The sequence below is a fragment of the Phalacrocorax carbo genome, chromosome Z, assembly GCF_963921805.1.
Source record: "Phalacrocorax carbo chromosome Z, bPhaCar2.1, whole genome shotgun sequence".
Lineage (NCBI taxonomy): Eukaryota > Metazoa > Chordata > Aves > Suliformes > Phalacrocoracidae > Phalacrocorax > Phalacrocorax carbo.
The window spans coordinates 14,168,696-14,303,610 of NC_087548.1; the positions used below are offsets into that span (position 1 = coordinate 14,168,696).

The window sequence follows — 134,915 nt, forward strand, 5'->3', positions numbered from 1 at the left end:
ATTGTGTAAGTTAATTTTCAACCCTTGATACTTACATGTGTTTTCAGACAATACTTTCAATTTGTTTTCCACAGAAGCTTGAAATTGCTGGTTTTCTACTCCACAGTTCTGAAGGTATCTAGAATTCAAGAGAGGGTTTGATGGCTATTATGGAAGATTTTCTGTAAGCATCTCATTTTTGAGGAAATGCTTCAAGTGAATGACTCACAAAACATCCTAAAAGTAGTGTAAAAGGAGACTAAAGATGTGGCATGTTTGGATTTGGCATAGCTTTCCGTATAGCAATATGATGGTGTTATCCTAATAAGCAGTTCCCCAAAACACATTAGTAGTTCTTCCTGCCAACCAGACTTTAGATGTATTCAGTGGTTCAGATACAAATCCTGGCTCAGAAAGTCCATGAACCTTGAATTGCCACCAGTAGACAAAGTGTATCACAGAGGAACCTTTTCAACACTTCACCTTTTCATAAAACTCTTTCCCTTGGCTGTACATTGCTGGTTACTGTTCAGAGATCAGCTACTGGGCCTTTTGGTCTGAATCACTCCAGTTGTACTGACATTAAACATTTTTGCCTGGAAATGTTACTCTGTTGTCATTATTGACCTTCATTTGCACTGCCAAACTTTGATTTGGGAACAGCATACAAATCCAAATCATCCACATACAAGAAAGTCTGAAATTAATAGTTGTGCCATCCTTGAGCAGTCAAAGGTCAAGTTGTTGTACAAAGCTCAGAAGACAGTGTAGATCCTGCTCCAAAGAAACAAACGAACTCAATTCTCCTCCATTTAGTCATCATAAGCAGAATTTCTCCACACTATTTGAGGACTTAGCTACAACTTCACTTTAGTAAACACGGCAAAATCTGGGTTTATACAGTGGTGCTGGTAATGACATGCAATATTATAGTCTTTAAAGGATATTCTTAGATGGCAAGGGTGCACCTCCTCCATGAATAACACAAGCTAACCCTTTTTGTTGGCATGGATGCATGTGCATCATGTTTTTTCAGACCTTGTTAGAGGTTGTTATTTTTCCACATTTGTGACTACTGTAAACCTGCTGTTAGAGTATCACTGGTACAGATGATTAATGTCCTTGAAGAGATTGTCCATTCTTTAGGGATGAAAAGATTAAAAGAATTTGATGGGGAGAGAGAAAATAAGAGTGATGAAATTTTGACGAATTAGTACAAAACTCAGAATTATAATTTCTGCCACCTTATTCTGAAATATAACACAATAATTAACAGAGTATGAAACAGAATCTTTTCATGAGGTGCTGTGAAAGCAAACACAAGAAAGACTCTGAAGGTTTCTGGCACTGTTCTGGTAATGTCCTGATACAGATCTAGTATTTAAGACAATTCCCACACTACTATTTATCTCATTCTTAAGTGCTAACTGTGACTGTTGAAATAGACTTCTAATGCCATCAACAAGCTGATGAGGCACTGAAAGCTCAGACTGAGGCATTCAAACCTCAGTTTGAGTTTTCCTCAGCAGATTGCTCTCCTATGTTGTGTTTGGGCAGGATGGCTTCTAGGGCATTGGTTCCTTAAGCTTCGCGCAACCTTCATCCCTTTGTTTCTCTCTGTTTATTCCCTCTGGATAAAAAATCAGTTACTATGTTTAAAACACTTGGGTTTAGATGTCTGTTGTTCTAGGATCCTACCATTTCATATGACAGATGGATCATCTATTTAAATCTTACATGATTTTTCTTACTGTGTAGATGCCAAACTTTTCTTCTTTTAGTGATGCCAGCAGCTTTCTACCCTTAATACTATAACTGAAGGAAAGTGGCTTTATCTGCATCCTCTTGTGACATGCAAGTGTTAAGACAGCTCCACAATCCTCTATGCTGTTGCATGATATTGCAGAGGCTGTGTGGGTGGGCCAGCACATGGAGGTAGTGCTCCCCTAATGCCCAGCCTTTCCAAACACACTCTGTGTTTCCCTTATCAGGACAGGTCTTTGAAAGGAAGATTACAAACGTGTTTTCACCAGTGTGTAGAGGCACCTCCATCCTCCATTCTGGACATCAGACAGAAAATTCAAACAGCCCCTTTTTTTCCTGTGGGTTAACCATAGGCAGCTGTAGTGACAGTGTGCTAACCTAAGGCTCTTTCAGTCTGTTGCCTCTTCTGCACCCTGTTTAAATCATCATCTCGTATAATAGAAAAAAATATCTAGCTCAGCCTTCTGGGTTTTATTTCAGGAGTAGGTATGTGTGTCCCTACTAGGTCTAGGCTTAAGTCCTTCACCCATCAGGTATTCTCCAGGTCTGGAGAAAGTAATCTAGCAGACTTACAGTCTGTATGGCAGGTTTCTGTCAAGGCAGCTTTACAGAGCCTGGGAAACACTGTTCTGGAAGCTACTAAAGCTTGTTTATATGGCTGTAGCTGCATCTCTGCTTGGGGTTTTGCTGGCATATTTTTATGTCTCCATGGTATGATTTTGTTAGTCTGTAGCCAGCTCAATATGCCAGCAAAACTTAGAAGTCTAGCACATACACTAACTTTACTATAGGTCCTTTGGTATCAGATATATGATATCATCAACTACTCTTTAAAAAGTCTTCCTTTTGTTTATTCAGTCACCAAGGTCAAATCCACTGCAAATTGCATGCTAACTGAACAAACCATCAGCAGATTAGTTCTTTGATTTTGTTGTTTTACAAATCATCAGAGAAACCTTGAAGATTAAATAGCTTTCCACAGCCAGAGGAATGTGCTTGTAGTAGCTCATAGTAAAATTCTATAGAAAAATTTTTAATATACTATATAACTTGATGCTGATGGATGCGCCACATGCTAGCTTTTGGTTTCGGTTACCAAAAGTTCTGTTTAGTAAGTAAATAATTTGACTGAAGTGCTAAGGCAAATCCCGGTCCCTACAAAGTCCTGACTCCAAGGGCAAAAGGTCTTGACTTCACTGAGAATAAGATCAATCTCTTCCTTCAATAAAGTTTCACAAAAAGGTAGTCTTGTAAATGTTTAGATAAAAATAATCTTTTAGAAGTAAAGTAGTATTATACAGTAGCAGCAAAAAATACATCTTAATATTACTTTTCCTGCTTCATCTTATTTTTTATCTAGAATCTCATTTTGTGTATCTGTTAAAATGGATAAAAAGAAGCTATGATTGAATTTGGCTAGTTTGGCCTTAGTAACACAGCAAGAAGTACTTCCTAAATTCTACAGAGTAAGAAAGACACAGAGAGGGCATGCAGTATTGATTTTATTTCACAGTAGCAGCTCCTGATATAGTTCTGAAGATTACGGTAAGTACTTCTTTATTTATTTTTAATTGGTTGATTAATCTGTTCCACCCTTTTCTGCCTCTTAGCTATCATGTTGGAATGCATGAGAAGGCCTATGACTATTAAATTTCCATGACTAACTGATGTTCCTCTTGGCCAGTATTACTTCATCGAGGAAAGGCAAAAGGTTTGCTATCTCATCCTACCTCCCACAAAGAAGTCTTTAAGATGAATCTCCCAACTTAAAGATGGTAGGTATGCATGACTCATATGGAAAGACCAAGGCAGATTTATTTTTTAAAACTCTAAATGGCCTGGTTACATTTTGAGTTATAGTCATCTTTCTTAAGAGCTGTTCTGTCTGTTCCTTGAACTGGTTTATACACAACTGTCTGCCTCCTCCTCCTTTCCTGAAGTGGGCTATGCACAAGTGCCTATTGTTAGCCAGTGTAAAAGTCCCACTTTAAATTACACAAATCACCAATTGTCTTAGAGGTTCTCTTCTGCTCCATGGATGCTAACATGTATGCTCTATTCTACTCCCTGTTTTCAAAAACATTGCATGAGGAGGGACAGATTCTGCAAAACAAATGTGGACAGACCAGTATTCTAACAGCTGCTGGGGTGACTTCAAAGAATTGCCATCAAATCCAGTTCTGGTGTTCATTAGAAATTTCAAATTATTTTCCAAGGAACCAGAAAGAACAAAATCCTGAATTCTGTAAAACAGCCACAAATCTTGTAAGAAAGCTTTTTAAACTGCAAGATATCCAGTAATTTTGTGCCCAACCTGTGATGGTTTTGTGTATAAGGAACTGCCATATGTATTTGATTAACATAATTTTGATTTTGATTTTAGATTAAAACAATAAGGAACAATGCAAAGCTTCCATAGAATACTGCATCACCCATATCTTCTTTGTCTTCAGTGAACTATGTGAGAAAGTGAGTGCATCTGCCTTTTCTTTATTTAAATAGGAAAAATAATAGAAACATTCCAAAAGCTTAAATATTGGTTTTGACTTTGGAACTTAAGCGAGGAGAAATTTCAGGTTACAGCTCTCCACCTTCCTGAACTGATTCATTCTACATCACTTGAAATCTGTAGCATAAATCTCAAAATAGAAACAGAAAACGAATTAGTTTTCTGAAAGCTATGACTTCTATTCCTTCTTTTCTGATCGTAAAGAAGTCATGCTAAATATAAAAACAGTAATGTTTATATCTTTGTCAGAACATTAGCAAGAATTTCTATCCTCCCTTCTTCCTAAATGAGAATGATTATAACCAGAATGTTTCCACTTTGTGCCTTTTCCAGATGTGGATGTCAGAGGAAGAAAATAACATGAGACAAGTGTTATTTTACGCCCTGAGTATACCACTTTACATGGTGGCTTTTAGAACTCTGTTTACAGACAGTTAAGCTCTTCTTGTCAGAGATACAAAATAGCTACAGGAGCCAACTAAAGGATCAAACTGCTTACTTAAAATGTACCAGAAGCTTAACAAAGTCCACTATAATATGACTTTCAGGAGGACATTAGCAATTGTTACTTGAAATACCAACTAAACCACCAAAACTTTCTAGTCCTATTATGACCTTCTTCCTAATTAAAGTTTATGATCTATTGGGGTGTAATCTTCATTATTTATGAACAGTAGGATGTGACTGATAGCCACATTGGTAACCATTTAGGTAGAAAGCTGCTTTGTTTGAAACAACAGGAACCACAAAAAACCCCCATGTTCTCTTCAAGGGATTGAAGGATCATGCATCTATTGCAGACTATGTCTTAGCTTTCATTTTATAAAGAATGGCAGTACTGTGACTTACAGAACAAAATAATAGCTTTGAATTGTAACAGCAGGTTTTGACAATGCAAATAACATATAACCTTTTCAGATCAGAAAATCTAGTAATATCCTGGAACAATGGACAGGACAGGAAAGAACTTTTGCTCATTTTCCTTTGTCTTTCTTTATCGACTGTCCTATAGGGGATGACTGACTGCAGCCATGATTTCAGAGGAAGATAATATCTTGTTGAAGAGCAACTTCTATGGGAAGAAGAAAAAGTTAAGGCTTTGATCATGCAGATTCTCAAACAGAAACAACAATTTCTAAGCAATAGTAGATGTCAAGAAAAAATTGTCTGAATTTAACTTGTGTTATGCAGACAATTTGCAAGAAACAGCGGTTAGTGGCATTGGAACAATAGGAGACAATAGTGTGGAAAGAGGTGATCATATGGTTATCTCCAACAAGACCAAAGATACATCCAGGTAATTACCCACCACTGAACAGCAAGAGGATGGCTGGAGATCACAGAATCACAGAATGGTAGGGGTTGGAAGGGACATCTGGAGATCATCTTGTCCAGCCTTTCTTCTTGAGCAGGTACACCTGGAGCAGGGGGAGATGTTGGCCTGGAGCAGGGGGAGATGTTGGAGATCCCTACACCTAGAGATATCAGAGTATATCCTGTGTCATAAAACCAATGTCTGCAATCAGTATGTACCTTACAGCACCTAGCAGAACTTTCTTCTGAAGAATGACTGTCCTCTTGAAGTGGGTCTCAACTGAGGACAAGAGTGAGTGAGAAGTCATAGTTGTAATAGCTGTTTTGTGAAAAGCATTTTTTCACCAGTAACTGGGTGTTTCAGTATAAAACCAAAAGATAGTAGGTTTACAGCATCAATGTTAGCTCCATTGCTAACATCTTCCCTGTGCTACAGACACCAACACTTACCCACAAATCATCTAAATTATATTATCAAACACTTACTTTTCTCCTTCCATTGCAGACACGAAGAAGGGCTTACGCACCTGGAAGATGGACTGGTTTTTTTCCCAAATTATCATCTAGTTTGATTAAAAAAACACTGTTTCTTCCTATGAGTTTTGCCATATTAGAAGAGTTGTTATGTCCACAGAAGGTTTGATCCAAAGTTTAGGACACTGTTGTAAATCAAAGTAATGATTGAGATCTGGATCAAGCTTGCAGTGACCTAATTAAATCCAGTATTTTTGCAAAAAATATTGTACTTGCTTGCTAGATTCCTATCTGGAGACAAGCTGAATTTGCCTTGGTAATCTGTTTTACTATCTTAGATACTTCCATTTATCACTGTGTATTTAACTTCCTTAAATCATACTCATTTCAGCCAATAATAGTGTAAGTTATTTGCTTTCTTTTGCTGTTTTCATATGCCTCTCCTGAATTTAAGCTCTTTCTTAGTTTAAAGTTCATAGCTAAAGTTACAAAGCTTCTTTTATCCACTTATTCAATTATCCTCATATTGGAGTACCTATTAAGAGCAATAAAACTAATACTGCAGACCTTGAGACTCCATCTTAACTATCCCTGTGTCTACATTTTCACTAGCTAAGAGCCCTTGTTTCTCCTAAATACACTTTAAAAATTACAGCTTATCATATTCAGTTACATGCACTGAACTTGATAGAACTGAGTTTTTATGAGAATAAGCAGGAGCAGTTTCCACTATAACTTTTTATGCAAACTTAAAAAACTCCAGAACTTCCTCAAACCTGATGTCTAATCCATGTTCTTAAGAATAGCTACTGTTTTAGGATAAGAAAATTACATAAATGGAAGAGCCAAAATGGATTTTTTTCATGTTTGTTTTGAAGCTCTTCTTGTCAATATATGATACTGCATAACAGAAGGTGAAGCTCTGGCTGCTTTATTTTTCTGTTGCTGTGAAAAAAAAGGCAACAATTGAAAACATATACCTAGATGTGTAAAAAAGGAAGATCATGCAATTTAAGTTACCAGGCATGGCATTTTTTTACAGATGTGGGTTCATTTCTTCTTTCTTCTATGAAGTCTTTTGTGAGTTTGAGAAAGATATTACATGCCTCTGTATTTCAACTCTCCTTCCACAAAACAGGAACAGTAATATAATTCACAGTGTGGCAGGAAGGCTAATATCAGATGGTGTTACAGTGGCACTATATAAGCATATGAACCAAAGGAGTTTATTTTTTATGTCATATCAATATGCACAAGAAAAGTCTTGTGTATAGTCAAAGTCTAATCCAGTTTCTGCCCTTGCTATTGATGTTACTTTCAGCAGCAACTGGATAAGAACCTTGATGAAATTCTGTGTGACTCTTTCAACAGATGCACTTTGGTAGAGATGGTTAAAAATAACAGTTTACTACTATGCCCACATTCAAAACAGCTTGTTATGCTTGCATGACAACATCAACACAATCACAATAGCGTGGTATTTCTCACAGCTGCAAACCCATCTGGGAAACAGGGTCTTTTTCAGGTAGTAAATTGCTGCTGCTTTCTCTTCTGTAGTTACACTTCTACCTGGGTGGAACTCAAATTCAAACAGTAGATGTTTAGTGTCTAACTATGAACTCACTATGAAGGCTTCTAGTATAGCCAGAGGAGCTGACTGGTTCAATCCACCTAGCCACAAATTGCTGTCAAATGCTGGTTATGACACCCTTAGGTTTTCCATGAGATACTCAGCTGCCAATCCAGAAGGACAGAGAATTCCTATGGCTCTTATGTCACATCTGCCTTGTACTGTTGTTTAAGGCATCCTCCAATGTCTCAGTTGGCACTTGATGTTTTTTGTTTAGGAGAGTGAATCAAACCCCTTGTCAAGACAGCCAAAGACATTTTAAGATCTATTCAGATCCACCTGAAGCACACTTTTCATCTGGTCAACTGAATCTCTTTCTAGACTTACAGACAGTAATGAGAGCTTAGATACCTGTCTTGCATGTAGGTGCCTGTGTTTAGACATCTAAACACAGGTAGGTACCTACAACCTGTATCTGAATCACCCTTTTGTCTTCACTGCTCTTGATTATAATATGGCTGTGACCTAAAAGGATAAACTGCTTAAGTACAGAGTGTGAACAGACACATCCTGCCAGGAATTTTTAGTGTGGCCTTTCTCAAAATCCCATGGAAGCTGGGGCAGCAAATGGTAAGATGGTACCTACTGCAGTCTAAACTCTGGTCAGAAAGAAACAACTGAAATATTAAGATCAGGTTCCTGAGTAATAGAACAGTGAAGGTGCACATACAGGTTATTGTAAAAAACTCTTTCCATATTCAAATCCAATCCTACATAGGAAAAGCAATTTTTCTAGGCGTATTACAAGCAAAACTAGTAGTGGGATTGCTGTTCTGTTATGGAAGATGCAGGCAGTCTGTGTGACCATAAGTCACTGAGCTACCATAGAGTTAAGCATCATATGTCACTGAGCTTCATTAAATGCTTTAAGACAGTATGAGTTAGGTAGGTAGGAATGCAGGAAGTTAGTTGGCATTATTATAAAGGCAGCATTGGAATGTGATTAAGAGCAAGTTTCTACTGATAGCTTAGTGTTATTTCAGTTTTCAACCTTCCCAGATAAATAAAGCAAGCCTAAAAGAAAATGCATTTTCTTGCATGCTAAATAATAACTATAGTACTCTCAGTCATGCTATGCTGTTTATTCTCCTGTAACAATGGCGTATCCTTGACACACTTTCTGTTCTGTGTCTGCTGCTTAACATACTTCAGACTTGCAAATTTAAATCCTACTGACATCCTTTGAAGATGAAATGAAATCACTTACAACACAAGTTTCTAAACAATTCTGCCCTCATATTTCAGACAAGATGTAGCTAGAGTTAAAAGGAAAACGCTGCTAAGCTACTGTCAGAGAACGTGTATCAAAGCTAAAAGGAGTTTTGAAAACTATGACAAAAGCCGATGTAGATGGAATATATTTTGGCAGAAAGGGCTTTGGGTTTACATTTTATACCTTTAAGATACTCCATCACATTGAACACAGGTGTGCTTAATACAGAGTAACTCTCAGTTAAGATATGAATTAATTTCTGAGGTTCCTTTGTTCTTCAACAGATGTAATAGACAGCCCACACAGTTCTATGTTTCTTGTCCTTGCCATGGAAGTGCCAAGACAATTATTCTTTGAAAGTTTGGAAAAGAATGCAAATCCAAATAATGGTAATTTAATCTAATAACTATTATTTCTGAGTATAATATTCTCTTTTATATCATAAAACCCCATTATTAAATTGAAATAAAGAAAGCGAAGAAAGAATATTTTGCCAAGTAAGGATTAAAATTTGCTATTTTGAAAACATTACTGAGAACTGTGCATTTTTTCCCAATTTTCCTATTATGTAATTTTTCTGTGTTTGCTTCAGAACAGATAACCTCAAATACCAGCCAGATCTTGTGCCATGAATGCTTGTGGCACCAGTTATTTTTGAGAATTCACTTTGGGATCTTTTATGTGGATGTGATATGGAAACATTTCAGCATCTGGGAAAATTTGCAATCACAATAGAACTAGTTAAGAATGAAAAGATCTAAAAAAAAAAAAAAAGAAGGAAAAAAAAAAGAAACTATTTTATTCCTAAGCCAGCTAGGAAAACAGTAAGTTATCTTTCTATAAACAGAAGAATAGAGCTGATCTGTTTATTAGCGTAAGTACTCTGAGCCAACAATCATTAAAAATATAAGGGGCAATCTTCCTCTGAGTTAGACCAATCTAATTCCACAGAACTCAGCTGAACTCCTCCCATAAGGACAGGTATGTACTCTTAGGAAGTTATAGTCCTCACACAGGCTGTGAGGACTGTGGTAAATGCCATCTGAGTAACTCAAGCTTGGCTGAGTGCAATGGGATTCATGAGAATTCAGAACAATTGGAAAAGTTGAGAGATACTGGTTTTGGTTTTCAACAGACATCAATTCAAACACACACTTCCTAAGGCATTATTATGTGTAAACATCATCTTATGTTTTTTTCAGTTTTTGTTCAGGATTGCTGTGGATTTCAAGGAGTGTCAAGATGGAGAATTTCACTTCAGGAGACACACACTTTCAGAGTTGTGAAGTTAGGGCTAGAGTCGAGGCTGTTCAGCTCAAGCATTTGAAAAGTGCCATTTGATGATGGGCGATGGAGAGCACTATGAGAGCTGGCAGAAAAGCAGATTTAGCAACAGCATTTTCTATGCAGAACATTTGTCAATGAGTCCACACCCAGAACCAGGTACTCGGGATGCTCCAGTGGGGAAGGTTACATGAAGTTGTTAAGAAGCCATCCAGAGGAAACTGTGGGAGGAATATCCATGAAAAAGACTGCAGCATCAGTTTCTGATATCTGGGATAGGATATGCGTCCAAACATAGCCTCCTACTGTGCAAAGAAGTACACTTAGGCCAGTTGTCCAGGTTTCCTTTACAGATAATGGAGACAAAAGTGTAGTTCTGCTGCAGAAGTCATCTGCAGGAGGATGTCCATGTAAGTCAGACAGCTAGCTCTCTGAAGTGTTTGTTTCTCTGCATTAGGTAAAAAGGGAATGTATAAAACCAGATCAGATTACAGAGCTTTCACTGAAGACTCCTGATGTTAGGTGTCGTGAATTTTTGCCTAGCATCTGCTGAAGCTGTGCTGGATTTTCAAAGGGACTTCAAATGGTATTCAGGGTATGTTGTGGTCATAGCAAAGGAAGAAGTGGAAGTGCTAAGTATCTGTCTCTGTATGCTAGTCAATAAATGCAGAAGAGTCCTGATATTGTGAAAATTAGTGAAATTAAATGGCTGTTCTGAAATAATACTTACATTTCATTTTTCTGAAATGTCTAGAAAGAGAAGATAAAAGGTGGTATCACTGGACAGTTGGTGAGCACTCTGTTTCTGTAGCATTATCCCTTGCCTCTTCTGGCATGCTGAGCAGCCTATGATCTGGTACAGGGTAATGCAACCTTCTTAATTTTATGAAGCTGCACACTTTTACACCTAATGTGAATATGAGCCTCCATACCAGACCCTTTTCTTTTAGTTGCTGCAGGTGCAAATGGATGAGCAATTACATGCAGCCATTACTCCTACAGTAAATATCTCAACATTTATGTGCATAGGATGTCTTCTTCTCATCTAGCTTTCTCATTCAGAAGAAAATACCAGTTGTTGCTTCTGTGATGTCATACAAATGGAACATAAATGTCCTGTAAAATTCTCTAACATTCAATATAACAGCCTTGTGCTGTGCATCATAGCTTAACTTTTTTTCTGAAACACACCGATTGCCTGGGGTTTTTGGTCTTTGGCTACATTACACCCAACGAGGGTGCATCTTCCTACCTGGCTGTTTTGTGCTCTCTCTAGGTATACAGTAACACCAGAGAATAAGTACCGCCTTTACTTTTATCTGTGCTCTCTCTCCAAACTTTCACATCTCTTTAAAAGATCAAACTTAGACCACTAATAATTCCATGCAGCACTCATTGCCCTTCCAGTGGGAAAATCTGCCACCTCCACACTCTGCAGTTACTGCTTTCTATCAGTCCCTGTCAGGTTGAACTAGACAAATTAGTAAATTTTGTACTTGCTTGTTTTGGGCACATCACTGCTGCAACATCTCTCTAATCCTTGCAGAGTTTCTCTGATTGTAGAAACTCATTGCTTCAGATCTACTGAGCAGTATGTATTAACTCCCATGGCTCAGTACAGAAACACATTTGGGAACTATTATTGTTTCGACAGTTTCTTTCCCTGTCAGACATGTGTACACAAGAAATTGTATACAGTGTTGACAAATAAGCTGGAAAGTTTGTTTAGAAATTTATTTAGTGTACAGTCTATAAAATACAGTTAACAAATGGCAAATGAAGTGGGCCAGTATTAGAGTTTGTTATCTGAAAGGCCTGTAATATTGGAATTGCTTTCCTGAAAAAGCTTGAGAAAATATATGTAGTTTTTAAATATAGAAAATAATTACAACTTTGTTCACTAACATCTGTGATAGTGCAGCTACACTTCTGCAGACTACAGAGATTCACAAGTTACATTAAAATTAAACAACTCAGACTGAGCTCTCTAGATTTCACAGTGTAAAATTTCATGGATTTTGCTCTTCAGAACTGACAGTTCACATTAGACATTTAAAAGCATCCTCACAAGGATTAATTTTTCCCAACATTTCCAAACTGCAGGCACTGTGATCCCACTGAACATATACTGCAGGGGAAAACTGCCTCCTGGGCTCCCATTGCTGTGTTGATAGTTGTTACATCTCCAGCTCCACATAGCAGCATGGCTTCCCATTAGCTCCTCCAGAGCAGCAGGACTGTGCTTCAGTGGGGAATGGCTATGACATTGCATTCTTCTATCTCCAGTGCAACCCAAGACTGGCCAAGACCCATGAGTTGATCTAACATGAGGGGTTCTTTTGCCCTACCAATTCTTCTGATTGCCAAAATACCTTCCTGACAGTTTTTCAGAGTCTTTGTGCAGCTCTGATACAGTTTACTGCTTAATTTGCTCATAAGTTCTGCAACACATGGACTTTCGGTGAGAGGAAAGACAAGCTCAGATGTGGGATCAGATGTAATCAGCTTCATGGCCCACATGGTGTCCATTCATATCACTGCTGTTACTACAGGTGTTGCACACATTTACAACAAGCACACTGTCCTTAGGAAGAAATGAGTGCCAGCTCTCTCCTAGTGGACTGTGTAGAGTGCTTGGCCATTTCCAGACCTAATCCATTCAAATCACAGTTGCACAGCCACAATTCAGACTTTCACTGTTCTAGTACTATGGAGCCTAGACGTCCACCTGCAAGCAAAACAGCTAGTAGATAACCTGAGTGCAACTGCCTGTGCAGGCATGCTTGGGGCCCTGATTACATGGTGGGATATCTCACTCTCTACAGAGAGAGCTCAACTTATTGTGAGTTGTTGCCTTCCAAAATGAAAAATGACATAGTCTGTTAAACCTAATTCTCACAGCAGTCATCCCATACCTATCAGCTACTCTTGAAAGCCATGTAATAAAGAGCAGGATGAGGCAGGGACTCCTTTGTATGGGATACAAAATATGATTTTCAATTTTACATTTTTATTTACAAAAACATAATGGGAGGGTATGCCCTTTGATATATGGTCAAAAAGTTGTTCACAAATCCTCAATGAATATTTTAGCCTAATGCTGTATTTGCACACATCTATGAAGAAAATGCCTGCCTTAGACAAAGAGAAAAAGAAAGTGATTTGTAACTTAAAGCAATACCTCTCATTAGACTAGCTAGGGTGGCTGGAAAAAAACTGCCAAGGTTTGGGCACAGGAGTCATTCTTCAGATTTTTAAGAGAAAGATGAATGCCCGTATTTGTATTTATTTTAACACTCATTTGTGTAATCTGTTTTTTTTCACCTTCTATTGGCTTTATATCTAGTCAGTAAATCTTATGTTGATGAAGACATAAGCACCATGAACCACTTTGACACTCCCCATTTCCTTCATCTAAAGCAGTAGCATTATCTAAAATAAACCGGCTGTCTAGCTAAGGAAGGAGATATAACAAGTGTCTGCGCATGCCCACCCGCATTTCTGTGAAGCTACCTCAAGGCGTGAAAACAGGAGGGAAAGGGGAAGGGAGCCTGGGGTGGATGTTGCTGGAACAGCAAATGTCCAGTGAGATCCAGCTGTGTAAATGTGACAATTGTAGAAGAGGTGAAGGTGAAACTGTGTTTGTGCCAATAGAGAGAAAAAAGAATTGCTTGGCCCGACTTGTGTTGACAGTGTGGGTTATAGCTTGTGTGCAGAAGAAGCGAGTGCATTCTCATGTGCTTTTTGTACTCATTTAAGATACAGGGGGCTGCGCTTAAAAATAAGTACACATTGTACTCTTTATGTTGTCCTTTCCACAAGACAAATGTTTGTGTTCTCCTCAAAGGACCCAGTTCTAGTCCGTAATCACAGATTCTTCCATAATATCAAACTCTTGATTAATATGTGTAGTGTGAGATTTCCATTAATTCTGCATTTGGAAATTCAGTCATCCTTTGGCACAGTTGTTCATTCTTGTCAAACTGCCTTTTTTAGAGCCTCCCAATAGTACATTACTACAATTATTTACCTACCAGCATTCTTGGGAGGAAGGGCAACAGTAACGTCCGCTCCTAGAAGAAAAGGGCAACTGAGGCACAGACCATTGGTTAGACTTCTCTGCATTGTGTCTTTTGACTTCATGTTCATGCAGCTGTTATTGCTGTTATTGCTGTTTTTAAGATCTCTTTCTCCCTGGTGAAGGGCAAAACTCTTGTTGCCTTTTCTCTTGTACCCCATAATTTTGCTTGAGTGAGCAAACAGGCTTAAAGCTTGCTCCTTTTTCCAGCTGGTTTGCCCCATATGAGCTGCAGGAAGATGTACTGGACCTCCTACACTGCAGTCAGCCAGGACAACTGATAAGGACAGGTTAATCTCTATCCTCAGGCTCACAGAAATGTTATGAAAACCACAGTGTTCTAACCTCTTCCTTCTGTTTCTCCACTAGCACTATTGTTTCTCACAAAACCACAAAAGGTAGCACCTTTTTGCTTTCATGGAATCATGGAATCATAGAATGGTTTGGGTTGGAAGGGACCTTTAGAGGTCATATAGCCCAACCCCCCTGCAGTGAACAGGGACATCTTCACCTAGATCAGGTTGCTCAGAGCCCCGTCCAACCTGACCTTGAATGTTTCTAGGGATGGGGCATTGACTACCTCTCTGGGCAACCATTCCAGTGCTTCACCACCTTCAAGGTAAAAAATGTCTTCCTTTATCCAGTCTAAATCTACCCTCCTTTAGTGTAAAACCATTACCCCTAGCTCTGTCACAACAGGCCTTGCTAAAGAAGTTGCCCCCATCCTTCTTATAGTCCCCCTTTAAGTACCGGAAGGCCTCAATAAAGTCTCCCTGGAGCCCTTTCTTCTCCAGGCTGAACAACCCCAACTCTCTCAGCCTGTCCTCATAGGAGAGGTGCTCCAGCCCTCAGATCATTTCTGTTGCCCTCCGCGGGACCTGCTCCAACAGGTCCATGTCCTTCTTGTCTTGAGAAGTACTTCCTTTTATAATTTCATTATTGCTTTTCTCAGTAAAAATTTATCTTTCCCTATTTTCTTCAAACTAAGTACAGGAACCTCACCTCCAACCTGGGCATGTGGAGCCTTTCTCAGCAATAGAAAACACATTATAAGAAATAGCTTCCAAGATTCCTTGCAGAAACCTCAGTTCAGGTCAGTGCTTTTCAGCAGTTGCTACTGCAGGAAAAAGAAAAGAGCCAGCAAAGGAAAAACAGTTTTACCTCAGTGCTGTACTTTGGGAACCTGCTTCCTTGCTCTTCCTGCTGCTGGTCCCATCAGTCAGCATTCAGGTTGCATTTAATGAATGTACTCTGGGCTAGTAAATAGCTGATGTTCTTCTAGTGAAATTACATAAATTTTAAAAAAGTATTTATGAGACATGTTCACAGTGATTCCAAATTCTTCTTCTGTATTCCAAAAACTGAATGACAAGTGATCCAAGTAAAATGGGTGTTTAATTTGCTTCCCTTCCTATGCTGCTGTACAGGTGCAAAACTGGGGCTAAGACACTTTATGATACAGAAATATCCAACAGCCTGAGACACTGTGACAGACATTTAGGTTCTTGAATGCACATTGCTCTCCTGTAAGAAAGAATTCTCTTTGGTGCTGAATGTTTAATTTTCCTCACTTGCTTTTAACTCCTTTTAGCAGACTGGTTCTTATATCTGCAAATAGCAGACTTTTTGGTCAAGCAGAACTAACAGTAACTGTTTAACTAATCTCCATCTGGAAGTTACCCTTTTAGTATTGGGGCTATATCAGCTAATATATTTAATTGGAAGGTCAAATTCTTTGGCTGTTCTGTTTGGTTTGGATTTACTCACTGGTGATAATTTGTATGGTGTATAAGAAGAGAAAATTTCAACAGGAAAGCACTGAGATTAGCCATCATCCATCAAACAGCTAGATAAATATTTGCTGAATATGGATATTGAGATGCAAAACTAATATTAATACAGCAGCAAGGCACAATGTAATAACTATATAAAAATTCTAATGCCAGCATTTACCAAACAGAAAAAGTATAAACCATACAACAATACGGGAAAGTGCAAAAGACAAGAACAAGCAATAATTTTGAAAACCACAGCTTTTTTCTTCTTTAGCTTGCATTTCTCTGACCCTTTCTACTCCACCAGTGAACCTGTGCTTGGCTTTCTTCCACATGGTCCGGTGCCTTCTTCAAGCCTGCCTTGATTCATGGCAGTCCTATACAAATTCCCCCACAAATTGTACAAGAGTATTACATTCATTCTTAAGTCATCCTCCTCCCTCCTCTGTAGCTACAGAAATCAACAGAATACTGGTAACTGAGTAAACATTAACAAAGCAAACCATTAATGCCGCAAATGAATGTTACAAGGATCAGAAATACCTCATTGAGCAACTCATTACAATAGGTATGTATTGGTTTGAATGCAGTTCTTCTCATCTCCTATTATTTGTTATAGCCCTTTTACATCTTATTTATAACAAGTTCTGTAATCTCTCCTCCTGGGACAGGGAACTATCTATGTTGGTATGTTGGTACTGTGCCCTGTTTTATCCCTCCCTTTCTAATGGGAACTAAAGGTGGAAAGATATTTCCTGTATCCAATTCTATGCCAGTGCTAGCTTGACTTTGAATCATTTGTAGATTGTTATCAGCAAATAAACACCAAAACTAAAGGCTAATCTCAAGCAAGTGAAGCATCTGGATTCCACTGGCACACATGCACACCTTGGTTCTGGAAAAGTGCAAATTAGACCTCACTTAGATTACTGGAGGACAAGGTATACTGTTCCCTGGATAAACTAGCTCTGCTGAGCTGTGCTTTTTGCAGCTGCAGTGTTGTTGCTGTCTCTACACTATACTGCAAACAAGTAGAGATTTACCTTAAGGTCCAAAGGGGTTATCTAGTCAGAACTCCCAAAAAGCAGGCACCATAGAATTGTAGAGTAACTTAGGTTGTAAGGCTGGAAGAGACCTCAGGAGGTCATCTTGTGCAACCCCCTGTTCAAAGCAGGACCAGTTTAGATTAAGCTGCAGAGGGCCTCATGAATTAATTTCCATGTCAGTGGAAATTAAGTAACTTTAAAAATTCTAGGAGTGGGAAGTCCACTATGATTATTATTAAACTCTTTCTGTAACCAATTGTCACCACTATTTTAAAAAAAGGCTCATTTTTAGCCTGTATTTGACTAGCTTTAGCATCCTCTTTTAATTCTGATTTCTCATTTAGATATTGGCTGGCAGCCGCTGTCATCTCTTTTTTTGGTAAATGTCTGCATGTCACAACTTTTTTTGATAATGCCAACTAGATTGAGCTCCATTAATCTGTCAATATATTATGTTATCTGTGTTCCAATTGATTTTGTAACCCTGCTCTGAACTTTCTGTAATTTATCAACACACAAATAACACCTGTCCAGTCTTGGGCAAGACAGCTGGACAGAATATTCCTAGTTGCAGCGCCAAATACAGAGCTAATGTATGTCTTTGCTATATACAGTCAAGATTCCCCTTTTTATTTATCCAAGGATTATAATAGCATTTTTGGAAATGGTATCTTAATGGTAGCTCCTATCTAAGTCAACTGCCTACCATGAACCCCAATTTACGCTTCCCCAGGAAAACCAGCCACATCCTGCAAGAGTATTTATAGATATAGGACATACTGATCCTCTGACCCTATGAATTTGTTTGTGACATTCTTATTAAATGATTCAATTAACCTAGACAGCACTCTTCCCTAATTACACCACTTAGACAGTCTTTGTGTCATCTGCAAAACTGGTCAGCAGAGATGTGATGTTTTCTTCCAGAACATTTATAAATGTGATAATTATCACAGAACCAGGAAGAGGCTCTCACTAAAGAAAACACCAGATCATTGATGATTCTCTACTTGCATTTATATTTTAAGAATGAATGTTTGCTATTATATTTAATACATGCAATATTGAGATTTTATTTGTTATCTTTCCTTAATCAAAATGCCAGAAGGTACCAAATGAAACATTTTACAAATTTGAACTGTATTGTATTCATATTAATTTGGAGGGCAGATGTAACTATGAAACTTGAGGCACATATGTGGGAGAATCATCTCTCCACATACTACTGGTATGTGCAGTGTGATCTTCCGTCTGAAAACCTGTGATTATAAGAGTTTTGCCCCTGGGATTTTTTCAGTTGCTTAGGCTAGGATCTTTTATAATGACATGTAAGATTATTCTCCAGTTGTGAATTTCCAGATGGACTGCTTTCTTGCACAAATATTAAAATCTGCCCACAGTTGAACTGCACTGTGGCATTTCACTGCTTATAAAGAAGAGAAGATTAACATTTTTTTGTTGTTTGTTTGTTTGCTTGATGTTTTCCTTAAAAGTTTATCTTAAATGAAGGAAAAGAAATATTTACAACTGCAATGGAACAATGGCCTGGAACTAAGGAAGGGAAAGTTTAGGTTAGGCTGTAGTAAGAAATTCTTAACTCAAATAGCCTTGGACTCCAAAAGAAGATGTTTGAGACAGATCATGGAAGATTTCCATAAACTGCAGGTGAGATATTCTGGAGAGCCACCCTATAAAGAACATGATCTAATAAAAGTTTAGTCCTAGGCAATCATCACCTTCTTATACAACCTTTCTTTCTCCAGCACTTTATTAGTGACACAAAGGGGTATATAAAAATTGAAGAAAATTTAAGAACCCTATATATGTAAGAAATTATTTCCACCACAGTACAGATCCTGTTGAGAATCACATCTCAGTTGAAAAATCCAGGTCTAGTTTTATATTAGTTATGTTTATAGTTAAACAGGAGCATTCAGATGCTGAATTCTTGAAAGTCTGACCCATAGAGTGCATCCCTTTGAGAGTGTCCTAAGGATATGTTGGCCTTTTGAATTGCCAGCACGCCAAAGATTAAACAAAAGGATGGGGGAAATGAAGGTGAGATGTTCTGTGATTTCTTGAAAGAGACAAGTGGCAGTACCAGAGAAGTCAGGAGTTCCTTGCTTTACTCTTACAAATTCTCTGCTAAATACAAAATATCTAAGTAAGGAAATATTTACTTCACTTTGGTACTGAATTCTATTAACCTATTCAAAGAAATAAGTGATGTTTATTTAACAAATTAATCAAGCTTCCTATTTAAACTGGAATTTAAACATGCTCTGTGGCATGAAACTCAACTTTCCTAGTGACCCCAAATAAATTAAGCCAGGAGCTGGGCAACACTCGTTCTGAAGCAAGCCAATTTTATTTATTGAAAATACAGCTGAATCACTCTAGCAGAAAATTGTTCGGTCTGGTCTCCTTAATGATATCTAGAGTTATCAGTTTCCATATTATGAGCATTTATTTCTTCTTTCTTGCTACATTCATATTTAACAACTGCAGTTCTCTGACAGACAAACACATGTCTGAACTTCAGGGAAAAAAATCTTCTAGGTCAGATAACTTCTAGGTATTAGTTACTTTCCTGATTTTAGAGGAGCTACAATAATGATATTTCATCTGCTATGTGCAGGATCCACTAATAGCAGTACTAAAAGTATTAATTCCCAGAAGCTGCATTCTCTTCTGTGACTGTGACATATGTCCAGGATTGAAGAAAGAGTAAAACTAGTCCCCCTAGTGTACTGTTGTTGTAAAATATTTAGGTCTCTAATCTGCTTAAGTTTGTCAATGCATTAATTGGTAAGTCTTCTCTGTCTTCCATATGTTTTCAGTATGCTGTTTATAGTTCTTGGTGAAGGACACTTCTCTTGGTCATTTTTCTTAGGACTATAGGCTTCTGGAATAAAAAAAAAAAATCCACCTCATATTACAACAATTCCTACAGAATGCAAGATAAGGACTAGATACTATTCTGCTCCTGTGTTTCAAAGCTTATAAGAGCTATCTTGGTATTTATTAAAGTTATTAACACCTGTATTTTTATTATAAAATATATATTTAAATGTGTGTATATCCACCAGTTTTTATTATATATTTCTGGATATAATTTCCATTGCTTTGGAAAACCCACTTTTTAGTTAAAATATTATCAGATAAGATAGGCAATAATTATTGGAATCAGTCATTAATCAAATTTTTCTTTTGGGAGATTACTTTAAAATAATTTATAGTTAATAACATTTTGGTATTATTATAGTGCTTGAGATTTATTGCCTGAATTGTATTTATATAAATTATTATGTTGTGCTCAGAGCATCCATGGCAATGGAGTTGTTTTATGCACCAGCATTGAACACTTTGCTGCAGAATATCACTGACTTTTCACTGGAGAGCCTCACTAAGCCTTGGAGGGAGGCTGAGGAAAATGTAAATGAACCAGTACCAATCAGATCTAAATTTCTAAGTGGGAATTACAATAGGACATTTATCAAAAGAAGTTTGCACTAGAAAGGCCATGTGCAGCCTTAGCATTTCAAAAAATATTTAACACTTATCTGGAGTGTATCCACCAGTACCTAGGAGTTGTTTGTATAGGGGACCACGGAAGAATCTAGACTGAGAAAATGATTGTTATGAATCTAAAGAAAAAGCAGATATACTCTGGAGAAAATTTGGGCTTGACTTAGGAAGAAGGCTGTAAAGGGAAATTCAGTTGTCAAGAAGTCTGTATATAGTGTAATGCAGCATACTGGTCTGACACCCAGCTTCTCACCTGTGCAGTAACCACTTCAGACTACTCTGCCTCACCCTGGGTAGTGTATGGCTGGGAGTCTAGAGCTTAGTCATAGGGTTTTTTCCTGTGAAGTATGAAAAAGATGGTTTGAGGCCATCAGATGAAGGATTGTCAATAGGGGTCTCACATACCAAACCTACCATGCAGGTATAAAAGGTCTGAGAAAACATCACCTTCACCTATGTTTTGAAGAAAAGTAGCTTATGCTACTGGATTTTGAATGGGATGGTCTTGATAGGCTCATCCTCAGAATGACCCCAGACCGCGCTCAGCGTGGAGGACTGAAGGAAGTTGAAGAATGTCTATCTGGTAATTGCTAGCAGATTATGGTCATAAATTAAGCAGGACCTATTCACAGTTGCCATGCCCAGGAGGACATAGATACCTCTAGAAATTTCTTCTAAAAATCTGAACTACCTACAGACTTCACATTCCTCCACTATCTGTAGTAAAGTGTGATTTCATGGATCTAAGTTTGCATTTTAGGCATCTAAATCCTGTTACCTAAAGTCCTGCTTTAACCACCTAAATCTTCCTGTAGATTTAGCACAATACCTTACTAAATACTCCCTAAATGAAAAGAAATTTTAAAAATCAATACTACCTGTCAAGAAGGAGGAATGAAGCAAGCAAATATCTGGTCACTGTTTATCATTGAAAGTATAATTACTCCTAAGATGCATCTCCTAAAACAGGAGATGAGAAGAACTTATAGGAGCAACCACAGGCAAGGATTAGCACATGCTTCTGGAGTGATTACTACACTGTCAGAATACACATTTTAGGAAAATTTGCAAGGAACTTCATGTTGTTGCAATGAAGAAGACCCTCTCCTGATATCCACGTACTGAGTTACCAGCAATGTAAATCCTCATTTGTACTAGGATCAAGTGATGGAATGCAAGAAACAGCAGTTTAAGATATAGAATATGATGGAGCAGGAGAGACGTGTGTCTTCCTAGAGAGGTGGTTTGCAGGAGCAACTTTGAAAGCAGGTAATTTGCAGCCCCTCACTTGTTATCTGTTAAATGCTGCTCAGTATTTTCATAGCAGTATTGTTTTACTCAAAAAGGACTTGGGGGTGCTGGTTGATGGCTGGCTGAACATGAGCCAGCAGTGTGCCCAGGCAGCCAAGAAGGCCAATGGCATCCTGGCTTGTATCAGCAATAGTGTGGCCAGCAGGAGCAGGGCAGTGATTGTGTCCCTGTACTGGGCACTGGTGAGGCCGCACCTTGAATGCTGTGTGCAGTTTTGGGCCCCTCACTACAAGAAGGACATTGAGGTGCTGGAGCAGCTGGTGAAGGGTCTGGAGAATAGATCTTACGAGGAGCGGCTGAGGGAGCTGGGGCTGTTTAGTCTGGAGAAGAGGAGGCTGAGGGGAGACCTTATCGCTCTCTACAATTACCTGAAAGGAGGTTGTAGCGAGGTGGGCATTGGTCTCTTCTCGCAAGTAACAATTGATAGGATGAGAGGAAATGGCCTCAAGCTGCACCAGGGGAGGTTTTGACTGGGTATTAGGAAAAATTTCTTCACTGAAAGTGGTCAGGCATTGGGACAGGCTGCCCAGAGAGGTGGTGGAGTCACCATCCCTGGAGAGGTTCAAAAACTGTGTAGATGTGGCACTTTGGGACATGGTTTAGGAAACATGGTAGCATTGGGTTGACGGTTGGGCCTGATGATCCTAGAGGTCTTTTCCAGCCTTAATAATTCTATGATTCTATGATTCTGTATTTCAAGTAAAATATTTAAAGTATCAAAATGAAGTGGCCACTTTCAGGATGTTCTCTGTGCACTTTGAGCATTGGCAGATGCAAAACTCTCTATATGTATTACTTAATAATATGTCATATAAAAGAGATTATTTTTCTCTGGGGCAGAGTTGTAGAAAGATATAAAATAAACAGATGGAAGCATCCTAATGCTATTTATGTTTGTTTTCTCAAGATGAATTTGTGAACGTTAAAGGACAAATAATTCCCAAATAAATTTCCCATTAATTTATTTGTAGAAATACGATGTCTCATATCTTCCTGGAAGATGAGAAGATTTGGATTTAGATCTTACAGTAACTCTTTCTGCCTTTCTGTCTCTGTTAGATAATAAATGGGAATTCCAGTGACCACAGATTGCTGTTAGAAGGATATTTTGCCTTAAAACACTTTCATATATGCTTTTGCTATCTATCATTTATACAAGCAACATGTTTCCCTAAGCCATCTGTAAATTCTGTTGTCACTAACAGAAAATGACACATGAAGGTTCAGCATAGTCACTTTTAGGATGGAAGCTGCCGGCTAATTTTCCCCTCTAGTTTCCCCCTAGTTATCACAGCTCAATAAATTATATTTGTATACAGACTCTGAGCTCTATTTTGGATGTGTGTCAGGTGAACTTCCATGGAATCCCACGCAATCTTTCTGGCAGAAGATTTTGCAGTGAAGAATCAAATTAATCATATTAGGGGAGGACATTTTGAAAATTAAGGGTATATTTCAACAAGCAAGGCTGTCAGCTTTGCCCTCAAGCTTAAGCCTTAGTTTTTCAACCCAGAGATAGGGATTGTTTGATTTAGAAGAAACTTTGCATGCCAACACCTTGGAGATGAAGAACTGAAGTTCCCTTGCTTGGTATGTTACCTAACAATCATTTGCATTAAATAATACTACACTGTCTGCTCTGATACTGTGCCAGATTCTTGGCTGTTATAAATCACGCTTATGAAATTCATCAATTTTTGTCATCTGAGGTTCTGACTCTTCTGACTTCTGCTCTCATCCTATTTAAGGTTAAGAAAATATCTCTCCAAGTTGCAAAGCCAAGATTTGTGTCTTTTGAAAACAAAGCTGATAAACTTCCTGTTAAAGCAACAAGCTGATGGCTGGAAAAGAAAGAACAACTTACATTTTGAAGAATTATTAAATGCAACATAGGATACCTGGTTTACAGGCTTTTTTTCTTAACCAGGTTCCATGAATATTTGGATAGCAACTTATTTATGCTTCTCAGAGAAAAGGAGGGCAAAACTAAACAAACATTCAACCTGAGCATGGTATAGATCATATTAGAAGAGAGTGAGCAACAACCTCCTTAGAGAATTCTCTGTCTCAGACGGTGTTTGTGGCTAAATTGAAATGAATGCAATACAGAAGTGTAATACAAAGAGTTACTGTGTGAAGAAAGAGAAGCATGTGTGACAAATTGCACATAACCCTGTAAAAAAGTCAAAGATTGAATTTGGTGCTTAATCAGCTCCCTGTGAACCTGCTGAACCCACTAGGGTTGCCTGGGGATAAGTGAAATACAAACCTGATCCATTTGGTTTGCTACAGCCTCTGACAGTCTAAATGTAATTTCAACCAAAGCAGAACTGTAGCAATTTATCCTTAGCAGGCACAGGTGCAAGAGATGACTCAAAGAGAAATTAACCAGTAACATGTTTTGGAGCAAGAGGATATCTTTGGCTGATTGAATTCCAAAACAAGAAGGAATGTAATTTGCTCCCTATTTTGTAGCAGCTGAGAGCAGTTCTGTGTGAAAATGGTAGATGTAAAAGAGTCATCCTGCTACATTACGCATTTCCTTTCTTTGCTATGGCAATCACAGATACGGCTCTTAAAATGGAAATTTGAGCTCCAGTTTCTTCAGATCCTTTTAGTCTTCTGCTGAAGCCAAAGAACAGCCTTGATGCCTATTCACTCTTCATGGAATTCTTCCAGCTGGGAAGGAGCAACTGGTAAAAAGGCTTGAGATGCTGATTCATTGCACGCCCTGGGTCACTGCTCTTTGTGGTCCCTTGAACAGAAACATGAAAAGCTAAGAGGAGGAAGCCTAAAGGGCATAGGATAGGCGCTGAGGAATGCTTTCTAGCTAGGTCTCCCAGCTTCCTCACTTCAGCTTCTAATCATCAAATGCACTTTCGAATACTGATAAAAGCACATTAGAAATTATGTAGTCTGGATCAATGCTCTTTAGACCAAAATGGTTCCTGTAAATATATCAGGAACAACTGCTCAACTACTTCCAGCTCATCTGCTCTGTGTTACATTTACCTGACTGGCAGGTAAATACAGGGAAAAAAAGCTTGTAATTGCTTATCAAAAAAGTGGGAGCAATGTTACTTCAGCCACGAAAATAAAAGGATAGAAAGAAGGCTGAGCCTTAAGGACAGAAATGGTTGCCTGACAGTAAGACAGTGCACAAGCTGATCTGTTGTTTCAAGTAATGGAAAGTGCTGTTCAGCTGGGGTTCAGAAATATTTATTTGTATTTTCTAGGGGAGGCACAAAAATTGCCTCGGTTCTCAGTTTGGAATGAATTGCTAATTCTTTGGAAGAAACGTATGAAATATGTCATATTTGATTTTTAACTCAATCCAGTGAAAATAAATAAATTCTAAAATGTCAGTGTTAGATCTCCTTCAATATTTTTTGTTCATAAAATAGAATAATTATAAAATAGAAATTCCTTGAAAGATGGGATTATTTTGTTCGGGAAACATAGTTTAAAATTCATTGAAAGATCCGCGTTTCACCAGAACATGAAATATATTTTGAGTGTAGAATTATGCTTATGGAATTTTTCATAATTTTTCTCCCACTTAGTTCTTTTTCAGACCTTTTTCTGATTAGCAGATATTTGATCAGGAATCAGAGTAGAAAGGTATCTGTGTCACAACAGATTGTAATATAAAACTGCATATTGATTCTTGCATACCTGAACAATGGATTGTGGCTTAGAAGCTGGAAGATTTTTAGAAAATGGTAATCCATTTATTTGGTGCTTTCTGTTTGCTTCAGAATCTGGGAAAATGAAAGGCAAATTTCTTCTCCAGGTTCCTTGTGATATCCACTTAGGTTTGGGTTCATTCCTCTGACTTTTGGTTTATCTGTAAGGTGCCTAAGCTACCAACTTATTTGCTCTATATTCTGGCAAGATGACTTTCAAGGACAATTTTGGTTTAAAGTGGCTAACTGAGTCATGGTGCCTTTCTCTCCATTGATCACAAAATGGAGGAAAAAGATGTTTTAGTAAGGAACTCAAATAAGGTTGGGTTATACCACTGAACTTGTTCCCACCCCCCATGGCCCCCACCCCCCGATTCTTTTCTGTGTGCAGTTCCTGTTGGAACTTTACTAAAATTTAATAAAATACTAAACTTTACTAAAATTAGTAAAGATACTTGTTTTAGGATTGCCAGACTTAAATTTCACTGTGTATTTATTTAAGTGTAGCTTTTGTTTTCTACAGTGTCCCTTCAGGCAGTGACATTTAAACTGAAAGTTCACATTTTCAACAGGATGCTCAGAACTTGTACACACCTATTTATAAACAATATCTATCTATGCAAATCCTGTTTCCTCATGCCTATATGTATTGAAATTTAGACCTGTCCAAGGTACGTATATAAATTTGACTTCCCCCTGTGAGGCATTTTACTTGTATCTTTTACTTGTACCTACAAATGTTTATTACACAAAAGTTGTAAAATAAATTTTTAAGGGGTTTATGTCCACTTATAGCATTAAAAACAATCTTTCCCTCAAGTATGCTTAATTGTTTCAATAATTCTTCCTGTTTTATTCAGGAAGGTAAAGCTTGTACTAATGAGTGGAACATAAAAAGTAAATCATGGTTCTTCCATTCACTCACTAGTGTCTCACAAAATTTCTGTGTGATCTAAGCCAAATAACTTCAAAAGGTGAACTCTACACATTAAGCTTTTACAGTTCAATTTTCAAAAAAAACCATCAAGTCTGAGAGATGTCAGGGCACATCCATCAGTGGAGTTCTTGCACTTTACCACTTTACTATATTCCTTCTAACAAACCACCTCATAAGCTCTGTCCTGATAGCTTTGTCTTAGGTCCCCACCTGTTGTCTCCCCACATATTCCTACAACTCTACCTTAACATTTCAACTGATTATAAGTTAAAATTTGTAATTTTCCTCTTCTTAGGCTATGGCCTTTTGAACTAACCACTAACTGTTCAATGTTATGCAGATCTAATTTGCAGCTCTAAGTGCCATTGGAGTATGTAGCGACCAAGCAGCTCTCTAAACAGAAAGGAAATGTTCATTAGCTGAAACATGGTATCAAGCAAAGATCTGTTTTTCCCTAGAATCTTCCCAATGCTCACAGGGGAATGAGGCATGCCTGATTTAGTCATACATTTTCATCAGCCTTCCCTATTAAAAGTAATGAGCACCTTGCCTGTTAAACTTGGGCTTGAGCCCCTGGCTTTTGGCCTAATGACTGAGCATCCTCCTCCCAGCTGTGACTATAGTCAGGCATGTGTCTCAGCTGAAACGTAGTAGCTGATAGAATCTGGAGTTAAACCAAACAGTTCTCCTGCCTTCTTTCCCCACCATGCCTTCTCCACTCCTAGTAGGAAGCCTCAGTGTTAGATGGAAGATAGGAATAGCTAACCGGTGCATGTACTCAGGTGAAGCTCCTTACCTGCCTTTTGGTTTGCACAGATGAGTTTTGTAGGGCAGCCCAATCCATCCCTGATCATCAGGCTTCCCACATCTTCTGTATTTGACTTGGGGAGGAAGGCAAGGGCTGTAGCATATATTTAAGTGCTTACCAGTTTGAATTAAGGCAAATTTTGACTCAACCACAGTCTTTTACCCCAGCTTAACAGATGGAAAATAAACGCTTTCCACCCTTCATTATTCCTCTATCTGAATATTCAAAACCTTTCACTTTTCAGGAGTCCTTTAATCTGAATTTACAGGTCTTGACTTTTCTTAACTGAAAATAGAGGGACATCTGGACGCAAAATCATAAAAACTTAGTAGTTTTAGTATCATTCCCACTCTTAAATATTAGCTGATATCTGGCTATTAGGAGCCTTTCTACTTGTCTGCATTAGCCCCACACACCTGAGTAACTGACACATTCCACAATGACAGGGAAGTAAAGCAACTCGATATTCATCATAGCCTCAGATTCCTGTTTATCATTACTCTACACTAGGCCCTTAACAAATAAAGAGGAAAACATCCTGTCTCAAAGAATTCTGTAACATAAAAACATCAGGAAGAGTCCAAGAGCAGATGGCAGAGGATGCAGAGTACAAAGAATGAAATCAGAATTCTAGTATCTTCTGCCATTAGATCTCACAGATGTTCTTGTGAACCTGTTTGCCTGAACACACATTGGGGCACTATAGGGACACTAGAAAAGAGAAGCAGAGTAAAAAGGTAAGAGATGAAGCATGCAGCCCTGTGAACTGAACACTGCACTAGCTCATCTGGGTAAAGTACATTTCTGGTGACAGCACAGCAGGACTTGTGAAAGGTTTTTTACGGTTCCATGCATTTTTCAGCTGCATTCTCCTCTAGCGGTATGACGCACTTTGCAATCAGCTGGAAGCTAAAGCACCTGTCATCAGTTGGAACATTATTTTCCCATTGCAAGTATACCAAACAGAAGATTTCTTTGTTACAGAGGGGCTCTGTTGAGAAGAGAAAACAAATCAGATTCAAGGGATATAAGTCCAATCCAAAGGTTCCCATCCTTTTGCTCACCATCTGTGTAGTCAAAGATAGCAAAGGCTTCCTTGTCATTGAATAATGCAAACTCGGGGACTTCCTTGACGTCACTGTGAAGGGTGGGTGGTCTATGTGAGAGAGCTGGCACCATGCCAGTTATCAAACATGTTAGATCTTCAATGGTAAAGGATAAAAGGTAGTTCATAAAGAAAACAAGTAAATCTTTAAGGAAACATGTGTTGTCCTTACCTTTAAAAAAATATTTTACAGAATTTTACTACTTTTCTAATAAATGGGATCTCACATGCCGAGCTTGCAATCCACATAGATGTGCAGAAAATGCGTTAAAACCCAAATGGGAATCCAGAGAATAAGAGCTAGAATTTCATACAGATAGGTGTAAAAAACATCAGTTTCTGTTTTGGAGTTTCTTTGAGCTCTCCAAGCTGCTAAAATGACAAAGATGGAAATGCTGGAAGAACTGCAACTGTCTTCCTGTTCCAATTCCAGGCACAACTTCTGTGAGGAAGGCTGATATTTTCTAAATCATTTCCTGCTCCTTTTCAGAAACAATGCAAGTACTCAGGAGTTCAATATCTGGGAGGCTCCTAAAGCCTGAAGTGACCTCTGAGAATGAGTCTAGAAAAAGTACTTTTTTTTTTCTAAGCTAATTACCACCAGGATGATATTGAATGCAAGAACAAATACTAACTGAGCCATCTCTGTTCAGGGGTTATCGTGGCTTCATCTGGCATCTGATTTAGCATTTCTAGAAGTAAGGGCAAAGGTTGTTCACATTGTGGGAGTTAAAAGAGATTCCTCCATTAGGTTCATCTGCTGACAGAGTCTCCTTTCTTTACTTTGGTGCTGCACAGTCCTAAATCAATCCACCTTCACACTCACAGTTTCTAGAAATATATTTATCCTTTCTCTTCCTTCAATTAGTTTTAGATTTCACCTGATGGAAATGGGGATATTAGGAAAAGGTGGACACAGAGTGAAAGAAGAAATGGTAGGAAGGAAAAAGAAAATGAGTCTCTTGTGGTCCAGTCCTTTCCTTCACAAAAGGCACCCACTGATTAATGAAAAATTGCTTGCAGGGGTCCACAAGCTCTGGCGTTAACTTGACCAAGGACTGACACTAGATCTACAAGCTTTCTCCATGGACAAAGGCCAAGACTGCAGGCCAGGGTATTCTTACAGGTGAAAGTTGGCAGGTCTGTCCTCCCCAGCTTGATGATGTATTCAGAAGCCCCATGAGGTAGCAGTTTTCTTTGAAGGACTTGGTGAAATGACTCAGTGGTTTTATTGGTGTGACTAAATAATGTGATAAGAAATGAGAATCAAAATTTACTTCAGTGCCAAAAATGCAGATATCTATTTATAATGTTTACACACACACATATATAAATACACATGTATATCCTGAAAGTATATTTATCATGAGGTAGAATGGCTATAGATAAGGTTACCACACATGGATTATGAATATCTCAAATACATACCAAGGGTGATTTCCAAAAACACAGTGCAAATTACTTTCAGCAGGTGGTATCAGCACTAATAACCTGTATGCATATGCAGCTCTCCCTGGTGTAAGCTTGCAAGGTTGTCCCTGGAAGCTTGTAAGTGGTGATATCCTAGTTAACCTTTTTTCACTGCTCACCTTAAACTGATCAGAATGTGAATGTCATGACAATTACAGGGGTGTCTCGCTGCTCTCACAGCTGGCCATTGCAAAGCAGCCCTCAGATCACAGCACATCAAAGCAGCCTGAAGCCATCCATGAGCACTTCTCTGTGATATGTGACTGCACAGAGTCGGCCCTCAATTTCCTCAAGGCCCAAATTTGACATGCATTAATCAACTTCACCTTTCCTGGTCTTCAAACGATTTGCATCTTTAAAACTCAGGTCTTGAGCAGCTGACATTACCCTCCCATACACCAAGTTTTCTGAAATTATAGCATCTGTAGCTAACAAAATGAATGTAAAAAAAAAAAAACGTCAGGCACAAGCGGATTTCAGAAAGAAGACGATGTGAAGATGGATGAAGAAACAGAAAGGAGTAAAATAATATTCCTTAAATAGTAATAAATTACTAACTCAGCTACCGGCATCTTTACAGGAATGTGACATAGTACAATCCAAGTATCATTTAAAATAGTTTATGGAGTAGAGAAATATATTAAAAAAACAGCTCAAGAAACATACAGTTCAAAGGTGTAGAATGATATGTAAATCCCTTGGCATTTCATTATTCGGCCCAATCTTACAGCCTTCTGTTTCACAACTAAGAATACAACTCTTCATCTCTCCATGGTAATGAGTGCCACTGAAAAACTCATAATTCACAACATCCTAGAATTTGTCCTGTCCTGCTTGCTGTTTTTGCTAGCCTCAATGGAAGACAAAACAGAGAAAAAGGCTTTTATGCTCTACCAGGACACAAACTGACTTTCCAAGAACTGTTGTCAGACATAAATCTCTCCTGATCTCACCACTGTATTTATCATAACAACAAAAATATAAATAGCAATGAAATAATATTTTATATCTCTGTGGCGCCATTTAGTCGTTGAGACAAAATGCTTTGCAGTTAGAATCATAGAATCATTGAGGCTGGAAAAGGATCAAGCCCAACCATCAACCCAATGCTACCATGTTTCCTAAACCATGTCCCAAAGTGCCACATCTACACAGTTTTTTGAACCTCTCCAGGGATGGTGACTCCACCACCTCTCTGGGCAGCCTGTTCCAATGCCTGACCACTTTCAGTGAAGAAATTTTTCCTAATACCCAGTCAAAACCTCCCCTGGTGCAGCTTGAGGCCATTTCCTCTCATCCTATCAATTGTTACTTGTGAGAAGAGACCAACACCCACCTCATTACAGCCTCCTTTCAGGTAGTTATAGAGAGGAGGTTGTACAATAGGAGCTAGGCAATAGTTGTACAACCAGTAGCTTAAAAGAATGAAAGCCATGGGTTTGATACTGGCAATGCAAAGGGGTCATATGTTGTGTGTAAATAGTCACTTATTCACACTTTTAAACAGCTGGAGTAGCACAACACCTACCCTCACCAGAAATTATCAGATGATAGAGTGACTCACTGTGGATAGAAGACCTGATAGTCCTAAAAAGACTAATAACCAAGGGAATACAGATTTTGCAGTGGATTCTGCAGGAAAAAAACCTCAAGACCTCAAGCAGTGTTTAGAAAGTCAAAGCTGCATTTAGTGTGGGAGCTATGAAATTATGCATGCATGCATGCAGTAAAACAGATGGAAAAAAGGTTATGGTATAAATAACCAACAACAGCAAGAAGGTGGAAGAAGGAAACTATATTATCTCTACTCCATAGATGGAGGATTAGAGAGAGTAAGGATCCTGCCCAACATGCTAAACCCTAGATTCAGGCCTCTGCTTTAACCACTCAATAGTTTTGAAATTATATTCTTAAGTTCTGTTCCCTTGTCTCCACTAATGTTCTAGGAGAGGAGACAAAATTATCACTGATGTAACACCAAGAAACTGAGAAACTGTTTGGGGTTTTATCACATGGAAATTGATAGGTGTGCAGCCTTGTGTCTTTTGAGATCCAGGACTGAAGAAAGGAAGTTCAAAAGCTTGTCCTAGGTCACACAGCAGACCAGTGGAACTGGCCAACCTGATTACTAATGTCCAATACTAATTACAAGCCCTTAAGACAGCATGCTTGGCTGTTACATCATGTAATGTACAGGGCAGCTACTGAGTCAGGATAGTGAAAAGTCCACATAAATGCAGTTCATCATCTGACAGAAGAATATATAATATTAAAATAAGGCAAATATTAAAATGAACATGGATAAAAAATGAGCCTGGTAGGAGAAAAAGCAAGTTTTACATATACAAAATACCAGGTGAAACTCTCGATTTCATATTGCAAATGCTTCCTGAAAATTTTAGAGAATTTAATCCTGTCAAGCATATCAGCTTTGCACATGAAACAGAACACCATTTTGAACACAGTATTCCTTTAACTTTCAAGACTTTCTAGAAACTCCCTTGCTGCTTTCTGCCAGTGTACTTCATTGGCTCCTTCACATCCCAGAGTAAGTGACCATGCTTTGTGCTAAACTTCATAAGGATAATGACTGCAATGGACAGGTTTCCTTCAGCATATCTGTAAAGAAAATTTATGCTTTTCTGTTGAGTATGAATGTTATAACAGTAAAAGGCACCAACAGAAAACAGAAACAAAGAAAAAACAACTAGTAACTCAATAGAATTGACTTCAAACTGACTCAAAAATTTCCCTCAAGAATGCAACACCAAATATAAGAAACTATATAAGCAAGTTTGGGAACTTAGAGCTGGCTGGAATGGGGCTCACTACAGTAGATAAAATGTTGCCTCCTGTCTCATTCAAGAAAACACTCTTTGTAAATAAAAACACTTGAATTTATCATCCAGTTTTCCTTGTAGCTGAAAGAGCTTACAGGACTCTGAAAATTAGTGAACTGTTTGGGACAGAAAGCAGAAAACAAAGCAGAAAGATAAAACTCCTCTATGGCAAGTGGGCTGAGGGAGTAGGGGTGGAGAGTGTGCCCACGGATTTAACATTAACTGCAATGAGGAAATGCAGAGCAAGCATTTTTTCACTAATGGTTTTACCTGACCAGCAGCTCCCCTTCCAAAGCCTGCTGATGGGTGATAATGTTGTCACATAGACCTTCCCCCACAGTCTAGGCTAGGTAAAACAGTAAACGACCCATTTAAAGACAAGTCATTCCTCTAGAAAATCATAGCAAAATGGGAATAAGTGCATTTAAATATCCTATGGAGTGCCTTTTTAAAAACCAGTTTGTACAGTACAGATAACTTTAGCAGAATTCTCAATGTTTTAATGTGCATTAAACACATTAATTGTATTAAATACAATTCATATACTTGTACATACTTATAGATAGTATAGACTTTGATAATTTTATCAAAATTATATTATGTATCAAAAATTATATTATTTTAGGGCACACTCAAGAAACATGGAGTCCTGAAGGAAAATGCAAATTCACAACAAAGTTATACAGATTGAATACAATTTTAATTTGTTCACTCTGTTAGGTCTGAAGCTTTCAGTTGCTCACAAGTCTAACACATCACAGCTCAGGCTCAGTTTTGTACTTGGAAATTCCAAGGGTTTTTTAAAATGGAATAGTATTTATCGCACAAAATTAAATATTACAAGCTCTTAAATGTGCAAACATTGCTTCAGGTTTTTGGTAAGACCTTAAGATGAGTTCCTGAACAATTTCAAATTTCTTGGTAACATATGACCCATGATTACTTTATCGATTCCTGTCAAAGAATGATGAAGGGAAGTAAAGGAGAAAAAACAAAAATCAGGCTGATTTCTTTTTAAGAGGAAGTAACCAGTTACTTTTTCTATTATTATTTTCTTGTTCCTTTTTTAGAAAGCAAGATTGCCAAATCATGGGATGAATGCCACTTAATTCAGCAAAGTTAATCCTGCATATACTGTGGTAAGGCTGATCCCATAAATAACATATTCACTAAAGAATGGAAATGCATTCACAAAAACTGTGATTTCCAGCCCTTGGAAGTCAGGCATGCAGACAGACCCTAATTGTCACTATCCTTTCCCTGACAAATTGAGTATACCTACTGAACAAGAACAGATCCATTGTATAACATGCATGCAGAAGACCCAACATAGTTTACAATGCGTGTGCTACGGAATCCATGCACACAGGTAAACGCCCTGAGGGGCCAGCAAGAAATACGGCTGCTACAAATGGGGCATGGAGCACCAGAAGAGTTACTTTTGTGGGCTGTATTCAGTATATGGGTATTGCCTCAGCATCCATTCATAGATTATGCATTGGTTTATGGAATCATTACCTTTGGGGACAGGAGATTTTATGAAGTTCATGAACTGAAAATATTTCGTGTACTTGTAGAAATGTTAGCCATGCTTCTACTGTTCACCTTGCATCTGCTTATGATGACAGTTAGCTTGGATAGACCTTGGGCAAGATAGCTGTTCTGCAGTTTTGGACATCTGATCATGCAAGACCACTATGAGTTAAGTTACAATAGATCAGCTCTAACCAAATGTTTACTTGTTTGGATATCTTTGAACACAAATTCCATTTCCCAGCCTTATATAATTTGGGTTACTCTGTAAACTTAAATAAAGTACCACAATATGATAAAAATAAACGTCTGCTTGCATGTATGTGAAGTATTGGTCTCAACCTGTTACTAGTGAGGGAAACCCAGCATCTTACAAGGAAAATGTCCTAGCCATTTGTCTCTCAGTTCTTCCATTGACAAAGACTGGACAGAAACATCAGTTCCACTGAAATAAGTAGGAGTTTTGCCATTCATTCTATGGTTTTGGCTTCTACCCTTTAGAAGGTAGTTACTGGTTCTTTATTTGTAACTCGTAATAGTTGGTCTTGTAACAAAGCTCACAATGAAGTGGGGAATGTAGCTGAAAAGATATGTTTAAATAGATGAAGTGTGCTAAATGTTCATAATCTTTACAAGGTATGTTCATTCTTGAGTAGGCACCATAAGGTAACAGGGAGAACACCTACACTTTTTAAAATATACTGTTAAGAGTACTTAAATAACCAGCCTAAGCTTAAGCTTGGGCAGCATTTCCTAACAAATACAATGCCAGCTGGTTCATATTTAACGGCAGTTATGTACCATACGATATTTTCCAAAGGGGATATGGTCTCCATTTTTGAAAGAGGTTAGATTTTCCATTTAGGTACTTAAATAAACATGTTGTTCAATATGACGTGCAGCTGCAGAAAAAATACTCACTGATTTCATAGCAGAAGCCTAAAACAATTGAATATTGACAGTTCTTTGGTAGATGAAGCTCTAAAATCCCAGTTTAGCTCTATTTAAAGCATTAGACCTATTCAACATGTCTGAAAACCATACTACACAGAAAACTTAAATGAGATACAGGTAAAGGCTATGAACTCCTGAAACAGTTAATATTTGTTTATGTCCTGTTGTGGGCAGAATGGCAGAGCCATCACTCAGGTTTCCCAAGCCAACTGATAACACAACCTTCCCATGCCAGTTCTGAGGCTGAAGATACGTCAGCGTGGAATCACTGAGGTCACTTCTCTCCTTTGTTATTCTCCTTTTTGGCCCTCTCCTAAATTCAAAATTGTTTTAGAGCTAACAGGATTTACAATTGTGTAAATAAAGGACATTATATTAGCTTGCATATCAGATATGCTTGTTTATTCTGCCCAAGGAAGAGCTAGTAATAGCATTTTCATGACATCAGAGGCAAAGCAAAGGAAGCCATTCCAACTAATTAATCTCAGTATTGTTTATAAAGAAATATAGGCTACTGATCTGCGTAATTGTTCTAAGGAGTCACAGTTTGCACAGTATGTTTAAACAATCTATGACTATTAAGGGCAACTTCGAGGATGGATTTTTAATTTATCATTGTGAGGTACTTTCCAGAGTTTATCAGAAGTGTGAGGCCCACAACGGTGGAGATACAGAAAATTTTCAGGCTTGTTTGTACTTAAAGTCCAGATGAGTTTGCAGGACCCATGACAAACCTAGTCTAACACCCAGTAATTTATGAACTGCATAGGAAAGAGTTAATGGCAAGTGTCAAGATTAAGATGATTAAGACACCAGATTTCCACTGACATTCTAAAACTTTGTGCAAAAGACATCAGAAGTTGAATAATAATTTTGATATATTGTTTTAATTTTCTTCTACCTGATTCTCACCTGAATATTTGCAATTTCTAATCAGTGATTTGTTGAAACTACAATACATTGGAAGTATACAAAACACTGAAAGCATAACTCTATGGCTAAAAGGGGAGTTGAACGTGGGAATTATATGAAATAACATTGTTTCATGTGAAGAACACTAAGTGTCTGTCCAATATTCACCTTTTTTCTGCAAGTGACAATTGAAATTATGGAGATTTGGGAGCAGATCATTTAAGTTAAAATTAATTTAACCAGCCTTCTAAGAAATTGTTTTTCTAAGCTTCATTTTGTTTACATAACAAATATTTGTATTAATCCTTCATACTTCACATTAAACCTTACAGAGTGCTTTAGAGGAAACTAGGCTATAAACAAGGCAAATTAGTAACCATTAACATCACAACTTTTTTTACCACCTATATTTCATCAAAGAGTCACTGCATCTTTTTTCTATTTTGCCTTCTGTCGATATATATGAATCAATTATTCTTACTTGTGCACTGGGTAATTAGTAGATAGGTCAATTCATGTTTAACTGGTAGTTGTGTTCATGATGTTACTGAACACAAGAATTCAATTCTATATAGGCTGGGGAAGCTTTATGGCTATGGTATGGAAAGCATGTCTGTTAGCTCTCTACTGCCTTGCATGCTGTCTGTTTTGCAGGCACAGTGCTAGAGCGCTGTAATGCTGCTTTGTTATCTAATAATTAAAAACTAAATGTGCCTTTTACATTCTGTACCCTATACACTTCTCCCACCTCCCTGCCCCACAGCCACCCCCTGAGCCTGAGCTTAAGCTACCTCCAGGTGATCCATTTTCTCTTCAGTGACTGCAGATCAGGAGCTGAACTTAACTCTCCTTAAGGCCACCAGCTTTTCCACAATGCCCTTCGGTGGGAATGCCACTATCATTTGCAGCTTCCTCTTCCTTCATTCAGAGGTCTTCAAATCACTTTCCATCTCTCTTTAGCCAGCTTCCCTACAGCAACTCACCTGGCGTCCTCAGCCAGGTGAAATCCTTCACCAAAATACTCATTGCTCTTCTCTGATAAGACAGGCAAAATATCTGAGAGAGATTATCTTTTTTCACCAGAAACTAGATCAGAACAGCCTTCTTTTTTTTCATTCCAAACACATCTTTGATTTTTTTTCCCCCACAATGTTTGAAGCACACTGAAAATAATTTGGAAAAACACACTTTGTTAGCAGCAACCAGTGTTTGAAATGGCACTGCTCATAACTGCTGACCTCAGCAGCCCAAAAGCATCAGCCACTCCTCCAACAAACCCAGGAACAGATTAAAAATCATTGCTGATATGCTAAATTAAACTATTTTTAGGGCTTTTTGTTTTCCTGCATGTAGTTGAGCTTACGCTGGATGATACCTCCAAAGTGTCCACTGACTTCTGAGGTTAAAATCTAACCCTGAATACCTACACAGCATCAGAAGGAATGGCCTTCTTCCATGTTGCTTACAGGGAAAGGGGCTGCCAGCCCAGCCCAGGTGTCCCATGCTCACCCGAAACCGCTTGCAGCCCTCACCCTTTAGCTTCCTCCTTCTTCTCTATTTTTCTGTGCTTCACTTCTGCTTGTACTTCTCACACACTGTGAGGGGAAGGGGTGGCCATTTTGTTGGCTTCCAAGTCATTGGCAGTAAGGAGAGGTGGCATCCATTTTGTGTATGAGACAATTCATGTGTTGGGAGCTTTCCCTTAGGTCTCCATGAAAAATTAAAAAAATTTCTAGATACACAGAGGAATAGTAAATTCTGCTAACACTGATTGTCTTGTGACTTTTCAAAGAATTTCTTTTGGCTGCCAGCTGAGCTAGGTAAGAGACCTGCTCCCAGTGACCTGTGACCAGCACACAGCTGCTGGACCTGTCACCCAGCCAGTCTGTCCTTGCAAAAACTGCTGAGGGAAAGGAGCAGGGATCACAGTGGAATTCCTGTGTTTATATGGGAGCTATTTAATTGAAATAAAGTTTTGCTGTCATACCTTCCTGTTTTCAGAAGTTATCCAGCCATTAGCTTCCTAACCAAAAGACATGTGGCAGCATGCCACAGAAACTGGGCCTCCCTTCCAACATGTAGCCCAAAGTATTTCCAAATCCCAGACTGTGCCTAGAAACACATGCTTCGGGTGAAAAGTTGACTTTTATGCTATATGCGTCAGAACATACATTCATTTAAAAGAGCTATACACAGAAATAGAATACACTAAGATCTACAGGCCACTTTGGAGAAAACCCCAACAAGGAATGAAGCCAACCAAAACTCCTAATGGGTCCAGGGTTTCACCTGTTTTTCAACAGATAATAGATGTCCATGAGGAAAATGTCTCACAAAATTATGTGGTAGGATCTTCACGTACTTAAATTAATGTCTGAGTTTGCTTTACAGCACTCTGTAAATGCAAGGGCCTCATACATACAGTGTTATAAATCTCTGTTTCGCTGTATGTGAAATGTAGAAATGAGCTGAACAGGTCCTCTGGGTCCTTTGGTTGGTGGCATGGGTAATCCTTTGCCTTTCACACTTCACCTAAGGACAATAGGAAGCAAAATATGAGGTATACTGGAAATCTGACTGCCTGGCATTACTTCTAGGGATTAAAAAGGACTTTTAATTCCTATAGATTTTAGGTTGGGATTATCAATAAATAATAATTAATACAAGGTCTAGGGCCTTCTGTCAGCAATCTAAAGGCATATTTTATGAATTTCAAGGATCCAAATATGATATTCCTGACTCAGAGCTGACTGAAGGCTTCTTAACAGCAGAAGCTATATTACTTTTCTCTGCGTTGTAGGTAAGGGGTATGTTACTGTCTCGGATCAGGCTGCTCAGATTGTGCAAGAAGAGTGGCAAGAGGGAAGAGAGCAGAAGACCAAGGGTTTGAGGCTTCTGTCATGAAATGGAGAGGCTACAGAGTGGCTGTCATTGCTGAGAGGTGGCAGTGGTTTCCCCAGCTGCAGCTGCTGGCCCACAAGCTCTGGCACTCACCTCTGTCAGCAGGGATGCTTAAAAGCTCCTACAGCATGGGCAAGGTAAACAGTGAGGCCTTGGTCATTTTTTCATGCCAGCCGTCCGCTGCCCTCGTCAACTGCTGACTGTGCTACGGCTGCCCCTGGCCCTATTTCTGCAAACAGTCCTTGAAAATCAAGAGGTCCTCATCCATTGAAAATGGAAAATTTTACAATAAAAACTAATCAACTATATTTGCTAAAATATAGTTCAGCTCACTGAACTCAGTGGTCATTTTGTTTTAATGCTCAGGTGAATCTGAGTCAGATCATCACAACCTGACTAACCTGTGTTATCCAGGATGTCAGGGTTAAGGCTCACAGCAATACTTTCTGGCTTTAACACCTATGAATCCACAATCCAACTCAATATCTGTTTTAATTTAGTGTTTTACAGGTGTGGATTTGGCTTAATCTCAGGGAACATTTCAAGATAGTATAGAGGTTTGATGCATATGGGAGCTTCATCCCTATACATATTAAACGGCAGTTCATCTGCGGTCATAGGCGCAGTGCAGAAACTGGTAAACACTTTAATCCCTCCTGCCTTGCACTCGGCATGAGTCCTGGATTCCCTCAGTGCATATCCCAAAGGTTGCCTCAACATGATTGCTTCTAAGCAAGTTTCAGGCTGCAGATTTCCACCCATGTCAAGTACCTACAAGTCTCATTTCAAAACCCTTTTGTGAAATGATCTGTTTTGTGTAGATCAAACTTGAAGCTGAAAGAAATGTTCATGTGAAAATTTGTATCAAACCAAGATTCACTTAAACAAAAGCCGAGCATGATCCTTTTCTCAAAAGTCAGCATATTGACCTTGATATTCAGATCATATCTGAGCATGGATGTCACATTATGCATAAAAATGTTTTTCTCATAGCTAATGATGGACACTAAGTGTGCACTTTTTCACTTCCTTTCCTGGTGCACATCTGGATGCTTATGTTTGCCAGCCTGGGAATTTTTGTTTTAATCAACGGATAAGTGGTTTTTTGGGTATAGGTACACCTTCATTGTGTGGTAACAAATGCCCATGACAGTGGTTGTTGGTTTTTTATTGCAAGAGATCAGTGATGTGGAATCTGTGTATGTGTTGGTGTAACTAATTTTCTATCTTTAATTTTTCTTGCTCTTGAACACAATGCCATGGACTTATTAATCTAAACATAAATGAACAGTTTTTAGAAAAATTTTAACCATTAAAAATTGGACCTCACTTGGACATACTGAAGTGAAGGCTACATGATTTCCTGCTTGTCACATCTCCCCTCAGATAATTTACATCAAACACCTACAACATAATATTTTTCCAAAACTAAAAGCATATTCGTTAATTTAAAAATATAAAGAATCTTAATGTGATTAGCTAAACCTTAACCTCTACTCTAACTGTACCAAGGTGTAGATCTACTCTGTGTTTTCCATAGGAGTCTTTGAGGTGTAAAAATGCAAAGAAATGTTTCTTCTTTCCATGCTAATGAGATGCACGTATCTTTTCTGTGCACTCAGCTGAAATCAAACAGAAATGCTAGCCTACACTACTGGAAAATCAAATATTTACACAGTGCTATATGAAAATAGCTAGAATAAAAATTTTCACACCTGATTAGTGAGCTTAATTGCATTCATTTTTGAAAGCCTAAGAACCTGAGCCCCAGTTTGTGTGGTACTTATACACAGGAATTAGACAAATAGCTTAACATTTAATAAGAAATTTTTGCATCGTTCATGGTTCTTTCAGAGTAGGAACTTTATTTCAATATCTGTGAACATGTCTGCATCAGACTGCCACATTTACTCTTTCTGAAGCACTTGATATACTTTTCTTTGTGAACTTACTTGCCAGTTGATGTGACTTTTCCTGTGCTCATTGAAAAATGTTCCAGTTTCTTGTGTTTTGCTAACTAGTGTTTGATGAGTGATGTTTGAATGTATGTATCTGTACTCCACAGTAGTCCTCCAGTGCTTTCCCATTCTCTGCTACCTTCCTGCTTGGTTAACTACGTGCATCCTGGTGATTCTTGTACTTTTCCATGCCCGGGATGCTGTTTCAGCATCCAGGGTTGTGGAGAACAACGATAAAGACACTGGTGAGGTATGCCCTTGCTACTGACGAGGAGCTCCTACTTGAAAGCCAGGATTTCTTGATGACACAGTGACTCTCCCAACTATTGATGACATCTGTGTAGAAATCTGTGCAGCATGAATGAATCTTGATTCTTCTGCACAACCATAGGAATTTTTTGTTTCAGTGCAGAAGTTGGATAGCATGGCAGAACTGTAGAGCAATGAGACACATAAGGAGGCATTTACATTCCAGCAAGATTTTGGAGAGGTTCACCTGGTTCAGCATTTTTGCATATCTCTTCAATCTGCATTGTCTTGTGAAAAATCTCTTCTGATATGTTAAACCCAAAATTTGTTATCCAACATTGTAACAGCTGCCTGCAGACATGCAGGTGCAACTACAGATCTCCTCCTCCTCAATCCTGTCTCCCCTTGCCTCAAACTCAAAGCCATTGGCTGCTGCATTGTTTTAGTGTGAAACATGTCTTACTACACATTATAAAGCCAGATGCTATTGTCCACTGGTCCAGAACATGACTTCACACAAACAGTGAAGTTCAAGTTCATTGAAGCAAGATTCATAACTTGGCACTGAAAAAACACAGTTTGTCATGTGCAAACTGTCAGAGCCTGAGTAAGGAGAGGTTAACACCCTGAGGTAGGACATTTTTTTTCTTTCCATCTTCTACAACCAATATAAACAAAGTGCCAAGATATTCAAGGTGAGGTTTGTTATTATCTGCTAACTAATGGTCTAATGAGAAGGGGTAAGAAAAAAAGGTGGGCCAGAAATCTATGAAATTCACAAAAGAAAGTGAAAACGGATGATATCTTGTTCAGGAGGAAAGAAAGAAGGTTAAGCACCCATCTGATGACTTGCTTTCACATTGGGCAGCACCGTTCTGATATGACAGAGCATTTACCTGCCCCACAATAATACCCAAAGGGCAGAGGCAGCCAGAGGCTCCTGGAGTTAATGAAGAGACAAATGATTTTGCACAAGTGCACATTATCACTGGTGCTTTTTCAGAGACCATATTCGCCTCAGGCAGTGCAACAATCCAGTCACATACATGATTCATTGAGAGTACTGCCTGCTCTGAGGGGAAATTTTCTGTGCAGCACCTTCCTCTATGTATCTCTAGCAACCTTAGGGCAGACAGAGCTGCTGGTGATGGGACATGACCTTCTGCTTGAAGGTGAGGTTTTGAGCACACTGCTCAACCCATCACAAGAGACCAGCAGAAAGCCTGACCCTCCCCAGATCTTTTGTCTTATAAAGCTTACCCATCAGATGAAGGTAAGTGGATTTTATTTGTTTGATAAGAACATTTTTGTTAACAACTGATTTGAATCTTGTAGGGCAAAGCACCCCAGGCTGAAAGCACAATGAATAGCTCATAAAAGCATTGGCCTTCATGCACATCAGCAAAACACAGTGTATACAGTGGTCTCTCCTGTCAAAGCAATGTATATAAGATATGCCATTCTGTGAAAAATAATTCTTTTTTCCATAAAAGTACAATTTCTATGCTTAGAAGATATGATGAACAAAGCCTTTATTTCATTTAAAAAAGAAAAAGGTATGGTTTAGCACCAGCGGAGATAAAGAAGTCATTATTCCACTCTACTCAGCACTTCTTAGGCCACACCTGGAATACTGTGTTGAGTTTTGGTCCCCACTCTACAAAAAAGCTGTGGACAGTCTGGAGAGGGTGGAAGGGCCACAGAGATGGGTCAAAAGACTGGGAAGCCTGCCACATGAGGAAAGGCTGAAAGAACTGGATTTGTTCAGCCCTGAGAAAAGGCAGCTTAGGAGAGACCTCATCACCATGTTCTAGTATTTAAAGGATGGTTACAAAGAAGATGGCAACTCCCTTTTTACTGGGAGTCACATGGAAAAGACGAGGGGTAAGGGGTACAAGTTACTCCTGGGGAGATTCCAACTGGACACAAGAGGAAAATTTTTCACAGTGAGAACAATCAGCCATTGAATAATCTCCCCAGGGAAGTGGTGGATTCCCCAACACTGGTCGCTTTTAAGTTTCTGCTGTCTAGACCGTGTTTTTGCCAAGAAAGGTTGGACCAAATGATCCTTGAGGTCTCTTCCAGCCTGGTATTCTGTGAGTCTACAATATTTTCATGTTCCATGTAGGAACACAAAACCCCCCTGAATTTGTTGTCCAGTTGTCATCTGCGAACACCTGCTGTTCTTTTCCTCCATGAGACATGCTTTCGTTTGTTCTCATCAGGTAGAATTCATTGAAACTAGAGCAAGCAATAAATCACTCACAAGGGAGGTAGTGTTCAAAGTCATCCACTTAAGCACTTTCTTTTCCTGCTCAGTCTCTTAAATGCACACTCCACTCTCAACCTGCAGCTTCTCAGGAAAAACTAACACATCTTATTGTGCAGGACTCTTGCTAACAGCTTCAGGGGCAAGCGGAATGGCAGGTAAGCTGTTTTTTTTTTTCCAAAACAATGGCAAGAATTTAAACACTGTAAGCATCCCTTGTGGTTTTTAGAGCAATGTCTCAGTTTTTTCTATGTATACTTGAGTTTCTGACTCTGGTGTTGGAGAAGCTGTGTAACCGTGCCATCAAAAACTAGAGGAAAACATCTCTTTCAGTACATTTCTTTAGAACATTTCATCCTGGTGCAGCAGGCAAAGTATGGGCTCATGGGTGCCATTCATACATTAATACCACATGGGAACAAGCAGGTAAAGCCACCAAGATCCTCCATGTCTTCTATGTTTTATGGCCCATGCTGCTGAGCTGCTGCTATAGCCCTAAGATTGGCATGGCAGAGATCCTAAAAAGAGAGATCATCATAGCACTTATATTTTTATTGTCTCTACTAAGCATGACAGATCTGCAGCACAGTGCTATCCCACCATATTTTGCCTTTTTTTCTGTGCTCAGTAAATTAAATTATTTCAGAATCAGTTCATTCCTGGTTAGTGTTCTCATCTTCTTCCTGGTGCCATCACCACATTTGAGCTGCTAAATGACCTGTCAAATTGGTGTGCACTTTCTATAGATAAATCCATTCAGTGTGGATGTCTCAGCCTCTTTGTACGAGAGTCTCCAGGGGCATGGCAGACAGAAGGGTTACCTTCAAGCTAGCTGACAGTAACTTGAAAATGCGATAGTACACCAAAAGGAGATGAACCAATTGAGATGTGTAGTTTGACCACAAGTCCTGCAATTCTGTCTGATTCCAGCTGGCTCTGCTATATAATCACAACACACCACAAGAGAGAATCCAGAACACAGACCGCTAGCTCACCATCTGGAAAAAGCACCATAGGATTCCTGCCTAGAATGCTATGTACTTACTTTGAAATAGGCCCCTGCTGTCTTTATGCCATTGTTATAGAAATTAAGTAGGAAACAGCTGGCGATGTGGACACAGTTATGGCAGAATATCACTTCTGCAATAGGGTAGCAAAGAAGGTCACTGAAAATGTCCATGTGAAATGATCTCTCCACATGCACATGACTTTGTCAGCTTGCAACATCTATTTTGGAGGTGGAGCTCAATTGCTTTCACTGTGTCTTTTGCCTCCCCAGTAAGTTAAATATCAGCAGCAATGTCAAGAAAAAATCTTGCACCAGTTACAGTGTTAATTATGTATTTATATAATTATATATAATATATATAATTATAATATGTTAAGCTTTTTTATGATTGTGCATTCAAATAGCATTTCAGAGAACTGTTGCTTGGGACAAACTAGTTCTTCATGTCTGAGCTACCCAAGACGTAGAAATTAAACAAAGTTAGTCAGCTTGTCACGATAAAGTTAAGTTATAAAAGAAAACATTTTCTTTTTTCTTGTGGACATTTTAGAGTAGTTTAGAGAAGGTCTTGTTTCAGCTCTGTGCTTTGAAGGAAAAGTCAAGGTACAGTAAGAAGGAGAAAATGCTGAACTCCTTAGAAGAGTGGCTTAGCCCCAAAGAATGCTTAAGTATGAGGAAACAGAAGCAGGCGAATATATACAGATGGCTTATTGTTTGTCTGGATTTGGATATCACTTATGCTACCAGAAATAAAGATTAAGAGGTCTGGATCTTTTTCAGTGCCTGTGTCTGTCTGCTTCCACCATCATGTGCCCCTGAAGATGAACTAGAAGTCAGACTGCCCACATAAGGGAACTCTGTGAAGGGTTATGCTAAGACGCTGGGGAGTCTGTGGCTGCTGTACTAAACTCAGGGACCACAGGCTTTCAGGTCTCAGAAAGGGGTGATTGGGCACTGAAATCAGAGGGAAGAACAGAATCATTTCACTAATCTCAGCAGTCTCAAGAATGTCCAAAAGGGGTGGCTTGAGCAGTTTCCTGAGGACACACATTTTGCATAAGTCCTGTTTTAACTTAGGATCAGCCCTCTTAATTTTTTTCTTAATCTTTTAAAAATAAAATTAAAACGGATGCTTGCAAAACTGTGAACGAGTTTTCAGATTTGCATTACTTGAGATAGGGATTTTTCTGGTTGCACAATAGAGTAATAGCTTTTGGTCAGTACTTAGTAAATCTCTGCCTGAGGAGAAGTAGCTATATTATTTTTAATAGACTTAAGTTTGGCTCTAGGGTTGGTTTAGTGCTACAAACAGACAGGTCTGTGTAATTGTTATAGAATGCACTTCAAATACTCATGAATGAATACACAGCAGATATGAGAAACAGCTATACATTGAAGTCTGTGTATCATAACTGGTACCTGGATGATTTGCATGTAGTCCCACTAAATATGAAAGTAACTCATATGTACTTAGATGCAGGTATTTATATGTCGAAATATTAATTAAAAGAGGCATTTCTTTCCTCAACAGATGTATGTATTTATGTTATGCAGGAAATGTAAGTATCAAACTTCTAACATTAGGAGTGTACCACATGTGCACTATTACTCCAGCCTCAGTTTTTAGTATAGTTCCTTAACCATCCATAACGTGTGTCTGACAGTCCATCTGACACATACTAATAGCTTTAGAATCCATTGGTTGATTTCAAGCACATTTCATAAAGAGATAGAAATTACTTTCCTCTTCATTTCCTGAAAATCAATGAATTAGTGCCACCACTACCAAGAGAAAGGTTGCATGGCAATACCTGTCTGAATTTGAATGCACTACTGCAGGCATTAGTTTCTGTCATTGCAGAGGGATCTGGACAGGCTGGATGAATGGTCTGAGACCAGCTGTATGAGGTTTAACAAGGCCAAGTGCTGGGTCCTGCACTTGGGTCACAACAACCCCATGTAACGCTACAGGCTTGGGGAACAAGTGGCTGGAGGGCTGCCTGGCGGAGAAGGACCTGGAGATGCTGGCTGACAGCTGGCTGAACATGAGCCAGTAGTGTGCCCAGGCAGCCAAGAAGGCCAATGGCATCCTGGCTTGTATCAGCAATAGTGTGGCCAGCAGGAGCAGGGCAGTGATTGTGTCCCTGTACTGGGCACTGGTGAGGCCGCACCTTGAATGCTGTGTGCAGTTTTGGGCCCCTCACTACAAGAAGGACATTGAGGTGCTGGAGCAGCTGGTGAAGGGTCTAGAGAACAAGTCTTAAGAGGAGCGGCTGAGGGAGCTGGGGTTGTTTAGTCTGGAGAAGAGGAGGCTGAGGGGAGACCTTATTGCTCTCTACAACTACCTGAAAAAAGGTTGTAGCGAGCTAGGTGTTGGTCTCTTCTCCCAAGTCGCTAGCGATAGGACAAGAAGAAATGTCCTCAAGCTGCACCAGGGGAGGTTTTGACTGGGTATTAGGAAAAATTTCTTCACTGAAAGTGGTCAGGCATTGGAACAGGCTGCCCAGAGAGGTGGTGGAGTCACCATCCCTGGAGAGGTTCAAAAACTGTGTAGATGTGGCACTTTGGGACATGGTTTAGGAAACATGGTAGCATTGGGTTGATGGTTGGACTTGATGATCCTAGAGGTCTTTTCCAGACTTAATAATTCTATGATTCTGCATAAATAGGCGTTAGAAAATGTGTGAAAGAGGTACTGGGGAAAATTAATGAGATGCTGTGAGGTAAATATGAGAAAGCAAAGAGCAATTTTGTGCAGCAGTCAGGGTTATTAAAAGGGTTAACATGCTGTTAAAAGTAGCATAGCATACTGCATACTGCAACCAGCATTTATTAGTTCTTCCCTTTATTAAACAACTTTTTTTTAAAGCTGAAAGCAACATAGACATGTTTGGATTAACTCCTATATTTTCTGCTGTCTGATAGTAGATGTTCTGCGTTGCATTTTATAAAAAGCAAGCCTCCTAGACAACTTAAGGGTTTTCAATTAAAACAACATACTGGCTCTCTATTAGTGCTCTGGGAATATGTCCAGCAGACAGGAAATAATTTCTATGAGAAATGGTTAGCACTTGAGCTTGATTAAGAGTAGCACCGTCAGGCTCAACTTTCTGTGGTATGGCTTGCTGTCCTGGCTATCACTTTCCTTCTACTCACGTGGAAGTGAGAAGAATTTTAAAACTGTAAAATTATGTGAGAAATAATCACCTTCAAAATTCCTCTTGGAATGGCTAGACAGATTTCTCATGACACAAGGTGCTGGCAAAAAACAAGACACTTTGCTTCATGACCATGTACTCCTGTGAAAACTCGAAATCTGGCTTAAAACCAAGTGTTTTTATCTGAGTGAGGAAAGTGTCCTTTACCAGCCAGACTTTGCATCTTTGTATTCTGCTCTGGTTCACTTATTTAAATTGCAGGAGGGGTTCTCACCATGCTGAGATAGAGCAGTATGAGGAAAAAGCAATTGCAGAAGATTTTGCAGGTCATATAGATATTCCAGCAATGCAAATCCAGTCAGCAGTCAGCAGTAGTCGTTTAGTATTCCAGTCTCCAAATACAACTCTTCAGAGCTATGAGGAGTCACAGATGAGTTAGAGCAGTAGGAAGCTGACAGTATTCTGCCCTGGGACAGAGTTATGGTTTTAGTCATTGCCAGGTTCATACTGTGGTTGCTAAAATGTTGAAGTATGTCTCTCAGGGAAGTTGTAAAAAGTGTGTACAACCTGCAATTTTCCTTTTGTTTTCATTCATGTTAAGTGTTCAAGGTACCATGCAACCTTCACCTAGACCCACTGTGGTGTTTTAGCATCAGAAAAAGGTCCAGAGAGCCAATTTTTTAATTGTGTCACTGCCATTTTCACAGATCGACTATGTAATGGGTTCTAATCTGCTTTTCAGAAGTACCCAAGGCACAGGAATATGTGACAGAAATATTCCAGAAACCATCATAGAAAATGCTATTTCTTCATAGACACATAACTGCATGAATTCAAAAAGGAATCTGACATTAATATAGGTATGGTGGTTTATATTTATGTATGAATCCTTTGCTTCAGGGCACAAAATAACCACTAACTAATACAGATTACCTGATGAGATTTTTCTCAGTTTTCTTTAAACTATCACCACTGCAGAACACAGGGTAAATGTTATGAGCTAAGAAGATCCGTTGGAAAAGCTAATTTCTTTCTCATTATGGTTATTCTCCTGAGTAATGCATACATTTCTCACTAGTGATGATAAGAGTCATAATGCCCCTCACCAGGAAGAGTCAGTCCCCCTGGTTTCTTTTCCCAGCTATAATTATAGAACTTTGATACTAACCCAACATCCACATCCAGATGTAAAAATGAAGCCTTGTTTCAAGTCAATTGAGTGACCTTATTGACTTTGCTGTAATTACTCTTACTGCCTTATGCAAGGGAAGAACTAAAACCCCAGACAAATTAATGTTCCTTAGTTTTGTCTTTGACGCTGAATACCAGTGGTCAGACAGTTTGGCTAACATGTTTTCCTCACCTTTAAAAATCCTAAATACCACCTTCTTTAAAAGTTTTCCTTCCCCCCTACATTCCCCCCCTCCCCAGTCTCAAGATTTCCTCAAACTAGCTGGTAGGGTGAATTTTCTTTCCATTGCAAGGAGGAAAACAACTAAACAAGGGTCTTTCTGTCCACTTGTCAGAAAGCATTCAACAGAGAACTCCCACCAGAGACCAGATCCAGCAACTGTCCAGGACAGCTGCAGAGAACTGAAGAAGCAGCTGAATTTTGCAGGCCAGGTTATGGTCTCCACATCAACAACATAAATCCTAAAAATTGTTTCAACTGGTAATACTTAGCGGTTTCATAATCTTTAGGCCTTCTAGAAGTCTCGAGTCCTTTTAACATGCACTCCACAGGCCAGGAAAGTGCATGAGACACTTGCTTCTCCCCTGATTGCAGCAGAACTATTTCTGTAACTAAAGATTGGTGATCGAAGCCTCTTGAATGTGCAGGTTCCTAGATGTGCCTTGATAAGTAAATCAAAATAAAAGTGGTGATTCCTCTCACATGCCACTTTTACTCCCAGTCAGCTCCATCAGTTTCATGGAGGGAATGTGGATAAAAAGAGCATTCAGCACTGTGCAAAAACCAATAGTCTCTGTAGCTTTTTCTTAATTAGTTAATTTAGTTAACAATGGAGAGATATTTTGCTGCATTAATTTATTTACACCAATTAAATTTTAAAGTCTCTGTTAGAAACATCAGCTAAATCAAGTATTTCTCAGTTAGAGAAGGCTCTAATTTATCTGCAGTTTAATGTGGCTAAGTATTATTAGCTTCACTGTGGCTATGTGTTCCATAGAGTAGTCCTATGGGAAAACTTATTGTTGGGTACTTTTCACATCTTCTTTTCCACCTCTGTATCAAACCAGCTACAATGCAAGCATGGGACTTTATTTGTGCTTATCCTTTTTTTTTGGTGTGAGTTTTGGACCTTTTCAGACCAGAAAAGAACATCAGAAAATACCTCTTGTAAACAAGAAGTGATTAAGCATTTTGCTTGGAGACAGAGTTCCTACGTCTTTGGGAACAATGTTACTTGAAACGTTTGTTATCGCTTCCTCTTTTAAACAGTTAAATAAAGAGACCTTAAACCAAAGGTTCACAGTGATATTAGCAAAAGGTTAAGATAATATTTTTAGATTATTTTTTTCATCAATGATTTCAAAGGGGAAAAGCAGCATAATTTAATTTTAATTGCTGGTCCCATTTCCACATAATGGTGTGTATTGATAAAACAGATGTAATCACACCCTCTCCGAACACCCTTACATACCATAGTTGTAGACAGGGTAAATGAACCAGAACAGAATAGGAGGAAGTATGGGTTACATGAAAACACTATAAACTGGTGTGTAAATAGTTTATCAGAAATGTGCTTTTATACAATGCTGTTTGAATCATTTGGCGGCCAGTCCTCCAAAGGCTAATTTCGTAGTTGCTCCTGGTTCCTCACAATCCTTGTGACACAGCACTGCAGGTGTGCTGGAGCTCTGTGAGGATCAGCTGCATCAGTAAATTACTTCCATCTTCTCTCACCTTGGGCAGGAACAGAGGCAGTCAGGAGGATCTTCAGGGCTTCAAGGTGTTGCTAGTTGCAACAGCCCCTCTCTGGGCCATTTCTTAGGCAGAGATTGTTACAACACAGCAAAACTTTAGCCATCTTCTTTCTGTCCTGATGTACATTTTACCCCGTGAATGCAAGCCTCATCTTCATGCTGAATGGGCCTGCTGGAATGGTGTCTGAAATCATTCACAATGTTCTCCTGACATTCAGGAATGAGTTGAGTTTTGGTGTGTCTTTCAAAAAATGAATTTGTATATGTGCCTTTAATAGTACAAAGAAAATGTTATAAAGGATGGAGAGATGAGAAAGTAAACATGAAAGATTAAGAGGGAAAGACTGAAAGCCACTGGTGTGAAAAAATGATAAAAGAGCCAAGCCAAGTATTCCAGGCAGCCAAAGAAGATATAAGCCTGGGACAAAGTATAAAGAAATTTACTGAGCTACATTTTCATTGTAGTGGAAGGTTCTGAATAAACTCTAGTCAAATAAGGAAGCTGATTCTTTTCCTCTGAAAAAATCAGAGTATTTTAGATGTTTAATGAAAGAATGGGATTAAATGATACTGTAATATAGAGCCCAACTCACGCTTTTGCTGTGTTAGTGATTAATTAAATAAGCTGAAAACGTCTGCACAAAGAGTAACAGATTCAGAACAAAATGAAATGAAAACAGGTTGTTTTCTCAGCAAGAGATCAAATAAAAAACTCCAAAATGTTCAGGTTATCTGAACTCTACTGTTTAACACAAAATTAAATGTTTCATTTGATGATTCACTTTTTTTGCCTTTTTTAGCTGGAAGTATTTTGTCCAGCTGCACAGCTGATACAGGCGTTTGACCTAAAGGGCAAGCAGTACATTTAGAAATAGATCCAAGAAAAAAGCCAGGAACAAATGCTGAAATATTTTCTGTCTCTTCTATTTTCCTGCATCTCAGATAATAAAACCAAAGCTTTAGGAATTCTACCTTGAAATCCAGAGAGAAAGCTATCTGGTACAAGGAGCTAACCTGACATCTATTTCATTGTTTCAAAATCATTGTTACTGCAAGAATGACAAAAAGCAAGTATTTGAAAATGCCTTTTAAAAAGTCTTATAATGGATCTGTTCTCACAAGTGAATGAATTAGGATATAGAACTGGCCTGAAAAATTCCTTATGGGTTTACAAGTTGCAGCACATCTCTGGGGAGTTAAGGTTCTAAGCTATAAGCCCGCCAAAGTACACAGATCTATGCGGTGTAAACAATGTTTGGGAGCTGACAAATTTCCACAACAAAGACACCTCTGATACTGAAAACCAGACCTCTATTGTTTTCTGTCTCATGTGCTAGATCACACTTAGCATAGGCTTAAATGTAAGGTAATAATGCTAATGTTAGGAAGAAGGAAAATTCCAGATAATAGTAGAAAAACAAAAATAAGTGTAGTTGTTCTCAATTTAACAAACTAAGGAGGGTTTCTTCCTTGTTTCCTTTGATTTGCAAACTCCTGTAGAAATGATTTAATGTTCATTAGTGTTTTAGATATGTTTTGCAAAAATATTTATCCTTCCCTTTCCTTGTCCTTTTCCTCTGTTTATTTCAATGCCAAATGAAAAATAATGACTCCAACTTATACTACCATTCAAAACTGTTATTGTGAAATAGGTCTGGGATAGCAGGCTTGGTTGCCCGCTCAGTGCATGGATTTATTTATATTGGCTACATCAGGCCAACAGAGACAATAAATGCTGAACCCAGCTCCAATTCCTTCCATCAGAGACTTTCAGCTGTTTCTCTCTCCTGCTCACTCTTACAGCCTCCCTGTGTTTAGTCATCCATTTGCATGAAACCCAAGTATCTTTCAGACCCCTTCACCACTCTGTCAAATGTAGCTGAAATTAGTCAGCTGTTTCAAAACTTGCCACTGATGGACAAACTATCAGAGTGCTTAATCCCATTCCTTCAGAAAACAAGGCAAGCACAGGGGAAGGCATAATGAGGCCCTTAATTACAGAAAGCCTTCGTTTAAATTTTAACTTGCTGCAGAACTCTTGGTTGAAACTTTGAGTGTTCTTCAGTAAAAAATTGTGAAGTTAACATTATTTAATATATTGATCTTACCTTTAAGTAATTTCTTTGTGTTACATGCTTGAAAACAGAGCTTTCCAAAAGAAAAAGGACTATTTTCCTTGCAGAAAATATTGATTTAAAAAAAAAAAAAGACTGACAGAAATTTATTTTTTTTTTAAATTCAGGAAGATGTAACATCCATTCAAACATTTTGGAGGAAACAGTATTATGAGAAGGGTTCAACAGTCTTTTTCACAGTGTGTATGAACATTTTTCAATCAACCTTAGATATAAAACTTTTCACATGTGATCATCAAATCAGGAGTAACAATGGCAACAAATAGAAAATATATCAGGAAATTTCAGAACTTGGAATAGGCATTGAAAAGCTTTTCACCCTTGAATGTACTTTGGTTTGATAGTATTATGTAGAAGTGTTCGTGAGAAATCCTGCACACGTGCACCTTAAGGGCTTAACTCAGTGGTGGGACAGTGGAAATAATTCTACCACATTTGTTTTGGTAGATCATGTCTTGAACAATTTCTAAAGCTTGTCCTTTATGCAAAGAACTGTGTTTTCCTTTTCTGAATACTACAAACTCTGAAGAGGGTTGTGCAAAGAAGGATGGTCAGGGAAAAGACCCCTCATTTCCATTAAAAACTGTTGCTTCTCAACTATTAATTTTCTCTTCAAACATTCAAGAGAAATGTGTAAATCTACAGAGAAGGCATGATTTTTATGCTGTAAAAAGCATTTAGCCCCAACTCTTTGAAAATAACACATAGATACACAACCTAGCTCTGTCTCCAGTGTATAGTTAATGCATGCTTTCAGTTTTCCAATATATATATGGCATGAGCTAACAGAAGACAATGTGTTGTGCATGAGAATGCATTGATACATTTTGGCTAGATTTTTTAAGTTGCAGTTAATGCAATATTTAGTACAACATGACTTCCTTGATTTTTAAACATAACCACAGTAAGGAACATTTTGCTCCATTAGCAGAACAAGACAGGTAGTTTGTAAAGCTGCCCAGCTTCCTGCCTCCCACCTAGGACGCTCACCTCCTTGGGAATCATTAATTAATCCCGTTAGCACTGCAACCACAAGGAAGCTTAAGCAACGTATGAAACACAGAGCACTGGAGTAGTGTAAATGTAGTGTAAATATGTGGGCATTTAAAATTACTAGAGCCACAGACCTAAGAGGTGATGTTTTTGATGGAAAGCCCTGCTTCAGACTGTGTTTGAAAATAGGTGTTAGTCAAGCAATGATTTCAGGTTTGTTACATCCACAGGGCTGGTGGGGCTTCTGGAATTTCAAGAGATACTTGTGTCAATTCCCAACAACAAAAAGGAAAAGAATTAGGAGCATTCTTGACTTTCTAATGAAAGGAGCACATATGTTGCTATATTAATATTTAACTTTGTTAAAAGTAATTCACCTGGGTGGGGTTTTTTTCCCAGTATTGCAAAGTTTCCTATCCAGTTTTCTTGCCACTTTCAGTGTTTCCCTAATATGTGCATTTGCAAAACTATACACAGAATCACAGAATCCCAGGCTGGAAGGGACCTCAGGGATCATCTAGTCTAACCTTTCTAGGAAGAGCACAGTCTAGACAAGATGGCCCAGCACCCTGTCCAGACGACTCTTGAAGGTGTCCAATGTTGCCGAGTCAACCACTTCCCTGGGGAGATTATTCCAGTGGTGACTGTCCTCCCTGTGAAAACTTTCCCTCTCATGTCCAAACAGAATCTACCCAAGAGCAATTTGTGTCCATTCCCCCTTGTCCTCTCCATGTAATTCCTTGTAAAAAGGGAGTCTCCATCTTCTTTGTAACTACCCCTTAAGTACTGGTACATGGTGATGAGATCCCCTCTGAGCCTCCTTTTCTCAAGGCTGAACAAACCAAGATCTCCCAGCCTATCCTCGTATGGCAGCTTCCCAATCCTTTGATCATCCTGGTGGCTCTTCTCTGGACCCCTTCCAGCCTGTCCACATCTTTTTTGTATAGCGGGGACCAGAACTGTACACAGTACTCCAGGTGTGGCCTGGAATGACTTCTTTACTTCTGCTGGCAATACCCTTTCTGATGCAACCCAGCATCCTGTTGGCCTTCTTGGCCGCAGCAGCACACTGTTCACTCATGTTGAGCTTTCTGTCCACCAGGACCCCCAGGTCCCTTTCCACAGGGTGAAAAGAAACAAGTTACCAAAAGAAAAGACATAATAACCAGGTTTTTAGTGTAGTAACTTAGGATTTAGGATTTGAAAAGGGTTTGGGGCCTGGCTTTTTTGTAGTACTTCTGTTTTCCAAGTGATTAGTGATTGTGGATGCATTGTTTATATGTGGGCCTGCCTGAATCATTCTGAGGTAGATCTGATGTTCTCAGAGTAAGGCTTTGCTGCTGGAAAAGTCAAATTACATCAAAGTATCTCAAATTAGGCACCCCCTGAACTGAGAGATTTAAAACCACATGTCCTATTTCAAGTCTTGACTGCTGCATCTGGAAGCATTTTAACCCAACCAGCCTGTTCTATTCTGATGCAAGGGTTTGCCCCATAGTCAGGTTCAATATCCAGCCAAATCAACAACAGAAATACAAAGGCTGCACCAGATGCTGGATCTGTGATGGGACATATTGACTTACATAGGGTTTCAGCTGAAGAACTTACTATTCAAGGAAAACTGAGCTGGCGTTCAGCCAGAACGTTAAAACATTCTTTGAGAGGCAGAGCTGCTCATTGTAAATGCCCTGTGGTGTGCATTGGATAAGGTTTACGTAGGACTTTCTTACTTTGTGAGCCTTATATAAAATGTAGTTTCTATCAGAGTTCAAAGGTGTAGCTCTTTTTGCCTAAACGCAGGGCTGTCGGTCTACAGATAACACAGTAAGCTTCAAATTTTACAGGCCTGTAGGAATAGGAAGAGTTGTGTTGGCATTATGGGATACGTATGGGTGTGTCTTTGCCTCCTCCCTCTACAATGGTACTATCCTGTTAACATTAGTCTGCCAAGTTAGGTACATTATGTTCTAGCAGAACACAGCCTCCCCCATAATGTTTGTTTGACAAACAACAAACTTTATTTTCAACAGGTGGTCCATATGAGCTTGGAGGCTGCAATTGGATTGTGATCATTCTTCCAGTCTGGGAGATGAGGCTCTGAGAAATCAGAGAGAAGGCAGTTATTTCTATGAATAAAAAAAATCTTCATAACATCCTCAGGAAAGTTGTGTTACTTTTTATGAAAACAAATAATAATGGCACTATGTGCTATTTGCTAATGGACAGGTGACATAAGCAATGTCCTCTGAAGCAATGCAGTTGTTCATGGTTATTTACATTTCTGCTGTGAGCCAGAAATAAAATCAGAGCCCCACAGCATTAGAAAAGGTACTTTCTCCCTCAGTAGTAGTCCCTGCAGCAGTAAGGGGGTAAAATGACAATAAGAGCAGATCAGTGACAAAGGAGCAGAATGCAGCCCTCCTCAGCACAGGCTGGTAAGCCCCACAGAAAGACCCTTGGGCTGGAGATTTATTGCCTCAAGCTGCCAGCTTGGCTGACGCTTTTTCTCCAGGTGTGGACAATCCAGGTGGACTCTTTAAAACAAGACAAAAACAATTTTAAAAATAGCTTTGAAGAAGGAGAAAGCAAACACTTTGAAAAATCGGCAGGCAGAGGTTAGGTATGGACTAGAAAGGCTAGAGAGGATGATGGAAGAAATTAAGGGAAAAATGGCAAACTGAAAACAAGTGATGTAAGGAGGGACTATAGAAAGGACTGACAATGTAAAGGGGTGAAATAAGACTTGTTCTCTTATGCAGACATTCACGATTAGGAAAGGTTATTTCTCCTTTATTTTTATTTCCTTGGCAGAGAAGAGGGAGCTGTAGAGAGGAGGAAATTAAGTGTTTGGTGCTGGTGCTGATGGAAACTTTTGTTTCAGCTGCAGCTCAGGCAGAGGAAGAATTTCCCCTCATCAGATCCAGGTGAGGGCTCACAGAGCAGTGGTATCTTGTTGGAGGTAGAAGCCTTTAATATCTGTATTAATTTGTCAGACCTTGACTAAGGAAAGCAATGTTAATGAGGCTTTAAAATACTTGCCACTGACATGTGACATGCATCTATAAATATTCAAGGAATGATGGGATCACTTAACCACTCTTTCTTTGTTTCAGCCTGAGTTCCCATCGTAAACTGAACTGGAAAATTTTTTATGGATTTTGGCTTGTCTCAGTTAAATTGACCCCCCCCCCCCCCCCCCCCCTTTCTATACCTCCTTTCCTGTCTACTTCTTCTGAATCACTCTCTCGAGCTGTGTCCAGGCTGCTTTCAGCTCTGGCGTTGAACTGCAGCTTGTCACTAAAGGCATCCTGGCGTGTACATAAAAGGGATTTGGAGGTGGAAATGACCACCAGTTAAATCACCTCATCCTCCCTTCAGTCAGTGTGGGATTGTTCCTGCAGCACACTCTCAAGGGCTTGGGATTTTAATGCTTTGAGCAAAAGAAATTCCACCTCCACCCCCTTTGGGAGGGCTGCCTGAGGGCTAATAGATCACACTCTTATGCAATTTTTCCTGATACATAGCCTACATTTTCCTTTGTTTGATGTCCTTACTCCGTTATTCCTACTTATAACTGGTGCTGGGTGAATCCCAGGTGGTTCTGAGGTTTATTTCTGTTTAAGAAGGCATGCAAAAAGGCAGAGACTAGTCCACATTCTTTAAAGCTTTTGGTGCCTTCCTGACAGGCTCTATTACTTCTTCCCTAAAACTGCCCAGGACCCAGTAGAAAGCCTAATTTCTCTTTATCCCAGGAGGGTAGGATGTTGGATATTGGCCAGTCCTCTGCTCTGGTACATCTCTTCTGAGAACAGACTAAAGCCCTGATCTTCTTGATCTGTAATATACTTTTTTCCAGTCATTACCCAGTAGTCTGATTCCTCCAGTTTAATTTCCTGTGCTCATCAGGCTGTTGCCATGCTTTTTGTTCTCCCTGACCTAATTGAGGGGGTTTATCAATCCCTGTTCTTTGGAGACTCCTGTTCCTTTGACGCCTGAGCATGAAAGGTACTTCTTAAGTATTTTTTCTTAAGAAAGGTATTTCTTAAGCTGTTGTTCCTGTTGATATCCCACGACACACTGCAGTAATCAAAAGGGAGCAAGCAGGATCCCTTCACTTGTTTTGAAGAAATCTTGCATGAAAGGATTCAGCCAGGGGCTGATAATTCTTTCTCTAGAGCCTCCATCTAGAGCACATGGAAACAAGTAATGCAGAGGAGTCTCAGCATGCTCTACAATTTAAGGTTGCCCAGGCAATAGTTCAACATAATCATTACTGGCAATCCGTTCTAGCAGGGGCATATTATACACATGTGCGAGTTTAATGACAGAGACTGCTGTCAGGACTTCCACACTATCTAAAATTCTTCATCATGAGAGCAGCTTTCTCTGTCTTCAGAAGTCAGAGACATTAGTCTTGCCCTTGGTTCAGGCATCTAATTTGGCCAGGACAGCCACGCTCAGAGGCACTGTTCCTACTACTGTCCTTTTAATAAATATTAGTTCCAGGGCTGTAACAAGCCCCAGATTGTATCTTCCGTTCAGTTTGAAGAAGGATTTAAATCCACAAATCCATGGGGCTGTCAGAATGGTCCCTGTGCTATAGTGCAGAGTCTGTCTTCTCACTCTTTCCCTTTGAAGGCTAAATAACAATAAAAAATTGTTCTGCTGCAGCAAGATAAATAAGTGAGAAATGCCTGCTGTAGTCTCTTAGTCTAGGCATTTACATTATGGGAAAATTATTTATAAATGCCTTTACTTGAGGCACTTTCCTTTTTTTATAAAATAGTAAATGAGTTCAGCAAGACACTGGTTCATAAATAGCATTCATGTTTAGATTATTCTCTTAGGAGGCAGAAAAACTGCAGTCCTGTCCCTGATCCAAATCCAGGACACTGTTTTTCCCCCAGTCACACCACTACTACTCTAACACTAGGCAAGAGTAGGAGGAAGAGGCACAGCACCGCTTCTCCTCTGTGTTTTGTATGGTTTGAGTATGCTGTAAGCCTGCTAGACCCCAACAGGGAGACAGAAGGAGAAATAGCCAGTTGTGGAGCTTCCTCGCTCATAGCACAGTAGTAGTCGGTCTTTGGTTGTTGTTCACATAGTGAATACTAGAAATAGAGTAGGCTGGGGAAATTGTCTGCTTTGGTACTGTAGAAATATAGGTAGGAGAAGACCAGGGCTTCCACAGACATGAGCTTCCTACACACCCTGTCCTGGAGAAGCATAAATCTCTGGTTACAATTTTTTGCCATCAGCTAGTTTCTAAACTATATATACAAGCATCTAAAAATTGAAAGCAGGGGTTTATTGTGCAAATTCTGTGAAGAAGTGATAGACACTGGTGATAATAAACCACTGCACTGCCAGAACAAATAGCCAGGCAGAGTAATTACTTAAAGAAAGGGAAATAGGATTTTTTTCTTCTGAGGCAGAGGACTGAAGACCATCAAACCAACCCTAAGATGACTCAGGAAAATTTACCAAGAGTAGCATGTATACACAGGGAGACCCTCTTTGGCATTAGAGACTGTAAATTATGGTTATTCCTAGGAGGCAACAAAAGAGGTTCTGTCAGTTGTACAATTACTTTTTATTGGCAGTGCTCTTTCAACTCAAGAAAACATTGGCTGAGTTTCAAGACCAAGATTTGGCTCAAATGCCACCATAATTTTTCAGAAATGTGATGAATGTCCCTCAAGAAATATTTTCCTAAGAAAGGCACAAAAATGTGTCCAGCTAGCTTACAGGATATCTAGAATGATATCCAAAAGTTGCTACCACTGAAGATCAATTGCCACAACTAATTTCACCATAAGAAATTTTTACCTGTCAGACTGGCTGATACTGACTGACAAAAAGATACCCAACACATTTGGATTAACTGTTTCATAAATATTGATATATGTATACATGCACACAATTCATCACACATATCTCAAGCATTTGTTTTGAAGGATAAACTATTAAAAGAGAAAAAAATCTAGTGACAGTGGAAGAAAGTCCTGCCACTGTGAAAGTAATGACATGTTGGACATCAACTAATAGCCTGAGGGTCATATACTGGACATACTGAACCAGAGATGAGTCATGTAAAATATGCACTTCTAAAAAGATCACAGAACATGTTTAATGATTACTGCAGTTATCAGAAACACAAAACACTATTTGTAAATTTTTTTTCTGCAATGCTTTATACAGTATTACTGGAAAACCGCTAGTTACTTCTAAAGAATTCCTGTCTGATACGGCATGAAGATGTAAGAGCAAAACCATCAAGCAAAAGCAGGAGAAATAGTAATTTATATCTATACAACATTCATACAATTAGAAGTGTATCTCTGAGGAGGCAGATTTTAAATCATCTGAATTCTAAAGTAGATTGGGAATATCTTCTACGATTTCAGAAAGTTAATCTCTTTGCACCTTTAATAAGCTGTACAACTTGGTAATATTAATTTCCTTGTTGGCAGTATTGAGTTAATTAAATTTAGTGACATAGAGATTTACCGGTGAAAGGCACTGCACCTAGGAAAGTAGTTCAACCCTCCCCTAACTGAATGGTCTTCTTCAAGCCTTTATTTTTACTCCTTGTATTTTTCTTTCCTGGGCTGCAGAAAGATTTTAGGTCCATAGTTAATCCAGAAGATGTTTCCATCTCTCTATCGACTCTCTAGTGAATTCTTGGTACTTGTAGTTTTGACACGAGCGTGATCAAATACTTCTTCCTCACACTCATTTCCAAGTTATTTTAGATTATAAAGGCCTGGCATACTCTCAAGCACAAATTTTAAATTTGCCAACATTGCTACAACATACACATGCATACAGAGAGCAGAAAGCTAGACAAAACAGGATAACTGAAGACTGTATTTAATAGCACAGGAAAGAAACAGAATTAAATTCCCCAATTTGATAAAATTGCTGCAAATAAATGGACTTGTAGGTTAGTAAAATGCGTAAGTTGTGCCTCTCTGCAGGTTATAAAAATTAATGTTTATTAGTTAAGGTTCCAACGTATTTAAATAATTTGGTTCCTATTTAACTGCATTTCTGGAGGACTGAGAATAAACAGAAAAATATCCAAAGTTTGTTTATATGAATTAAAATCTTTCCCAGACCCTAAAATGCCAGGGGGAATTTTATTCCCAAAGAAAGGTTAGACTGATTCCCGATTTAATCAGTTACTAAACATTACTAAAATCGGGTTTATATGGTGTCTTAGACCCAGAATAACCCTCCTGTTATTAACTCTGTACCATCTGACAGCACCCTCTATATAAAACATGCTAAGAATGTAGTAAATGGTGACAAAAGACAGCACAGAAACAGGTGATAACATATTCCTAAGTCTTTAATGGAAACATTTTGTTACAAATTAGGCTATGTGATATTCTTACATTTTTAAAATACGTGAAAGAAAATGCACAGAATAAAAAGTCAAAGGACATCAATGAATGTAGATATTTTAAATGACCAAGTTGTAAAAGAAATAAAATACATTACACAAATAAAGGTTATATCCACAGTCATGAATATGCACTCTCCTCTACACAAAAACAACAATAAATAAAATCACATTATATGCACATAGTTCTACTTACATCAGTACAATATACTGTGCAGCTTTCCATTTGTTTTCTACTAGACTGGTAACAAGGTTTCTCTGTTGTCCAGTATTTTTACATTAACAATGAACAGTATCACCGAAAAAAAGGGACTAAGTTAATGTCCACAGTGACTATCCTGAGTCCTCTTATATTTGCGATAATTATACCCTTTGCACAAAAACACAGCAAAATCTACCCATTGCCTTCATCCTACCACTCTACCCAAGTCATGTCAGAACTTTTAGACCTGCACAGTGAAGACAATTTTGTTACTAGGTAAATACCCAACATATTATGTACCTGCTTAGGGTACACCCTAAGCAGGCCCCATGCACCACTTAAATCCTAGTTAAATTTTAGGTAAGGGGGCTATGTGAGGTTTAAAAGGCGAATAAGCTTTCCACTGAGGAAAGCAGATATTGAACAATAAAGACAGCGTACTGTGCAGAAAGAGCTTGATCCCATCCTCCGTACAGTCAATAGTATCATCACGGGAGTATAATCAATCCCTGAGCATCTCTTGCATACTTACTATACTGCAGAAGTCATCACAACATCTGCCACAAAGCTACCTCAGGGAGATACTAAATACGGGAGGAAATATTTATCATCTCACATGGCACTAAGATAAATGACCACTGATTAATAACTGTGATATTGGCTTTTCAGTGGTGGCTCGTTCCTCTGACACACTGCATATGCAGTTCACAAAGAAAGAGAAGTCCAGATCATCACCAAGTATGAACCAACATAGCTGTGCTCATTATGTCTGCTGATGGTTTAGTGTAACATTAGCAAAACCTCTGTTCATAGTTTGTGTGTGGGGAGGCATTGTGTGTTCCCTGTGTACACCAGTTGAGATTACAGAAGAAATAATTAAAACAAGATTATTTTTTAAAATACCCTTTTTGGTACATTTTCTTCGCTTGCTCAAGTGTCCTCTAGAAACATTCACATGACAGAAACACCAAGCAGCAGTTCACACAGAGTGGATTTTAACCTGTCAAAGATTTAACACCTAATGAATCCACATTAAATTTCTGAAGTACTATAGCTTAACATACAAACTTTAGTAGTGTCATGTTATTTAGAATACTTTGCCTTTGATGCAGCTTATTAACTTAGTGGTTAGTGAGAGATTTTGAATGAACTCTAAGCCTCTCCTTTCAAAAGCTAGTTTTCTATGCTGTAAATTGGTGTATGTCAGTTAGGAGTAATTCTGAAAAATAAATTCTGGAAGAAGTAGTAGCATAACAGAACAGTCTATGTAATGATGCACTGGACATAATTAAACACTAGCCCAAGGAAGCCTCAAAGCTGTGGCAGCATTACCTTCTTGATCAAAACCAGCAGTAACCTCATAAAAACTTCAACATTAACCTTTATCCTTTCTTCCTCTATGGGTGAGATAAAGTAAGAGCTGCATTTATTCCAGACTTAAGGTTTCACTGCAGAAAACCACGGTGCTTAGGCTTCCTGTTATTCTCTAGAAGAGAAAAGACACTATGAAAGTCTGCCACACAGCTTGCTGACCCCTGTGGACAGCCAGGTCTGAGGTCTCTCACAAACAGCTATTTGTTTTCATTTCAACAATTATTTTCCATCAGTCTCAGAGCTCAGATGTTAAAAGGTATCTGAGAATGGAAAAAATACAGGCCTTAAGCCATCTGAATTCATTTCTGCCTCTAAGCAGGGATATGCACAGTGCAAACACTTCCATTCTTCCACTTGAAAGGTTTCACACACACACAAATCTTTTCGTGCTTTCAACAGCAAGAAAGAAAGCGGGTGAGGAGAGGAGACACACACAACACATCTGAAGGCGAAACTTTTCCAGCATATCCTCAAAAATATATTAAAAAAGTAACTTTTGTACTTCCTTGCTTCTGAAAAGGGCTAAAGCTGTCCCCTACAAAACATGTACTTTGCTGAAATTTGTCCCTTCATCATTCACTGTTGTGAGACAAGTTACTAGGGCATGCTGCTGACCAACACAAAGGGTAATGTACCATTAGAAACTTATACTTCTGTTGCCGTACGCTCTCCTTTGGGGAGGGTGGTCAGTAAATTTTATACCATTTTATAGCAACAACAATTAGGGGAAAAAGAAAAAAGACTGGCTGACACCACCTGACATCATCTCACCATGCTTGGATAGAGCATTCTCTGTGAGCCCAGTGGCACCCAGTAACCATTTTAGCTTTAATCAGACTGCTTCTATAACCACACTTTATAGTGCCAGCCTTGGGTGTTTTTAAAAGGAAAGGATGCCAGCTACAAAATTCACATTATACTTCAGAAAGTTTTTTGTCAATCCAATTTTCCAACTTTGCTTGGTTAAAAGGCGGGCATTACCAGTCAATTCTGGGTCTATATCTCTGATAATGGCTGGTGTGGCCACGGGCCAACATGAGGTGTGCTGGCAGCTGAGCAGCACAGCAGCGATCAACAACGGCTGAAATTATGTAGTAGCCACCTCTCAGTGAAGAGGGAGCATTTATGACTAAATGATGGAAAATGGCTGTCTCTTTTCAAAGTACTTCCGAAGCTAGAGAAAAGAGCATGAAAAAAATGGGGAATTCAAGAGTGTTCACTCTACCCTGGGAGAAAATGAGGAAAAATAACCTCAACTGCTTTATTTAAAGAAACAGAACAGCTACATGGCTACTCTGAAGTACAGAGGAGGGTAGTGAAGGATGTGGAACTGTCTTGAGCTCCGGAAAAGGTGGACTGAATTGCCAAAGAAATTTATGACCAGGACTATTAGCTTCCTGTCTTTGATGTCTATTCTTGGCTTTCCAGGAGTATTATGGCATTCATGAGGTGAAAACTGCACTGGAGCCAAGGTCAGCTAAGGCTGATGCAGCCTGTTCTACTGCAAAGCTGAGAAACACTCTGAACTGCTTCAAGATGCTGAGTTTAAAGCCTTCACTGAGGGCCTGAGTTTCTTTCTACTGAATCAATGAAAAGTTTTTTGATCAGGTTAATGAGAACATGATCACATCTCCAAATCAAATAACGAATCAGAGATCAATCTCCCAGTAAAACATGGTGTCAGGGAGCACACTCTTATTTTGTCCAGCACAAATGTTTGCAAAGCATTAGCTACACCTTAATAATTCTCCATTAAAAAACAACAGATACTTTCAATAATGCAAAGAAGCATTTCTTAAAAATAAATGGAAAATAGATTAATGAAATTTATTTTCAGAAGTGAATGTATATAAGTCTTTAATAAACTAAATTCTGGCCACAATCTTGCAAGGTGCACAGTGCTCTCAATCACGTTTTAGCAATGACTGTTCTCAGAACTCAGATGGGCTTGGTCTTCAGTGAAGCATATCAAAGAAGGAACTGGTAATTAACTAGTGATGGTGGTAGTCACAGACAACTCAGGGGACACAAACTGTCCATAAACAGAACTTCCAGAACTACCAGTGGCCCAGGACAAAGTTCCTAGGCATCTGACTCTAAAGTTGTGGGTCTCAGCATACTAAATCACAGGTACTATTGAAAGTTTTGCTTCATCTTTGCCAACCTGCAGTGGAAGTCTACATGTTGAAGATCAGAGGGTGGAAGTCAGGTAATTTGTCCATAGAATCCTCAAGAAGTGGATTCTGAGGTGAATCAGCTATTAAGCTGACCAGTATTTGGTAATTTTTAAAAATGCTAAATTAGCATAATTTGTCAACCTTTGACAAACAAGAAGTATGAAGCACTAGTTCAATTTCAGTTTAGTAGGCACAACTGTAAGATTTAGCAATAAACATACGGCCTATGGGACCAACCCTTCTCTGATTCAGGCATATGGCAAGATTCCCTATGGTTCAGCCATGGCCAGAAACATACCCTGTGATCCCAAATGAGCAAAGCACTTACAAGCTGAAGTTGAGCATATTTTAAGTGTGTTCTAAATTGCTGAGCTGAGTTAAGGCCCTCTTTCTGCTGCTCTGTAATACAGATGTAAGCTTGTAATACAGGCAATTTGTTGAAGCCAAAAATGTAGGTTTTGAAAACTCTTTTGAGAATCAATTATTATTATTTTGATTAGACATTCCCTTACAGAGTCTGAAGCCTAAACATTGTGGCATTGAGCTAATGCAGATGAACCAGAAAGGAAAAGTGCATTAGCTGGTAAAGAATCTCTCTGCTGAATAATCTAAACTCAAGGCAGTTTTTGATCTAGGGTCCATAGAAGACCTGGTAACTATGAGCAAGAGGCCTGTGAAAGGCAGCTAAGAAGAGCAAGTTTATTTATGCTATACAGGAATCTACTTATGTGAAATGTCTTAAATGATCTCCACACTGGGAAAAACACACAGGTAGGTGTGCACCAATTTAGAAAGATTAAAAGTCACTGATCTAAAATGTTGTGATGTGCAAGAAGGTTCACCTTTCATGGGAGGTGCTGGGATGTGAAGTTGTTGCTGGGCCTCCATCAGCATCCCACCAACAGACATCTCATAACAATACTTCTTGAGATCACGATTAAAAACCCTACATAAAAGTGGGTATTAGAATTATTTTCTTTTTAATTAAAAAGTGACCTTTCACTGCACTTCTTTTTTCAGTATGTTTAGTTATAGTAAGTTTACACAATAAAAAAGCTGTCTTCACAATTTATTGTCCCAGCCAGATCTCCTGGCTCAGATCTTCCGGTCTGACCTGACTCTGCATGGCACAGGAAAAATGCAAGTCTACACTACTGTCTTGCTGCCTAACTAGTGACTGTCTGAGTACTAGTTCACATTGCAAGGCAAGTCATAACAAACATAATTTCAAAAAGAGTTTATGCTTCAAATCATACTTTCTTTTCTCTAAATATTTAAAAATTTTCCTTGCCTTTTTCTGTGGTAGTCAGATGGATAAAAATACTGAAATGCCTATTTGCAAAACAAGAAATAGATCAAAACTCTTGTGGAAATTTTTTTTAAAAACCCAAACCTTAAGCATGCCCAGGGACTAGACAAATTCAACTGCTTGAAAAAAATCCCCCAAATTAATCAGGAAGTCTTTTTTTCTCCCCAGCTCCACAGCTGTATGAACGCTGCTCTAGCCCACATTCTTCTCTGGTGCTCATGAGATAAGGCAGCTAATTCAGAAAACTGTCCATTGACTGCAGTGTTACTCTGGCGAAGGCAACTTTGCAGAAGTCATACATGACCAGACTGGGAAATGGGATGAGGGAAATCTACTGTGTGAACAACAGCTGTTACAGTGAGTACTAACGACATGAGATCCACCTGGTCTACATCCACCACCGATACTGGAGCTGCCCTGACAGTCAGGAAGCCCTGCCCTCTGGCTGCCTGGCACATCGGACAATATCTCATAAGGGCAGGTAATGAACCCTGCATATGCTAAGATACAAATGAAACATAAGAAAAACAAAAGTGCAAGGAAATAGTCCATGGGGTATTTCCCCATCAACAAATAAAAGGCAGCAGAAAGAAGACAGAGGCAGCCTTTGCTCTTCATCCACTTCCAGCTACCCCAAAACGGTTTCTCTGAATTGGCACTCTGGTTTCTCACGGCCTAGAATATTTGTAGAACACAGGCTTCAGTGCCAGTTTTGAGATTAACTTGCAAGTCTGACTGTGACTGTTGAGACCAGAAAGTTCTGCTTATGAAATCAGAATAGGATAAACCAAAAGATTTCATGCACTAGAACCACAGTCATAGCTGGGTTTTCCCACAGACTATTTTTTGGGTCTTCTTCACCACATTTATTATACTGTTCATTTCCATTTGCTGACTAGAAAGCGCAGAGCTCTCCTTTGTCTAGTAAAAATTAACCTGTCAGTAGCTAATTCATCACAGATTCAGTTTTGCTCCTGGTAAAATCAACGGCAAAAGTCCCAGGGATACTGATGGCAGCAGGATTAAAGTCAGCCCTGGAGTAGTGTTATACCAGCCTGATTCCTGAAGGTAGTTCCTTCCATGTTTAATTGTACACACTTGAAGAGTTAGACTCACCAACTAATGTAGGACTATTTGACATGTGGAAAGTTCATTATTTTCAGGATCAGAGCCATCATCACACAGAGAATTCAATAACTGCATTTATATTGTTTAAATAACTATTTGAATGTTGCACGTGCCTGGAGAAGAAAAGTCTGATAATATCCATAAAATCACTTCTCCTCCCCTAAACACTGATTCTCCTCCCCTAAACACTGGATGTATTTACAGCTGTTGACTCTCCCTACATGTTACTCCTATCACAAAAAATATGTCTTCAAAATGTACTTTCCCTTAACTTTTAATCCTACCAAAGCCAAAATAGATACTTTAATAGAAAAATACAAGATAAAAAATATCCTAAAAATAAAATGGTAGCATGGAATGGCATTTGTACACAAAAAAGATCCCCTTTTGAATTGACTCAGCTATACAAACACTTTCATATTTACAATTTTGGATGCAGTCCTGTGCTCACTGAAGTTAATGGGATTTTGCCACTGACTTCACTGGGAACAGGAGCAGGCTCTACATTTTTTCTGTATTTGCCTCTCTGAGAAGTCATGGCAGTGGAGAGAAAAGAGCATGATAAAACATGTACAAGACTGACGAATTAGCCAGTCCTCTTTGGAGGCCTGATTGTCTTCTCTCTCACTATTTCATACCAGTGAAACTCCTCATCCTTCACTGGAGTTCTTCCTAACTCCCAGCACCTAAGAGGAAGAGTCAGTGCTTTTGATTGTGACACTACACAAACAAGGAAAGAATGGTTCGGGTGTGTTTCCACTTGCCTGAATTTCTCAGTGGAGTTAATTACACCCAAGCATCAGTTCCCTCCCTGAACTGAACTCCATATACCCAGTTTGTATCCCCTGTTATCAATGGCAACGATTCAGTGATGCAGGATCATACCCCAAATGAATCCCCTGTTTCCTTTTGACCAGCAACCAGCATCTGTGCCTGTGAAACCATATTTGATACCCACGGGTGAGATGCAATTAAGGAAGGAGGTGATAGGGGCTAAACAAAAAAGAACAGAATGAGGCATTCCCCATCAACTAAACTCAGATCTCCTGCCCTTAAATACATGCCTTAAGAAATACTGTCTTTACATACCAAGTACATCTTATGACATCAAACTGCATCATTTTCTTTTTTCATGAGATGAAAGGCCATGCGGCATAATGTGATTAGTAAATCATTCCTGAGCTTCTGAAAGAAATTAAGACAAAATTACTGCTTAAAAGAGTGAGTTCTTCAAGAGCCTCTTCTTTTTACAATGATGTCTTTGGTTGTGTCTTTTCCCTAATTATTTTTTTCCCTAGGAAGAATGGGATTCTTTTTCTTCTTTATGCGGCAGAAAAATGAGATCTTATGGAGTCTTCACGTAACTGCCGATGTTTCCCCATGTTACAGTCCTCCTGTCGAGTTCGTCTCTCAATAGTTATTCTGTATTTCTTTCTGCATGAAAGGAGAGAAACAGAGTGAGAAATCCTTCTCCAGCTATTGGATAACAGGGCTTCCCTTATAAAGAATGCCTGTAGGGGACAGCTGGGTGCCAGTTGAAAAATGAAATGTGGCAGAATGTGAAACCCTGGTCAAAGATTAAAGTAGTTTGCCTCAAAACATTTTACCCAGGCTCAAGAATGCCTGTTGATTTCTACACGGCAGTCTCAAAGCACCAAAACACAGACGTTTGCTTCTTTGAAAATTTCTGATCTAAGTGATTAGGAAGTTTTTGTGAAGTGTCATGTGAACTGTGTCACATCACTGCTTTATACTGATCAAAGCCAAACTTTTTTCCAGTATGCGGGGGGGTCACTTTCTGCAGAGTTCAAACAGATCTGACTCTATTCAGTTGCATTTCTCACTGAAACTACGTATTAACTAACTAATCCCCCATCTCCTTCTCAGAAAGCTACTATATTTGTAGTGTCAGAGGAGGTAGTATGATGAATTAAGAAGAGGGATGTAGAGGATAGATAAGAAATAAATACAATTGCTCATGCATCAGACACAGTTTTTCCTGTATGTCTTCCTCTAGGGCCTTTTGAAGAATTCTGTTATGTTACTTTATACATCAAACAAGCCCTCTGGCTGCCTTTCAGTTTCCCCTTTAGTATTCAAATCTCCCCCAAAAATCGTTAGAAGATTCACATGTAGATTTTATGCATTTATGCTTCTACTCAGTTTCAGGACGAATTTTTCAGAAGAGCATTATTCTAGGCCCATGTGCATACCCTACTGCTTGTGCCAATGCATGATGATAAGCTTGTGTGCCAAGGAAAGCTCTGGTCCACCTGCATGTGTACCAGGAGTCAGAGCTAGATACGTAGCAGTGGAAGAATGATTTTCAAAACATCAAGGTTTTAATCTGGGTAACATGGCTCAGTAGAAAAGTGGGTACCTCCAAGTCTTGAGAAGATTCCCTAGACATGTGTCTGTATCAGTAGGCTCCAAAATTACTTAAAAAACTATGTTCTTTACTTCATTTATGTATTTTCAGGTCAGATCCTTCCACAAGTCAGAACATGCACAGTAGAGGCTTATGCACAAGGACAGTTCCCATTTTACAAATGTAGCTCTTTAAGTTTAAATCCTTTCAAAGTTACATGTCAGAACTACTACCTGAATCTTTTAATGGTTTCCATGCACACTCAAAACCGTGTTTGCAAGCTCATTTGTGGTAATTACAGACCCAAATGAGATATCATCAGAAGGTACATATACAGTTTGAAAGGTACAGAAACTGGAGGAACAAATTATTTTCAGGCACAAAATTGCTAGAGCTATATTTTCTCAAAATCTGACCCATACATCCTGATACGTTATGTATCATATGTTTATTCCAGTGGTAGAATTGGAAGGTTGTCACTGTTCCTGCTTTGAGTGAGTGCAACCAGATATGCAGGGTGAAATTCACCCATGTGTCTTTAGATGTCTCCAACATGCAGATCCATCTTACAGACTACTCGTGGCTTCCTTCAGCCAAAGGAGAGAAATAGGCATCTTTAAGAGGCATTCTTCTGACCTAGTTTAGCTTTTACATGAGGATGACAACTGCACTGAAAAAAGTGCCCTTTTCTCCCCTCTGACCATAAATACAAAGACTGGGTGTTGAGATCAGGTGTGTACATCTACTTTTACAGGTGCTCACCTTTGCTCACATGGAATTCCAATCCAAATCTTTGTGTCAGATGACTGAGAGTTTAAGACCTGTTCCTACAATGATGTTTTCCATAGTTTATACCAGCTCAGGATATGTCTTTTGCCTCACTTCTTGCCCTCACATACTAATTCCCTCCCAATATCAGCAATGCTAAAAAACACACCTAAGAATGATCATCTCAGATTGAGAATGCATAAAAGATGCAAGAACTTCTGATGACATACAATATAAAGACAGACTTGTATTTTCTTTTTCTTTTAAAGACAGTCTTTAATGAGTCGCAGCTAACTTATCTTGTCTTAAACCCAAACAATATATTATATAAGCACCAAACACATGAATGAACAAAATCACCCTGCAGAATTTCAGTTGCAAGCACGTGATGAATAATCCTGGTTCTGGGATCCTTTGAAACCTTGGAAGTTACTGGTGAATTGAAGCAATTTTTACTTTTTAAAATTTTGTTAACATTTTTTTATAAACAGGTATTTTTCTTGGATCGAATTACTTGATTCTTATATGCAGAAGTTAATTCTATTCTCCTATCTGCCTTTTCTCATCTGTAGCATAAGAGGATAAATTATAGTATATATAAGATGCTGAACATGTATAACTAATTTATTCTGTCAGTGTAGGATCAACTCTCAAGACTTTAGATTTGCTGATTAACAGGAATAAAACACTGATTGCCCTGCACTGACCTCAGCTTATTAAGTTAAATGCACAGCTTTGAAATCCAAATGCTCTCTTATACCAAAACAGAAGTCTCTTCCCGATACAGTACACTCAATACTCAAAGAATAAGCACGGTACCAGGCAAGTGATACACATCTATTGCACGATCACAGCCTGCACAATCATGCTGGCATGGAGTACCAAGCAAAGAGTGCTTTCAAGGCCAGGGCACTTTACTAAAGCAACCACGAATGACTGGAACTCACTGGAATTACTTCCATGAGTAAAGTTACTCAGAGATCTAAGCGGTTGCAGGATAAGGCCCTGAGTCGATAAAATGATTTGGATATACACAAAAAGGCAATCGAAGTGTGTTCACTGTCTTTGGTGGGAACGTTACCACCAACAATTATGGGACCACTCTACCTCCCATCATGGATGTGCTGCCAAGGAGCTTAGGGGTTGGGATGACAAATAAAGAGTTTACAGAATGCTCAATTAATTTGACTAACCTGAAAAAGTAAAAAGCCATTAGCAATCCTGCTCCAAGCAAGGCGCCCACAACTATTCCTGTAACTGCTGATTCTCCTAGACCACCTGCTTGAAAAGAGGAAAAATAAGCAATCAGGGTTCATATTGAGAGCTATTTGCATTCACATATTGGAAAATACACACAACTAGAAAATGAGTGACCGATGTCAGATAATAACTAAAGCCTTTCAGAGCTCAGGACTCCATGGGAACCTCTTCCTTAGTTACAGTTTCTGCATGTTTATTTTTTGTCCTTGCTTTCCTTGGGGTTAAGATCAGCGTCAGATCAGTGTCAGATGGAGACACCATTCTAGAGATGTGATACACAGGAATGTTCTTAAGAAACTGGCCTGGACACCTTTGTCTGAATCATAACACAGTCTGTGATTACAATTACGCACATAATAGGAATCAGCACTGAATATGCCCTGAGCCATTATAACAGAAACAAACAATTTCACCTGGTTTAGCATCATAACCTTCTATCACCAGGTCTATTAAAATGACTGTACGATAACCCAAGAGCTCCTCAATTTTTTTTTCTGAACCTATGCTGTTTTAAGTTGAAGCCATATAAGCTTTGCCTTGCTCCAAATCTCAACAGAGGCAGAGCAGGGACAGAGTGGCTGAAGGGGACCCCATGCAGGGATCGTCACTCTGCAAAGTGCAGGGCAGCTGAAGAACAATGGCATTTTCATGTGGGTGCAGCCTTCTCCTTTTTACATGCTTACCTGGTTTTGGGGAAAGAAACAGAGAAGTATTAAGGAAGCTGAACTGCTCCCTCCTCTTCATTTACCCTTGACCCTCCAAGGGGATTTTGTCTGCATGGAATGTGTGGAAGGAGAAGGTGCATAGCTACATCACGCTGATCATAGAGGGTATGGCCATGAAACAGTCTCTACAGCACGTGCATACACACAGTTTTTTCAGGGATTGAAGAATTATCAGGCTGCAGATACCTTTTCACTGCAGGACTACAATTTGTTTCCTGTGAAAAGCTTTGCCACTGAGGCACCCTTATTTTTCAACCCTATCTCCTTGCAGTGTCCTGCTCACTACAACATGGTCTGCAAAGTCCTTACGCTGGAAAACAAAGACACCTTCTCTGTGGAGGGTCATTCCAGCCTTCTGCATTCACAGGTGTTACCCCATTCAACTGACTTCACTTCTCAGCCTACTGGGCTCCTCGCAGTGCCTTCTCATAGCACTGAAAATCTTTCTGCACTGGGAGAGCACTGCTCCCATCAGCTGGCTTCCCCAGCTGCTAATTATGAACACTATTATTCTCTGTTTGGGGTTTCAGTCATAACCTCCTTTCTGGCTAAAGACATTTTACCTTTTAGTCCCTCGAAAGTCCTACAGCCTCCAGGGCTCTGAGCGGCACATCACAATTACTATCATGTTTAAATTCAGGGAAGTGATTCAGACCATGTACTACTGAGGGCTGCCAGACCTTAACTTCCCAAACAGTCAGCAGAGAGACATAGTCATGATGTCTCAGTTGGACGACTGTACTAAGCAATTTAATATGGTCCATTATGTTACATCACCACAAAGATTCCTCTCTCTGATAGCCTGGGCAGAAGCATTAAGTCACTAAACTTACATGATTTACATGGTGTATTGTTTGTGTGCTCTGAAACTCGGCTTTCATCTAGTCGCAGCCTGCCGTGATTCCAAGGATATTTCACATTCGATCGAATTTCAAAACGCCCCTGCTTTCCGTAGTAATCCCCGATCACCTATGCAAAAAAAGAGAAAGGAATAAAAAGATTTTCCTCTCAAGTTGGGGAAGTAAACAAACAGAAGAGCAGCATCACTCACTCAGACTCCTGTGTTAGGATGGTAGGATGTTGAATCACAGAGAATAGGGCTGAAGGGGTCTGTGGGAGGTTATGTAGTGCCTGCTGTGACCCAGGGCAGGATCAGATGAACAAAAGCATTCCTGACAGATGTTTATCTAACCTGTTCTTAAAAGCCTCCAAAGATGGAGACTTGACAATTCCTGTGTCACTACCCAACCAACTGCCAGTGGATGCAGAGATTCTTCCTTTCTTAAACATCCCTTGACCTCTTCACAGGCTCTTATCTCGTCTGCCCTCAGGCTTCTCTCCCACATAAACCCAGCTCACACAAGTTTTTTAAACCCTCTGATTCTTCTCCCTGCTCTCCCTAGGCTTTCTTCAATTGCTCCACAGTGGGTTGAGTGCTCAGAACTGCCATCAAGCTAAATGAAAGTATAATTTCAAGTATCTTGTGCCCTGAGGCTCTCGACTACACACTCCAAGCTAGACTTTTCTATTTTACAAGGATCTGGAGGTACTTGTTCAGCTAAAATCTTCAAATCTTCTGAACCACCATGACAGAACCTGTCATTCTCTGCCTTGTATTTCTGCTGTTGTTGATATTTACACAGAAAGGGCCTTTCATGCTTATTATTCTGGTAGCACGGACTGTTATTTCAGACCAATTCATCACGATACTTCAGAATTTCAGTCCTGTCCTCAGTATTAAATCCAGGCTTTATTCAAGATAACAAGTCCTGCAAAGTTGCAGGAGTAAACTGTGCTAAAAGTAGCAGGTCACTCACCTGTAAATAGTTAAAAAAAAAACAAACACAACTTTGTACAGTAATATAGGCCACATATCATGACACTGAAGTAGTCATAAGCGATGGCAGAAACATATCAAAAGACACATTTGTCCTACCATGGATAACAAACATCTATTAGTACACTGGGTTTAGAATTGAAGACATTCATAGCCTCTTCAAATCTTTCACCTAAATTTGATTTTGAAGGGAAGGAGTTAAAAGACAGATAGCAATTGCCATGGTTAGACACACCAAGGTAGATTTCACACTAAATAATGGAGCTAATTTCTCTCCCAGTTTTGCAACTGGCAGATAAATCCTTAGAAGACATACTGTTTTAAACATTTTTTCATAAATAAAGGCAAATTCAGTAATCTGGAAAAAGCAGAGGGGAAAAACCTCAGGGACCATTTGCAGGCAGCAGACTTTTCATCAAGAGACTGTTTAATTTATCAAACAGGAGTGGGAGAATCCTCTACCAGGAAGGCTTACTAAATATGAAAGCATGAAGAAAGGCTTGAGAACAAATAGCTGTAAGCAGTGACCAAACTGATTCAGATCAGAAGCAGGACACAGATTTTTAAAGAGCAAGAGGGGTTAAACAGTGGAACAAACACTGAAGGAGCAATCGAGGTAGTCCCTGTTCTTCAGTGTCTCCAAAGGAAAAACTAATGCCTGTTACTGCATGAGCTTTAGTCACATGCAAGGGTAAGAAACCTGCCTGCCTGCAGTACAGTAAAGGTCAGACCAGGTAACCTGATGTTTTCTTCTAGCTTTAAACTCTGTGAATGGACCTGGGAAAACAGCTCTGCCTAAACCCCCATTCATCTGGCTCATTTCAGCTGCGAAACATTCTCAAAAGGGCACAGAAGGAGTCAGCAAACAAGGCATCAAAGAAACAATGTTTTTAGAGTGAGGCATGAGGGTAGAAACCAGCATAGCAGACACACGTAAGAAGTAATCCCATATAAAATACATTAATAGCATGTATATTGTATGTATCATAAACAAATCAGAGGGAAATGACATGTTAAAAGGAGAAACGTAACATCAAAGAAATAAAAGATAGTTTAAATTGCAAGTAAACGAGCAATCAAAGGGAGCCTAGCAGAGGGGGACTGAATTGATAAATGAGATAAAAAGCTAATGGACTGAACAAAGAGTAGAGATTCAAGTTGTTTAAACCAAAGTTATCCCAACCAATTTGTGCTCCTAGCTTCAACTAATCATGATTACTCCTACCCATGGGAGTGTCTGCAGTTTACTGCTGGAGTTTTTCAGTCGCTTTTACACACCAGAACACAATAGACATCCCTGTTCATTTAAAAAGGCTTCTTGAGTCTGTCTCTGCCACACCACTGACAAGAACATCACCAGATTCAAAGCCACACGCAAAAATGTCCAGCTCAGATTACTGCTGCTTTACATTTGAGCTTGATGAAATAGGGGAGTCCAGCAAAGCTTAGGCTGATGCTGACTTTGCAACTAACAGAAGCTGTATGCTGCAGCTGGAGTTTGGGCAATCTATGTATTAATAAACTCAACGCAGTCATGCTCTTCACTATGTGCAGCTGGTGCTATTTCTCACAGACTGTTTTTCAGAGTCTGGATGCTTCCAGAATCTAGATGCTGTGTCCAGTGGAATAACCCACATGGTGTGCATGGAGCCATCTGATTAAAACATCTCTTCACCATTGAAAACAAGATGCTCAGGTCTTACTGCCTGATAAACAAGGTGAGGCAAGGTCTACAATCCTGCCTGTGGCTGACCACTGGGTAAGATTAAAATACGTGTATCGACTGTGTTTATATATCAGGGTAGACTCACATCCTTGTTACTGTAAGATTAATCTTTCTTCTTACCAGTCAATAAAAGACCTTACTCATTTTAAACGATAATTCATCATGCAAAATTTATCAGTGCTTAGCTAGCATATGACATTTCATCCTTTAGATTTTGAAGACTCTAGTGTCATCTGAAGACATGTACTGTCAAAGAAAAGAAGATAAGGAAGTTAAAAAAAATTTAGATAACTACTTCAAGATAATTCTTTTACAGAACAGATTTGGGCCCCAGATTGACAGGATTAGGCGATACCCTTTTAACGTGTATATTAAATAAGCAGGTTCCCACCAAGAAAACAGATGATACGATGTTACATTAGATTAGCTTATGAATCCGTGGCCAGACACAATGGTGGTTTTTTCCTTACCTCCTGTGTGCCTGCCTCTGGGTCCGTCATTCCAATCACAGAGAAATCCCCATATCTGTCTCCATTGGCATCAATGGACACCTGCCCTGCAATGCCTAAAGAATGGCATGTGAGGAATTAGAAAATTAATTAGTTAAAATACTGAGCCTTTCCAACAAAAACAAGAAAACACTGGACAGGTTTTTACAGTCCGATATGACAGGAAATCTCATCAGTCTTCCAGCATTTTTGTTGGCATTCCAAAAGAAATTGTAATTTCATCTCGGTGTCTGCATTCCTGAATTCTTAACATTTCTCCTTTTTAAATATTAAATGTGTGAGACTCTTTGGGGAATACATGAGAAAAATCTAATCCAGAAAGCCAGCATGCAAGAATAAAACACAGATATATTTAATATTAATTATTTACAGAGAGCCTAACCCTGAAATACCTAACGATGCCTCAGTAAGGAGAGTACAGCTCATGTGCTGCAGAGGATGCAGGGGCACAGCCCTGCACCCGGCAGGCTGACAGGGTTGGTGCACCCATACAGCCAGTTCAGTGTTGTTTCCATCCGATGGGATACTGGAGGGGGTGTGGACAAGAGGCACCATGTGCATAACCTATGCATTAAGCACATAGGATTAACTGTGTAATATGGTGCTGTTTGTTTTATGTTTTTAGACCCCCAGTTCACTTCCTTCCTTTACAAGTTCTAGGAAACTTTCAGAAACTGGGAACAATAGACTCACAGGATAGCTCAAGTTTGAGGGGACTCCAGGAGATCTCTAGTCCAACCCTCTGCTTAGAGCAGGGTCAGCCAGGAGGTCAGAACAGAAGGATGCCCAGGGCTTTCTTTGGTCTTGAAAACCTCCAGGGATGGAACAGCACAACCTCCATGGGGCAACTTGTTCCCACTGTCATGGTGAAAAGACACTTCCTTATATTCAGTCTGAACCTCTTCTTTCAATGTATGCTCTTGTCTACAAAGAGCATGGTTCCAACTTCTTGCAGTGTAAGTCAAATAGGTTCTTGAAGTCTAACCTAACTATGATGAACACACTGCAAGACTTTGGTAACATGTTTTATCACCTCAGGTATTTTCAAATGTGGTTCTCCACTGCTTGACAACCAGTGTAGCCACTTACACCAGTGCAAGTCAAACAGACATCATTTTAGATCCATGTTACACAAACTACGTGACTAAACCAGGCAGAGCAGTAGCGAATCGGGTTCTCAGTGACTGTAAATCAGAAGAGAGAGGTCAGATATTTAGTCAGAGTGTAAATTCCCCTCAACATACCTAATGAGAGTAAATGCAACAGATTAATACACCTATATTTATCTTGTCTCTGTTCCTGTTCAGTGATGTCAGGAATGTTTAAACTTACTGCAATTTTTCAAAATTAACAGTCGTCAGAAGATTTACTGTCAAGCATCTACGTTTCAGTGTAACAATACTAATTTTTAACTTTCCATCTGAATCAAAACAAAGGGTTTGAAATGTCAATGTTTCCTGCAATGCTCTTCCTTAAGAAACATATTTAGGAAATTTTGAAAGAGTGTTAATGAAGAATGGTGCTTGGATTAGCGAAGGATTTTATCCAGACTCTCTTCATAATATTATGTTAGATACTTACATACAGAAAATTTTGCTACATTTTCAGAGGAAATCCCAATGAATAGAAAATATGCTCTACAAAATGTTCCCTGCAGTAGTATCAGGCTGTCTCTAACAACCCAAGCAATGAGAAATCTTTTGATCACCTCAGCCTTATGCTTTCCTAAGCACATGATGTTGCCTGTGCAGTTGTGACTGGCAGACTGTGAACACTGCAGGAAACAGCATCCACATCCCAGTGGAGTTCTGATAGGTCACCTATTCAGACCAGGCTGTAAAATTAAGCACCCAGGCAATTAGAAATCTAGATGTCAGCAGTTGATGTCATTAATGAACCTGGAGTTCTCACCATCAAGGCCTGCAAAAGTTTAAGTGAATTATAAAGCTTCAGTCCTGCAGTAGAGCCTGGTGGGTGTATGCATGGACCGTAATCTGCGATGCTGCATCCACTTCAGAGACAGTCTTACAGGCGGAACAAAGGGACACGATTTTCCTAAAAGGACTGGCTTGCAAGACATCAAGTGAAAGGTCTCTTTCAAAATCAGTTTTATCCTTGTTAATTATGTCGAGAAAAGTGCTGCCACAGGGACGAGATGGCATATGACTTACGTGGTATTTTGACCTCTTCAGCTGCACCCTTACAGCTAAGCTTGACAGCTACATTTTCAGAATATCTGTGACAGGTCAGCCAGCAACAACAAACTGGTTTTCACAAGTGGGGAAAGAGAACATTTTTTCCTCCTGGCTGGTTTTACAAGAAAGGTGTAAGAATCAACCATGTAACCTGCAGTAACTATGCAAGACTTGCTTGGGCACACCAGCTGGCGGCTTCCTGGAGCAGAGAAGCAGGAGTAGAGAAAACACAGACAGCCCATGCTGGGGCATCTGTTCCTACACAGGATAAACAAACAGTGAACCAGATCCTTAGACTCCAGATTCCTCTGTTAAAACTGTGTGTTTTGGGAAGCCATGGATGTGAAGGGCAGTAGTGGGACATCAAGCACAGTCTCCAGCTGGTGCAGGGCTCCTTATAGGATGACTGCAACCAGCATAATTTAAAGCAATCTGTGTGTTGCCTTAAACTGCCTTGGGGATCCTTTTGCCTTGTGTTCAGGCCACAATTTGAGAACAGAAAAGAGGTCTGGAGCCACTGTCCTTGCCTTTCTCTGCTATGTCCAGTGTGTTCTTAGAGCAGAGAACCTGGCCACTGAGGTTTTTCTTACACATTCAGATTAATCATTCGCTTCTTATCTAGGGGAAATATTTCCTTCTCCTAGGCATTTCCACAGGAAATCTTGCCAATCCCACACCAAAAGATTGGAGTATTTTAAGAGATGGATGGGAATGTTCTAAGAGATGACAGATGAATCCAATAGTCCTTGGTTTCTTTATTATGATCCCTACCTGGCAAAAGCACTCGCATCAGTTTGCATTTGCAGGGTGACAAACAAGTGCCAGTTGCACTGTGAAAATTGCAGCCTACAGGATTAGGCACAGAAAGACACAGTGCTGTTCAGCTGCTACCTCTGAGATAACATGCACAGCTCCTGAAAGGACGCTGGGGGAAATCCTTCCAAAGGAGCCCTGTCTAGAAACAAAAAAAAAGCCCCTGGCACCTGCTTGCTTCTACCCATTCCCAGGCTTTTAAGATAAAAAATTCAGATGGAAAAAATGAGACAATCTCAGAGCTAACAGATACACCAGTAAAGCGAGCAGCTGTAATCTTTTCAAAACCAAAGAAGGAGCCTGAGAAAAGTATTGGTGTTGCTTTACAATATCAGTGAGGGTCATTAAATTGTTAGGAGTTTTTTGAGCTGAATAAGACCTCAAGGTTCAGTGCAAAACGAAGTCAGACTGGTGAGGCAGTGAGACAGCCTTAAAGATGTAAATGGTTTCATATGGCCATTTTCCTCTCATTTGACAGTGGTATAGGCTTGGGTCCTTGCTCTGCGCACAACAAAGACCTGTATTTTTTTGACTCTGAAAGCTGGAATTCCATATTAACTCTTACCTTCATATGTTCTGTTCCGTGTTTGCTGAACAATTTTTTCCCCATCTTTCTTACTGAAACCAAACTTCAGGACTTCCTGTAAAGCTAGAGCATAAAGAAGAATAGCATCATGGAATCCTTCCACAAACATGTTCACCTAAAAAAAAAAAAAAACAAAAAAAGAAAACAAAAGCAATGGCAATTGACACATGAAAAACTTTTCTTCCCTATGGAACTGATTAACTAGAGGGGATTTCTAAACTAACGAAAATGACTAATTTGGGGTTTATTTTCTCAACTGCTGGAACACAAAGGAATGTGTCTCAAAAAAATCCCAGGGGGAAAATGGCAACTTTTGACCCATTTCTAGAAACAGTTAACCATTATCTGCTATTCTGAACATTCAAATCACACTTTAATGTTGTGTCTGAATACCTCTGCAGATAGGGGAGAAATTTGCAGATCACAGTTCCCATGCCCAGATGCACAAATTCTGCAGCTGACCACGTGAGATTCTGTAAGGTGCTGAGCACCCTCATCCCACAGCACAGAGTACGTCCTCCTCCCCCTGCACAGAGGACTTAGCACCTCTCAGGACTGGGAAGTATGTTGTGCCATGATTTTTTTTGGAGAGTGCAACTGGCGGATTTGCTTGTTTAATGATTACCACTTCCATTTCTGGCCCTTGTTCAGCTGAGCATCTCTCCACTAGCAAATGAGCAATGGAGGAAACTACTTACCCTCTACAGTAATGCGTTCCCTAGAACTGCCAGCAGAACAGTCTCCTGTCCTTTACCTTTTTTTCAGTAAGTGACATGAAATTAATGAAATGTTGCTTTCTAATCCTAATATTAAAGAAGACTGCTGCCAACCAGTTCTGCCTCCCATGAGTCTACGCAGGCAACCTACAGCTTTTGGTCTACCTCACTGTGAGTAACAGCAACAGTTAAAAGCAGAGGGCTGCAGAAATATTACAGTTTGTTCACAGGAGCCTGGTGTGCTTCAGTGATGAAGCAATATTTTAGGAGCTCAGCTCAGATGGAGACACATCAGCAGAAGCAGACACACATGGCTTGAGTAGCACAGGTATTCCTCTTCTGTAAGCAGCAACTCACATCTCAGCAGTGGAATGCACCCTGGCTTGATGCACGATAATTCCTGACATCCTAGCAAAGGCATAATCAACAATTATACCACATTACAGGGTCTCTTACTGCCATTTCCAGTGAACAACCCACATCTACAAATATTCTCCTGGACAGAAACAACATTTGGCTTATCTTCCACTTCAGTTTATCTAAACAATTTAAAATGTTGGTAAATAAAGTGCTACTCTAGCTCTCACAGTTTCAGCTGGACACTAAAAATGTTAAAAGATAAAAACATGTAGCCAGTTAAGTAAGTAACTGCTCCATAGATAACAAGTATTACATAGTTGATTGGCTAAAGCTGAACTAACCAAGCCCCTGGTAATGTAATTACATGCAAGATGTTTCTTCATTCTTAAACCAGTTGCCAACAGTAAGGAGAACTTCAGAATTATTTACTGATAATATGAAAGTTTACATTGCTCTGTCATTTAAAATTGGACTTTTACATAACTCCAACTTATGTCTCATCAAGAAAATGCACCACCAGTTTAGGTGAAGAGTCCACAGTGCTACAGAAGGAGCAGAACAGCTCAGCTCAGTCTGGCAGCCAAAGACTAAAAAGCAGCTGCAGTTATTCTGACCTAAGGAGAAAGCATGAAAGAAGAGGTGGAAGTCAGGCTTTTGGTGGAATAATAAGAGCTGATGGACAGAGTGCACAGTAGGACAGGCTTTACCAGTGTGGGGGGTTAATTCTTCAGAACTGGAAAAAAAACCCCAAACCAAGAAACCACAAAGCTTGACAACTGCTTTATGTGCCAGCATTAGAGCCCAAGTGGCCTGTGGATTTCTTGATGTGACACTCATTCTCTCAGGAGACAAATGAGTCTCTCTAGTTGCTTTACCTCCCTGCTGGCTGATTTACAGCTTGTGGCTGGCATCCGTTTCAAGGAAAGCTATTTGTCACTTCCTCTGTCCATGGCAAAGACCTCTCAGTGTAACACAGCAACCTTCAAAATCCATTCTGTCAGCTAATTTGCTCAATATGAAATCTACCAAGGCCACCAGCCTGAAAACTCTCCTGTAGACACTGCAGCTTGCCAGATAAACCCTGTCAAAACTCACTTGGCAGTTTGGGAGATTACTGCCACATCCCCCTGCCTTGCCTGCTGGCCAAGAGCCCTGACATTACATACAAAAAAATCACATCAGAAAATCATCAGAAGATCATCTGTGCCACCTCTCAGTTCCTCATGCATAAACCCCAGCATTTCATCTTACATTGTCAAGGAAGGTGAAACTGCTGGTAATTTATGCCATTTGAAATCTTATTCTAAAACAGCAATATTGACTGTTTGCAGGTGAGACTGCACCTACACTCCCCAGCCACACCATATGTAGGGCACATTGGCTACTTTTCACATTATTCCAGGAACATGTTAAAGCACCAGTTCTTGAACGGGGATACAGGTTGCCATGAAGGCCACAAAGGTTTCCTGCATATCACCTTGCTCAGTCGTTTAGAAGTTGCCACGATCCTACACAAAGAATGCACTGCACGATGTGTAGGACTGCTCTAACCTAGAAAGGAGAAAACATCGGAGATGGGAGGAATACTACAATGCAAAGCAACGGCTGCAGATAATTTTGGAGGGATTGCTCTTTCCTTTTTCTATTTTTCACCTGTCCAGAGCTTACTCAGGCTCATTTTGCAGCCTTGTTGCCTATGATTGTCTACAACACATCCCCTGAGTAAAGAACAAGTGCAAAATTTGTTCCACCTGAATCCACTCCTGACTTACTAGAATAGTCTCCCAAGCCGTATAGTCCCAGGACTTCCATTCTGGACAACACTAACGCTGTTGATGTACCTCATGTACCCCATGGATATGAAGAAAGCTTTTGGTCTACATTCCATCCTATCAGAAATGATAAAACAGTCACCTATCAGAAATTATGAACACAGACTGACACCAAATTTTCATCAACAATTTTTACACTTTTTGGCCTGTGTTTATTTGAATTCTGGAATACTGACTGTAAAATAAATAACACTTACAAAAAACCCTCATCCTTCCTTTGCTGCAGGAAAAGGTTTAAAAAGAGCTGAAAGTGTATGTTCCATAAATGTGTCAATTAGGGACCAAATGTGAAGATGTCTTCACAGGTTACTTGAAGGTCTCCATGGTAATTAATAATGTGTGGTTCAACGTTAGACGTCCCTCAGGACAAAACTAAACAGATTATAAAAGCTATTAAAAATCCACTAATCTTGTAAGTCACTGACAGTTCTTTTAGTTGAGCTCTAATAAGAAGCAGAATTTTTTTATTACAGTACTTTCCATTTTTATTTTTGCTGATTTTTTTAATTACAGGTGCGAGCTGAGCTGCAAATGCTCTGATCATAATTTCCATGTCAGATCTACTAACACATTGCTGTTGCTGACCTGTACTGCACAGCAGAGCCACCCCTCAGTGTGCGTCATCAGCAATGTGAGTGGCAGCACAGAAGCTGCCAGGTTTGCTGAATATCTCAGGAGGCTGTAATACAAATATGTGGAAACCTTCCTACTAAGACATCTTCCATCTTACTTTCACATCCCATTCAAGGTACCATATAACTAAAAAGCAGGTATGCTAGCTGCATAGGTGAATGAGCATACATTTGTGCATTTTATTTTCCTACCTTTCTACTCTAATTAACCATCTTCCACCAGAAAAAAAAAGTCTCCATGGAAATCACGACTAGATTTTACACAGTTCAAACTTATAGTTCCCCAAGCAGCTATAGTGTGACCACACTATTCATATATACCAAGGTGTTAACAGCATACACAGCAATACAAAATACTACTGACGTGGAAGACAGCCAAGCTACAGCTATGCAGGACCCATAATTTTCCATATCCTGCCCACTGACTATTAAGTAAGCTTATTCTCTTCCATCTGGAACTGCCCAGCTCTGAATCACAGCAATTACAGCAATTAATACCACTTCAGTGCCCAGTGAGGAGGATCACTGTTACTTTTTCTCTACTGCAAAAGCAAACAGCTAGCATTCCCCAAACTGGGTATCTGCATCTACTTCCCAGTACACCCACAGTGACCTTCAAGTTGACACAGTACAGTCCCAGACAAAATCAGGGAGGATCCTGTGGGAATTGCATAGGGCATACTCAGACTTTCTGCAAAAATCTTACCAGTCTACATACTTGGTATGATGCTCAGGTGAGCTAACACCCACTGAAAGTCCACTAATATTTGACCCGCTTTTGACCATGCTTTTCCACAAGCATGAAACTTCAAGCTATCAAGTATAGAAGTTTGATGCTACAATCACATGAAATTCATCTCCTCAGGATTATGAACACTGTAAATGAACCCTCATGAATTTTAGCAATACTGTGTTATACTATAGAATTATAGCATGACACAGTAAAAATTTGACAACAAAGTTCAGATATAATAACTATATTTCAAGTATATATAAGCTATGAAGTACTTCAAGCCAATCTCATGCCAAGTTGGTTCATCTCTTTCATGACTATGGACTTCTGCAGCACGGCAACAATTCTTACAGTTTAGGTAGATGGTTTCCTACTATTGCATTCTGTTTCAATGTATGTCAATAAAATAGACTTTTCCGAAGCAATCGTAATTTAACTCTCCATTCTCTTTTTTAATCCTTCTTCACCAAGCCAGTTATAATTACAGTCCTTCCTTTGTGAGCTGTTCCAAGAAACCCTGATGTAGCTAACTTTTTTACATGCCTTTCTGGACATGTATCCTTAGTTCTCTTCTGTTGATTGACTCACTAACCAGCAATACACTCTTAATTTTGGAGCAGGGGCTTTTCTCTTCGATACCATTTTTGATGCCACACACTCCCATTCAAGACATCGCCACTGCTGTTGCTGTTTTCACAAGTACTCCTTTCTGTTTCTGGGATGCCCGGGGCCCTCAGCGATTCCTTGATGAGTTGCTACGTTCTTGGTCTGAGCTGCACAAACCCAGAATAAGGTGCTCATGATCCCCTTACAGTAGATGGTAGGCAAATACATATAATTCAGTTTTAAGATTATTTTTTTTTTTAAAGATGAACTATGATTGTTACAAACTGATTTTCTGGTAAAATTTTCAGTTTGCATAAGCTCAATATGTTGATGGAACTGAGATGTAGGCTGAGAATCACTACTGTAATTTCTACCAATTCTGGATGGAAGTGAGATGTGGATTGACAACTTGAAGCAGAGGGAAGAATATCCTTACATCTGAGCATTACCTGCAAATACACAAAGTGCAGTTCAAACCAGGAATCCAGTTTCAGGTTTGCAGTAACTTCTTAGTCCTATTGCCCCTAACACTACTGCATATCATCCTGCATGTTACTGTCATAACATGATTGCACAGCTCTCATTAACTCACCATCCAGCTCCTCAGGTGATTTCTTAATGCCACTATGCAACAGAAACTCACAGGGTTCCTAAATCTCACCTATGGGTAACAGCTCCTCCCATGCATCTGGACTGGGATTTCAAGGACTCCAAAGTAAAACAAAGGCAAAGCCACAGGATTCGCCCATAGCCAGCTGTCATAAACAGCATGTCTTGGGGTGCCTACAGATACGTGACTGGACCTGTTCCCACAGAGATCACATCACTGTGAAACCAGCCCAGCAACTGGAAAGGAAGATAAAGCTGTAAAACAGTTAATCAAAGCTGTATGTTTAGATGCCTAGTACTAAAAATATAGCTGGTTTGCCTGGGCAGCCAGACTGCTTCCCTAACAAAGTAGGACCTTACTGGTTCAAAGAAACAGGAGGGGAAGGAGAAAAAGAATAGAAACACATGTCTTGTCCAGAGAAGGCCACTTCCTCAATATTTAATTCACAACTGAAAAAGAACATACGGCATTACGCCAAATTCTGGGCAAGGCAGCTGTAGCCAAGGACAGCTCTCACTGTATTCACTGATACCAACTCTATAAATACATAAATACGTAAGCTGGCACCTGCTCAAGAACACGTGAGGCCAGAGCTCGGGACTTTGTTTTCCAAATGACAGATAACTGTCCCAACTCTCATTTGTTATTTGGGGCTGGAAATCGCATCTCTCCTTAGAAAAAGAGGATGAGCATTCCCCAGTGTAAGGAAATGCCATTTAATAATAAAGCCTTATGCACTTTTAAGAGGGATTTATTCGAACACTGTTGCATCAAACTAATCTTTCACAGGGAGGCTGTGTGTATGTGGAAATCCATACAAGACTTTTCTTACAGCAGAGCATGTGAATTTCTTATGTGAATCTGCAACCTGAAGCTTATGCACTGCTTTAAAATTATAGCTTAAAAATTCAGCACTGCAGTCAAACAAGGCATCGCTTCCCTTTAACTTTAAGGAGGCTTTTTCCAATAAGACTGCCTACTTGTCTCCAGCTCCTTCCTGGTATTTATTGGTACGGCAGTCATGCTGACCACAGAGGAGATGGAGACGTGTGTCTCCGCCTAAGCACTCTACACACCAGGTGACGTGGCTCCAGCGTGAGGACTTAGCAACTGAAGTACAAGTTGAAAGAGAAGGTGTAGGTAGAAAAACCAGGGTGATGATTACGCCTGGGGAGCAAGCAGCGGTCACAGACCATCAGCTGCCCACCTCCAACATGAAAGAGCCTGCAAGTGCCATTTGAGAGAAAAGATGTATAGAAAGATCCCTGGTTTTACTGCACTTTCTGTTTGATTTGGACACAAATATGCTCTGCTGCAGCTAAACCGTTTTCCTTCAGGTGAGGTGGTGCCCGTGCCTGCCTGCATTGTTCAGCCATGCATCTGACCAGTTGGTACACAAGCTGATGTGCCTACCCCAAGCATGCCAAACTACTGCTACCGTTGCTCCACCTGGACAAGAGGATGCTTGGTCCAACGGGACTGAAATAACCACCAGTGACAAACTCCCACCCACTTTAAAGCCAGATGTGGACCAGAAGCCAGCCCCTTGTTCCACAGAAAGGTCTGCTAAAATAACACAAATTAACTCAAAGAAAATAAAAAGACATTAACAACCTATGTCTGGGATTTACTTAAAAAAAGCTGCCAATTTCAGGGAGTTAAGGGATTTTGTCAGTGAAGGTTATTTTCTTCCTAGGGAAAGAAAACTAACCACAAACCCAGCTCCTCTGCTCTTGTATCTCCTCATTCTTCATGCTCCCTTTCTTGTTTTTCTTAATACCCCATTCTTGAAAAACTGGTGGATTGACTCACTGTCATCCAGCTGGGGCAGGCGCAAGTTGCTCTTTTGTCTCAACAGTGAATTGAAGCAGAAACCTATTCAGTCCCAGGCTGCGGGGGAGCTGTGCTATGGAACGCCAGCTAAAACATGACAGTGCACAGCGAGAAGCAAGATGCAAGGGCACAGAGGAAACCTTCCACCCCACTGCCTGTGAGAGCAGCTCGTTCTTTGTCTGTTTATTCCTTGCAACCCTCTCCTACAATTACCTAGAAAACAGCTTTAAATCCCTAGTGCCTGCTGCCAACAGGCCAGGCAGAAAACTTTCAAGATACAGCCAAAACTTGCTCCTTCCATTATACACAGCCACAGGAGTTGCCACCTCAGCAGATTTAGAGCCTTACCCACAGTCAGCTCATGTCAAGGGGCACTTACTGTTGCTGATTTGCATGAACTCTGGACCAAACCCATGGCCTGACATCACCGGGTCTCAGACGTCCCCCTTGACCTCCAACAGCCAAATCAGGAGGGAGATGAGCTGAAAACTGCCCTGCTCCAAGAATGAGGAGCACCTCTGGGACCAAATTTTCCCCCTGCAGACCTTTGTGGGATTTATTTCTGGCTCTATCCAATGCACTCACTGATTCCTTCTGCAAGTTGATACCAGCCATTTTACCCCTCTGTGGTTTTGGTTCCTGTATTACCTTTTACTATTGGTCTCAAAGGAGTACAATTGATGTAGCTAAGGAGCAGCACTGTTTTGTATCAGAAATTAACTACCTACAGAATAATCATTTAGGGTAATTTTTCCTTTATGTACACTTTACACACAAACACTATTCACCTGTGTAACTTAGCTCTAAAGGGGCCAAGGCCACCTATCAAGGAAAAGGACAGAATCAGAGAATGGAATAACATGCTCCTGCAGTTAAGGTGAAATCCACCTCCCATGTTCATAATGCATCTCTAACTCCAGATAAACAACCAATGCAAAGGTTCTCTAGCACACAGCATTACATCATCATTGCTTGAATACTGAAGGGATCTTAACTGTAAAAGGTATAGCTGTCATTTAAAAATCAACCATTCTACTTCTCTAGGATTTCCTGCTGTCTAACAAACTACGTAGTTATTCATGTGATGAGTTACAAAACTGCATTCAGAAATCATACTTTCAGTCACAGTGGTGAAACATGAGAGATATTAAAGAAGTTGTTCTTTTCAGCTGAACACACACAGAAATTAAAACATGCTTGTTTTAAACAGATTCTTCTAAGGACGCCATTGGTAGCCTTATGATAACCTGTTATACAGTTGTAATGAATGCTTACATTTCAAGTTAGCATTATGCAACCATTGGGACATTTTAATTGCAGATAAACACCTAGTAACCAAAAAAAACCCCCAGTCCTTTCATTAGATACTGAGTTTTAAATGTCAGTGAGCAAGTTTGTTTTTCAAGCAGGAATATATTTCAGTTTTCAGGATGACAGAGTCACTCATCTGAAAAAATCAGTTCCACTTGCTAAAATAAGCTAACTGGTTTAAATAAATGCAGAGCTAGGACAAACAGGAAGGACATTTTTTGCTAAATATTTATCCTTGTACAATGTGCAATTGTTTTGGGTTCTGGATTTCTAACATTATCACCAAACCACAAGAATCACGGAAATATTCTATTTTCTATACTAAAACCAGTCAAGATCATGTCAGTTCTCATGCAAAATCCAGAGGAAAATCACCAAATCACTGTTGTGGAAACTCACATGTTCAAACTGAATTTACCTGTATTATGCTAGCTTGTGAATAAATACTATGAGGGTGGGCCGGTGAAATCTCGGATGGGATAAAAAGCAACACAGTGTTGTCACGAGCATCTGCTCAGAAACTGTGAAAGGGTCATCGTAATTCTGCTTTGCAGCAGGTTAGCAAAGGATACCCAGCAGAGCATTTGCTTTAAATACAGTCTTAAGGGCTGGATAAAAACAGATGATTTAGGCACCGCCAGAAGTGGTGCTTAGCTCAAAAGTATGCCTGGAGCTGGGATTAGTCACCTAAGCTCCTTATTCAGTACCAGGCAAAAATTAGGCACACAAAACTGGGATTCATAAGCACTAGCACAACATCTCACCCTTGCCAGCAGAGGAGGTGGAGAATGAGGGATGGATGTGACCCCATTCCTCTCACACAGGCAGGTAACAAATTCCCTGCTGCATGGATGCACAGTCAAATCTTTACAAAAACCCCACAGGGGGTCAGTCCCTTCAAATCCCATCTCTTTCATGTAAAAGCCCCGGAGCTACGACTGCTGTGCTAGCATAAGAGAAATTCAGGACCAAATCCCTGCTTTCAGGGAATCTGAACTCCGCCCTTCTGCCCTGTCTGCAGAGTATCCTGGGGTGTATGTGCCTCAGAGCTGAAAACAAGGCCTGCCAACACCTTGTGGTACCTCTGGGCTGGGAATAAATCATTTGCCAGAGGAGCCCACCTGAGGCTGAGGTTGCCATGACAAATTATCCTTTTATTAAATACCAGGGTAAATGAGCATATGAACTTGTAAACCTTAATGGCATGGAACTAATGCAAACCCTCAGGCTGCTATTAATTGTGCTTCCATTATGAATAATTTAATGATTAATGACTTGGTTTTGTTGCTTTCTTTCAGATCCCGGATATCTGACGAAAGGTAACCATCCCTTTGCTGGCATACCTGTGAGGATCCCACTAGCATGCGAAAGGAGAGGTACAGCAGCTATCTCAAAAGATATTTATGCTTATCTGTCATCAGGCAGTAATGTTCCACCTATGCACCTGGAACAGGTCCTCTCACCCTCCAACAGCAGCACTATATTTAACGCCTCAAAATTTTAGGATTTACAGACCCTCCAAAAGGCTAAAACCTCACTCTTTTAGTTTCTTGCTTCCTTATTGACTGATTCCTGAGATCCTGCTTGATTTTGCTTTCTATGGTATTTTGTAGTCTCCAGCCTGGTGGGCTAACTGGCTGCATTGTACAAACGTGTGTCCCATCAAATGTAAATGTCCTCCTGCCTACTGAATGTCGCCTTGTTCCTGGCTGCCGAGCGAAGGGCGCCCAGAGCTCCTCGCCTACCCTCCTCCCATTGTCCTGCGCCCCTTTCTCATGCCCCTCTTATTCATTTGCTCTGGGACATAGACAGTCCTTGTCTTTTTAATCTACCCTGATATATTAGTTCTTATTGGAATGGACTAAACCTTTTGATTTTCATCTCAGGCTTCTCTTCCTAATGAAAAAAATACCTACTAAAGAGAGAAGGAAAGCTGAGAGTATCCTCCTGTGGGTTCCTATGGCTCTTTGCATGCACAAGAACACGGCTGGCTTTATTCACACAGCCCATCCTCACAGGCTGACTACATTAACTCCTCTGCATTAGAGGAACTGCTAAATATCTACCAAAAAAAAGAAATCAGAGCTGGCAGAGCAGGAGGCTGATCTTCTCTCACCACCCAGCAGAGCACATCCAAGCCCTGCTGCCTGCCTTTGCTCTGCCAACGCTCATACACCTGGGTGACCTGAGTTACACATGGGGTGGCATGCCCTCCTGTTAAGATTTGTCTCTCCGGAGAGTAAGTCTTTCTCACAGCTACATTTGTGTTGCTCAACCTCCCAGCACTCAGCCATAAGAAATGAATGTGCCAAGGCAGCAAGAGATCACAGACTTGAGGCGCTACTGATTGCCACCTATACTGTCCTTTCAGGAAGACTTATCACCTGGATGTCATTCAGGATCACTTTCACCATATCCATAGCTCATATAAGTACAGGAAAGCTTCCCTGAACCACCTCAGTGCAGGATCTGCATCTGCAGAGGCAACATCTCTTCTGCCCTGGAGCTCTCAAACAAGATATATGCATTTCTGGCCTTGAAGAACTGTCCTTCCTTTATGACCCTAAAGAAAAAAAAATGCATCTCCCTCCACCCAACCCCTGCCGCCCTCCTGATCAAACTCTCCAATTAAACTGTTTGGCTCACCCAGATTTCAAACACTGAACTCTTACCCCAGTCTACGTTACTGGAGAGTGAGGCTACCAACACAAGGTGAACCTCTTGCAGCACTGAGGCTGTAGCAGCCCGTCAGCCCTCAGACAAGGACACTGCTCCCATGAGAAAACAGCTTCCAGCTCCCTGCCCAGGAACCTGTTGCTAGCTGCAACGGCATCCTGACATGGGACAGGTTCACCCAAACCTCCCTCTTCATGCCTTGTTGAGTTAAAGATTTTTTTTCAGGTAAAAAGGAAACTTTCAACTGAGTGTTATTTTCACAAGCTACTCAGGGAATGTGGCTTGTAGAAGGTATTACCTGCTAGAAGGTCAGTTAGCAAAGGTCTTTCATTTGTAAAGTGTCATGTTGTGCAAAATAAGATACTTAGTCTTTCCTTGACTTCATTCAAGGATCTCAGAGCCAGACCACTTAAAACCAGTATCAAAAATCCTATGAATTTACATAAAGACAAGACCTCAATGGGACAAATTAGCTTTTGGAGCATTAGCAATGCAAATAGCAGGGAGAGGCATTAAAAACAACAACAGGTTAGGAACTTTGCTGGAAGACATATTCTTCACGCTTTATTAGTGGAAAAGAAGGTGTATTTCTAGCAAGTACTTCAAAGGTAGAGTGCCTTGCCCGTAAATGTCTGAGGGTCTGATTAGTAAAGTGTAATGTGAATAACTGTGAAAGTCAAGTAAAAACATGGGGCTATGGAAAATATACAACATATATATGAAGATCAACTCTAAACTCTTACATTCCCAAAGAGTTCAGATGTTACTATTTTCAGATACACCTACAGTTTTATACTATCTCCTTCATGGTTTAAGACAGCTTCAAAAATATGCTTAGACAGGCTAGAAAAACTAAACAGAAATTCACTGGAAGAGAGAAGAATAATTTCTTTCTTTCACTGTCTTTTTTGACATCTGTTAATGGCACATAACATACTATTACGCTGTAGTGTTGCTTAAGACCCCAACGTGGAAGACACTAGTCTTTCACATCACTGAGAAAGCATTAACTTGAGCAAAAAAGTGTCTGCTGTATTCACCAAATTTAGCAGTCTAGAGTTCAACACTGCTCTTACAGAAATTGAAGAAACTCTCATTAATTCCAAGGGGTGAAGGGCTGGTCACGAAAATCCTAAATATGTTTTACTAATAGAATTCATCTTCTTAATAAGCTGGCATGTGAACCCGTTTTTTCCGGCTGCTGAAAGCAGCTTGTGGTTTGCTTTTGTTCTTTTGAACACAATTAGCAAAGCACTCCAGCAGCTGAATAGACCTATTCATTTGAACAAATTATTCCCTGGCAGGGTATTTTTTAAAAAAAATCTCCCCTAAACTCTCTCCCTGGTGTAGTCAGAATAGACACAAAAGCCTGCCTGTCATTAATCTTGCCTGCCTGTCATTAATCTTGCCTGCCTGTGCCTGAAAAAAGAGAAGTGGGATGTACACTGCTGAATGTATTCCATTTTCAGTGTCTGTCTCAGTGACATGACTGAATTGCTTGCTTCTCCCAACCCTTATCTTAGCTGAGGTACTATCCTAATTAAAAGGCTGACGTAAGGAAAACACACGGGGAAGAGTCTGGCACAGATGTTATGGATGAGATGATAAACTTTATGAGCACAGCTACCTCCCACGTAGTTTTTGTAGTTAACTGTTGGAGCTCAAACAGTTGCTCCTATGCGGACCATTTCTCATTTCAGAGGCCTGAAAACGTTAAGTAAAACAGACCTGCCCTTTCCGATAGGTACTAGCATTTCGCTGATCTAATTAATCTGGGTAGCTCATTCTTTCACTGAGATAACTTTACAGGCAAATTTGGATCCGGTTCCCTCCTCCTGCTGCTCATTTTCAGTGTGAGAAGGTCTGTGGATAGGATAAAACCCACGCACCCACCTCGTGAACAATGCTGTCATGTAGTTAACACAGCAGAAATATCTGTTTAATTAGTTACATTTTCGGCTTTTAAATGAAAGAAAAAACAAGCCATGGGTGGTCTGTAACCTCAGAAGAGCAAATATCCCAGGCTGTAAAATCATCCCAGCTCAGAATACTGGGTTGGACATAAAAACAGCATTTATTGAATCCTAGGCCTGAGTCAGGAACAGAAGGTACATTAAGAGCTTCCAAACTGCAGCCTACCACCAATTCATTAAGTGTTCGGCATTATTTAATAAAAATGGCTTATGCATATACTTCAACTGAAACACTATTTATTCATAAACGTTTTAACTAGAGTATCTGTTGGGAGTTATTCACACACCAATTCAGAGACAGTTTCAAATTCTTCCTTCAAGTAAATGCATGCAATTCCCATTGCTGTCTGCCTCACCTGAGCTATAGGTCTGCAAGCAGAGCTTGTCCTGTATTTTGAAATTAAAACAAGGAGCTCAATTGGTTTATAGAGACCAGGAAACATTGCTTTTAATGTCTTGGTAGTGCATTAACATTAGGAAATAAGAAAACTGCTATAATTTGTGTAATAGCATTAAAGCGATTCCAGTGTCCCTATGCCTGAACTCCAAATGTCAATGGATTTTTGAAAAAATTCCTCTTTTTTGGCTATTTTATCAGAGAAGTCAGTCTCCAGGTAGGCACAAAATAAAAAAGTCAGGCTTTCTACAGAACTACAGGACACTTGAAAAAAAAATCATGACACTGTTGAGTGCTGAAACTAGGGCTGAGCAGATCTGATGGTTCAACCTGCCATTCTTTGGGTTACATTAACATGACAGTAACTGCTTTCAGACTCTGAAAGTGGTGACCAAGCAAACTACTAATATTTGCTAACAGGCTGCACTGACTCTCAGGCAGCTGTTGAAAGGGAGGTTGCAATAGGACATCGCAGGCAGGGAACATCATTTTTAGCCCCATCCTGTGCAATTACTACCTACCCAAATACTGCCGAGATGCTTTCTCAGAACCTCTCTGCCACTCTTATTTTCAACGCTGTTTAGTTAAAAGGTGCTTAAGGAAGCTTTTTCCTTCACAAGAGAAATTCCTGGAGGAGTCAGAGCAATTGTCTTTTCCACACTTTCCTGCTCACTCACACAGCACAGGCGCTTCTACTTTCCCTTGCCACAGCACAGCACCCATGCAGAAACAACAGCAATTTCTGATCTGGGAAAGACCCAGAAATACCCACAACAAATTTTTCTCTTTTCTGTGTGATTTCACAGCTGGACATGAAGGTGGCCTACAACACCCTCTGACCTGTTAGTCCTCCAAGAGCCATATGTGTTCTCCAGTCCGGCAATTGGACAGCTGCTGCTTTAGGACTTTGCCCTTTCTGTCCCCTTTATATTTCCTCCTGTCATCTGCTTATTTGTAAGATATTATTTTTTGGTAGATTATAATGCCTTTAGGAATAGTGCTGGAAAGAGGCAAGGACAAAATGGCAGCACCAACAACTTTTGTTTGAGTTAGGGTCACTGTGAGATAATTTAGACCACAGACCCAGGGCCCCATTTTCCCATGACACTGGAAAAATCCACACAGAGTAGAAGAAACACTGAATGCTCCAAATCCAAACCTCCCTGAGTTCATCCTCTTGGGACACGGCTTGCAGAAAAGCATGAGGATTATATTTCAACACCCATGGATAGAACTGGAGGAGGACTGTACCACCAACTATCCTTCCCCAGAGTTTTTGTTTTTAGGAGCAAAATCCAGCAGAGAAAATCCACCTCTGTCACTTCTCACCCAGGCAGCATGATGGATCTCTCCCTCCCAGGCTTCCCTTGGAGGACACAAACTTGCTTAGCAGACACCCAGGCCAACTTTTCCACTTTCATTCCCATGCTGCCAAAAGAAGCACTGTTCATGAGGTGCCCACTACCCCACATATCTCTCAGAGAGGAAAGAACTGGCCCTTGGTTTGGCTTTTTATATTTTCCCATTAGTTTTTGAAACGCATATTCTTCTTAAGCCTGAAAGCTGCCCCAAAATGTTTCTCCTTTGAACATGTCAGCAGGACAATCAGTTAAGGGAATATGAAGCATCTCTTCCCACTGTCCAAAGTGGGGAAATGTAAAATTTATCATTAACCGTGAAAAGCAAACCAGATGGTTAAAATTCACGCACTGTTAATGAAGTAACACAGCTAATGTTTTTCGCTATGCTCAACCCAAGGCTACCCCCCTTAAAGAAGTTTTATTTTCCACCAGGTTAGGAGGCTGTGAGAAATCGGGTAGGGGAGGCTCTGCTGAGGTCTCTACAAGTTAAGCATCTATGTAATACCAGGATTCTCTGCATCTGAAACCAAACCTCCTTCTCCCATAGTCAAGATCTGTAGCTCCTGCGCAGGGAGCCCTAGATCCCTATGGCCTCCACCATGAGCTTCCCGTGAGCCAAGGACTGATGTTTCAGATGGCAGGAAGCTGTGGTAGGTTTAGATAGATCATGAGTCCTCCCTCTGTCCCGACAAAGAGATTGGGAAGGGTGCAGAAAGGCAGCTGGGAAAGGAAGAACAGAAGAGTAGCAGGAGAGGCAGTAGCAGCAGCAGGAGGCCCATGCCATTGCTTGGCCCTAGTAAAGGGTGACATTTTTGGGTGAGGGAGTGCTTGGAACAAGATGAAAAGCTCTGGATCACAGTTGGGAATGGGATATAGGGAGAGGCAGCCCTCAGAGCCAGGCAGAAGGTGGTCAAGCATGAGGCAATAGGGAGCCAGGCACCCACACAGCTGCCCTGGGACAGCCAGACACACTGCCAGCACGGACATCTGATTGCACAAGCAACCCTGGAGTGAGGAAAGAGAGGAGACGACTTCTGGCAGCAGGTACCCAGCTGTGCAAGGAGTTTCCCCAACAAACACATTAGCCTGCAAAATGTCCCCCTTGCTGGCATGGGAGGATTTTCTCTCTCATGGATCCAATTCTGCTTGACCATATCAGGGACAGTGTTTGCAGTGGGTCTCCATCCTAAAGAACAGCAAAGCATTCCCTTGCCCGCCTCCAAACTACCCACAGACAGCACCCTGAGCTCTCAGCAGTTTAACACTTTTCTCATCTGGGGAAACATCACACTACCTGCACAAGAAAAGCCCAAAACTGGGGATGACTGGATCTTTGAATATTCAAAATCTCATTTCTCAGCAACCATCATGCTAAGTGACATCTGCAAAAGGGCGCAAAGAGGGAAAAGGGGGGAACAGCACAAATTACAGTCCCATGCCTTGTTCAAAACTCATTTTGCAGGTTCTTCAGAGAGCAACACCTTGAACTCGGCAGTTTGGGTTTCTCTACTAACCTGAGGCAAAAAAACACCAACAAAAGATTATTTCTGCCTGCCTAGAGTTTGAAAGTTTCATGGGAAAAATACAAGCCACTGATACACTGCAACATCACATTTTAAATAAAATATTTAAATAAAATACATGCAAGTTGTAAGAAGTTCAGCTTTTCTGAAGACAGCTGAGGTTATTGAATAAATGGCAGGAAAGGTCATTTATTAACACAGCCTTCAAGTTCATGTACTTGTGCTTTGAACTAAAGATAATGCCTCCACCTGGGGGACACACAATGCTTAAAGCAAAGAGCTGAGGTAGGTGCCTAGGTGGGAGCTGGCAAATGAGGAGTTTGAGCTGCTTTCTTGAGTTTTGGGCACAAATAACCCCAAACCTTCCTGTAGGAGTTAAAACCAGTGCTCTGGATACACCAGCTCTTTTCCTTTCACCCAAGATAACAAACAGCTTTCAAGCAAATTTACCCTTCCGGCAGCACCTTAATTTCACAGAGTACACTTCACAGCAATATTTTAATTTGCTTGAAAAATATACACTGCCTTAGTCTACAAAGGCAAAATTTCTTGTCTTTATGGGTTCACTATTCCTCTATTTGTAGGCATGTATGATAGCGAGAGAAGTTTTGTCTCATGCTCTTAACTGCAAGAGATTTATGTTTTTCTTGACAAATCACTTTTCCAGTGGAATTTTTTGTTACGGCTCTTATTTCCTACAGCTAAAGACTGACCAAACTCTCTTCAAGCCTCTTCTCTTTCTAAACGTATTTGAGAAGTTTACTTCCCATCAAGGGGAAGGCTGACTGTCCGGGAAGTACTTTTATCAGCAAGCAGAAATCCCTACAGGTATCTGCTGTACATTCTTCTTTCACTGAACACTTCTCTGTGAAAATCCCTAACAAACTAGCCTTGTGGTAGCTCAAAGCAATTTTCAGAGGCATTTTCCTCCTGCATTTTGAGAGATTAAAAAAAAGTACATACTTTCCCAGATCCACCTCTGGCGGACAGTGGCATTCTCCTAGGTTTAAAACAACTTGCAAGGACTACAGTGATATTTTAGACAGTTTAAAATAAACAGCAGCAACAACCTAAATATGCTTATTTGGGGAATAAGACCACTTTTCTCATTTGCATCAAGAAAAACTTCATCAGATGCAGTACAGAGAGTATAACTTTCTGAGACCTGATTCTACCAAAAAAAAAAAGTACTGGGAGAGAACAAAGATGAAGAATATAATTCTTTGCCTGTGAAAAAAAAAAAAAAAAGACAAGTGATTGGTGGTAGAGGGAGTGAGCCCTGGCAATCTGCTTTTCCCTAACCCTCCTGCTGATGAACAAGGCAACATGCACAGGACAACTGGTCATGTATGGTGGTGCACAGACCTAGACTACCTAGACCAAGTCTATTCTTGCTGCTATTTGCATTATCCACAGAGAGGAGAGGAGGGAGAGGGGAAGAGAGGGAGAGGAGATTATATAGGTAACAGTGGGCTTTTACAACTGCTCCAAGGTGATCGTGTCCTGAGAAGGGCTCACTGCTACTTTTGCTTTAATTAGGGGTGTATTTTTGAAGATGGCAATACCTAAAGCCTGTCATCAAGTACTTACATAGTCATCCTCATGCAGACCTTGCTTCTGAACAGAACTTTTCACCTCCAGAGAAAACTTCTCAAACTCAGGCTTCACAGTCCTCAGCAGAGTGACGGTTTGGAGGTATGAGTATGCCTTCTTGGCTTCAAGGTCATATTTGTCTCCTCTTCTCCAAGAGCCATTTCCTAAGGGGAAAACAAGCATATTTCCAACTTCACCCAGAAGTCCCCACACCTTGGGGAGACAGCAGAGTACAAGGGAGAACTGAACCTGCTCCAAGACATGCAGGAAACGGGGCAGGGAGGAATGGCTGGTGGGAAGTAAATGTGCAAACAGGAAGACAACTTTACTCCCATGCTGTGCTGGCTTATTTTTAAAGTGTGGGTTGAAGCCTAAGCATGAGAAGACATCTCAGAGCAAAAAACATGTGCCAGGTCTCAAACACAGAGATATTTAAGTTAGAATAAATGAGGGAGGATCTGACCACAAAGTTTTTGTTACACATCACCCCACCAGTGACATTCTTGGACAGTCAGAAAGGCATCAGTAAAGTCAATACTATGATCATCATCCCAAATGCGAGGCAGGTGGTGCTGCTACTTCTTCCACAGCTCTCCTACTGCAGCCAAGGAAAAAGCCACATGTGCAGTGACCAGCCCTGCTCTTAGTGGAAGAGAAACACTTTAAAATAGGATCCTGCACCTATACTGTATTTACATGTGTTTTCTGTCATAGCAGGGGAACGATTTAACTCAGACCACCAGTAAAGTAACCTGATTTTTAAAAAGCAGGATAATTGACTGGTTGTTAATTAGCAGAGGAGTCCTCCTGCCTAACACCCTAAGACGCTGATCCAAAGCTTCATGAGATCAGTGGACAGGTTCGCATTGCCCTGGACCAGTTTTCGTGCTGTTCTATGTAAACAATAAATAGAAGAGGCCTAGAGGGAACAGTGGTAGCCTTTGACTGGGTCAAGGACCATGGTGCCATTTGCACCAAGAGAAGAAAGCTGTTTGGAGTGGAGTTGCTAACAGAGATGGAGTCCAGACAGCAAACCCATGATGCTCCTTGCATGGCACTACCAGCTGCATTGCATGCCTGCAAGAGCAAATTCATGGGCAAACCACCCCAGTCCCGCCAAAGCACAGGAATACAGAGCCTGCATTTTTAGCTCCCAGCATCCCAGCACTGCTGCTGGCACTTTCTTTTTTTTTTTTTGACAATAAATGTAATTGGAGAGTTGCTCTCCTTCCTGAGATTACTGGGGAAGGAATGAAGGACCTGCATTTTTCCAGAGGACAAGTTTCCTCATGCTGCCTTTGGCAGCTCCCGTCACTCCCAGCACAAGGCAGGAGCCACAGGACCACCTGAACCCTTTTACATCTCTTTCACACCTCAGGAAAGTCTTATTTACCATATCTCAGCACCAGCTAGGACTGCAGTCTTTATAAACATCATGAACCTTGATAATTCTTGATTTTTTTTCTTTTTTTTTTTTTTGAGAAATTACTTATTAGTAATTAGTAATTACTTGTTAGTAACTACCCTATTCATTAGGCCTGATGGAAATTCTGGAGAGCAATTAACATCCCACCATCTGATTTTGCCCTCACAGGTAGCACTCCTCCTTTAACGTGTGCACTCTGTCCTTGCTGCTGCTTTTCAGAAGAAAGAAATGCACATCTGGCAACTGTAAGCCAGCACATCTTGCTTGCTTCCCTACGAGAGGATACAAGTCCTGCCAGAGTCTCAAAGCTGAAAAGCCTTTGCCCCAGCTGGGTACCTGTATTTCAGAGGTGAAGTATTCAAGAAGTATGGCAGAAACAACAGCATGCAGGGCGTTGCTATAGCTTTGCATTTACAAATGGAGATGGCTAAAAAGATTAAGATTATATTAAAAAAAGCCTGGTAGTGCTGGTAGAATGTGAATAAGCTTCTGTCCTGGACACTGTGCATATTTATTTTTAAAAATCCTGACACTAGGAGCAGGGAAGGTACACTTGCATAACAGCGTTCCTAGAATAATTTACATATTTAAATTCCTTCAAGGATTATTTTGTGGGAGGTCGTCTTGCCACAGTACTTATGTGCAATTATTGCAGCCTTGGCGTTTAATATGCCTGCTCTTCTGAAAAATGAAAAATATTCAGAACAGAGGGGAACAACGAACTGCAATGTGGTCATCTGAACTTAAAGGCAAAGTGCCAATTTGCCAATCACACCCATTTTACAAGATACAAAATCTAGCAACTCCAGGCGCTGGGAACAAGGAACTTTGGGGGAATTTCTCTACATTTCTCTTTTATGCTGGCTTTCCACATGTGATGACCATCTGCACAAAAGTCAACTTCAGATGCACAGTCATTTCACTCTTCATGGGAAACACATCCACAGAGAAACAGAAAAATTGGTTTAAAAGAATTATTGCTTTGAAATATTCAGGAAATGCCATATTCGAACTACACTATGTTAGAAGACAGAGTTTTCATTAATCCCTTGGAAAAGCTACAAGAAGATTGGACTGCCTGTGATGCAAAGGAGGATGGTGCTGAGACTCCCACACAACCACGGGGCATCACGGTGCCACGTGGAGGTCCCACGCCAGGATGGCACAGCAGTGCCCTACACACAGCTGAACAAAGTGCCATCTACTGGGGGCTGCATTACTGGGAACACCCACCCCACACAGCTGGGATGCCAGGATCCCTCCTGGGGTAGGGCCCTGAGCCTGGGCATTGCAACACTGCCTCCTGCAGCCACCACTATCTCCTAGCAAATACCATCCTGGAAAACAAAAGCATTACAAAATGCAGCCGCCCAGCTCCTGCAGGTGCTGCTCTTACATGAGCATCCCCTGCTCAAGGAGTACGTTGGGTACCACCTGTATGAGCCAGCTTCAGCGCTTCCCAGGTAGTCACGCTGTGCTCATTTCAGCCAAGCCAAGGAAACCATCACTTGTAGGGGATGATTCATCTAAGCCATTTCGGACACCTAAGGATGAGGTCAATCACTGTCCAGGGGTGCCTCCTTCTCTCCCGTGACTCCACAGGGAGCCTAGCTCACATGCAGACTTGTACCCATGGCCAGATGAATCACTTCTGACCCATTTCTACTCAGTGAGATGAAATGCAGCAGTAGTGCATGGTTAAAGAGCAACCGCTGGCAGCCAGAGGGGTTATTTGATCAATGGTTTCTATTAAGGTCAACGCTGTGAAGCTCCCATGGCCTTCCAAAGGTCTGAAACTTCAGGGTGTTGTGACATGGGTAGACTTTCAGCTTTTTACCCTGGTCCTGACTAAGGCTGCAATGCCAAATGGTTTTGCTTATGCCACAAGGGATGAAGTCGCTCCAAATCTAACTCAACATAAAGTAAACCTTGATTCAAACCATCAGCTTTGATCTTGTTCTTCAACTTTATCTTTTAGTCAGTTAAGACATTTCCTTATTACCTGGAACAACTTGGCACTTTTTTAGCTAACCTTGAAGATATATGTAATGGTATCTGTACTCCTGTACGTACCTCTGTCTCCAAATTTAAATGGCTACATATGTTCATTATAGAGCTTTTCAACAAATAGCATTATTTATTGTAAAAATAATCTCAGAGGTGGCAGATGGATAACAGAAAGTTTACACAAAAGAATTTAACTTAAAATTAACTGATTTATGAAACAAAATATATCATCCTTTTTGTGAATACAATCATTCCTGTTCATCAGCTTTTTAAATCTTGAAAAAAAAAAATCAAACAAATTTTCCTTCTTTCTCAACTCCCACTTGGTTTTCAATTTGAAATTAATTTGTTATTGTAGTGGATTAGTTAAGGCAGCCTGCAGGGGGGAATTTATTTTCTTCACACCTGCAAAAGAGGCTGCTCCTTTTAAAAGCCACGTTGACACTTCAACAAAACCTAGTTCCCAGGCCAGAACTTGCCTCACCTTCAGTCATACAACACTGTTTAAAATGCAACAAACAGTGCTCCAGTATTACCTTGAATTTAACTGAGACAGCTGTAGCAGCTGAAAGCAGGTTTAGTCCCTGCTATGCACTGCCATATATCAAATGCAACTCAATGTAGGCATATTTCAAAAAGCAAATGTATTTCATTTAAAGTGATGTTTTAATTTGACAAATCTGATCTTTTTCACTTAGGGGTGGAATCATCCACTTTTATCCCCCCCTACGCTAGTATATTTGAACTGTCCATGTCCCATCCAGTGCTTTCCCTTCAACACAACACTGATGAATATTTTTGCAGGTGCCGTTTCTGATCAGAAGCTGAAACAAATTAGATGTGTGGATCCCCTGGCACAGAGGTGACTTCTGGAGACCCAGACCCTGCCCATAGCCCTGGCTGTTGCTAATGTCTTCTGCCAGCCACCTTCACAGACCGCAGGCCACTGGGCAGCCAGGGGTACCCCTACCCTGAGATCTGGCAGTCACAAGGCTGGGGATGGTGCAAGCCACTTAGAGCTGAGCACACACGCTACAGCATGGGGTACCCACACCTGGCTGCTATAACCAATGTCTCTGGCTGGTGCTGCTTCCCCTACAAGTAACACCTATAGTGTCTTTGGCATCTTGTGATCCACCCAGTGGAACTATAGCCACAAGGTCCTTTCCTGCAATACCACAGCCCAAGTGGAAGGTAACTGCAATGACAGGGAGAGACAGCGGTATATTCTGGGACTCAGTGCAGTGTATTTTGAGGTTAACAAATCTAAAAATATTACCAGGCTTACAGAAGACTTTGGAACATACTTGGGCAAGAGAAACATTACCATATGATGAGCTGTTGAAAAGTTCAATATTGAAGAAAGCGTAGTCCCCATTGGTCATTCCTTGCCGATGAGCAGCCAACATGATGTTCCTGATTGTGTCACCGCTGGCACACATGATTACAACTAGTGGAAGAAAATGAAAAACACAGATAAGAAGTGATTCAAGAACTTCAGGGAACAGCCTGTTAAGCGTGAACGCTGCCAGAGACGGTGACCCCAGCTGTCCTCCCAGTGTTGCAACAAACATTACCACACAGCTGGCAAACAAAGCCGATTTCCCAAACAGCTGACAGAAGAGAGGTACCCAACACAGAGAGGCTTCCTACTCCCTTGTCTCCTCTGAAAATAAGTAAACAGAGCCTGTGTGTGATCTAAGGCTTTTTCTTCCCCTGCACTGTGTGATAAGTTCTGACTTTGGATTTCTTAAACTGCATATATTCATATAGTCGATTGCAACCATAAGCCTCAGTTCTTACTTCTAAGTGGATGTAAGACAATCTGAAGATGAAGAATTAAGGTGATACAATGACATTACCATTTTAATTTCCATTCCATTGAGCAGTTTGGCGTAGATTCATGTTGCCTACACCTCATCTGTCTAAAATTTAGATATCTGGTCTAGAATGTGTTGACTCTCTACAGTTAACAAAGAGCAGCATCTCTGCAGCTGCCTAGGGAAAGTGGTATGAATCTGTTCAGGACGTGACTTTCTCTCCAGCGACTATACAGTAAGGCTAGGCAACGACCTTTGACGGGATGCTTAATGTTCAGAAAAGGGAAAGCAAGTCTCACTTTCTGAGCATGATGATTAAAGATGGTTACAAGACTAAATGCCACAGAGCCTCAATTATTACAGACCAAGAGCTAAGCAGGGGCTCTGCTGCTACAGCAGGACCTACAAGCCCACAGGTGTGCTCTGTGCAGGCGCCATGATCCACACTGCAGCACAGCTGTGGTTCAGAGGTCTCTTCCCCAACCTGCTGGGCAAGGGGGACTACTCCCCTTGCTACCCCTCCCCTCTGCAAAGGGAAAGCAGGAGCTTAGGCACAGTCTTCAGCAATGGGGAGACACCTCCCACACTGAGTATATTATACCATGAACTTTTATATAGGTTCACAAGACCGATGGGTATGAAGCTACTGACATCAGAGGGAGCAGCAAAGTATTCTACTAGTGCGTGCTTCGGGGCTGTATCCTACAGTAAAGTTGTAAGAGATCCTGTTGGGGCGGTGATTTGAAACCAACTGCACACACGCTTCCAAGAACACCGTCACACATGGCAGGGCTCAAAAGCTACAATAATGTATGCAAATATTTTCACCCCAACAATAAAACTGAATCAAAACCACATTCAGCTTTTCTGGGTAGAAGTGTTTGCTATTATAAGAAATGAAAAGGCCAAACAGGCCAAATCTTTTCACACACAATGAATCTTCTCCCATTGCTTTTCTGGTTGGATGCCATCACAGGCATAAAGCTCCAGATGCGCCGCCAGGGTGAGTCACATTCGGTACATCCCCAAGCTTCACGAGAGCTACACCATACATAGCTCTGTCCTCCTGATTATAGCAGAGTAATATATAATAATTTCCAGAGTAACAGAGCAAGACGTATTTCATGACCATTGTGAAGTATATTAGCGTGAAGGAAAAGAAGAAAAAAACTTTTCTTACAATAAAATTTGGATCAAATCTTTTCCAGACGCACATCAGGAACGAATTTGTCTCACTGTTTCTAGTTTCAGCATAGGTGAGAGATTTCCTTTTGAAACATTTCCTTGCTGCCCTCCCAATTCTCCCTTGACTTCACCTTTATAATTCACATCTATCATAAAATCATAATCTGTAGATGGAATCAAAGACAGTCCCATAACACCAGTAAAAGATCTTGAGCAAAAGGAATAAAAAACAAGATTTGGGGAAAAAAAACTACTTTAAAATGCATTAAGTAATACTTTGTAAGCCTCTAAAGGAATGTAAGGGAAGTAACATTAACTATTTGGATGTGGTTTTCAACCCAGCAGGAGAATAAAGATTACACATTTCAAGATTTTGAAGCAAATAAGCTATGGGCATGTCTCTCACAATCTTCCAAAAACGTAAATTATGTGTATTTAATCTGCATCTGTACCTTACTATTGTGTACAAATTTGTACGTGCAAACACATACAAAATGTTCTCCCTCCAGTATAATACATGCAGACTACAGTAATTCTAATACTAATATTCTGAATTTATTGACTCATCCTGCAAATACTTAAGGAGTTTAATTCCGGTTAAAGGAGTAAGCATTCCCTTTGCTACATGCATCCCTTGGACTAGGTGCTTATGCAGAACATATTTAAGCATAGTCCTGGGTTTGTGACCATTATGGTAGACCTGAGCCTACAGCATCAAGTCTGCAGCATGGCTAACCGACCCTATAAGGGAACTTGAACTGCTAATGAAATTCATTAAAGGCAAGTGGTTAACCATTATCATCATATTTTTCATTATTTTGTTGCTGCTCCAGGACGTGAGTCTTTCGAAGTGGCTCCAGGGACTGAACAGGCAGCCAGCCGCTGGCAAACACGTGTGCGTGACAGTGTGTCCCTGCCTCCCAGACCGCCAAGAGCTCAACGCAATCCCCAAGCCTGCAGCAACTTAACTTACGGGGACAGCCTCTGCCCTGGGTCCCCAAGGACTAGCTGACGGGGCAGCTTCTTTCTCAGCCATAGGAGAGTTTTGATCATGTATCCTGATGTGCTTGAAAGCCCACTGCCGCTCAGAGCAGCCCAAGGAAGCCCGACCACTTGGAGGGGACCATCACCAGCAGCAATCTTCAGAAACAGGGTACAAGGTCAGAGAGCAGGATGGTGTCACAGTAGGTGCCATGCAAGAACACTTAAAACTGATGGGAAAACCAATCAACCAATGAAAAATGTTTCTAAGAAATGCTTTGGACAGTACCACATTGCCCACCAGCCCTGCTGCCCCATGGGGGTCCTCTAAGGAGTCCACAGGAGAAATGAAGACCTCATCTGGTCAGCTAAGGAACACGGTGCATCCTTCACATGACATGTGACTTTTAAAATATTGTGACAACCTGAGAGATGCCATGCACAGCATGACCACCCCTCAGGCCCAGAGGAATATGTGAGGCAAGTCAGTTTTTAAAGTCAGAAAGGCACAAGCAGAGGCAGAAGGGCCCCACTTGCTGCATTTCACAGTGGCAGCATGAGCCAGGGGACAAACGAGGGGGTGAGATGGAGGAAGGGGACCCCAGCAGGCACAGGGGGGTAGAGAAGACAGAGGGCTGCTTTTGTTCAGTCATTTGCAAGTTACAGAATGATGTGAGACCAAAGGTCTCAGGTCAGCAAAGCATTTAAGCCTCAGCTGAAAGCAAGCCTCTCTTCCCGACTGTCAGCACAGTCTGAAGAGTGGAGTTTGCCTTTAGCCATCAGTCATGTTCCCACACCACTGCCACAGCTCCCTTTGCTTAAGGGCGAACACTCGTCTTTTCCTGCTGTAAGCATGCTGTTATGCTCTCAGCATCAGGAAACTCAAACACGCACACAAAAGTTAGGCTGATTAAAAATGAAAAGCATCTTTCCTCACATAGTGGTCCTCTCTAGCACTTACACATTTCTTTCTCTTCATTCAGCATATTTCCCCAAATGGTACTTTCTAGGAAAGCTCTATTTTAAGCACCTGCTTCAGTGAAGAGAGAATTAAAGAGCCGAGTGATATTAGACCTGTTATCTCACACATGCTTCTGTGCATGTTAAGAATTTCATAGCAGCCTAACACCATCAGCAGTTCAAGGCTGTCTGCCTGCAGCCTACAGCACCATAACACCACAGTATCACCAGCTGTGCCAGTCACACATGGCATAGTCTTTATCAGTCCAATTTTGATGCTATTTTAATATCTAACAAACAAGGATGCAAAAATTGCACACAGCACTTTGCATATCTACACCTCTTTTGGAAAACAGCTACAGACTTTCTTTAACTTGATCCTATGGATAACTCCGGGGTCATACCTTTTCTTCATTTGCAATAACTTACTGGGGAAGCCTATAGCTGGTAAAAGCCTCTAACACAAAATGCCTTTTTGACAAGCCCACGTATCCACGCATCGCTCAGCAAGGTCTCACTTTAGAACACATCTAACTACAAATTTGCACGTCCCAAAGCACTTTGAGCACTTCATGACACAAAGCCAGTTCATCCGGCACTGGGGTAACTTTCCAAGGTGTTTTACAAGCCATTTATCTCCACGGTGTTTTGCTAACAGCTGGTGGCAATATTACCGCACACACTCACGGTGTTCACATCCATACATCCCCTGAAAGAACTGCTTCCCCTAAATGCACGTTATTTATGAACTACTCGATGGGGCTTCCAACGGCAGGAGTGGGGAAAAGGATCACCGTGGCAAGACACAGCAGGGTGAGAAGAAAACATCTTTGCTTAGAGTTTGAACTTACAGAGAGTCACTTCGAAAACCTCGGAGTAAGCAACAGATTTGCTGCGGTGGGCAGGAAATTTTGGGTGACCCGGACTGCCAGCGGACAGCCGATGTCTTACCGTGCCACAAACCCCTCCTAGCGCGGTCCCCGAGGGTGAGCCTCCCTCCCCGCCGCCGGAGGCAAAGCTCTAACGAGCTTCCGTGGGCAGAGTTTTCGCTCAGGGCAGCCGGTCCCCACCCGTCGGGGAATGCCTTGCCCGGGGAATCACGGAATCACAGAATGGCAGGGGTTGGAAGGGGCCTCTGGAAATCATCCCGTACAACCCCCCTGTTTGAGCAGGCACACCCAGAGCAGGGGGCACAGGAACGTGTCCAGGCGGGTTTTCAACGTCTCCAGGGAAGGGACTCCAGAGCCTCCCTGGGCAGCCTGTTCCACTGCTCTGGCACCTTCACAGGAAAGAAGTTTTTTTTCTCATATTTCGCTGGAATTTTAGCGGGATGCCTGGCCCGGGGGATGCCTGGCCCGGGGGATGCCTGGCCCGGGGGATGCCTGGCCCGGGGGATGCCTGGCCCGGGGGATGCCTGGCCCGGGGGAGCGGGCGCAGCACCGCAGCGCGCTTCCCCTACGGGTGGGGACGCGACGTGACGGCCCTCCCCTCCCGCAGGACCTTCTCTCCCCGGTGTTGCCGCTGCCCCGGCGCCCCGTCCCCGCCTCCGGTCGCCCCCGAGCAGCTGAGCCGGGCGCCCCGCCGCCACTCACCCCTCTCGCCGGTCTGGAGGGCACGGACGACGCCGTCGAGGTCGAGGTGGCGGCTGCTCTCGTCGAAGCTGTGCACGGCCATGTGGAAGGCCTCCTCCTGGAAGACCACATGGACGCCCTCCATGGCGAAGTAGCAGCTGCGCTCGGGGTTGCTGTCGCTGTAGAGCAGCGTGGCCCGGCTCCACTGGTGGTGGCGGAAGAGGGCCAGCAGCATCTCGCCCATCTTGGCGTAGGCGGGAGCGACGCGGGTGAGGTGCGAGTACTCGCCGCCCTTGGCGCCGAAGCCGGCGGCCAGCGCCCCCGCCGACAGCATGGGCACGTCCCAGTGCGCCGCCAGCCGCGCCACCGGCGCCGCCGCGTACTCGCACACGGGCCCCAGCAGCAGGTCGGGCCGTCGGCGCTGCAGGGCCACCATGTCCACCAGGCTGAAGAGGGCGCGGTTGCCGCACGCCGAGTCCTCGTAGGTGAGCTGAAAGGCGTAGCCGGGCGGCAAACCGGCGCTGCTCTCCCGCAGGCTCCGCACCGCGTACTCGATGGCCGGCCGCACCCGCCCCAGCGAGAAGAGGTAGGCGTCGTCCTGCGGCAGCAGCACCAGCACCCGGATCAGCTTCTCCTCCTCCTCCTCCTCCGCGCCCGCGGGGCCGCCGCCCAGCGCCGCCCGCGCCGCCAGCACGCAGCAGAGGCTGCCGAGCAGCCAGGGCGGCATCGCGCCCGCCCCCCGAGACGCCCGAGCTCCGGCAAACTTTTCTCCCCCACCCCTTCCCCTCCTCCCGCCTCGAGATTGTTCGGTCGTGCTTTATTTCTCAGGTGTTTGGCGGATTCACAACCTGCCCCAGCCTGCGGGTTTCGGACGGAGCATCTCAGCTCTGCTTTTCTTTTTTTTTTTTTTTTTTTTTTTCTTATAGTATTATTAGTATAATTATTTGCCCTTCCTGCCCCCCCCGCCGGATCCCCCCGCGGGGCTGCCGGGCTGCGCCCTCCCCGCTTAAGTAGCGCGGGAGCGGCGGCGGCTTCTCCGCGGGCCCGGCGCGGCGCGGCGGGCTTTGTGCGCAGGGAGGAGCCGCGCCGGCCGCTCCCGCGCCCGCCCCCGCCCCCTCCGGCGGCCCCCCGCGCCCCCCCGCACACCTCTCCCGCCGAAACCGCGGGGCGGGCGGGTCCCCTTACCGCACGTACCCTCCCGCTCGGCTGCTGCCCCCCCTGCCAAGCGAGTCCCTGCAACGGGGAGTAAAGGATCCCATTGCACTTCCACTTTTTTAAAGTGTTTTTTTGGGGGTTGCTTCAGCCCGGTTCAGCTGCATTTACTGCATAAGGGAAGCACTTGAGCCCCTCCCTCCCCGAGGGCTCCGGGGTCGGTGCTTGGCAGGGCTGGGGGATTTGGGGAAGGGTGGGGTTGCAGCATCAGCTCCGGGGATGCAGGCAGCACCCTGAAGGGCACTGTGGCTGGGTGCAAGCAGCGCTGCCTGACTCCCATGTCCTCACCCAGAAAGGTGCCCGTGCTCAGGGACGGCCTAGCCCTACGGGGAAGCCGGTGCTGGATCCCTGACCCCTCCCTGTATCCCTCTGTATCATCTTATTGTAAGACCCCCACACCACGAAGGCCCAGATGCAGTTTTCTGTCGCTTCCCACCTACTGTGTCTCAGAGACACAACTGCATGCCCCAAGCAGCAGAGGTTTCCCAGTGAAGGAGGCAAGCCCCGTTCTGACATTATTTTCTTGGGGAAAAAAAAAAGAAAAATAACTTTTTGAACTACCTTGACAACACTGCCTGTCAGAGCATGTTAAATGCATCCCAGTTCAGCTCTACTAACTGGCCATAAAGCTGCTACGCTTAAGGTTTTGTTAGTGTCCATTTAACGTGGATGCTCCTACTCTGGAATAAAGTCAGTGCAAAATGTGCAAAATGTTTTGTGAAAGAGGCTTTGGAATACCTGATGGTTTTTGACAGCAGAATCCTAAAGGATCTCTATCGAGTTTTCCGTGCCCCATAACAGCACACATTCTCAAACCCAGAGCAGGGCTGCATGGTTCGATCACGGTTACTCAGGGTGCCGGGTTTGCATTCGGAAGGTGAGTGAACTGATCCTGGCTTTGCAGAGTGGGTTTGTTTAGTTCAGCACAGAGGTCGTTGTCAGGCCAGTATGTGTAAACTTGACTTCTGTTGCTGGCTTCACTGTGCAGCCTATGAATGGGAAACCTGCGTGCGCTCCTGGGGTGACCATCGGCTCACCTTTGAGATGCCTTGATTAAAAAGAAAAGAAAGCTGGAAGCGCTTATGCAATTACAACCGAGAAGTGGAATGAAAACAGCAGATAACATGGTGTACAGAAGTAATCACCAAAAAAATCTTTTTGTCAGGAGCATTTATCTGACAGGGCTCAGTAAAATAAAGCAGCTCAGAAATTCAAAGATGGGTAGCGCCTCTGAGAAATGTGCCTCTCACGTAGTTTTATTTGATTACTGAATCGAACTTCAGAGTGCTCTTGAAGATTACATAAACATCCACCCTGGTGAAGCTGGTTTTGTATGTTCCTGTACTGTAAGTTATGTCAGGCATTTTTTTGTTGTAAATGACTCCATATAACATAGCAGAGATTAAGCAGAATGTTACAATATACAACACGCCAGCCATCTTCACCACAAAGCTTGCAAAAACATTTTCTTAAGACACATTTTGAAATGCTGACCTTTGTAGTCACTGCTTTATGGTGACCCTACAGATGTGTTTACAACACCGAAATCTGGACGAATCTCTCTTGGTTCCCTCCTTCCCCCATCAGAATATATTTTTCATTTTACATTTGAGCTCCACACACTCCTAGCTATCCTATTTGAGTGTAAGCTGTGTAAACACAACAGAAGAGATAGTAAGCCTGTAAATCACTGGGCTGCCATCCCTTCACACTGGCTGCTCCTTGTGAGGTAAAGTACTGCTGGGAATGAATAAGAGTGGAAGAAGCAGGGCCAACATGAGGGGAAAAAAAACCAAAAGGCATCTAGCCAGTACTGTGTAATACTAGTAGCGTCAAAGACCAATTCTGATGCTTTCTGAAAAAGATTAGGCCCACAGTATGTGGTCCTTACTCACCTAAGCAATTGCATTCGGCCTTAGGGGAGTCACGGTGTCTCTGCGGGCCCAAAGGATTGTGAACATTTCAGTTGTTCCCCTTCACCCCAAGGGGTTTTATAAAGAAGAACCCCAGCCTCTGATTTAGTTTTCTGAGCCAGAAAGTTATGCACGAGAATTTGCTTGTTGATCCCAGTTCAAGATGCCACTTTATCCACCTCATCATTAGTTCACTAACAGTATTTTCCATAGCTACAAATTCAACATTTCTCCACAGGCAGTATTTTTTTCAGCTACATAAATGCTTTTTAATAGGAACAAATCTGCAGTCAACAACTGGTAGCAAGCAGAATGCTCACGGACTGCAGTGAGAGCAGAGATTTCAGGCTGGCCCTTTAGGACTAAAGTTATTTCAGACACATGCTATTTCCCCCCCAGAAATAACTCATGCACAAATCAAGGATCACTTGACTCACTCCAGCTAGCATTAGCAACAGTCTGAACTGCCTGCTGCAAATAAAGAACATTCTTCACAGACAGGTTTGCTGAAAACATAGTCCCCCCTAGAGGTTGAAAAGATGAAATATTTTAACATCATCTACTGCAAATATATCCTGATATTCAGACTTTAGAATTCTTTCTTTGTTTTTTGATAAATCTATTATCTCTTCATTTCAAAGAATCTATACACCCTTCTGGAACACACCTAGAGGATTTCTTATTGTGACATTATGTATTCAGGCGTCTCTGTGTTTTGTAGTCTTACCTTCACATACTTATGTAAAATGCAACACAGCTTTTAGGTGAAAATATTGCAGCATGAAAACTCAGGATGAGCTGATCTGAAGCTAAAAAATAAATGGAAATGGGACATATTTACCTGTTCTTTTAATTGACACCAACTTCTTTGTAGATGTGTATGCAAGAACTACAAGACGACAAAACTACATACACAAAACATGAGCATACATGCATACATAGAGTAATAACACTTTGCAGAACTTGCCACTCTTGCTATCTTAACAGCTTCGGCTTCACAGCACTAAGTAAGGTAAAAGCAGGCAGGTGGATGTAATTTTTATTTTACAAGTGGGGAGAAGAAAACGGGAAGACAAACTCTGATGTCCCAGAGGTCTAGGGTGATCTCAAGATCATCCCTCCGCTACCCTGCTTATCCCAGAGGCCTAGGGTGATCTCAAGACCATCCCTCCACTACCCTGCTTATCTTCACTACTGCTGCTAAAATCATGGCTGGATGGTCCTCAACAGGCATGCATTGTTACACCTACCCATCCTTTCCCACCGAAACTGAAAAGTGAGCTGAGATGCAGCCCCACGAGGGATGTTCTGTCCAGTTATGTAAAAGCAGATGCTAGGATGAAAAAGACTGACAACACACACACAATTAATCATAGATTCTGCTCATGCTCCCAGAGCGTATTTAAAAAATGGGGCTAAAACTCAACCTGATAATCCTATGTAATCCGATCAGTACTTGCTGTCTTTCCTCACATCTACAGGGCAATATTGCATGTCAGGTAACAGGGTGAAAGACACTAAATCAGGAAATCTTTGGAGCAATACAACATTCAAGACAAAATGCAGGAGAGCTGCCATGGCTTCCAGAAAAATCCTGCTCTCAGAATTGTCTTAGGAGGTCCCAGTCTGGCATAAGAAGAATTATGACAGATACACATGTTAGGGACATACCCTGATTTATCAAAATTAAGAGTATTGACAACTGGTATGGGTTACAGCAACTTCAGGAGGGCTCAAATTAATACCTTGGGACTGATACAGTATAAATCACCGCCAGCAAGTGCATCTTGTAACGGTCTTATTTCTGTGCCACATGTAGTTATAGCAAAGGAACTAGATCTGTACCTTCATTTCCATCAGAAGATTTTGCAGAGTCCCTGAAGCACTGCCCTTCCCTACATGCAGGAACATCATTTACAACCATAAACTAGAGATGTCTCATTAGCTGTACCATGATACACTTTCAGTCACCTAATTTCTTCTCCCTTTTCAGGTCAATCCATCTGGCAACATAACAGGGATAAATCAGCTCTGACATATTTTATGTAAGAAAAAGCTGAAGACAGGCAATAGATTTGCTTGTGAAGTTGCAAGAATAACCCTGTTTTACAGTAGCAGCCCATCAAGAGAGCATGCTGGAGTTACATTCCATGTTTCCTTTCCAATTAATGCCCTATTCTGCATGATCAATAAACTATCCACCTAAGAAATGAACATGTCTAAATATATGATACATTTCCAAGGAAATACAGGCCTCATTCAGATTCATGTCACTTTTAAAATACAAATAGTTTTTCATTTCTATGATGCCACTAAAATTGTCATGAATTATATATAGCATTTTTTAGTTTCTAATAACTCATCACCCATCTCAGGAAGGTTATCCTCTGAGAACTGCAAGAAGAAGCAGTGCAAGTTCTACGAGGAACAGGCAAAATCATCTTTCAAAATGCTTAGAAATAAGAACAGTATGCACAAGATGATGTTCTATTGGAAGTTAATTTCTCTTCAGTAGTCCTACCATTTCCAAACTGAAGTAGTTGCTTTATGGATTATTAAAAAGCATGTTTTTCTTTCCATCCTATGACTAGAATTAATGAAAAAATAATTACCTGAACTTCTGCAGTCAAGGCATGTCTCCAGTTGCAACAGTAACTTTGCCACACCTACACTTTTCATTTCCAAAATGAAAGAAAGCTAAAAAAGACATGACTATGGAAAAAGTCCATAGTTCTGAACAAACACAGCAATAAGATATCTTAGCTATTATAGTGTTGTGAGCTCTACCTACTTCAGCCTGCTTGATCTTGCCCTTTATGTAACAGCATTACATACAGCCATAATATATAAACTGACACCGGTTTCAGTTGCTTGTCATTTTAGTTGAACTTTAACAGATTGGGTTCGAGTTTTCAGGATGTGTGTCTACATGTCATTGTTTTGTTGTTGTCCTTATTCTAACTTCAGCTGGAAAAGCTTGGCCATTCCTCAAGAGATTAAGGAAATTTTCATTGCCTTACAACTATGAAAAAAAACTCTGGCAACTTCTTTTTGACTTGGGGCCTTCAATTGGGGGCGGGGGGGGGGGCGGGGGGGGGGGGAGGAAGGAGCCTCTGTGTGAGGGACAGACACTTGAAAATGTGTTTGCATTTAACCAGGTGTGAATTCTAAGGTTGGACAGGCTGATGTTCCTACAAGCAGCAAACATTTAACAGCATGAATCCAATATTTCCTCTCCCCTCCCTGTGTGCGTACCATCCCCTTGCCACTTGCTCATCACATTGTACCTGCACTGTCCATCCCAGCAACTGAGCTTTATCCCCACCCCAACCCTGCACCAAGCCGGTGACCCAACAGCACATACATATCACCACAGGGATGAATACGTCTGCTTTGGGCCAGGACTTTGAGGGACCACAGGTGCTCCAGACTGCTGGATGACGGTACCAGAAATAACACTGGGAAGCCTCATTTTGTTTTCTTTGTATAGTGCCAGGGAAAGCTGGCCTGATACTTCTGCCTCCTCCTGAGATATCGCAGCGCTGGCAGTTCTTCAGGTACAGCTGGACTGGACTCATCCTATCCTATCCAGTTCCTATCTGTGTCCTACCACGTATTTCCCAAAGCATTTCAAACGCTTCACAGAAAGAAAACATGCCAGGTAACAAGAGCTGATGCTTACATTTTATATTCAGTTTGGACCAATTTTTCAAATGGTTCTGACTGATGATAAGAAAGTATGCTATATTTGCATGGTATTTTAATTATGAAACTGTGCTAGGGAGAACTTAGTCTTCTTATGTACGTAAGTATATCTACTGAACTCAATCCAGCATCAGCAAACTGTAGCCTCTGAAATTATACTGGCAGCAAGCAACCAAACAATTAAAGCTGTAAGATTTTAAAGGCCAACCAGAAATCATGGACTCGTTTGTTAGCACGGCCTTATTAAAATGAACCGGGTGTGCATCAATTGCCACCATCGACTTTGAAGGTAATTAGCTGCCAATAAAAGCCAAGAACACCCATTCAAATGCAAGTCACTCCATTCTCACCATAAAATTTGGCAGGTGGCTTGTGTGTGGTGTGTGCGTGTTGTGCTACAGAAGAGCTTGCACAGTGTTGAATCAGTGCCAACCATGGAGCCTGGCAATATGGACAAACACTCAGAAGCAGTGCAATGCTTGTGAGCTTCCCTGAAAGACGAAAGAGGAAATTTGAAATGACTGATCAGGCTGAGCATAACCCAGGTCACAAGCGGAAGCAAGGGGGTTAGGCCTCAAGGGCAGTGGAGTATGGCATTAGTCATAAATCCACAAATGAGAAAGTGCGCTGATTGTATAGCACAGTTATTGATGTGGTGCGGGTGTCATTTTTGTACCACATACAAACAAGAGCTAGTGCTCTTTGGGGTTTATTGCAAATCTATGAGTAATACAATGCTCTACTGTGAAAGCTGTTTTGCAGTGGTGTTGAAAACAGTTAACAGAGACTGTAAAACAGAGACCTTAATTTTGAGCCAGTCCCAGGTGTTGGTCAACAGAGTTTAGGTTTTTTATTTATTTATATGGGAATTACTTGTAAAACTCTAAGTGCAATACGAGTATAAATCCAGCCACCAACAAAGTTTAGGAATTTTATCATAAAATATTTTTCAGGATTTGCTTTATCTCTTGAAAATATTTAATGTGGTAGTGCCTTTGGAAAACTATGTCTAATCAAGTGATTTGTCATCAACTGAACTTCAAGAAAAAAGGAACAGAATTTCCAAAAAGGACATAACAGTGGAGTTCTACCTTTTTGCAGCAAGACTAAAATTACAAAAAAAACTGAAAAATGTTGATTTTTTTCCTTTGAAAGTGTTTGCAAAAGAAGCTCTTTGTTTATGGGTCCACAGACTAAGCCTATGTCTGAGACCTTAAGAGCAATGATGAACTACAAGCAATTATTGCATTATGCTTGAATGAAATCTTGTCTATTTCCTATTACTAGGTGAAAAAGTATGTCTGTTTTATCTTTTACTCTAAAAATCCCTAAACAACAGCAAAATGCAGTGCACAACAGGACTTATATTGTCATTCTGTAAAAAATAGACCAATACCCTGAACAACTTCTACAGGCGCCTCCAGTAAACAAACTGTATCTCCACAGAAATGAGAGGCCAGTTCACCAGACTCCACTGACTTGATTTGGGCTCTACAAGGTTACTCCTCGGAAATGTTGGATTTTCAGAGTGAGAGTTATCTTTCCTTACTCTTCCATAATAGTAAAGATTAAACTTCTTGTCATTGATGTTCAAGGAGGAATACTTCTTGTCTGCTGCCTGCCACCCCAGACAACATAGAACATGGGCAAAATCCAGCTTTATACACAGCAAATGTTATTTACATTAGTCATTAGTTTTTTACACCACATAGTTCTACTGAAGCCTATAGAAGGACGTACTGATCATAATTTGACAACAAAATCTTCAAGATAACCTTTATTTCTAATATGAAAGATGGTTTTGTATTTCTTTTCAATCTAAACGAAGTATCCCCACGCTTCCACTCTTTTTCCAAATGCTGTCAGAGATGAGAGAAATATTGGAAAGCAATTACTGCATTCTTTTTAAAAGTTAACTTTATAAAGTACCCGCACGTTCCTCTTCTGCCTATGCTACATTAGAAAAGATTCACATTCTTTAGGCAACATTTTCTATGTTTTTAGATAATATCAGGGTATAGATAATATCTGGGTATAGAACAAATTCTTTATGCTAACTGAACTAAATTAGAAGGATAAATCATCTTGGTTTGGATCAAAGTGATGCTGTGATTTTCACTTTTGTTTTCATTTCCGTGTCTTAGAACAACACCTGCAAAATTTGCCCCTGGGATTTTACTAATGTAAATAACTTGGACTCTTTCCTGGGCTCAGTTCAGCCTTGGATGGTCACTGCTGAAGTGCACAGAACAGTGGCCACTTTTTTCCTCATTTGCATTTGTCTCCATCAAAGAACCATATCATAGTTTGAGGTAAGTAGCAAGGGCTGAAATAGAAACATCTGCTGTGCCTTATGAACACCGTAGCAATTCTGTCCAGAGGACTTAAAAGGCTTTGGAGAGCAAAGATGGTCTCTGCTTGAGATTTAGTAACTCTACAATAGGTTGTAAATTGCTTGTAAAAGAAATGTTGGAAATGTTAGAAATATTGTCATGGTGTCCCTCAAAACAGAATTGGGATCAGACACCCCAGATCCACTGTCAGCCAAAAAGTTGGACTGCTGTTAACATGTACTCTCAAGACAGGAATGATTCTGGTGTGCTACTTCACATGTATTCCCATAAATGGTACAGAAGTCTCATGACATAGAGAAACCAGACATCTATGCCTTGGCTGGATATTCAGCGCTACAGGCAGTATCAGTTTACATAGTAACATCAGCCCAGGGACTGATTAATCTTTAAGAATATTCTGAGGGAAAATGTGGATTATTTTTAAAACAGATCTGTTCACTGATACGGTTTGCAATTGTGTTGGCATGAGATCTGAAAGGACAGCAGCAAGCTGCCAAAGATGGGAGGCAAGAACTCCTTAGAGTTGGCATTAGTATTGAAATCTCTGTATGTTTTTTTATCTTGCATGTTAATTAATGATTCAGTTATGGGGAAAGCGTGGAAGAAACCACTATTGACTAATCTTATCTCAGTGAGTTGACTTTTAAAATATTTAAAATATTTAATTAGATAAAAATATGTGCTTCAGGGGTTCTGTCATTTCCAGTTTATTAAAGCACTAATGCGATGAAGAATGAATGTATGGACTTGGTGGAATACACATTTGTCATTTGTCATCACATCATTGTAATGGAAACAAATGAGATTACCTAGAGAGAAGGACAAAGGCTCCAGGAACAGATGGGTGGATGGAGGAACACACAGCAGAGTAGTGAGAACAGCACAGAGCAAAGAGTGGGATAGCAGTAGTCTTTTATACCAAAGCAAGACAAAAGATGAGATCTTACACTTAATGAGGAACTGGCCATTTCATACATCAGTTAATGTCATTTCATTTGACTGTGATGGGTTAGAGGTCCACAAACAAAATGGACAGAAGTTCACAGGTTCTAGTTTCTGCTAGAATGCAGGAAGTCAGCAGTGCAGAACAGATCACTTCTTCAAGCTGCCAGAAGCAGAGGAAGAAGAAATGGAGGTGTCCTCATCCTCTCTGCAAAGGCCTTTTGGAAGTGTGGCTTCCTTTTGCACACTGACAACAGAGTCGTCTAAGAATTGACAACTTCTTTATGTGTAGTTTACCATGTATTTCCTAAACCCTGATAGCTTTTTCTTTTAGTTGTGTAGTTTGCTTTTGTTGACAGCATAAGTGCTTTTATGACATACACACGCACACACAATTACTGCTTTAAAATGTTTAACTCATTCTCCTGTACGTGTACTTGTAGACTAAGGTCTAAAGGACAGAAGCATTCCTTGTATTTGCAAAAAAAAAAAAACCAACACCAAAACCCTCTTCCATGTCTTTTGCTGCCAAAGCAGACAGAAAGAGCAAACATATGCAACTGAGGAAATGTTAGCAGGAATTAGAACTCTTTCTGAAGAAGTAAGTGGTTTACACTTCTTCTCTTAAATTTTCTCAGCAGTTTTCACATAACAAGTGCAGAAAATATAAGGTATTCTTTTTTTCTTCAACTTTAATTGTTACACCATTCTCTTTTAACACCAGACAGATCTTTTTAGTAAGACGAGTTTGGCCAACTTTGTTCTCTCAAAGGCAGTTGGGACCTGGTCCAATGTAGGACAGAGCAGAGCAAGATCCCAATGTAATTTGTAGCTGAAGTGAGTCTGTTCTGGTTTTTGCGCACCACTGTTTTTGCCAAAATCAATTGGACTGTGGTGAATCAAAACAAACAAAAAAAACCCAAACAAACAAACAAAAAAAAGGACAAAAAATGGCTTGAGGTCACATCCATTGTAGCAGTAGCTGATCTGAAAGAAGGGGCTTTGGGGACTGTTCTCCAGCCCCTAGCTGGCTGGCTGGCTAGGTCCTGCTGCCAGATTTTACTGCCTTTCCAGATATGCCACAATGACTGCATGTGTAATTGCTACTTAACCCCATTCTGTCAGTATGATTTGAGTGTAAAAGGTGTTTCTGCTAAACTAGGTCATTTGACAGAACCGGGCTAGGGAGCAGCTCCATGTGAAGAAATGCCAAGAGACTGGAGGGGGTGATAATTTCTAGTGTAGTAGAGAAAACAGCTCCAGGTGAGTTGCAGTAACAAATTTCTTTTCCCAAGGCAGCTGCACCCAAGATGGCATATTGGGCTCAGGTGATCTAGAAGATAAAATAAGCAGATATGTAGACAATATCTTTTTTTAATCATCTTTCCTTCTTCTGAGGTTTACCCTTGGTGCCAACATTAAACGGTACCATTGTTTTGAGGGGTGATTGACCCTATGATGTTTGTGAAAGGAAAGCTTTATGTACAGAGACTAGCAGCACAGGCTGTAAGTATGTGCTACATACGATGAACAATGCAGTGCTTTCCAGGTATGGCAGGATCACATGAAGACAGAGCCAGAATCGTGACAAACAAATGGGAAGACATCAGAGAGACATGAAAGCAAGGGGAAGTGCAGCTAGCCGTGACAGTAATCACTTTATTGAAACAAAAAAGGTCTGTATTAGTATAGGCTGCGTAAGTTTACTGAACACTTGTGTAATTAGATGATACTGGCCTAAATGTTTGGAAACAATATACTTAAAGCGCAGCTATCAGTCAGCTTGTGTTAAACCAGAAGGATATTTCAAGCTGATTCTATCCTGCGTTTGGTTCTTGTCCAAAAAGTCATTAGGGCTGACAAATACTTTAAAATTTTGATGATCATAAGGAATTGGAGAGGTAGATTGAAGTCAAACAATCAATTTAATAACATCCAGTGCTTTCCCCTTAAGGAAAGTGTACAGAAAAGCAGAATACAGTACAGAATAGCGCTGCAGGGGAGATTCTGCTCGTCCTAACGAGCCATGAGCTGAAGGCGAGTGAGCAATACAATGCTGTTATATTAGCAGAAGTGCTAATGTCAGCTTTGAGCAATAGTCCTCTCCACTCTGCAGGAGTACTATGTTTCTCTGAGCATTACTGTTTTGAGAGAAACAGACAAACTGGAGAGTTCAGAAGGGAATAAACAGAGTCTGGAAGCATGTCCCCCTGAGACAGGTTCAAAAGTTAAGTTTGCTTAGTCTAGAAAAGAGAAGATTGAAAAGAGATGTGGTCCCTCCATATGGAGCAGATGTTTTAAAGATAGTGATCAGTTGTTTTTTCTGTTCCGTACTATTGCCAAGACATCCCACCCCATACTTCCAGGTAAACTGTGAATGAATAAAACTTTGTATCTCCCCTCAGAATATCTTTTTCCTCTGATCAGCATCTAACACTGGAGTCCCTCAAGAATCCATCTTCTGGCATCTACTGCTAAGTAAGGAGAGTTTTCTGTCCTCTATCTCCATAGTTGTAAAACCTTGAAATGATTTACCAGTTTAGTATCATTTTTTAGTAAGATTCCAAATACTTCCAAGTGAAAAGGACACAGAGAAAAAAGCCTTTATATAACTTGTCACAAGCAGTTTGAAAAAAATCACAGTTAAGATGTGTCTGGTTTTGTCAGCTTTCATGTGTTTCTTTATTTGAAGTGATGTTATTGGATTGTGACCATGAAACATCATTAAAAAGGGATGTTAATGAGAAGATCACCAGAACATTTGAGTCACGGCTAAAAAGAGAAACCAAGGACATACTTTTCAAATAAAATAAAATTCACTGGAAAAGCATGCAACTAAGTCATAACTGCAATAAAAAATACGGTCAAAGGAAACAAAGCCCTAGAATACAACATCTGTTTTCCCTTTGTTGTCTGCCATTTCCCCTGAAAATTGTCCAATGGAGCACTTGCAGAAGAAGATAATGCAAGGAAGTTTTGTCCTTTTCTATTTGGAGATTATTTCCAATGCTATGGAGCATGATGGAGATTACTTGGAGTAAGAAATTGAATTTGGAAAATCAATGGTTATGGACTATTCCAAATGAATGACTTGGAAATACATTTCTTGCTTCTAATGGCGTTATGTAGGAAATTCCTCCATGGGCCACATCATGCCATGGCGTGGAGGACTCTGCTCACAGAGAAGGTGAAGGAACAGTTTGGTCTCCATAATGTGCAAATTGCTACTTTTTCTGGTAAAAGTACCAGGAAGGATCTCTGATCAGGCTATTTTTTTTGTGCTAATTATTTTTTAAATTTCATAAACTGTGAAATCTAATTTTTCATTGCATAGGTATTATGTAAGTATATCCATGGTCTGCTGTTACAGGTGCAAAAAAGACTATTCTCAGGGAGAAAATATCAGTGATATCTATAGGGGAAAAAAGCTCTTCAGAAACTGGAACTCCATTATAACAAAAAATCTGAAATGAACCATACTCTTAGACTTTAAATTCTGAAAGACAAACTAAAATTAACCATAAGAGTTTTTTGTTAGGGAAAAAGGGTTACCAAAAAAGTGTTTGTGATTCTGTAAAATTCCATATATGCACAAAAAAGTTTTATGCAGTAGAATAGCCTGGTGATGTTCAGATACAGTAAAAGCTAGTTTAAATTTAGGTACAGAAACCCAGATTGTGTCCAAGAGCCAGAATTTTGGGAAAAATGTTGTATCAATTGGATTTTTAACATTAGTTCATTGTAATAGTTTAAGTTGTGATTCAGGACAGTTAAGGACATGCAATTTTAATTTTTCCAGTTTATCACCCCTCCTCCTCAGTATATGAAATTGCAAACATTTTATCTGCCTTTTTAAATGACTGCTGCCTCACTGTTTTGTCCTAACCAAAGAAGAGGGAAATGGAAGGCAGGAGCTCTGGATCCCCATCTCACAGCCCAATCACAAGACTGAGAGTGAAGACTAGAGCGGGAGTCATAGATTCATGCAACTGCAGACAGCACATCTTTTTCTGAGACCATTATCCAAAAAAAACCTTAAATTAAAAACAAACAATGGTTTTATGTTTTTAAGTGCACACCTTACTGGAAAATAGGTGTAATCTGCTGTATTACTGTGAAGAGGGGGCAGTTTATCCTAAAGGCAAAGGTTAGAAAATATCTTAATCCTAGATACATCACTTGGTTAATAATGTGCTCCCCAAAATGACATGGATGAGCTCTATGGAAAGAACCCAGGAAAGGTCTGAGCACGAGCTCTATGGAAAGAACGTAGGAAAGATCTGAGTTTCACTGAATGTATGCAGACCTTGTACTCTTCATGATGTGAGCTAACAAAATATTGTTGACTCAGCTATAAGTATTCTAAAACTTCTTAGCCAAGTGAAGTAGGAGTAAATCTGAGATGCAAGGGAAATATGAGATAGGAGTTATCATTGGTATGTTTGCTACAAAGAAGCCAAAAGCCAAATCTATGAGAGAAAAAAGAAGGAAAGAAAGATCACCCAGCATCTCACTTCTTTAAAAGACTCAAGGGTTCCTAGTAGGAGCCTGATGTTCACCTGATGTCAAGTTTTCAGCTTCACCTAGAATTTGTAACCTGTGATCCCAGCATCTATAACTATGACCACTGAAAATGGATGTCTCCTACATTTGAGCAAATACAACCTTACTGTGTTTTACTCAAAAAACCTGCCTGGTGGTAGAGAACAAACTAAACCTTTGTAACTGGAATCCATGATCTCCACAGTTGCAGGTATGAAGAAACAGTGGCAAGAGAGGCAACTGAAGAGGATCTGCACCCTGGGACCCAGGTGGGACAGGGCTGTCACAGCGTGCTTCCAAACTACAAAAGGTCAGTGGGATTTCTCCTGTCAGTAAGGATTTTCTCCCCAGCAAGCACAAGCATGCATCTCTTCTGGAAGAAGCAGAAAAATGCCTGGTAGATATGGCAAACCCTCGGCACCGTGAAGACTACTGGACTACATACTGTAGTGGCTGTACACAAAGCCATCATGAATACAGAAACAAGATAAAACTGGTCTCCTTCTTTGCATGAAATATCAGGTTTTTTTGTTATCCTCCTAAAATGATAACTATTTTCTTTTAATAGTAAGGCCATAAAAGTTGAAAAAATACCAAAAGCCAAGGCTTAGATTAAGTTTTGCTAGCTTGTTCTGTTTAAATCAGGGCTTCAGACATTTTCACATTTAATTTAATGTCAAGTTTCTTTATTTTTTTATTTAATTCATGTGTTGTTAAATTTCTGAATCTACATTTCTAAGCTTGCTATACTGGACTTCTAAGAAGTCTACTCCTTTGTTGTACCAGCCCAGGTGAAATTAATACAGCAGAAAACTGCACAAGATTTCAATTCTCAAAGCTGAGATTCTCATATTTGCATGGTTTTGTAACGAGAGCTGGTAGCTCTTCGCTTGATGTAGGCTTATGGAAATTGATTAAGCATTGAATTCAAATTACCTATTCTGAACCCTGGATGTAAATGGGTGGCTTTCATACAGTTTGATTTTCAAATTAGCTGGGAGTTTGCAAAGTTAGCAAACTACAGTGAATACAGTTGATTTAATGTACACTAAATATAAACAAACCCAGACACTTTACAGAAAGGCCAGTGCTGTATCACAAGTTAGATGGGTTTCCCTAGAGCAGCTGGTGCAAGCAAGTGGTGTAGATGTGTTACAGGTTGCGGAATATTTTTCTTAAAATATCATCACTTTCCCCTTCCTCAGTTCCGTGTGTGTTCATTTATCTTTGTTTCTCACTCTTTTATACTGCCTTCTCCTTTACAAAATTCTGATTAGCTTTTTAAATTTTTCCTGAAATTTTGATTAATGTAAAAAAATTTTTATTTTCATTTTGATTTCATTTTGATTTTTAGTTTTCCTAAACGAAATATAAGCCAAATGACATTGCCATTCCAGTCGAACTTTCTGACCCCATTTTTTCCAACAAACTTCTAATGAATCAGAAGCATCCATTCATTCACTTGGTGATAATCATTATAGCACACTTATATCAGTTTACACTGGCTTAGAGTCCACTTGAGTTCAGTCACACATCTTTAGTTATGCTGCTCAAAAGCGAAGCCAGTTAGAGTAATTTAGTTTTGTATTTTATGCCATAAATCCTGTTATCTAAAGCCAAGACCTGTGAGCAGGGCACCCCGCAGAATTAGTTTCTCATCAGCCAGCGTGTTTTGCTGCTGCCATCTTCTGGCAAAAGGAACAGTTCTTCCGCAGTTCTCCCATTGCTTCAGAAATATTTAATAATCTTTTGTCTTTAACAGTTATCTTTACAGGGTTTTGTTCATTTCGGGGTTAGATAATTTACCGATAAGTTTTGCAATGTGCTGTCTGTTAGCCAGCATATTAGTTGTAATTCGTTCACACAAAAAGATTTTAGAAGATATTGCAATTCTAAAAATGATCATTTAAAAACTAATATACTTTGTATTACTAACATTGTATTGTTATATGACATCTTACATATATTCTTAAATGTAGCTGTTTAAGAAATCTTTTTGCCAATATTTATGCTGCTTGTAGTACTCAGCAAATATATTATTCAGGTCTAGATCTGATTCTGTCTTGAGGTTCATATTTACTATACCTTTCCATTTTAACGTTTTAAAAAAATATAAAAACATTTATATGATTTTTTTAAGCTCCTATATTTGTGGTCAAGTAATGTGGTGATGTCCTCTCATCCAACCTACACCCCTACATAACTAGTATTTGAAAGCTATACAAAACCGCCTATTTTTCCTGGACTACTTTGTTACAGCACTTAAGACTGTGGAGCCTGAGGTGCTCTGGTGTCCGTCTAAGCACATTTTAGCTGACTGAAACACTCTAAAATCTCAGATCATTGCTGCAGATGAAGAGGAAGCAGCTGTGACACGAGGCAGTGGTGTCGGGTGCTCTGCAGGCAGCAGAGGTCCAAGCCAAGCCATAGCCCTGACATGGTTTAGACTCTTCAACGTAAGGACACTATGCCAGGATTTCTTGAAAACATGCAATCTTATAGTAAACACCTTTCTTAAACTAGGCTACTGTATGAGTTCACCAAACACATCAAGGGCCTCAGGACGGGCAGCTCTGAGAGCTTAGGGCCACCATGAGGATCTGCTGAAGGTAAACTTCGTAAATGAAAATATTGTTATCATATAAAAATGACAGCGGGGAGAGAAGGGGAAGGTTACAAAGCAAAAATCTGTGCCTGAATATTGCAGCCTTTTCTTAGAGATGCCATCCAAACCATCAGCTCCATGCTGAGCCTCCCCTCAAGACCGCACTAAGCAAAGAAGCCGAAGCCCAAGTCTGACAGAATCTCCTCAGAATCTCTTCCACTTTTTTTCCCCCAGGGAAATCAGACACTGGTCAACCCGATTTTTATTTTATTTTATTTTAGTCTCCTTGCAAAGACTACTCCCATCAGCTAATCAAATGGAACCTCTGCCTCAGGGGAACAGTAGCTTGGTCTCCCTGAGTGCCACCCCTTCCCTCAGCCCTCTGCCACCGCGGCGCGGCTGGCAGGGGAAGGCTGGTTACGCATAGCGGAGCGAGGGTGCAGGCAGGTGCTGCCGGGTGCCCTCACAGGCCGCCGCCACTCCCGCCGCGCCGCCGCTCACGGCCACACGCCCAGGCCCGCCCGGCCCGGCCCAAGCAGCTCAAGCCCCGTCGCTGCGGGGGCCCCCGGTTGCATCAGCCGCCGCGGCCGCGAGGCGCCTGCGCGGGGCCGTTCCCGCCCCTTCCCCGCTGGGCCGGGCGGCTGCGTGCAGCTATGGAGGGCGCTGACAGCCAGGTGGGCCCGGCACCAAGGCAGCAGCGGGCCGCCCTGGAGCACCGGCTCTCTCCTCAGCGCGGCTCACCCTCACCGCGGGCCGGGGGCGTCCTGAGGCGGGGGGTTCCCTTCTTCCCGCCTCGGGGCTGGAGGCGGGGCGGCTCTGTCAGGAGGAGGGGTGCGGGCGGCACGAGGAGCTAGGCCTCTTCCCCCTCACCCCTCGTAGCGGGTCGCCGGGGGTTTCCCCAGCTGCGGGGAAGCAGGGTCGAGAGGCGGTGGGATTTACCCGAAGGTAAAAGAGCAGGGAGCTGGGCCGGGGTTAGCCGGTGCGAAGGGGTCGGGTCTTTTCCCTGGTGTGTGGGGCTGCGGGGGGGGGGGGGGGTTAAAGCGCCGTGGCTGTGAGCGGCTGCTGGAGAATGAGGAAATGGTGCTCGCCCTCCTCAGGTAAATGCTGGGGAAGAAAAAAAGGCAGACTGCGGAAAGAAGAAAATGAAGGAGGGGGCCGGCGATGGCGGACGGACGGAGGTGAGCTGCCCTTGGGCCACCGGGGGTTGAAAGATGGGGTCTCTGGTTGCTGTCTTTTGTACTGCTGACGTTCATCCCTCTGAAGTATTTTCTCAGGCGTTACAGTTACTCCTTTTCCGACTATTTCTTACTTTACTAAAGTCTGCCATGAAGTTACTTCGTTACTTTTACACCAAGTTATGTTGGTGTAATGGGAGAGTGGCTCCGATTTCCGTAGTTGCTCTTTTCACTGCGCCTCTGCACCAGGAGGTAGGCAGCAGATCTCTAGGGTGAGGAAAGCCTGCCTAAGGTGCTCTGCTTTTTCTGTCTTCATGGTGGGTAAACACAGATCCCTCTGACTGGCCGCAGAGAGGGCCAGCTGCTGGCCAGCACTAAGCCTGAGCCAGCTGCATAGCTGTATAACCTTGGTTATGCCCAAGCTGATAGCCCAGGTGTCACTGTATGACGTGTAGGCTGGAGTCACTTCCTGTCGGGGTGGCTTAGAGTAGAGGTGTTCCCTCAGTTTTTTGACCTAATTAAAAAAAATATCTGTTTTTATGTTGAACTTACACAGTCTTTTCAAATTTATTTTTGTCCTTGTGTAGCTTATAGAACAGGTGTTTAATAAACTATGTAGTATCTTATTAACATGTAGTTTATTGAACAGGTGTACAGTGGTACATTTTAAAGCAATAATTTTAGTTAAGTTGAATCTTATTGCTGTATGATCAATACTAGATAGTTAATCTGTAATAATTATTTTTTTTAGATATAGTACATATAAATATGGTCACATAGCTGCTTGTGACAGTTTGCATTCTTGACATAATGTGATACTAGATTACTCTAATAATCTATTGATTTTTTTTTTCCTTTCTCTTTATTCATTTTATATAGTTGAATCCCTGGCCTGCATTTATCAGTGAGCGTTTAGAGATGTACAATAAACTTAAAGCTGAACATGATGCACTCCTTGCAGAAAGAGCTGCAAATGACAGTAAACCCATTAAAGTTACATTGCCCGATGGCAAGCAGGTTGATGCTGAATCTTGGAAGACTACTCCTTATCAGATCGCTTGTGGAATTAGGTATGATTCTGTTCTGTGATACACTCGATCATTTTCAGACAGCTCTATGTCTGCAGGTTGTGGCTGCGAGGGTGTGGGTAATGTATAATTTCTCTCTTAGTCATTTAGTTCAGTTCTTCTCAAGGCATCTTGTATATAATAAACTGGAGATAATCAATAGGGATTGAGTTTCAGAGTGGTTTTTTTGCCTTACGAAGATATAGTTTCTAAAATGAAATAAGGATATAATTGAGATCTTTTAGACACAGATTACTTGCATATTTTTCCCTGCAAGTACTGTTGTGATATTAAAAACTAATTTGCAATTAAATTTACTCTATCAGATGCCAAATAGTTTACATCAACCTGGGGAAGGTGATTGCTGGGTGATGTTTCAGTTGATTTCAGAGACAGTTAACTATATGAGTATCTTTCATGTGACAGCATTTTTACTTGCATGGGAGATACCCATCAAAAAGAGCATTGCACTTCTCCGGGTTACTCAGACTTGCTGTGGAGTAGATTTGAACAATGCACACTGGACACCCTGACTGTTAAAATTACAAGAACTTGGTGGTTCCTAGATGTGAAATGCCATATTTTTTCACATGTTTAGGTGCCTTGTCATTGGAATCTTCTTTGCTTTTGTGGTTTGGGGTCAAGGAAAGGTTTTTTTGCCTAGTTGAAATAAAACTTTAAAGTTACTACATCAGAAATGGTATCTCATAATTTTTAAAAGAGAAGCTATCTCTTTTATTGCAATAGGATTTTGAAGTCAGGTTAGCACTTTGAGGTGACTGCCTCTAAACCAAATGTGTTAATGAATGTATGAATGTTGAGTATACAGCACAGTCTTCTTCCCTCATCTCTGAGATGTGAGTAGGATTTTCATCAATGTTCAAGGCTGGCTAAGCTGCTCTTTTATTTGGTATTTATTTATGACATTGTACCCACTCTGAGCACTCCTGAAAATCTTAGTCAACGTGGAGGGCAAATTTGAGGAACTTCTGCTTGCTGATTTCAGAAGATAATATACCGTGTATTTATTCTGTAGTCAGGGCTTAGCTGACAACACTGTTATTGCTAAAGTGAACAAGATGGTTTGGGATCTAGACCGTCCTTTGGAGGAGGATTGTACCCTGGAGCTGCTTAAGTTTGAAGATGAAGAGGCTCAAGCAGTGAGTATCTTCTACCAAGATTTGTTTGCCTTTGGATTTGCATTAAACTCAGCCTCAAGTAGTTATTTGCATCTTTACTGTGTTCAAAAGATGAGGCGATGGAAGCAGGTTTGCTGTGTAGGTGCACCTGCACTTTCTAATAGTTCCTTACAGGGGACATGCAGTACTGCAGGTAATGTACATTATGCTGTGTGTTTGTAGCCAAGTCTGCTAGCAGTTGCTGTTGTTTATGTCAAGTCTGTTCTTGTTGAAGTTTTACATTTGCAGCTTTCATGTTAATATAAAGTAGGTCTTCTGAACTGACGTTCAGACGAAATGACTTAAAAAACAATACTAAGTATAAAACTACTGTCTATGAACAAGTGTAAAGGTCCTGAGTAGGCTGCTTTTTTACTTAGAACATGCAGAAGTATGTACTTTATTTTGACGACCTATTCAGATCAATGTGGATATCCAGTAAATTTGTAAATACTCTCTTCAGAAAAAAAACATCTGGTACAAGAAGCTGTCAGTCAAACTTATCACAGAGGTCTTGCATTCAAATTTAGGATTTTGATACTGGCTGAATGGTAGCTCCTGAGATATCTATGTTTTCTGGTCTGTGCAAATAAAAGCAGACTGAAGTCCTATAGATTTGGTTTTAATTTGTCAAAACTTCAGGTGTACTACAAGATAGAGTGTAGTTTTTAACTTTATGACATGTGCTACTTCAGTGCAGGATTTCACATGCATAAAATCTTCAGATTAGGACCACAGCCTTATGTTGAAAGCGCACCTTTTTGTCTTTATGCAGAGCTGATTGATTGAAGTTCATAGAAAGAAAAAGTTTCCGAATTAGTTTCCTGACTTCTTGACAATAATTGAATTATTTCAACAATAATTGAAAATAAGAATTATTTGCTACCAGACTCTAAACAATTTCCTAGTGTTACCTTTTGGAAATACTGGTGCTTAGGGTGAGAGTGTTGATGGGCAGGTCATTACGTTCTGCAGACTGCTCTAATGTGAGATCTGCATCAAGTATCCTTAAAAGCAAGTGTTTCAGAAAAGGTTTTATATAAAATACTCAGAAATGCTTTGTGCATATTCAGACTGATTCCCTCTTTTTTAGGTATACTGGCACTCAAGTGCTCACATAATGGGTGAAGCTATGGAGCGAATCTATGGTGGCTGCTTGTGCTATGGCCCACCAATAGAAAATGGATTTTATTATGACATGTTCCTTGAGGAAGGGTAGGTTTTGTATTTTTCTTTTTAGGAGGGGTGGGATGGCAGTCCCAGCAAGTTTCTGTTACGTTTTTGTTCCTGGAACGGTTGTCTGCAGTACTGCAGATTGCTTTCTTCTTTGCAGTGTGTTCCTTCCACAAGCTAGTGTGTTGCAACTGGATCTGAAATTGCAAGTGAAAGCAAGAATGATTCACTTTTTTCTGTGTGTTTATTTTAGGGGTGTATCAAGTAATGACTTCTCTGCTTTGGAAACGTTATGCAAAAAGATAATGAAGGAGAAACAAGCCTTTGAAAGACTGGAAGTTAAGAAGGAAACACTACTTGAAATGTTTAAGGTAGGCTGTTTTAGAAGGTGCATTATGCAGTTATTCTTTAAGTATTGGTGCCTTGAGCCACATGTTGTGTTAGTGGTAGAGGAAGGTCTGTCTAATTAACTTTTTAAGGTGATATGTTCTTATAGGCTTATTTGTGATATTTAACAAAAAACATGAGTGAAGATGTAATTCTTAGGTTCTCAGGAATGTGTATTAGATTTTCTACAACTCTAAGAATTCTCATTCTTCCTCTCAGTGACCTTGGCAAAATCTTTGAAACTACATTTTTCATTTATTTCCCGCAGATGTAAATTTGCAATATATTATGTGCAGTAATGTTATATGCCTGTGTTATATTGGCTGTTATTAAAATGCTGTGGTGATACTATAACTGCACATGCTGATGCATTCAGAAGACTTCATAAAACATTACTCAGAAGTCCTCATTCTAAAAAAGTCCAAGCAACACTAAAAGCTGATCCTTTCTCTTTAGTATCTAGCTGCAAATAATTTTCTGGTATTTCTGAGATAGACATTACTGAGCGTTCCCTGTTAGGACATCAGGAGAATCAGAGTGTTATTCAGATTGGACGGTACCTCCATAGGTTTCCAGTCCAGTCTCATGCAGAGGCCATGGGGTCAACACTGAAGTCAGACCAGGTTTCTGGGGGCTTGTCCAGTTGAGCCTTCAAAACCTCTGAGGATGGAGACTCGACAACCCACTCTCTGGGTAGCTTGCCCCACTACTTGACTGTCTTCCTGTCTCTTTGACTTTTATAATCCTCTTTTGATGCAGCACAGCATCAGTTTTGCAAATAATTTAAACTGCTGGCCAGCTCTCTTGCTTAATGAAGAGTTGACAGATATGTGTGCTGCTTTTCTTCTCAGTATAATAAATTCAAGTGTCGCATCCTGAACGAGAAGGTCAATACTCCAACTACAACAGTATACAGGTAATTACACATGCATCATAATATTACTGGATATATCTTTCTGGGGTGAAATATACCAAATAAATGTTTTCCTATTGTTAGGTGTGGTCCCTTGATAGATTTATGCAGAGGGCCTCATGTCAGACATACTGGTAAGATAAAGACCATAAAAATTCATAAGGTAAGTGCTGAAACTGCCTCAAACAAATGTTCTCACTGAAACTGTATTGCTGTCTCTGGGCAATACAATGGTGGCTTATCCAAGAATGTACCATGAAATGGGTTGCCTGGCCAAAGCCTCAATGTTGCAAATTCGTAACGGGTTGTGTGGTAGAATGGTATTCAAATGGTGCAAAGTACAACTAGGTGTCTAGAGCCTGCACTTCCAGCACAGATCGGAACATGAGTGTGGTTTAAGGCTTGGCTGAACTGAATCAATTAGAGGTTATAGTTTTTGCTCAGCTGATGGTTATAGTTGAGTGTGAATTAACAGTTGGAATAGGATGGCTACAAAGAGAGCAAGTAGGTTTAAAAAAAAAGACAAGGGAGAGCGTGAAACCATTTTTACATATTCTGTTCACCTCTTGTTTCTGGATTTTTCTAATCAGTGCTCTGAATTTAACATGAAAACTCTCCTTTTGCCTTAGTTGTTCTCCATTAAGTAGAGTGATTTATTAATAATGGCATGCTTTTCATAGCAGGCAGCAGTAGTAAAAAGTGGAGGCTCCTCCTTTTCTTCAATGTTTCATTTATTTTTTGCATGCAGAATTCTTCTACCTATTGGGAAGGCAAGGCTGATATGGAATCCCTCCAGCGGATCTATGGAATTTCATTCCCGGATGCAAAAATGCTGAAGGAATGGGAGAAATTCCAGGAGGAGGCTAAAAGCAGAGATCACAGGAAAATTGGGCGGGTGAGACAGTTTTTCTGGCAATGTATTTCACAAACACTGTGTGGATGTAACCCCTTAACTAGAAGCATCTCGAAGACAGTGTATAATTCCTGCCACAACCAAGATGTGGCGCAGCTGTATTTTCAGTCAAGTTGCAAAGTGAAGTACTTCTCTCTCTAAGAGCATCAGAAGTCCTAAAGCAAACAACTTGTCTTTAGGCTTCTTCGCTGTTTTAAATGTGTTGACATCCTTATTCCATGGATCTGTGAGAAAAGAACTTGGACACTTCAGTCTGCAGGCAATGCTCATCCCTACAGTTTGCTGCAGCCTGTTCACTCACAGTTCTGTTCTTCTGCATGATTTCGGAATCCATAATACATTTCTGTGGTTTTTTGGGTGGTTGGTTTTTGGTTTTGTTTTTTAGATGGAAACACCTGTCAGATAACAGTGTTCAGGGCTACCCATTACAAGGTCTGCTGCTAGGACATCAGGAAACTATACAGCAGAATTCACTGTATGCAGTCCTCAAGCATGTGCCCAGCTTGTTACATTAGCCAGCTACAGCTCATACATTTAGTTGATCTGCAAATGATTAGAGAGCTGCAGAAGCAGAACTAAACATTACTTGTCAATGTACAAATGGAGCTGTGGGGGCATCATTAGGAGTTACACATAAATGCAAGGGTTTGGAGTATCAGTAATGGAACAGGAAACTGAACAATCTCTTTCCCCTGTAAGTACTGATGGGGGTATAATACTAGTGAAAATTCATCTGCTCTGTAGGTATTGCTTTTTTTCTTTGTTTTGTTTTCTTTTTTAAAAAATTTGATTATTGATGCCCAGTCAGTAGTAATTCATTTGGAATGTTACGTGAAAAAGCTGGTGTACAAACACTTAACTTTTTCAAATATTATTTTTCTGCAGGACCAAGAACTGTTTTTCTTCCATGAGCTCAGCCCTGGTAGCTGTTTTTTTTTGCCAAAGGGAGCTTACATTTATAATACATTAATTGAATTCATCCGGGTAAGTAATGTCTTTTGGAAATCTTGTAGAAGAAATTACTTAATTTTAGAAAAACACATAACAGCATGCTACATACAACAGTATTAACAGTCCTTCATTTCAAGTCACTTTAATCTCTTAGTTCTGTAAGCCACACAGCTAAAGAAACCTGGTTTCTTGGAATAGGTTTTGTGACAATCTCTCTTAAGTTATGTTTTATCAATACTTTATACCTGCAGTTAAAGCAGTGATAATGATGCTTTATAATATGAGTTCTTTGACGTCTGATAGCACAGCTAAGCTCACACTATAGCTGTTCCACCGATACATATTAATTTGTTTTAATAAACTTACTAAATTTGGCCTTTAGAACTGTTATGAAATTATCTGTAGAAAAAAACCCCTGATCTTCCTGTTGTAATATTTAAAGTCTGTCTTAGTATAGTATATTTGGGCTGCAATGTACTACCAAGTGTCATTGAATAATTAGAAACTGCTGCTTTACTTGCAGGGAGGAAACTTGTCCTTTTTGCTTAGTACAGAGGAATTGTTCAGGGAAGGGTGATGCTGGTGGAAGGGATGTATCCTGGCATCTCCAGCTTGAACTCTTCTCTCGCTTCCCTCCCTTCCGCTCGCCTGCCTGCTTCCCTCCCTTCCGCTCGCCTGCCTGCTTCCCTCCCTTCCGCTCGCCCGCCCGCCTCCCTCCCTCTCACCTCCCTCTTTGTCATGGACTCTTGTAGGCCAGCATTTGTATATTTTTATGGCTGCAGGTTGAAGGCTGAGTACTATTACCTTTGTATGCTTTTATTAGTTATTTTACATACTGGGTCTGTTGTTCTAGAGTGAGTATCGAAAACGTGGATTCCAGGAGGTTGTCACCCCAAATGTTTTCAACAGCAAACTATGGATGACTTCAGGGCACTGGCAGCATTACAGTGACAACATGTTTTCCTTTGAAGTCGAGAAAGAAGTCTTTGCTCTGAAGCCTATGAACTGTCCAGGACACTGGTAAATACATAGCAAATCCAGTTTACTAAAGATGGTGTCTTCGTGCTCTCTTTACTTCAGACATGTCATTTTTCTGTTTTAGACCTGAAGCTTACCTCGGTACTAGAAAACCTGGATAACCGAAATAGATACTGGGGCATTGACGATTTTGTGGCAATTTAGGCTTTCAGGTTTTAATGCTCTGTTTTAGGAGCTGTTTTATCTTCTATGTGTGAGGTGGGGTAAGACTGCGAATTATGAAAAGGTGTCTGCATTTGTTTTCCTCACAAAACTAGATGGGAATGATGGTTGTAATCAAATTACATCATTGGCATTATGGGCATCTGCTTAGGTATTGGCTGCTTCTCATTGGCTGTTCTTTACAGAATTTTGATTCTGGGTGAGCTTCAAGTAATAAACTTTTCCTTTCAGCCTTATGTTTGATCATCGTCCAAGATCATGGCGTGAGCTGCCTTTACGGTTGGCTGATTTTGGTGTTCTGCATCGCAATGAGCTGTCAGGAGCTCTTACGGGACTCACTCGAGTACGTCGGTTCCAGCAGGACGATGCTCATATATTCTGCGCTATGGAGCAGGTATAGGCTGCTGTTAAATGAAATTGGGTATT

At 40.6% G+C, this 134,915-nt stretch overlaps 2 protein-coding genes across 3 annotated transcripts in view; one reads left to right on the forward strand and one right to left on the reverse strand.

Annotated features, from left to right (window-relative positions):
• Window positions 1-61,104: 61,104 nt before the first annotated feature.
• Window positions 61,105-109,313, reverse strand: NPR3 (natriuretic peptide receptor 3). Of its 2 annotated transcripts, none has more exons than XM_064439455.1 (8): window positions 108,281-109,313; window positions 103,070-103,192; window positions 98,307-98,473; window positions 80,133-80,268; window positions 76,521-76,615; window positions 73,321-73,456; window positions 71,696-71,780; window positions 61,105-68,800 (listed from the first exon to the last, which is right to left on the reverse strand). In XM_064439455.1, the coding sequence occupies exons 1-8, from the start codon at window positions 108,984-108,986 to the stop codon at window positions 68,689-68,691; spliced, it is 1,560 nt and encodes a 519-aa protein (XP_064295525.1). In that variant the 5' UTR covers window positions 108,987-109,313; the 3' UTR covers window positions 61,105-68,688. The 2 variants fall into 2 exon arrangements, with proteins under 2 accessions (XP_064295525.1, XP_064295524.1); XM_064439454.1 differs by having other exon boundaries at window positions 71,696-71,783.
• A 16,781-nt stretch (window positions 109,314-126,094) lies between these two features.
• TARS1 (threonyl-tRNA synthetase 1) overlaps window positions 126,095-134,915 on the forward strand; it is a 16,481-nt gene continuing 7,660 nt past the window's right edge. Inside the window, exons 1-12 of the mRNA XM_064437776.1 lie at window positions 126,095-126,206; window positions 126,630-126,710; window positions 127,587-127,777; window positions 128,811-128,934; window positions 130,046-130,167; window positions 130,379-130,496; window positions 131,364-131,428; window positions 131,510-131,588; window positions 132,174-132,320; window positions 133,224-133,322; window positions 134,143-134,309; window positions 134,721-134,883. Coding sequence (XP_064293846.1) covers window positions 126,186-126,206; window positions 126,630-126,710; window positions 127,587-127,777; window positions 128,811-128,934; window positions 130,046-130,167; window positions 130,379-130,496; window positions 131,364-131,428; window positions 131,510-131,588; window positions 132,174-132,320; window positions 133,224-133,322; window positions 134,143-134,309; window positions 134,721-134,883 — 1,377 coding nt within the window. The 5' untranslated portion in view covers window positions 126,095-126,185. The remainder of the gene's footprint in view (window positions 126,207-126,629; window positions 126,711-127,586; window positions 127,778-128,810; window positions 128,935-130,045; window positions 130,168-130,378; window positions 130,497-131,363; window positions 131,429-131,509; window positions 131,589-132,173; window positions 132,321-133,223; window positions 133,323-134,142; window positions 134,310-134,720; window positions 134,884-134,915) is intronic.

What these genes read in the sequence shown, in the direction of transcription:
- NPR3 (XM_064439454.1), bottom strand. Translation starts at nt 108,986, where the DNA reads ATGCCGCCCTGGCTGCTCGGCAGCCTCTGCTGCGTGCTGGCGGCGCGG. An exon ending in GTCTGCATGAGGATGACTAT is followed by an intron (nt 80,269 to 98,306) that starts GTAAGTACTTGA and finishes TTTTTTTTTTAG; the next exon opens with GTGAACATGTTTGTGGAAGG. An exon ending in ACGGAACAGAACATATGAAG is followed by an intron (nt 76,616 to 80,132) that starts GTAAGAGTTAAT and finishes GCCATTCTTTAG; the next exon opens with GCATTGCAGGGCAGGTGTCC.